The sequence below is a fragment of the Mesoplodon mirus genome (assembly GCF_964341445.2).
Source record: "Mesoplodon mirus genome assembly, chromosome: 1".
NCBI classification, from domain to species: Eukaryota; Metazoa; Chordata; class Mammalia; order Artiodactyla; family Ziphiidae; genus Mesoplodon; species Mesoplodon mirus.
In genome coordinates this window covers 204973322-205117500 of record NC_138976.1, presented here as the reverse complement: position 1 = coordinate 205117500, position 144179 = coordinate 204973322, and the positions used below count along the sequence as shown (strand labels likewise).

At 37.5% G+C, this 144179-nt stretch overlaps 2 protein-coding genes across 2 annotated transcripts; one reads left to right on the top strand and one right to left on the bottom strand.

Moving 5' to 3' along the window:
- Window positions 1-38434: 38434 nt before the first annotated feature.
- On the bottom strand, window positions 38435-98090 carry LOC309807101 (E3 ubiquitin-protein ligase RLIM-like; the record flags this gene model as incomplete). The annotated part of the gene is made up of 3 exons (XM_082626341.1): window positions 38435-40029; window positions 41357-41600; window positions 98079-98090. 3 exons carry the CDS (start codon window positions 98088-98090, stop codon window positions 38435-38437), a joined length of 1851 nt encoding a protein of 616 aa, XP_082482467.1.
- Window positions 98091-98147: 57 nt separating this feature from the next.
- LOC309807094 (E3 ubiquitin-protein ligase RLIM-like) lies at window positions 98148-122610 on the top strand (the record flags this gene model as incomplete). Its single annotated transcript, XM_082626332.1, has 2 exons — window positions 98148-98306; window positions 121165-122610. The coding sequence occupies 2 exons, from the start codon at window positions 98148-98150 to the stop codon at window positions 122608-122610; spliced, it is 1605 nt and encodes a 534-aa protein (XP_082482458.1).
- Between the last annotated feature and the right edge of the window lie 21569 nt (window positions 122611-144179).

Sequence of the window (144179 nt, the reverse complement as noted above, 5' to 3'; positions counted from 1 at the left end):
CATGTTCAAACATGAAGAGATATCAGTAAATTCTTTTTCACACTGCAAGAAATCTGCCTTCAGCTTTCAGCAAAACCTCAGTTTTTGGGTTATGAGGGTAACAGTTCTTAAGCAAGCAGTACAATGCTTCCACCAGTGCTTTCTCCCTATGATGAATAAGTTTTCAGTCTCCCCACCAGTGCTCATCCCTTCTCCCCTTAATGTCTTGGCCAAAATTCAACCATCACCCCAGAAAACTCCTTCCCAGTTTCATTGACTGTACGTGACCACGTTATTTCAATCACCTTGGCACATTTATATTACCTACTTCCTAAGGTAGGTATTATATATATGAGATTTTAAATAAAAGAATGCCTGTAAAGTACTTAATGCTCAACTCCTAGCACAATATGAATATTCTGTAACTGCTGACTAGCATTATTATTATATCATTTACATTAAAACTAATCTGTGCTTTCTTTCACACACCCATGTTCTTTGTCCCCAACTGGGGTAGAGGAAATAAATGAACATTTATTGATTATCTACAGTGAGAGTATAGAATGCAGTGTAGGCTATAGAATTAGTGGTGTTCAAGACTGAAACTGACCTGGATTTGAATTCCAGACCTCTCACTTACTTAGAATTTATGACGCCTCAGTTCCCTTACTGATAATTAGAGATCATAGACATTTCAGGGACCACGGTAAGGATTAAAAATATTATAATGTTTGGATCCAGAAAGGGCATTCATTACCTCATTTAATGTAAACTCTTAGATAATCTGATTGAGTTTTGAGAATCTGATAACGGCTCTGCATCCTTTTGCTATTTGCTAACTATTCATAGCATTTTGCATAGAATTCCAGGGCTTTGCTAATATGAAAATCAATCAAAGGCTTTAGTTGGCACAAAGAACTCAGAGAAATTGTTATGGGGCAAGAATTAGAATTCTTCTTGAAATACAGACTATCATCCTGGAGAAGAAAGAACAACATTTTAATGTGGTCAAATTTGGGTCAAAACTATACACTTCCATAATGATGTTTCTACCAGGTCTTGATTTGACTGGGATTTAAATTTCTGACATTACTGTCCCCATCACAGACTTGAAAACCTGGCAGACAATCAAGTGCAACCTACAGTTAAAGGTCGCTCATCTGAAAACAATATGTGTATGTTACTACCATTCTGACAAGAGCATTATGAAGATTAAGAAAAAGCACAAATAAACTCTCCTAACACCTGACAGCCAAGTAATCCAGCTTTCAGCTCTTTCAATTCTTTTTCCTTCTTACCTGACTTATTTCCTTCCTTGCTCTGAGTTCTCACTGTGTTTCATGTCCCACAATGCTGAAGTCATTGTAATGCTTTTACTCAGAAATCTCATTTAACATTTAGCATAGTAAATAAGAAAGCCTAAGAAGTGATTGAGGTAAACTGCCATTATTACATCATTCTGATAACCTGATTTGTCCAGAAATGTAACTATGTGATTCTCCTTTACTTCTAGTTGCTCACCATTCATGGGCACAAATTGAGTGTATATCAGATATATTAAATTCCTGCAAAATTATCTGTGGTGTGATTTGGGGCTCTCTTTGTGTACTACAGCTTTCCTAAAACTAAACTATTATCATTTCTACCCCTCTTCGGTCTGAAAATCCTCAAAACATAATTTCTAATTAATAGTTATACTAATTGGCATTATAGTCATTCTTTTTTGCTTTTTCTCTGATTATAAGTATCTTCTGATGCTTAAGTCAATCAGATGGGTTCTCTACATATGAGGAAGTTCAAAGAGGAAAGTAGGAGGAGTAGGGTAAGAAGACATTCACACATAGAATTAGTGGAAGCCTTAGCAGTAACAAAGCTAGTGAAATTAGAGCTTATTAATCAGCAGTCAGGAAAATTTCATCATGTGTTGTCATTAATTGGTCAACTAGGGTAATTAGGCTTACAAACAATAGAAAGCAAAGAGTGGAAAATCTATTGTTTCTGCCAGCTTCTCCTGCTTGTTATAAGCGTAATTTTCTCCTAGTTTATGAAACAATAACAGTTTGGTATTAGAATTTAAATGCCATCAATATAAGATATGGAGATATGTGAAGCCTACTATACTTTCTTCGTAAACTAGTACTATAGCATCATAGATTCCAGTAGAATGATTTAGTTGAAAGATAAAATTCATGCAGAGTACACTATTTGTGTAAACTTCAAAAGAATCAAAAAGGATTGCTATATCTTGGCACACTCTTCTTTGTAGAATATGTTAGAGCTGGCCTTTTTTTGATTAAGAGCTACTGTTCTGTAGAGAACACATTTTTCATATTCATAATCATCAGGCAAATAAAGGATCTGACTTCCTTAGAATCAGTAAGTGTTTTTTTCCTCACTTCTTACCAAAGAACAGAACAGCTGATAAGAAAACTAAAATACCTCTTTTTATTGATGTATAGATGACTTACGATATTATATTAGTTTCAGGCATGCAACATAGTGATTCAATATTTTTATAGATTATACTACATTTAATTATTATAAAATGATGGCTATGTTTCCCTGTGCTGAACAATAAAATCCCTCTTTTGTTAAAAAAAATAGCAAATGATGGGTGTTAGAAAATTAATTTATTTCCCATGAATAATGATCAATAACTATGGGACACTGGCCCATGTAAATTAAGAGGCTTCTTTTTCCATGTGATTCTGAATACAAAATGTATCCATATTCAGGAATCGTTTTCAAAGTGAATTTTTTTTTGGTACCTTAATAATCATAATGGGTAGTAAGATCAATTTGTTTTAACACGTATGTAGATCAGTGTTGAATATAAAATGATAAAACGTAGGGTCTTTTCACTTTTTAATTTTAACTCTATATATGAGACAAAGAAAACGAACTGCCTTCTATCATACTGTAGTTTTTGCTCAACTACTACGACCAAAATCCTTGAAAGAGAGAATTACCTGTTTGTGTCCTTTCAGAACAACCCCTTTGTACACCAGGGCCATAAAAAAACAATAGCCTTGAGAGACCATTCAAGGAAATCATTGTTATTGATTCATCCCTCAAATAGGACCCAATTGAGCAACAAAATGATGCTGAAGTTTATCGTCTCTTCTCAGTGAATTTATAACTCTGGAATATTTAAATGTCTTTTCCTAGATGACAGAGGTGGCTTCTATACACATACACGATGGACACATACACACAAGTAACATCCTGATATCCATTTTACATCTGTAATTCCACTCTGAATTCTCCCTGCCATTAACCAACTCAAATGCTACATTATTCAACTCGTTTCCCTTGCTGGTTGGATTGGGTTCAGGAAACAGGGAGCAATTTTAATGTCCTCTTTAGTAAACCTACACCCTATTTATGAACTAAGAAGAAATAGTTTTGGTTTCTATTTTCTGATATCTTGAGCCTTTCATATGATTGCATCTCTCCAACTATATAGCTTGCAGAATTAGTATTATGACTAGAGATGCAGAAAAGTTTTGCTGCCTAAAAATGTCTTCTCATCTACTAACTGATGGTTGGCACTCAACTCTCATCCCTTTATCTCGGAATCTCATCCCTTTAGCTTAAATCTTTTTTTCCCATTAAAATTCAAATACTGGTTGTGCTTTAAGATCGTAGTCATTTTTACCTCAGCCTGAATGATCCAAAAGCAAGTTTTGATGATGTGCAAGAGGGAAGAGAACTTGAGGGCATAAGTGTTCTGCAGAGGGTATTAGGGAATAGAGAAGACAGAGCAATAAATAGACTCACAGGGGAAACTCAGAAAGTGGAGCTTGATGAAACAAGCAAACATCACGGTTTTGCTAAGGTCTATTCTAATTAGTTGTTATTTGTGTGTAAAAGTTTGCCTAAAAAGCATAACCTATGAGTGATTTGTGCCCCTGCATATTACGGATGTATAATATAATTCAAACAGTGCAAGGAACACACAGATTACCACATGGCCTCAGCCATGCTCCATTTTGTAGTCTGCCCACTTTGAGCATCAGAAAATGGATTGTAGAAATCTGGTTCATCTTTTTTTAAACTTCTCATTCCCCAAATTTGAAATAGTATTTATTTAAAAACTAGGCTCTTTATAAAGATCGCAAAAAAACTATAAAGTATTCATTGAAAAGAACCTAACATTTACTACTGTAGTACATTATGTACAATTTATTGACTATTTCTACTGAATATACATTTATGTATTACATAATCTAACATTTATATTAAGTATAACTATAATATGATTCTTGTGTCAACCTTGACAAAGCTGGTGAAATCCTTTGCTACAAAAATATGTCTCTGCCTTATCTTTTTGTTTCAGTATTAGTTTCCACATTTGCCAGCAAGATACTTTTCATCCTACTAAACTAATAGGCCACTTAGTTGAATACTGGATAAAATACAAATTGCAGAGAATTCTCCATTTCTGTTGATAATTTTAAAAATTTCAACTAAAAGTGCAAAGTTTTATCAATTTCTGTAGCTTGCTCTCTTCCTAAACCTACTTGCTTCTTCCATCAATATTTAAGTTTCTGGTTTTAAATAACTGTGACTCTCCTTTAATGTGTTCTCTGTTAAAGGCTTTCTCTCCCTTTAGAATTGTTAGTAGGAGAAGTGATATTTTTGTGGGAAGAAAACTGCATCTTCTCTACTACTCAGCTGTCAGGACTATAGAGCTACATCCTCAGTTGTATAATCAAAAACCTGGCCTGGCATCAACTAGTGAGATTAAAAACCACTTTTTCAATTCCTTGCAATTAAAATATTTACATCAACTTCTCTTGGTTTTAACAATAGCATAGAGAACCCAGTGTGGGTGTGGCTCATGATTCTGCTTCTCTGACTCATGATCTTAGACTTCTTGCTTCCAACTTCCTAATGAATGTGCCCTTTAGCAATTGCTGGGGGCCAGGTTTGTTTACTGCTACTCCTTTCCAACAGTTCAAGGCCATGAGGCATCTCTTGAATGTATTTCTTTACTACAAAGTATTTCTCTCCCCTGCCCTCACCCCACTCTCAGGTTCTGTTGCTTATTTAAGATTTGCATCTGTAAAGAGTCCTTTGGGTTTGTTTCCTTGGTGGACTGGCTGTCTTCCAAGATTTTGTTGTTAATCTTGTCTGACATTTTAAAGAGGACCTTTCGGTGTTGTTATAAAACTTCTCAAGGAAAGGAAAACAGAAGTGCTCATCTAACCCTCTTCTAAAGACTATGCAAAAAAGCCAGTTGTTTTAAAACATTATGGCTGGTGATATAAATGGCTGCAGCACATGATATCTACACCTGCATGTTTTTAACCTCCAGAAACTAAAAATCAGCTCTGCAACATGCAAACAGCCGTGAAGAAAGAAAGAAACAAACAAAAACCCAGTATTGAAAATTTTCTGCCTGATACTTGAATGTATTGGCGAACAAGCCTGCTACTTCTAGTGTTTACATAAAGACAGTAGTCAAATAACCAATGCAGTAAAACAAACAATTCTTCTGTGAGAAAAAAGAATGATGCTACTTAGAGTTGATGGACATGAACTTTAGGAATTTTAGAGCTGAAAATAATCTTGGAGATCTCCTTTTAGTGATGAGGAATATGAGGTCTATGGTGGTTAAGTGAATTGTCCAAGCCAGAGATGGGACTAGGTTCAAAGTTGAGGTCTTCTGCCAGGATGTTGAGCTTACTCTTTGAACTTGCTGGGTGTTTACATATTGCATCAACAGAGCCTATATGTACTGGATTTTCTTCTATTTACTAATAGAAGCAAGTTAATGCCTTTACAAGTATTGTAGTATAAAATCAGCCCATTCAGCCAAAAATTAGTCAATCTAGGAGTCCCAAAGAGACAATGCTTTGCAGGCTTTTCCTTTTCCTTTTCTTTTCTTTTCTTTTCCACTGGAAATGGGAATTACATAGATAATGCATGTTTGTGTGTATGTATGTATACATATATATACATATATATATACTTATATCTTGTTCAAATTTAAAAGAATACAATTTTTATAGTGTAATTACGTATGACATAAAAATAGAACATCGTTAATCAAATACATTTGCAGTATTTATTTTTGTAAGTAACTTCCTTTCTTTATATATCTATACAGTTTTAAAGATAATGGGACGACACAGAAATATTATTCATTTTCAAGCTAACACTGATAACTAATGTTTTGTAAGTGCCCTAAATTATGTAAAGACTAAAAGTTCCATTGTTCTATCTATTCTATGGAAAGTGGATGATGTTTAGCTATGAAATAATATATCAATCTCAGGAAACAATTCTTAGGTCAAAAAATTTATTTTGCCTGTGATGTCTTTTCACAAAGATTTAATTCAAAGAATTTACCTTTTTAAGATCTCCATCACTTTTCACCATTGTTCCCATGCATGTTCCTGTTAAGAGTGCCTGATTCTGTTGCTAAGCAACCTTGCAGTCTTGTTGGGTCATGATGGTGAACTAATGATTATTTAAAATGTGTCTGTTTGGATAGGGTCTTTTAAAGAATATCGTGATACTTTTGTGTAAGAGGCTGGGTAAGAGGGTTCTTCATTTCAACTTACAGTTCTACAGGAATATAAGTGATAGAATGATGTTTTCCAGAAGAGTTGGAAGAATGCCAAGAGTACACTAAAGAGCACTAGGTCTCACTTCCTCCCGGTATGCTTTTTTTCTAGAAAAGGGTAAAAGTCAGTCAGATGACAAGTCAAGAAATTTACCAAAGGATTTCAAAGAAATAAGAGGAACATCAATATTCCTTTTATTGACTAGATTAAATTATTATGTTTTTCCTTCTCATCCCAAATTCTTAAGAAAAATTGTCAAGCCATATTATGTTGAAAACCAAGTCCCATGTAAGCGAGACATGGGTATTTGAATTTTATCAGGCTTCCAGATAAAACTAAATTGTTGATTAAATCCTCTCCATCCTGCTTGCTCTTGTCCCAGACATCCCTCTCCAGTTCAGGAATATCCTCCTTTAAACAGCTTATTTAACCATATGGGACTGATGCCAGTAGCCTTAATATTTTCTGTACGGTATACTGGGATATATAAGGGGACTACCATCATATCTCTAGCATGTAGTGGGAGTTGGTAAATAGCATTCCCAGTGTGTATCTGGAAAAACAAAAAGGTTGTTCCTTTAAACAATCTTTTTTGGTGATAAAGCAAAGAATCAAAGGTATTTCATTACTAAAAAATCCGAGAATGTCCTAACTCTAAGAGAAGAGCACTTCTAACGTCATCTCAATATCCATCCAATCCAGAAGCAGAGCTGATGGTGCTACCAAGAGACAGAGCCTCCTTGTGGGGACACCACCTTCAAAAGTTTTGGAAGGTACCCCCAAACATCACCAGTATTCTTTACACCCTGGCTTGTCTCTAGTATTTAAAGATACATCTGATACTTATTGATTCTATTTATATTTTGAGGGTGATCCCTTCTTAGGGATATCATCTCATATGCAAAGTTAAAAGTATTGATCATTTTTCTCTCCTAAACTTAAACTATTATAATTTACGTTTAAGGCAGCCAAGTTTAATAGCTTTATGACTTGGGGCCATAAAGGTGAGTGTTACAATCTTGGTTCACTGTTCTGTAGGTGGTATATGGCCACTCCAGGTATCAGTTTTCTTACTTATGAAATAGGGTTTGCAGTGCTTTCTTCACAGAGAAACGATTAAATTTGATATGCTAACATAGTGTCTACCATATAGTGTACATTAAGTGTGAGCCCTCTTTCCTATCTCCACTAGGTGTGGCCAACTTCTAGTTTTCTAGGATTTACTAGAAAATTTCATACCTTCTAGGAATATATGGCTTCTGATCATATTCCCTTACCATCTTCATTTTACTAACCTAAAGACTCTTAATTTTTTTGTAATTCCCACATTCTTATTTCCTATCTCAGCTACTTTTCTGTTAATTTTTTAGAATTCAGTTTATTCTAGCAGGCATTAATTGAGGTAAGGGGAATTACAGTAGATCCTATGGTTACAAATGTAAACAGGATCCCTGTTCTCAGGTACCTTACAGTCCAGGGTCAAGAGTAGTAAACAGAAAAAAATTGCAATTTGACCTGATAAATTCTGTGATATTGGTAAGCCTGTGACAACACAAGTGAAATACCTAAATCAGATTAGGGAGGATGGGAAATTAAAGGTAAAGGAGCTGGTCGTACTTGTAGGCTTTTCTCTAGAGTTGGCAAACATCTGTACCTGTGTTCAAGGTTTAGATTGACCAAGACAGCCTTAACATTCCTTTCAGCTTAATAAAACTTTAGACAGGGTTCTTCCTGACTTATAGGCCCTTGACCTCCCCTTATTTAGAACATTTACTCTAAAAAACATGCAAATTCTTTTTTCACCCCTTTGACATGTAAATCTTCTTCTAGTCATCTTGCCAGATTTACAACCCAGGAATGTCTTTCTCACGGACATGGAAGCCAGTTTTCGAAATGTAATCATCAAGAAAGATAGCACCGCATTCTCTGTGGGAGGGCAAGAGTCTAACTTCAGTAAGTGCTGATTAGCAAACACAGATGGCCTAATCACATTAACCAGTCTCCTCCTAATGTCCTCCAGTACCAGTCCACTAGCTCACTCCAGAATTGATAAACTGTCCCACCTTTTGTTTCAGCAGAGTTTAGTCCAATCTCTCTCTCCAACTGCAAGTTTTCAATAAACTTTCCCTTGCCTGTTTAAGTCTGTCCTTGAACAGGATGCATCCAGGTTTTGTACAAGGGGAAAAAACGGATTTTTGCCAAATAATCTACTCACTGATGCCTGGCACTTGGTCAACTTTTGTAATTGCTGATTTAAATAAGTCCATCATGTCAATATCTAGGGGGAAATATTTTCAGTGGCTCTAAACACTTTGAGCAGTGATAAATGAAATCTCTGAGTTCACCATCTTCTAACTGGAACTAGAATTATTTTTCCAAAAATATATTTCTTTACACTTATGCACAAAATGAGCCTCTGCCTCAAAGAGACTGTGAGTAGGCTCAAGTATCCACTTGTCCTAATAGCTTTATACTCATTCTTTTGGTATTTCAATTATCTCAAGTGTTCAGAATCATGAATAAAGTTGGGAGCAATTCATGATGATGTTAATCAATTATAAATTACTCAACAAGGGCTCCCCTTATTATACTCTCCATGAAGCTCTCTAGAGGATCAGCTCAGGTACTGGCCTCAGGCACAGTCTAGATTGAGAGAGGATTTCAAATAATTGATGGTTTTAGCCAAAATTTTGAATTCTAAAAATGGATGGAAATTTGGAAATTCTAAATCAATCATAGCAAATTACAAATTATCATCAAGAAAGACTGCACAATAAAAATTTCTAAAGGTTACTGTAGAAATTAAGCTTAAATTCAAATTTAATTCTAAGGTAAATAAAACAAGGTATTCCATTTTCTTTTTTCATTATAAAATTTATAAAACCAGAATTTTCCTTCTAATGTGCGCATTTGGTGTACTTGCTTTTTATTTCCAAAAAAAGTTTCCCTAACTTAAGGACATATACAACATAAGGTACCTTAGAATTAAGGAAATATGGGAGAATGATTTTGATTTCCTCCTCATGCTACATGAAAATTCATTACTTCAAATTTTCTTGAACAGTTTTTTTAAAAGATGCCAGTTACCTAACTCATACAAACACCCATATACATATGTACATCTTTCTTGTTGGGGAACAGACTTATATTAGTGTCAATAAGTGGTCATTAAAGTTAATGTGTTCATTTTATATAGTCATAATTTAAGATATAGTAGAAATTCGTTTGAACATGATATATACCTTTTTAAAATATATTAGAGACTTATAGAACCACCTCACAGTGACTATATTTGTCCGTTATGAGGTTTAGAATATACTTTACTACTTAAATGAGTTGAGTATGATATTTTATCATTATACCTTTGCTTTTGTCATATATTGTGGATGTAGAGTCTTTGGTCAGAAACATACCCTCTATATTATAAAAACATCATTATAGAAAAATGTAGTATTCTTTTAATATATAATTTAACATGAAACTAGGACAGATTTTCAGCAAAAGAAGGGAGCTGCATATCGTTGGCTTTTACTGGCAGGCCTGTTTCTGCCCAGTAATTACCCAGTCTTTACATACATGTTACAGTTCAGTGCTTTGAAGGAAATCCAGCTTTCTTTGCTCTCTGATCTTTTCTTCTCACAAAATACTTAGCAAACACATAGCTATTAGCTCCATAGGAAGTGGTTGTATACATCAGGTATTTTTCACAAGCCCACTTAACCAAGGTACCAAGTAATTTGACTAGAATCCAAACCAAATCAGTTGAAGAGCTAAGTGTGCAAAAAATCCTGTAACACACTAGATTCCAATGAGCCACAGTTTTATTAACACTGCATCTCTTACCAAACTCAGATGGGGTCTTTGGGTCTTTAGGTTGAGTTTCTTTAATTGGCAAATGCTTAAGAGCACACTTTATTGATTAATTGACTTATTTATTAAAGAATCATCTTTTTTAAAATTTATTTATTTTTGGCTGTGTTGGGTCTTCATTGCTGCATGCAGACTTTCTCTATTTGAGGGGAGTGGGGGCTACTCTTCGTTGCGGTGTGCGGGCTTCTTATTGCGGTGCCTTCTCTTGTTGCAGAGCACGGGCTCTAGGCACGTGGGCATCACTAGTTGTGGCACATGGGCTCAGTAGTTGTGGTGCATGGGCTTAGTTGCTCCACGGCATGTGGGATCCTCCCAGACCAGGGCTCGAACCTGTGTCCCCCGCATTGACAGGCAGATTCTTAACCACTGCGCCACCAGGGAAGTCCCTAAGAGCCCACTTTAAATGCAGTTACACAATGACATCATGATAAGAAATGCTATAGGAATATAGGCATAGAAAAAAAAAATTATCATCACTCACATATGCCCTGAGCATTTTCTGCTGGAGAATCTGAACTTCATAATGAGGGTACTAATATATTACATGCTTCTGATAGTAAGTTCTTATCACTTGAGAAATATCATTAAACATTATATCTCTGCAGCTTAATCCTTCTTAACCTGAAATATACCTTTAGAAATAATATTTTAACAGTTTGAGAAAATTCAGCTATTACATAGCTATTTACCTAAATATTTATGTGAGATAATTATGAAAGCATTCTATTAATAACTTTTTGAAGACATTGTAATAACAATTTAGTCTTAGAATTTTAGAAAAAATATAAACCAATAAAGGTACTTCTTCTGGTTCCAACTGTACAAATGAAAATTCTGAAGCTAAGTAAATTGGGCAAAGTATGTTGCTGTTTCATAAGTTAATGAAAGTAAATTTATTTATTAAATTTTTATTTATTTATATTTTCATGGGTTGATAACACATAAGGTTCATGTGTATAATATTATATTTTGACATTTATATAAACTACAGTGTGCTCACCACCAAAAGATTAGTTGTCAACTGTCATCATATTGTTGACCCCGGCATTGGGTGTCCAGCACTGTAGCTTGCTGGTCGTTGAATGGAGCTGGGTCTTGGTGTTGAGATGGAGATCTCTGGGAGATTTTCGCCATTTGATATTACATGGAGCTGGGAGGTCTCTTGTGGAACAGTGTCCTGAATTTGGCTCTCCTACCTTAGAGGCACAGCACTTACGCCTGGCTGGAGAACCAAGAGCCTTTCATCCACACGGCTCAGAATAAAAGGGAGAAAAAGTGAATGAAAAAAGAAAGAAAGAAAGAAAGAAAGAAAGAGAGAGGAAGGAAGGAAGGAAGAGGATAAAATAAAATAAAATAAAGTAATATAAAATGAAATAAAGTTATTACAATAAAAAATAATTATCAAGGAATCAATTTTCTTTTTATTTTCTTTTCTTTTTTTTTCTCTTTTCTTTTTTTCTCTTGCGGTACGCGGGCCTCTCACTGTTGTGGTCTCTCCCGTTGCTGAGCGCAGGCTCAGCGGCCATGCATTACGGGCCCAGCCGCTCCACAGCATGTGGGATCTTCCCGGACCGGGGCATGAACCTGTGTCCCCTGCATCGGCAGGCGGACTCTCAACCACTGCGCCACCAGGGAAGCCCCAACTTTCTTTTTAAAGTAAAGAACAAAAATGGACGGACAGAACCCTAGGACAAATGGTGAAAGCAAAGCTTAACAGACAAAAGCTCACACAGAAGCATACAGACACACTCAGAAAAAGAGGAAAAGGGGAAAAAATAATATATCTTGCTCCCAAAGTCAACCGCCTCAATTTTGGGATGATTTGTTGTCTATTCAGGTATTCCACAGTTGCAGGGTACATCAAGTTGATTGTGGAGATTTAATCCACTGCTCCTGAGGCTGCTGGGAGAGATTTCCCTTTGTCTTCTTTGTTCGCACAGTTCCCGGGGTTCAGCTTTGGATTTGGCCCCGCCTCTGCGTGTAGGTCGCCTGAGGGCATCTGTTCCTCGCTCAGACAGGACGGGGTTAAAGGAGCAGATGCTTCGGGGACTCTGGCTCACTCAGGCCGGTGGGAGGGAGGGCTACGGAGTGCAGGGCGAGCCTGCGGCGGCAGAGGCCGGCGTGACGTTGCACCAGCCTGCGGCGTGCCGTGTGTTCTCCCTGGGAGGTTGTTCCTGGATCACTGGACCCTGGCAGTGGCAGGCTGCACAGGCTCCCTGGAGGGGAGGTATGGATAGTGAGCTGTGCTTTCAAACAGGCTTCTTGGTGGCTGCAGCAGCAGCCTTAGTGTCTCATGCCCGTCTCTGTGGTCCGCGCTCTTAGCCGCGGCTCGCGCCCGTCTCTGGAGCTCCTTTAAGGAGCGCTCTTAATCCCCTCTCCTCACGCACCAGGAAACAAAGAGGGAAGAAAAAGTCTCTTGCCTCTTCCGCAGGTCCAGACTTTTTCCCAGACTCCCTCCCGGCTAGCCGTGGTGCACTAACCCCTTCAGGCTGTGTTCAGACCGCCAACCCCTGTCATCTCCCTGGGATCCGACTGAAGCCCGAGCCTCAGCTCCCAGCCCCCGCCTGCCCCAGCGGGTGAGCAGACAAGCCTCTCGGGCTGGTGAGTGCTGGTCGGCACCGGTCCTCTGTGCGGGAATCTCTCTGCTTTGCCCTCCGCACCCCTGTTGCTGCGCTCTCCTCCGTGGCTCCGAAGCTTTCCCCCTCCGCCAGCCGGAGTCTCTGCCCGCGAAGGGGCCTCCTAGTGTGCGGAAACCTTTCCTCCTTCGTGGCTCCCTCCCACTGGTGCAGGTCCCGTCCCTATTCTTTTGTCTCTGTTTTTTCTTTTGCCCTACCCAGGTACGTGGGGAGTTTCTTGCCTTTTGGGAGGTCTGAAGTCTTCTGTCAGCGATCAGTGGGTGTTCTATAGGAGCAGTTCTAGTAAACTCAGGTAGAATAAAATTTGTTTACATTCATTATTGTAATTAAACCAACACACATTTTAATTAAAATAACAAACTTAAACTAGGTTTTATTTACTGAAGATTATCCCAGATTAACACTTGGGTTAGTTTCTATATTTCTGAGAGTTTTAGAAGACCCAATTTTTTCAAGTACTTGACCTTCAACCCAACTAAATAGAGCTCTTTTACAAATTAATTTTGGCAATACCATCCTAAGGTAGAAAAATACCACACATATACAATGTACATATAGACACACGTACATATATAGACACACATAAACATACAGACAGATGCAAATAGGCCTTATAACTATAGTTTTAAAATTTTAGCTATGAGTAAGGTACAGTAATATAAAACTCACGAGTTTATAAATGAACAGGTGGATCCAAATTTTGTTTTGGCAGTTGGAATAAGTGACGTTCACCTGCTCAGATGGCTAAAGCTTTTTATTAATATTTGTGGAGAGGACATTTAAGATTTTTTTTTATTTGCCCAATTTGCAATTACCATCCCTCCCCGTTTTTCGGATGAGGAACATCTCCCTAAGATTTGCATTTTAGGGAATGGCTGTTGAGTCAATAGAGGAGATGGAGGTAGAAAATCTACATCACAGAGAAAGTATCCAAGTTTTCTCCAAGATGGAGTTTTTCAGGCATATTTGCCTGTTTTCAGAGGTCCAGGGTAATTACTATTTAAATTTTTCTTTTTCTTAAGTGCAAGACAGTTCTGTCTCCAATGTCCTGGTTTTTAATAATATCTACAAGCATTTTGAGATGAATAGGGGAGGTTTGAAGATTGGTAAAATAGGTGGAATTTGATCTGCTTCTAGAGCCACATTTCTGGTTTTTTAGAGGTTTGTAAGACAAAGATTGTTGTTTCCAATTCCCCAAAGACCTGGTTAACAGCCTATCAAGCGACTGATGTGCCCATCCTACTAAACCTGCTTCTTTATATCAGGGAGATTTCCAACTAAGATGAAAATTAAAAGATTTCTAGAGCTTGAGGGTTTAATGCAGTATGCCTTCAAAAAGTCTGTCTAAAGCATTTAAGAAAGACCTTTCTGAGTACAAAATTCAACCTCAGACCAATTCACCTTAGGGAGAAACCTGTACTATTGCTTCTACTAGCCCCTAAACATTGGCCTCCAGGTGACCCATTTCTCGATCATTTGTAGGAGGGCCTGGGAGAACTTCTGGCCATCTGTTTCCTCTGCAGCGGGGAGGTGTTCCTCAGGGGACTGCCTGGCTTGTCTGATAGCTGTAGTATAATCAAGGGTGGGAAGAACATCCCTTAACAGCCAATCTAGGTTGCTGTGAGTGTGGTTGTGAATGGCCACTAAGCTTTCCATTCCTCTCTAAATTTGGTAAGAGGTTCTGAAAGTTGAGGTAAAAGGCTTTATAACTTAGAAGATCTGCTGCTGTCTGGGGGCCATGAATTTTTTGTGGTGTGGGTCCTGGAAACAACCACAGAGGCATTGCATAGGAAGGCCTAAAGCTGGCAGAGCCTGTTTACAGAGACCTGGAAAGTGGCAAGGGTCATAAGGGATGGAAAAATGATCCCTACCATCTGTCTCTGGTACTTGTTCTGAATTCAGTTCCTTGTTTTTAGTATTTTAATGCCTAATCTGTATACCCCAGGCCTAGAGGTTAGGCCAGAGTGCTCTCTGTAAATCTTGTAAAGAAAGGGAAGTCAAAACAGGCAACTTGATGTTTAATGGATTTGGGGGGAAGTTGGAGGAATCTGGGGACCTAAGGGAGTTCACTGAGGTGATGGAGTTGGATTTTGAGAGGTAGGGTTTAGACCAGAGGTCCAGAGAGCCGAAAGATCTGGAGGGTCAGGGACAGGGAGTTAGGGGTAAAGGAATGTATAAGAGGATGAAAAAGGGGAATTTATGTCAGGTGTAGATGTTATTTTTGTTCTGAGTCTAATTTCTGTTCTCTCGTCTTATTAAGGGAGTCCCTAACAATAGCCATTACACTTAAATATAGCCAATTCGAAGCTCCCATTGTCTGGCAATTGACAGGTAGGATCTTATATTAATCTCAATATCAAATCAAACCAATAAGACTTTTTATGGCTTAACCATGGATGCAAGAAATGTCCCAAAGGAGACTGCAAACATGCAGCCCTAACAATATCTAGAATGAGACAATGAAGGTTGAGATGACAAAGGCCCCTTATGGCGCAGGGCCCCTTGTGACAGACTCCCCTGAGAGCCGGCATAGTCAGACAAAGAGATGCCAGTTGCAAGCCCAGATTGTTACCAGTGATTCTGATCAACTGGCTACCGCACTTGGAATCCCAGTCTTTTCAACTGGAAATGCACATAAGTATAGGTACCTTCCAGGTGGTGGAGACTAGACGTGATATTCTCACTGGTCATAAAGCTAAGCTCTTAAGCATAGAACAACACAAAAGGAAAATTTCCTGCACCTCTTTTTTTGTTTTTCATGTACACATGAATGGCTTCAGCTAAGCCTTGGGTCTCTTGGAGCCAAACTGATAGCTAAGAGGCATGTGCCACTGGATTGGGGATTGTGGTATTTTACCATGTACCTCATGACATGGAAATTTTCTTGAGGTTGGTGGTGACCTAGTCAATTTAACCCATTCATGACCAACTTATCCTAACCTGGGGGTCTTGGAGTTAGGTTGCAAGTGCTCTAACAGCTTTTAAGTGCTCGACTGTGCCCACCAATTCTGTGGCTTGCTTCTGAAATTCCATTAGTCATAGCCTTTACCTCATGTGCACATTAACTCACAGTGCCTGTCTGGTGAGAACTGGGAACTCACCAGTCTGTGAGGCAGGCTCAAATGACAAGCTTATAGGACTTTTGCCTCTGTTATACACTGTGGTTTTCATCCTTATGGCAAATGACACAAAAGACATAAACAAAGAAAAGAAACAGTAGGAAAAGAATCAATAGAAAACAAGAGTACTCATATCAAATTTTTACCAGAGTAGGTGTTCCTAAGGAACGAATTCACCCAAATATTTTCTCCTGCTAATCTAAATTTAGAAAAAGCAAAGGACTCTCACCACCTTCACTTCCATCAGACCCTGCAGGCAGAGACCTGGGAGACTGACATGAGATTTCTTCTTTTGGCTTTTGTCAGAGGTCCCAGGTTCTCTCAGCTGCAGCAGCCAGAGTGAGCAGTGTCCAGCCAGTGAAGGTCGCTTCATGGTTGCCAACTCGAGTGGAAACATTTTCCTACTACCCTTCTAGGTTCTTTGGCTGGTCTAATAATCAAATTGACCTAAGACATTAACAGGAGAAAAACAAATTTAATTTTATATGTATGGGAGTCCCATAAAAATAAGAGCCCCAAAAGGCAGCCAGGGAATTGAAGCTTATATAACATTCTGAGCTAAGGAAAGGGGTAGGGGTCTGGGGGTACAAAGGGAAAGAAGGCCATTCACAGGAAGGAAGAGATGCTTAGAAAACAAAGTTTGCCCTGTTACGCAAGTAAGTCTCTTAGGTAAAAAGTTCTCTCTGGTAATAGCTTTTTTCCTGGTACAGGCTCCCTTTCCAATGTAAATTTAAGCTGTTGAGGGGCAGGTAAAGGGCTTTTCCTGAATCTGATGTATTTTGATTATCTTTCACTCAAAATAATCCTTATGCCAAAGAGACCTCTTTTGGGGTAGAAAAATGTGTTCCCCTTTAATCCTCCTATAATAAAATACAGAGTAACAGGAATAAAAAGAGAATTTTTAAAATAAATTTATTTATTTTATTTTATTTATTTTTGGCCACATTGGGTCTTTGTTGCTGCATGCGGGCTTTCTCTAGTTGTGGTGAGTTGGGGATACTCTTCGTTGCAGTGTGCGGGTTCTCATTGCGGTGGCTTCTCTTGTGGCAGAGCATGGGCTCTAGGCATGCGGTCTTCAGTAGTTGTGGCTCGCAGGCTCTAGAGTGCAGGTTCAGTAGTTGTGGTGCACGGGCTTTGTTGCCCCACAGCATGTGGCATCTTCCCGGACCAGGGTTCGAACCCATGTGCCCTGCATTGTCAGGTGGATTCTTAACCACTGTGCCACCAGAGAAGTCCCCAAACAGAATTTTAATAACAGGTATACCTCCTATATACATGGGAGGTACCCAGGAAAACTGAGTATCTCCCCAAAATGGCCCAAGCCACCACCTGAGATACCATCTCCAGCTAAAGACAAAGAAGATGTTTAGTGTGGGGGGGCAGTTATGGGAGGTTACCCGGCAAAGCACAGTAAATAAAGATATGTTTGTTATGCAGATTTAAGTCACTTTCCTCTCTACTGATAAGAGTTTCTAGAGATTTAGAGTCATCCTTCCTGTTCTGATATAGAGGGGGAGACACCCTTACAAATGGAGATTTCCCCTTGTAAATGTCCTTTACAAAAGGGTAACTTCTACTTGGTTTTCTGAGTTTCTCCTGAGTCTGCTCTTTTTTGAAAAATAACCAGTCTAAAATAATTCTTATGCCAAAGAGGCATATTTTGGGGTCCCAAATTTTCCTCCACTTTTGTATAATGGATGATAGAATTGAATTAATGTTAATTTTCATAAGTGTGGTAGTGGTGATATGGGTTTGTATCCTCATTACAGGCATAATGAAGTATTTAGAGGTGAAGTATAATATCCTCAGGCTAATATCAGATTGTTTGATAAAAGAGACATAGGTGTGTGTGAGTGTGTGTGTGTGTGTGTGTGTGTGTGTGTCTGTGTTTGGAGAGTGAGAGAGAGAGAGAAAACTGGCATTGTGGTACATTAATAGTTGGTATATTTATTCATTGTACTGGTCTTTCAACATTTCTTTGAGTTTGATACTTTTCTCACAAAAATGCAAAAAATAAAATATGAATTAAAAATTTGGTTTAACTGCTTATAGACATTATCAACTGTATGTGTATTTATGCGATGTTATAGATTTTAATATTTCATCTTTTTTTCCATAAATAATTGTATACCAAAAATCTATGGAACATCAATTTGAAGGAAACACTCTAAGTATGAATACCAAAAGTGTTGCGTGTAGTGAGTATCAGCTCATGATTTTTTTGTTATGTATATAGATGATTGTCAATGAATCTATCTGTGGACTCAAGGGACATTTTGATATCAGCATTCAGTTCTCTCCTTGAGTCCATAGAATAAATGTACAAAAATCATAGTTGACTATGACAGAGAGTTTGACTTAGAATAGATTTTCAAGAAAGGCTCACAGTATTTTTAAAGAACAGTAGTAAAATTAATGCTAGAGTAGATTAATGTCTGTGAATTTGGATTTTTTTCAAGTCTTCAGATATTTCTCTCCAATTCATTTCACGGAATTATTGTATAATGTGTCACCCAAGTAGAACTAACTATAACATATGGATGTTCATACATTATTTCAATTCTGTTTTGTTCTTTTTATACTATGCAATCTCATTATGAGGACACTGCATAATGATAGGTTTTACTCAATCTCACGGTAAGCTTAATATTCTCTTTTCATATTGTGTGAAATATTGTGGTTTGGGGGGGAATACATATTACTTTTAGAAATCATAACCAAATCGGGTATATAGAATGGATTGAAATGGGAATTAAATGATCTGGTTAAAAGTATTCTAGCAAGACCTAGTAACGGGAAAGAAAATATTTTTAATAAAAACGATTATTTTGTAGTTTCATTTTCATTGCTAAAGCATATATTTCACATTTTTATGTTCAAAAAGCTAAAATTTCCATTATTCTTTCTTTCACCTTCCACACTTGAGAAACCTATTTTTCTGTACCAGCGAGTGTCCTACTTTATAATAGTAACGCAAGTGCAATTCTGATAGCATTTATGCTGTCATAAAAATTGGCCTTCTACTCTCACCTCTCTTAAAAATTATACTCTTAGATTAATAGATTACCTTTGCATGCTAGATATTTAATAGTCTCCCACCAAAGTTATATATAATTGTGCACCACTAATTGTGCACTTTAGTCATAAAAGCTTTGGTTCCACCAGTGTTATATGATGCCACTTTCTCTACAGAAACTTTTATTTGCAAAAATAGGTCTACAGGATTCACATCAGAATCATATTTAGAAAATTCCTCAGTCTACAATTTTCTGTAGTCTAGCAGTTTTCTGGAAAGACATCTAACAAAGCAATTTTTACCTAATATACTAATGCTAGTTAATTGTTTCTTTTGTTTTTAATGCTCTTTAAGATAGCTTTCTAATTATGGTACATATTTTCACATTTACTAATGTTGAGGTACTCTGTAGCACATAACAGAGTTTATTATAGTGGTTCACTTCTTGGAAGACAATTGTGCTATTTTGTGAGGAGTTTATGTTTATGATAATGGCTTTAGTTTGCAAAGCTCATTCATGTGAATTATTCATGTCAACACATGTTTAATGTGTACTTACTATGTTCCATATACAAGGTTATGTACTAGAGATAAAAGGAAAAGGAAGAAGAGAGAAGGACTGGCCCAAGGAGGAGGAGAAAGCATGATCTAAGACTCAGGACTTAGTAAAGGACATTGATCCATTACAGTTTTTTTTTTAACTTTTACTGTTTACAACTATTTAAACTTAATAAAACAGCACAGAATCACTAGTATATCCAAAACTCAGAGTCAAGATGTGATTTTTCCCTATTTGATTGGTACCTTGTTTTAGAATAAAATATTAGTGATACACATGAGAGCTCTCAAAGTCCATGGCATTTTCCTTGCTGCTTAGTTACACACTGTCTAAAGTTTGACTATAGCTAGCATCCATATTTTTGTAAATCAAGAATTTGTTTATAGTTAGAAATCCTATTCTACTCTTTTATATTTTGAACTTGCATAAATAATATATTTCCTTTTGTAACTTGCATTTTTCAATCAATGTTATGTTTTTCCCCTCAACAGATTTGGAGTTTATCTATTCTAATTCTAGATTTTTAGTAATTAAAGGTCGAACATTCCTACTTGAGTGATCACAGTCTTATATTTAATAGCTCTAACCCTTACAGAAAACAAAATTGATGAGTTTCAAAGCATTGGTTCTGATTGTATTTTATATCATCTCCATGTAATTATCATCTCTATTTTAACTGTACTTATTTATTATTATTATTATTTGAGTTTCTAATTTCTTTTTTAAAAAAATATCTATATTGGAGTATAATTGCTTTACAATGGTGTGTTAATTTCTGCTTTATAAGAAAGTGAATCAGTTATACATATATATATGTTCCCATATCTCTTCCCTCTTGCATCTCCCTCCCTCCCACCCTCCCTATGCCACCCCTCTAAGTGGTCACAAACCACCTAGCTGATCTCCCTGTGCTATGCGGCTACTTCCCACTAGCTATCTATGTTACGTTTGGTAGTGTATATATGTCCATGCCACTCTCTCACTTTGTCACAGCTTACCCTTCCCCCTCCCAATATCCTCAAGTCCATGCTCTAGTAGGTCTGTGTCTTTATTCCCATCTTACCACTAGGTTCTTCATGACCTTTATTTTTTCTTAGATTCCATATACATGTGTTAGCATACGGTATTTGTTTTTCTCTTTCGACTTACTTCACTCTGTATGACAGACTCTAGGTCCATCCACCTCACTACAAATAACTCAATTTCGTTTCTTTTTATGGCTGAGTAATATTCCATTGAATTGCACTTTATTTTATTTTATTTATTTTATTTTTTATTTTTTAGTGTTTATTTTTACTTGTTGACAGTTTTGCTTTATTTATTTATTTATTTATTGGCTCTGTTGGGTCTTCGTTTCTGTGCAAGGGCTTTCTCCAGTTGTAGAGCGGGGGCCACTCTTCATCGCGGTGCACGGGCCTCTCACTATCGCGGCCTCTCTTGTTGCGGAGCACAGGCTCCAGACGCGCAGGCTAAGTAATTTTGGCTCATGGGCCCAGCTGCTCCGTGGCATGTGGGATCTTCCCAGACCGGGGCACGAACCCGTGTCCCCTGCATCGGCAGGCATACTCTCAACCACTGTGCCACCAGGGAAGCCCCTGCACTTTATTTTTGACTTGGCCCCCAAATTAGTCACACAATTACATAGTGTTTAACAGTTAAACTTCTTGGATTTATCTACCTGTATATCACTTTCTTTGCTCAGTTTGTTCCTTAATCCCACTTCTTCACAGTGAGTTTAATTCCCTTCAGTAAGAAACCTATTCCTTGGAAGTTTTAGTATTGAAGATCTATAGGTAGAAATTTCTGTCTTTGTCCGAAAATGTCATCTCTTTCATTTTTTAATATGGTTAGTTAAATGTTCTATTCTAGGTTAAGAGTGATTTTTCCATTAGTACTTTAAGGATAGTGCTTTCAGTTATCTTCTGGCATCTATTGTTACTGATGAGAAGATTGCTACTAGTCTCATTGCTCTTTTTATTTGATATTCTTTCTTTCTTCCAAGTTGCTTTGTAGACTTTCCTCTTTGCCATTATGTGATGTGGTTTACCAGCTGTTTTTTAGCCTTGGTTCCCCAGAAAGCAGAGCCTCAGGCCAAGAGTTTATGTGCTATTATTTAATTAGAGAGTACAATGCAAGTGAACCGGATTGCAGGGCAAAAGCAGTGAAGCAGGGAAGGATGGCGATTCAATATGAGAATGCATGATCAAGCTGGGATTTGACCTCTGGAAGTTCTGTAAACTGGATCTCAAAATTATGGGGAGGGAATGTGAAGAAAGGAATAAGAATTCATCCATGGGTTTAGCCTGTGGGAGAACTGAAAGGGTTGCTTTAAGAATATTCTCACCTGCTGGAGTAAGGAGAGAGGTGGAGGATAGATTTGTTGGAATCATGAACACAGTGAGACACTGTCAGATTGTATATATAAGTAGTCTGCCAGTGTTGCACATTCTTTTAATGTGGAACAAAGGAAGGATCAGGCTGAGGTGAGGTATACGATACAGGATATAGTCATATATTTGTTTTCATTTCTTTTACTGGTGACTCCATGCACTTCTTTTATCTGAGGATTTATTTCTAACTTAATCTCTGAGAAGTACTATTTCTTCAAATACTTGTTAAATTCACTCTAATCTCACCTTCTAAAAATATTATTAGATGAATGTGGGTCCTCCGTTTTATCCTTTATTCCTTTATCATTCACATTTTCATTTAATCTCATCATTTTTTTCTTGCTTATTTTCAACTTATAAAATTCAAATTCAGTTTTATCAAATATGTTATTTAAACTTTCTATGGAGTTTTGAACTCCAATGAACATACTTTTTCTGCCTTTTTCTGCATCAATTGAGATGATCATGTGGTTTTTCTGTCCTTCATTCTGTTAATGTGGTGTATCACATTGATTGATTTTTGTGTGTTGAACCATTTTACACATAAATCCCACTTGGCCATGATGTATAATCCTTTTAATATGGTGTTCAGTTCATTTTTTTCTAATTGGATTATAGCTTATCTTTGAAGGTTCCAGCTTATCCTTGATCTCCTAACTTCAGATCATCTCTCATTCCTGACTGCCAACCCTACTGACTTCAGGACTGGCACCAAGAGGCAGGGGCAGTGGATTTACATAGACTGCTTAACAAAGCCCCACTATCATGTAAGGTTTAATCTCTATAATAAAGTCCTTCTAGTGGTTCTACTTGTCCAACCAAACCTTAATATAGAGTTTATCGAATGTCATTTGATATTCTGATCAAGGAAAAAGGGAGAAAGCCAAGGTATAAAGTATAGGAACAGAAAGAAAAATAACACAAAGGGAAATATATTAAATTTAGGATGATGCATGGAACATAAATATGCTGTAAAAATCTAAAAACTGGATGAAATTGATTATTTCCTAGTAAAATATATACCACCAGAATTGATTCCAGAAGAGTGTGAAAAACAAAAGAGAACCCTTAGAAGAACTTCATTGCTACTTTTGGTGAATTTGTCCACATTTCCATCTGGTTTGGCTTGGAGATCCCACCTCCATATTCTCGTGCTGGGCATGTGACCAAGACCTGGCCAGTTAGAATTCCCTGAACTTGAGGTTTTAACAGAAATCCCAAGCTGAGTCAGTCTTTTGTACAAAGGCTGTCTCTTTGCCTGGGTTCAGTAAATTGGTAATATACAAAAATAGAGTTGTGTTTGGTCATTTTTCTTGCCACCCCTTGGAGAAAGTTTTCCCCAAAATAATACAAAACAAAACAAAACAAAACAAACAAAACAAACTGCAGAGGGAAGAATATCCAAGTCAGAGAAACATTTTCTATTTATATCCTTTGGGCCCCCACACTTACCTGTGTCTGAAAGTATCAGCACTTTCAAACTTTGTTGTATTGTGAGTCAATAAATTCCTTTTTAGCCTTTAAACTAATTTGTAAGTGTTCTCTAAAATTACAACTTAAAATTAATACAATGACCATGGCAGCAATTGCATAAGATTTCAAGAAGCTAATTTTCTTGCAAAAATGAAGTTATGGGTATATACTCTTTCAAGTTCACATACTCTGAAACCCTTTCCCTCTTGCTGAATTTTTAAATTCCTTTATATTGGATTTCAAAATACAAAAGAAAATGGGCTCTGCTTCAAGATGTTTGTGACTGCAAGCATACGTAGCCATTACCTTTGCCTCTCAAAAACCTATCATAATAACGGTGAAATCTGAAAGAAAGGGAAGTCCACTACTATAATATGCAAGGAGGGGACTTCAGCTTCTGAGATATATATGTGCTCAGCAGAACTCCTGAGTAACTCAGGATGGCAAGAGGGAGACGTAGACTGAAAGCCTATGTGGGGCAGATTTACTTCACCTACACCTTTTTCTCCAAACAAAAAGCCTGACAGAAAGGCATTTAACCACCCTCTTACCAATTCTTTCTTTTAAAAAGGAGCCTTTTAAAAAAGATATGTAAAGACTGTTTCCAGGTGATCTATAATGGCCAGTGTGTTTGTTACAGTTCCTGCCAAAGACTTATTCTTTCAACATTTGTATGTGTTTAGAATAGTGGCAGGTCTCCATCTGTTCATGGTAAAACTAAGCCTTTCAGGTTCTTTCCTAGTCCATGAATTATTCTTATTTCTCCCAGGATTTATTTTGCTATTTTTAATATTTATCTTATTCTCTCTTATGTCATGCCTATCTCAAATATCTCAACAAATATTTATGGAACATCGACTTTGGGCAAGGCAGTATTTTTTGGGTGCTATGACTATTGTAGTGAAAATTACAAAACCCTTGTTTTCCTAGTAGTTTACATTCTTCTTAACATCTAGAGATATTTTGTTTTCTCTTCATATTTACGAATGAAGACCATGAGCTCTGTGTTTATGACTATCTTTACACCTCTCATTTTTCTGTCTTGATTATCTTTGCTAGCTTCTTTATGTCTGTCTACTTTATAATTGCTCCTGTTCCAAAGGATTCCATCCATCTCCCTCCACTACTACCATGGAACATACTTTCACAGGCAATACCTCATACTTCTTTGACTTCAGTCTGGCATCTTTATCCTGATTTTAGAAGCATACTTGATATTCCGTGATAGCTAGATGAACATTGCCACTAAAATATCACTCTGACATCTCAAATCTCAGAGATTCCAGCTGAATTGTCATCTATTCCTCTACTATGACAAACAGGTTATATTGCATTTCTTATATCAGTGGAACTTCTCACCATCTACTCAGTCACCTAAACCAGAAACTTAAGGTCATCTTTAAATTATCCAAGCAGCCACCAAATTTTATTGTGCTTCTTTAATACTACTTGAATCTATATGCATCCATATCTCAACTGTCTCACCATTATATCAGGACTTTATACTTTTTTCTTCCAGTTAATGCCATAACACCATAAGTGTGACAATCTAAATTTTGAGAAACTGTTCATATCCCTGCTAGTATGACCATTCTAAAAATTGAAAAATTTTATTCCTATTAGAAAAATCGGACCCCGGAGGAAGATGGCGGAAGAGTAAGATGCGGAGATCACCTTCCTCCCCACAGATACATCAGAAATTCATCTACACGTGGAACAACTCCTACAGAACACCTACTGAACGCTGACAGAAGACCTCAGACCCCCCAAAAGGCAAGAAACTCCCCACATACCTGGGTAGGGCAAAAGAAAAAAGAATAAACAGAGACAAAAGGATAGGGACGGGACCTGCACCAGTGGGAGGGAGCCGTGAAGGAGGGAAGGTTTCTACACACTACAAGCCCCTTCGCGGGCGGAGACTGCAGGTGGCGGAGGGGGAAAGCTTCAGAGTAGTGGAGAAGAGCACAGCAACAGGGGTGTGGAGGGCAAAGCGGAGAGATTCCGGCACAGAGGATCAGTGCCCTTAGGCACTCACCAGCCCGAGAGGCTTGTCTGCTCGGCCGCCGTGGCGGGGGGGCTGGGAGCTGAGGCTCGGGTATCGGCTTTCAGTCAGAGCGCAGGGAGAGGACTGGGGCTGGCGGCAGGAAGAGAGCCTGAAGGGGTTAGTGCACCACGGCTAGCCCGGAGGGAGTCCGGGGAAAGGGTCTGGAGCTGCTGAAGAGGCAAGAGACTTTTTTGCCTTTTGTTTCCTGGTGTGCGAGGAGAGGGCATTAAGAGGGCTGCTTGGGGAAGCGCCGGAGACAGGCGCGGACCTCGGAGACGGGCGTGGGACGCTGGGGCTGCTGCTGCTGCCGCCGCCGCAGGGCCTGTGTGCGAGCGCGGGTCACTGTCCACCCCGCCTTCCGGGGGTCCTTGCACCCCGCCACTGCCGGGGTCCCGGGACCCGGGGACGGCTATTCTGGGAAAGCGCATGGAGCGCCTCGGGCTGCTGGAATGTCACGCCGGCCTCTGCCGCCACAGGCCCGCCCCACACTGCGCGCCCCTTCCTCCCCTCTGCCTGAGTGAGCCAGAGCCCCTGAATCAGCGGCTTCTTTAAACCCGTCCTGTCTGAGTGAAGAACTGACGCCCTCCGGCGACCTACACGCAGAGGCGGGGCCAGGTCCAAGGCTGAGACCCGGGAGCTGTGAGAGCAGAGAAGAGAAAGGGAAATCTCTCTGTGCAGCCTCGGAGGCAGCGGATTAAAGCTTCACGGTCCATTTGATGTGCCCTGTGTCTGTGGAGTGCATAAATGGACAGCGAATCATCCCAAATTGAGGAAGTGGACTTTGAGGACAAGATTTAAGACTTTCCCCCCTTTTCATTCTTTTTACAACGAATTATCCCAAATTAAGGAGGTGGACTTAGAGAGCAAGATTTCAGACTTCTCGCCCTTTTCCTCTTTTTACAACGAATTATCCCAAATTGAGGAGGTGGACTTGGAGATCAAGATTTTTGATTTTTCCCCCTGCTCTCTTTTTGTGAATGTGTATGTGTAATCTTCTGTGTAAGATTCTCTCTGTATAGCTTTGCTTCCACCATATGTCCCAGGGTTCTATCGGTCCATTTTTTTTTTCAATAATTACTTTCTAATTTTAATAACGCTACTATATTTCATACTTTATTCTATTTTACTTTACCTGATTTTTCTTTTTTTCCTACCTTCCCTTCCTCCCTCCCTCCCTCCGCTCCTCCTTTCCTTCTTTCTTTTTCTTTCCTCCCTCCCACCCTTCTTATTTCCACTTTCTTTTTATTTCCTTCCTCCCTCCCTCCCTCCTGTCTTTCTTTCTTTCTTTCCTTCCTCCCTCCCTCCCTCCCTTCTTCCATTCACTCTTCCTTTTGCTTTCACTCCTCCCTCCATCCCTCCTTTCTTTCTTTCTTTCTTTCCATCCTTCCTCCCTCCGTCCCTCCTTTCATTCTTTCTTCCTTCCTTCCTCCCTTTCTTTCTTTCTTCCTTCCTTCCTTCCTTTCTTCCCTTCTTCCTTTCTTTCCCTCTGTCTTTCTTTCTTCTACTAATTCTTTCTGCTTTTTCTCCCTGTTATTCTGAGCCGGGTGGATGAAAGGCTCTTGGTGCTGCAGCCAGGAGTCAGTGCTGTGCCTCTGAAGTGGGAGAGCCAACTTCAGGACACGGGTCCACAAGAGACCTCCCAGCTCCACATAATATCAAGCAGCGAAAATCTCCCAGAGATCTCCATCCCAACACCAGCACCCAGCTTCAGTCATTGACCAGCAAGCTACAGTGCTGGTCACCCTATGCCAAGCAACTAGCAAGGCAGGAACACAACCCCACCCATTAGCAGAGAGGCTACCTAAAAACATAATAAGGCCATAGGAACCCCAAAACACACCACCAGACGTGGACCTGTCCACCAGAAAGACAAGATCGAGCCTCAACCACCAGAACACAGGCATTATTCACCCCCACCAGGAAGCCTACACAACCTACTGAAACAACCTTAGCCACTGGGAACAGACACCAAAAACAATGGGAACTACGAATCTGCAGCCTGCAAAAAGGAGACCCCAAACACAGTAACATAAGCAAAATGAGAAAACAGAAAAACACACAGCAGGTGAAGGAGCAAGATAAAAACCTACCAGACCTAACAAATGAAAAGGTAATAGGCAGTCTACCTGAAAAAGAATTCAGAATAATGATAGTAAAGCTGATCCAAGATTCTATTTCCAAGATCCATAATCTTGGAAATAGAATAGACAAAATGCAAGAAACAGTTAACAAGGACCTAGAAGAACTAAAGATGAATCAAGCATCGATTAAAAACACAATCAATGAAATGAAAAATACTCTAGATGGGATCAATAGCAGAATAACTGAGGCAGAAGAATGGATAAGTGAGGTGGAAGATAAAATAGTGGAAATGACTGATGCAGAGTAAAATAAAGAAAAAAGAATGAAAAGAACAGAGGACAGTCTCAGAGACCTCTGGGACAACATTAAATGCACCAACATTCGAATTATAGGGGTTCCAGAAGAAGAAGAGAAAAAGAAAGGGACTGAGAAAATATTTGAAGAGATTATAGTTGAAAACTTCCCTAATATGGGAAAGGAAATAGTTAATCAAGTCCAGGAGGCACAGAGAGTCCCATACAGAATAAATCCAAGGGGAAATACGCCAAGACACATATTAATCAAACTGTCAAAAATTAAAAACAAAGAAATCATATTAAAAGCAGCAAGGGAAAAACAACAAATAACACACAAGGGAATCCCCATAAGGTTAACAGCTGATCTCTCAGCAGAAACTCTACAAGCCAGAAGGGAGTGGCAGGACATAATTAAAGTGATGAAGGAGAGAAGCCTGCAACCAAGATTACTCTACCCAGCAAGGATCTCATTCAGATTTGATGGAGAAATTAAAACGTTTACAGACAAGCTAAAGCTGAGAGAGTTCAGCACCACCAAACCAGCTTTACAACAAATGCTAAAGGAACTTCTCTAGGCAAGAAACACAACAGAAGTAATATACCTACAATAACAAACCCAAAGCAATTAAGGAAATGGGAATAGGAACATACATATCAATAATTACCTTAAATGTAAATGGACTAAATGCTCCCACCAAAAGACACAGAGTGGCTGAATGGATACAAAAACAAGACCCATATATATGCTGTCTACAAGAGACCCACTTCAGACCTAGAGACACATACAGATTGAAAGTAAGGGGATGGAAAAAGATATTCCATGCAAATGGAAATCAAAAGAAAGCTGGAGTAGCAATTCTTATATCAGAAAAAATAGACTTTAAAATAAAGACTATTAGAAGAGACAAAGAAGGACGCTACATAACAATAAAGGGATCAATCCAAGAAGAAGATATAACAATTGTAAATATTTATGCACCCAACATAGGAGCACCTCAATACAGAAGGCAAATACTAACAGCTACAAAAGGGGAAATCGACAGTAACACAATCATACTAGGGGACTTTAACACCCCACTTTCACCAATGGACAGATCATCCAAAATGAAAATAAATAAGGAAACACAAGCTTTAAATGATACATTAAACAAGATGGACTTAGTTGATATTTATAGGACATTCCATCCAAAAACAACAGAATACACATTTTTCTCAAGTGCTCATGGAACATTCTCCAGGATAGATCATATCTTGGGTCACAAATCAAGCCTTGGTAAATTTAAGAAAATTGAAATTGTATCAAGTATCTTTTCCGACCACAATGCTATGAGACTAGACATCAATTACAGGAAAAGATCTGTAAAAAATACAAACACATGGAGGCTAAACAATACACTACTCAATAACGAAGTGATCACTGAAGAAATCAAAGAGGAAATTAAAAAATACCTAGAAACAAATGACAATGGAGACACAACGGCCCAAAACCTATGGGACGCAGCAAAAGCAGTTTTAAGGGGGAAGTTTATAGTAATACAATCCCACCTTAAGAAACAGGAAACATCTCGAGTAAACAACCTGACCCTGCCCCTAAAGCAATTAGAGAAAGAAGAACAAAAATCCCCAAAGTTAGCAGAAGGAAAGAAATCATAAAGATCAGATCAGAAAAAAATGAAAAAGAAATGAAGGAAACGATAGCAAAGATCAACCAAACTAAAATCTGGTTCTTTGAGAAGATAAACAAAATTGACAAACCATTATCCAGACTCATCAAGAAAAGAAGGGAGAAGACTCAAATCAATAGAATTAGAAATGAAAAAGGAGAAGTAACAACTGACACTGCAGAAATACAAAAGATCATGAGAGATTACTACAAGCAACTCTATGCCAATAAAATGGACAACCTGGAAGAAATGGACAAATTCTTAGAAATGCACAACCTGCCAAGACTGACTCAGGAAGAAATAGAAAATATGAATAGAACAATCACAAGCACTGAAATTGAAACTGTGATTAAAAATCTTCCAACAAACAAAAGCCCAGGACCAGATGGCTTCACAGGCGAATTCTATCAAATATTTAGAGAAGAGCTAACACCCATCCTTCTCAAACTCTTCCAAACAATTTCAGAGGAAGGAACACTCCCAAACTCATTCTACGAGGCCACCATCACCTTGATACCAAAACCAGGCAAGGATGTCACAAAGAAAGAAAAGTACAGGCCAATATCACTGATGAACATAGATGCAAAAATCCTCAACAAAATACTAGCAAACAGAATCCAACAGCACATTAAAAGTATCATACACCATGATCAAGTGGGGTTTATTCCAGGAATGCAAGGATTCTTCAATATACGCAAATCAATCAATGTGATACACCATATTAACAAGTTGAAGGAGAAAAACCATATGATCATCTCAATAGATGCAGAGAAAGCTTTCGACAAAATTCAACACCCATTTATGATAAAAACCCTGCAGAAAGTAGGCATAGAGGGAACTTTCCTCAACATAATAAAGGCCATATATGACAAACCCACAGCCAACATTGTCCTCAATGGTGAAAAACTGAAACCATTTCCACTAAGATCAGGAACAAGACAAGGCTGCCCACTCTCACCACTCTTATTCAACCTAGTTTTGGAAGTTCTAGCCACAGCAATCAGAGAAGAAAAGGAAATAAAAGGAATCCAAATTGGAAAAGAAGAAGTAAAGCTGTCACTGTTTGCAGATGACATGATACTATACATAGAGAATCCTAAAGATGCTACCAGAAAACTACTAGAGCTAATCAATGAATTTGGTAAAGTAGCAGGATACAAAATTAATGTACAGAAATCTCTGGCATTCCTGTACACTAATGATGAAACATCTGAAAATGAAATCAAGAAAACTCTCCCATTTACCATTGCAACAAAAAGAATAAAATATCTAGGAATAAACCTACCTAAGGAGACAAAAGACCTGTATGCAGAAAATTATAAGACACTGATGAAAGAAATTAAAGATGATACAAATAGATGGAGAGATATACCATGCTCCTGGATTGGAAGAATCAATATTGTGAAAATGACTCTACTACCCAAAGCAATCTACAGATTCAATGCAATCCCTATCAAACTACCACTGGCATTTTTCAGAGAATTAGAACAAAAAATTTCAAAATTTGTTTGGAAAAACAAAAGACCCCAAATAGCCAAAGCAATCTTGAGAACGAAAAATGGAGCTGAGGAATCAGGCTCCCTGACTTCAGACTAGACTACAAAGCTACAGTAATCAAGACAGTGTGGTACTGGCATAAAAACAGAAAGATAGATCAGTGGATCAGGATAGAAAGCCCAGAGATAAACCCACGGACATATGGTCACCTTATCTTTGATAAAGGAGGCAGGAATGTACAGTGGAGAAAGGACAGCCTCTTCAATAAGTGGTGCTGGGAAAACTGGACAGGGACATGTAAAAGTTTGAGATTAGATCATTCCCTAACACCATACACAAAAATAAGCTCAAAATGGATTAAAGACTTAAATGTAAGGCCAGAAACTATCAAACTCTTAGAGGAAAACATAGGTAGAACACTCTATGACATAAATCACAGCAAGATCCTTTTGGACCCACCTCCAAAGAAGGTGGGTTTTCCAAAGAAGATATACAGACTGCCAACAAACACATGAAAGAATGCTCAACATCATTAATCATTAGAGAAATGCAAATCAAAACTACAATGAGATATCATCTCACACCAGTCAGAATGGCCATCATCAAGAAATCTAGAAACAATAAATGCTGGAGAGGGTGTGGAGAAAAGGGAACACTCTTGCACTGCTGGTGGGAATGTGAATTGGTACAGCCACTATGGAGAACAGTATGGAGGTTCCTTAAAAAACTAAAAATAGAACTACCATATGACCCAGCAATCCCACTACTAGGCATATACCCTGAGAAAACCATAATTCAAAAAGAGACATGTACCAAAATGTTCATTGCAGCTCTATTCACAATAGCCCGGAGCTGGAAACAACCTAAGTGTCCATCATCGGATGAATGGATAAAGAAGATGTGGCACATATATACAATGGAATATTACTCAGCCATAAAAAGAAACGAAACTGAGCTATTTGTAATGAGGTGGATAGACCAAGAGTCTCTCATACAGAGTGAAGTAAGTCAGAAAGAGAAAGACAAATACCGTATGCTAACACATATATATGGAATTAAAAAAAATGTCATGAAGAACCTAGGGGTAAAACGGGAATAAAGACACAGACCTACTTGAGAATGGACTTGAGGATATGGGGAGGGGGAAGGGTAAGCTGTGACAAAGCGAAAGAGAGGCATGGACATATATACACTACAAAACGTGAGGTAGATAGATAGTGGGAAGCAGCCGCAGAGCATGGGGAGATCAGCTCGATGCTTTGTGACTGCCTGGAGAGGTGGGATGGGGAGGGTGGGAGGGAGGGAGATGCATGAGGGAAGGGATGTGGGAACGGATGTATATGTATGACTGATTCACTTTGTTATAAAGCAGAAACTGATAAAAAAAAAATTAAAAAAAAGGAAAAGAAAAATCGTGTTGACTGTGCATTGCTTAGAAGATCTAGTTCAACTCTTCAGCCTGATACACAATACCACTTGTTTCCTCTTTGGCCTCATCTCTTCATTTCTTGCTAATGTACTTACATCTCTTCCTCTTCTACCCCAGAGCATGATGATTCATACTTACTGTATACTGAGCCCTAAATTTTCAGTGCATCTTTACTGTTGCATGCAGTGTTTATTTTGCTTAGAATAAAATTAATGACTTCATTTCATTGGCTAATTGCTACTAGTCCTGTAAGATACAACTCAGATATAACCCAACTTTAAGGAGGTTTGAATTATTAGTGTAGATTTCTCCTCCTAGATCATTCCATTTTATCCTGTATCTGAATCTGTGTCAGGGCATCCTTGACCTAGAGTGTTACTGTATGTTTATTCATCTGCCTTCTTTAAAATGTAATACATTTCTTCATGATAATTGCTGTACTTCGTAACTATAACCCTAGCACCCAGCATCGGGCATGGCACATTCTTGGTCAGTGTTGAACGCCTGAAATAGTGATTTAGAAAATGGTTGGCAGATATTATAACTTAATAGGCAAGAAACCCTATACAAATATGTTAAGTAAGTGAGAGAGATCTATGTTGAAATACATCAAATCCTGGATGGTAGGTAACAGTATTAAAATAGGTTTTCTTTGGAGAATAAAGGGTGAAAAATAAGTCTGGGATGCTCACAGTGGCCAAAAATTCTGAAGCAGTGTGTGTGTGTGTGTGTGAGTGTGTGTGTGTGTGTATGCCAGTAACTGTTCTAGTTTTTAGAAATGTAGTAGTAATTTTAAAAAAAAGAAAGATCTTTTGGAGCTTCTATTTTGGGATAGGAATGGGGAAGAAAACAAGCACAAGATAAATAAAAAATGTTTTAGATAGTCACAAGTGCTACTAAAGAAAAAAATATACACTTCCAGAATAGAAGATGACAAGCCCAGGGGTGGTAGATAACTGTGTTGTGAATAGTGATGTGAGAATGGAGAACCCAGAGCCCAGAGTTGGCTTATAATTAGTGTCTGTCCTCTACGAATGGTGGATGAGAGAAAAAGGATTTTCCCCAACATGCTTTTCCAAATCTCCACATTTTTGCAGTGATGTTAAAGATGCTGGCTCGATGCTTAAAAATGGAGAGTTTTGAATATCACACAAAGGAGAGCCTCTTATTTCATAGGGAGAAAGCCTGAGTTAGGATGGTAAAGAATTTTCAAATCTTAAATGAAGTCACAGAAAAGAAATGCAGTTCAGTTTCCATTCGAAATTCTCATACCAGGAACTTCTCATTGAAGGGAGTATACATTCACCTCTCAAATAATGAAAAGACATGAAATGTTTTGTTAATTGTAGTAAAGAAGATACTGAAGATCTCAAAGTATTGCATATGGATAACAAGTAATATTACTTAACAGAAACGTCACATTTCTTTGTGAACTTTCTAGTACATGCAGTGTTTTGATGTTCATGTTGTTCGATGCTCAGGCTTGTTTGCATTTACAAAAGAATCTTTATACTTAATTCTTCATGGAATATTGAGAGCACAACTCATTTTCATGGTTAGCCAAAAAAGATAGACTTTATATTGCTATCAAAAACTTATCCACAGGCTATAACTACTTTCAAAAAGAATTTGTTATTCAGATAAGGGTTTTTTTTTGGAATTAGGCCAAAATAAACAAATGTTTTAAAAACTACCAAGAAAATACAGAGAAAATTCTTAAGATGGAAATATTTATGCTCACAACCACAGTGATGCTGTGTATTTAAACTGATATACTGTAATGTAAAAAACGTATCAGGTTGAGCTCAGAAGATTCAGGTACAGATCTTCTCCATTTCTGATTTGTCAGGGCAGACAGAGAGGAATATGATTTGGAAGAGCAATATAATACTCAGCAATCACTTTGAGAGAAAAATAAGTGGCTCTATAGTTTCAAAGTCAGAGTGTTAAATTGGGTTTATGATATAAGCAGCATATACTGGTAGAATGAGATAGGGTGATGTGAAGTAAAGTTAGAGCGATACGATATTGGTGGTTGTTCAAACAGGAAGGATACTGTCTTCTAGCAGCTTCAGTAGCAGGAATTAGGGATTCCATTTTTGGGAAAAATGGTAGAATATAATGTTATAGTGGGCCTAGAACCAAGACATTAAGCCATTTACTTGTCTAGGACTCATTATAATCATTTTCTAGGTACAGGATGGATCCTAGATGAGAAGTTGTATTAGTTGTCTGTTGCTGCATAAGAAATTGGTACAAATGTAATGGCTTAAAACAGCATCCCTTTATTAGCTCACAGTTCTATAGGTGGGGATACTGGCATGGAGTGACTAGGTTCTGTGTTCAAGGTCTTAAAGGTCTGAAATCAGCATTTTTAAACCCTTGTCAGATAATTCTAACATCTAATTCATCTCTGTTGGCATCATCTGTCACATGTTATTCAAGCTGTCATGTATCTGGTTCTTGGTATAAGTAGTGATATTTTATTGTCTTTTGGACATTTTGGCTATTATGTTAGGATACTTTGGTCCCTATTTAAAGTGTTTTGTTTTCTTTAATTTTTAGCAGGCATTCACTCTTTATAGGTTTGGCACACATTTCCTGTACTTTTATGGACGGTGGTTCCATGATAACCTAATTTTCTGACCCTTTTTGGTACTCTTTTGGTCTGTTTCTCTTGTGCAGGTGGGGTTACCTCTGGTCCCTTCTCATGCTGCTTATGGGGTCTGAAGTAGCTTCCCCAGGATACGGCACTTGGTGCTTCTGGTGAGGGAAGGGAATCTCTGGAACACGTGATGAAGAGTCCTTCCTGGGCCAGGCACTTGTGACAGGGTCTCCCTGGACTGTACGGAGTGGAGGGTGCTTACCAGGTTGAGAGCTTTCTGTGGAGGGATCTCCGTTGCTGGTACCAGCAAGTTGCCTGATGTTTCTGGGGAGGGGAGAGGAGCCTCAGGCCCATCTGAGGAGAGCATTGTCCAGGTGGGAGCTTTTTGTGGTAGGAGCACTTTTGCTGGGACCCTTAGCCACTGATGTGTCTGGGTGGTGAAGGGGGATCTCAGGCCCAGTGGGGAAGGAAAGCACTTTCCCTGGTCACTTAGTGTCATCAGGGCTTCCAATTGTTCGTCGTTGCAGGTTCTGCAAGGCTCGCCTGGTGTTTGGGGGATTCCCATTTGATGTGATGGAGGAAGAGCCTCTTTGAGCCACTTCTTGTTACTAAGTTGGGAGTTAGGAAATGCTGGGCCTGGATCACATTTTTTTGTTGGTAGAGGGTCATAACGTGCCCTGCCATGAGGCTGTTCATCCATTCGGAGGGTCCCTAGGCAATTCACCTTCTCTAGACCTTTCAGAGATCTCCTTTGGTTGTCTCATATTATTTCCAGGATATATAGTTGTGCGTATAAAGGGGGAGCAGGGAGAGGGGAGTATAACCCATCTTATCTGGATTAGAAGTCCTCTCTGTGCCTTTTAAGTGCTCACCTGATTAGGTCAGGCTCACTCTGGATAATCTCCCAATCAACTGTGCTATATATCATAATCTAATAATGGGAATGATATTCCATCACATTCACAGGTCTCATACTCAAGGGGAGGGGCTCCTACAAAGATCATTGGGCATCATCTTAGAATTCTGTCGACCACAGAAGGTGCATGTGAATGTACTGAAGCATTAATTAAGCAATTATAATCCTTTGGAAGGTTTTAATCTGTTAGGATAGCATGAAAGCCAAGTACTGTTATAATTATTCTACTCACTTTAAATGAAGTATATCTGATATCAAAAATACTTCCTAAAAATCAGACTATTCAAACAACTTTCAGAAGTTAATGTAAATTTCAGAGGTTTGAGCCAAGCCTTCATTTCTGGCCATGCAGATATCTTCTGTGTGAAAAATATGCTACCTCAAAGATGTTTTCAAAAACTTCACCACCACTCCCCATTTATATTTTGTAGTTATGTGCAAATACTGTGGCTGCCAGCAATTCACATAGAAAAGAAACGTCAGTGATGTTTCTGACTTTAACTTTTTAGAGAAGGTGTATACTTAAAACTGCCTACATTTGTATAGGCTGCACATTGCACAAAATTTCTGATTATTGCTTTAGGTTATAATACAATGTACTCTCACCTATACCAGGATTGAAAACTTTAAGCAAAATTTTCTGGACTGGCCAATACAACCCCCCAAAAATAGCCTTCAGGCTGAATTAGGAGAAAAATCCTTCACTATGTTTAGGTTGGAAGGAAGCATGACCTAAATTTTGATTTCAAATACTCGGGGTTTTGGGTGATGGTTTTACTGGGGACAGTTAGAATTGAACTATGTAGACATGTTTCCTGAAGCCAAGTTTTACCTTTAAGGCTTTCATATTGCAGCTTGTGAGGCTCCAAGCAGCAATTGGCTACTTTGGGTCATTCACATGAATTCACTCTTAATCATATGATTGAGTCATATATAAACCATAAAACCCTTTGTAAGAAATTAGAATCTGTTTTAAAAATTAATTATATGAACTAAACATATATAGAAAGAAATTGAAGCTTGAATATATTGAAGAAGCAAAAATTAAACATACCTATAACTGCCCTTTATCCTTAGTTGTTTACAATCACAGCAAATCAAAGTGTGACATGTTTAAGAGAAAGGTAATTAAATTCTAAGGCTTTGTCATCTTATCACTTTTAAAAATACAAGATCTGAGTAAATGAAAGGAAAATAGAGAGGGTTGTTAAAGAGCTGAGTCATAGAGTGGAATAGAGAACAAGCGGAAGCGGAAGAGGCAAGAAAGCATACACAGGCTGGGTTTGAAGAGAGTTGGGAATGCTGGTTGTGGTAGATGGTCTCTGATTTGCTTACCGGATCTACTCGCTATCCTTCTTAACCCTGCTTCGTGATTCCAGGAGGCTGATCTTTATCAGCTTCATGGACCAGTCTCTCTGTGTCTTCAGGTTGGGTTTGGTTAATATGAACTACTGATAAGTGATTAGAAGTCAGGAGGAAAGAAGGCAAGGGTATTTATTTCCATGATCTGCCCCCTTCCAAACTTTAGGTTGGCAGTGGATGCCATTTTCTAAGGTTACATCTCTTGTTGGGTGGGCTTCTCCTATAACTCGAAGACATTCTGGGTTGCAGGAACTGCTATCTCTCTATGCCCCTTCAAACTTAGTGGTTATAATACTGGCTTCTCACAGCTGCTAGCCTCAGGCTACTTCATCATCTCTTGGTTTCCCCTCATTCTTTACACACTTTAGTCTCTTCATTAAATGCTATTCCATCACTCTTTTAAAGTGTGCCATCAGTTTTTAGCTAGAACTGACTGATACATTGGTAGTGGGGAATAGGCGAAACGTTAAGGTAGTGTTAGGGAGGTGGGATAAACTGCTGTGGAGAGAGATAGGAAGAGAAGGGTTTCAAAGCTTTTTATGGCATTCTAGGAATGTAACATGACTTCTTTATGTGAATGACTCTAATGTAGTCTTAAATGGCTTCTTAATTATTGATATTTGGTTGGGTTTCTGTTTCTTTGCATGCACAACCAGGATTGAACAGGGCTAAGAGATGTCTGGGATTTACATGATGAGATAATACTACTAGGATCTATCTAGATTCATTATATCATATTAAGACATTTCTCCCATGGAATCAGGAACATCCCAACCCAGTGCACATGCTAAGTTTTTATTGAAATTCAGTGAACTGCTATGGTGTGAAATTAATTTTTATTGTCAGTCCCCTGAGTCGGCAGGCTGACTCTCAAGCCCTGTGCCACCAGGGAAGCCCTATAACACTTTATATAGCTGAGAATTCATCGATCAGGATTTTCACTCTCATTGGAATCCACTACTTGCCTACGACAAATCAGACACGTAGAGTTCTCAGACAGCCAGCGATCAATGCAGTGAATGTGATATTCATGGGAGCAAGGTAGTATGCTAAGCTTGCTGTTTTCTGTGTACTCTGTAAGGCAAATGCTACATGCTTTTAGTGCATCATTTTCACCAAAAGATCTTACAGCCAAGCTGTCAATCTGTGCTTTGGTGAGTCCTGTAGTTTGCAGATTATGGGAGGACCCAGAGTCACTTTCATCATATATTATTAGGCTAATTTGTCTAACCCCTTGGCTGGTCTCTGATGATAAGTTTGTTTCTTCAATGCCTTCAAACATCAGTGATCTAATTCCTGAATTTTCATCACTTGAGCTGGAACCAGAAATAGGACTAGAACTGGAACTAGACGTACAATTGGGGCTTGAATGCCAACTCAGTGTGGAACTTGAATGGGTATCATAGCTAGCATTTGAATCAGAACCAAATATACCACTACTACTACCATTAGGTGACTCTAGCCATTCCATGTTTTGACTTGGAGGTGAGACACTATGCTCTAAATTACTGTCACTGTCCATAAGGTTATTTGAGTTACAAAATTCTGTCATTGTCTGCCTTAACGTGCTCTGAGTTGGAACAGATGTTGTATCATTTAAGCTAGTATTTAACATTCTGCAAACGGGATTTCTAATGGTATTGACATAAGCTCTCACACCTGCCTGCTCAGAATGTGAATACATATGCCTCAGTCCTCGTTCACTTTCAGAAGTGACAGTGTTGTTTGGTGTCTCAGATGTTAACTGAGTTCTACTAGCTCTGCTGTCTCTCTGAGAATATGCTCCAGAATGAAGTTGTCCTACTTCAAGATTGAAGGGTATGGTTGGATATATTTCCCTCATTCCCCAAGATTCACCACTGCTGGTTGTATCTGGAGAATTTTCTCCATGAACGGCATTCCTTGTTCTAGAAGTTTCAATAAGACCGCTATTTTGCAACTCAAATCCAGTCATTTGCTGTGTCAATATTTCTTGGTGCTCAGTTCTAGAAAATCTCGCATTCTCACTTAGCAGAGGCTGCTCAAAATTCTGAGAGGGTATACTATGATTAAGTCTTTGTACAATTTCCCTAAGTGAACGTGGAGGCGACCAACTTTCAATTCTTGCTCTGGTTCTCCGATACTCTGGGCTCCTACTTCTTGCTCTTCTCTGACTTGTGGTAGGTGGGAATTCCATTAATGTTTCAGTTGTATCTTGTTCAGGCATAGATGGTCTTGTAAATATTGATTCAGATTGTGGACTTTCCACTTGCCTTTGGCTGTCTTCCATATTTTCTCTTCTGGGAAGTCTTGCAGATGCTACATATTTATTCTCTGGATTTGGACTCCCATTATCAAGGTTAGCATTTATTTCTAAACTGAATATGAACTGATCACTTTTAGGATTAATTTGGCTCTCTTCTCTCCAAGATTGGTTTTCTCTTTGTCCACTTGTCATATTTTCAGTTTGTCCAGAACAGTTAAGCCAGTCTATTAGAGAGTCACCACTAGACACGTCATCTGAAGAGTCTCCTCTGTCTGTTAACAAAAGAAATGGGGAGGGTGCATAAAAGAACTACCAAAATTAGAACCATCATAAAATAGCACTCTGAAACTTTGTTTCAAAAACAAAAAATGAGAACTTAAATACTCAGATGTTTTAAACTGATTTCACATTTATAGAGTTAATATTTTATAAACTGCACTGTGTAGATTTATAAGTAAAGGTAGAAAAGTTTCGATTCCATCCAAAAAGAGTGAGCTAATCCTAGATAAACTTAGAGAATTTTTTAAAAAGGGAATCCGGAGGAAGTCTATTTTTCAGTATTTCATCATATACACAGCCCTGTGTACCACTGTCAGAGGAATGTCAAGAGACTTTTTTTTCTGTCCACGGTCAAAACACTAATGCAATTAAACAAGGTAAACACCAGTTAAGGTACAATGCTAGTAGTTTAGTTCAATTTACATTATTGTCTAATTTTCATTAGTCTCCAACATGACTACTTGTAGGCTCTTCACTTATGTGTTTTTGATAATAGATAAGCTGTTTTAAAATATAAGGTTATTGCCCAAACATAAACAAGTGTTATAGGTTTAAAAGTGTTTGCATTTTGAATACTTCTTAATGTTACCAAGATATTTAATTGACATTAAATTGAAGGTCAGATCAAATGAATAGACTGAACCTAGCATGGTACATATAAGACCATATTCAAGAGCCAAAGTATTATAGTATCTTCTTCATTAGACAGCAAAATCCTCTACTTCACACTGGAAGGGAAGGCACCAGATCTGAGGTCCGAGCAGGGTTTCTCAGCCTTAGCACTATTGACATTTTGGTGCTGGACAATTCTTTGTTTTGGGGAGCTATCCTGTGCATTGTGGGATATTTGGCAGCATCCCTGGCCTCTGCCCACTAGATGCTAGTAACACCCATGCCTCCCCTGTGACAACCAAAAATATCTCTAGCCATTGTCAAATGTCCCCAGGTGTTGAAGAAAGCACAATTGTCCCCAGTGGAGAATATTTCTGTTTGCTTTTTTTACATGTCTATGTAGAAAAAATAATTCAGGAAGTAGGAGGGACTTTCAGTTGAGGTAGAAAACCAAGAAAAATACAAATAGGCTACTTTGCACTGTTTCCCAATTAAAACAACCCAGATGTGAATCAGGAAAACAAACAAACAGACCTTGACATGCTCACCAAAAATCAAGTAAATGCCAGTTCTTTTTATGAGAAGTTACTTACCAAATTAATGTAAGTCACTTCTGTATAATTTACTCTTTACTATTATGAAGTTACTATTTCCTATTATGAAGTTACTTATTCATCCCATCCGATTCCCTCCAAAAGCAAAATATACCTGTATTTTCATCTGAGTCTTGTGGTGCGTTTTCTTTAATTAGCTGAAGTCTTCTCAGCAACTCTTCTTCCGTACTTTCACCTGGAATGCCTAGAAGATTGTTGTCTCTCATAAGTTCGTAATCTTCTTCACTCAGATTATTTACGAACCTGGAGAAATCTTCTTCCCGAACCAATCGGTCCGTTTGACTTATGTGTTGGGCCGAAACTCCATCTCCTTCATCGTTGGAATCCGAGTTTTCCACCTTAATAAACAAGTGGAAAATTATCTGAAATTCACGACGTGGTGTTGAAATTCACCAATGGTCGTTTCGTTTTCTTCGCTTTCTACTTCCTGCCAGAGTGTCCGGTTCCGACTCAGTCGGATGACCCTCCGCACAGATTCCTCCCTTCTCCCTTCCCAACTCAGTTCTGTGGCCCCTGGTGACGCAACAGTTGGGAGCCGCCTCTAGCCCAGAACTTGCTAGACGTTGCCTAGGCACCCATTATCTTCCCCGCTGTTACCGAGTAGGGACTGGATTCAGGTTAGGTTTCATTTCATTCACAACCAGCCAATGTTACTGAGGGTTTATAGTGTACCAAGCACCGTGCTTCACCTCGTTTCACCCACAGGAGCCTATTCTCAGGTTTTCAGGCTCTGATATGCTCTATTTATTCGTTACATTCCATATGACTGCCTTCTTCAAAATGCCATGCCGAAGTCAGCCTAGTTCAATGCAGCAATTCTCATTTTCAGGTGCCCAGGGACCTCCGCCTTTTCTCCTCATGAATTTCTCAAATCCTAGACTCTCACTAAGAAAGCCCACAATTTTTGATAATTTACCAGGGCCCTGGCTGAGTCTCTTTAGTGTGTCCTCTCCCTTTTAACTGTTAATGGCTTCATCTTGCATTATATGGTCCTTCAGTCTTGTTTCAAACAAACAAGAAACACCAAAACTTTGGCAGCCTTTTCTGCTCAGCCAGGGAATTCCTTCTCCACAAAAGCATCAGGTTCATTTTTGTCCTCCTTTCTCATAAATATTATAAATAGTACTTAAGCAAAACTAGCCAGAACATCACAGGAACTTTTAGGACAGATACATAATAGTTACTTTGTCTGCCACAGTGAGTACTGACTTTGCTGATTTTGTCGCATGTATCACCTGAAAGGCTTGGTGAAAATAAAATAATGCTCATTTGCAATGCTATCTTGAGGAGACCTCTAATTCACTCTCAGTACACAGCTTAGAAGTTGAAGGAGCTGTGTAAATTCACAGTTGTTGTTTTGTTCACGGTCCACAGCAGGCTTTCTTGTTTGTTCTCAAGGAGATGGAAGGATGGTAACTTTACTGGTGTGACAGTGAAGAATCTAAGTCTATGTCCTGCTTTTGACATTTGTTCCATGCCTTGTTTAACTTAAGCTAGAAAAATCAATCTTTCCCCTCTGAATCAAATCTCAGCAAGACTTTGGATGAGAACAGAATCCCCTAGACTACCCTGCCTCCTTTATGGACTTCTGAGTGTATTTGTTATCTTTTACTGAAGTTATTCTTTTCACAGGGGAACTCTGTTGTAAACTTGTTTGCTGTGCCTCAATCAAAACTAGCAGTATTGTGAAAATTCAGCGTGATTTGTACTCTTGATGCAGGAAACCCTCACAATCGTTAGTGTTCTTGAGAGTGATTGATTCAGTTTAATTCAATTCAATCAATTCAAGTGTCAAGTATGTTTAGCATTTGTTAAATGTCAGTCATATTATCGGATATTAAGATACAAAGATGAGTCTATTTACGAATCTGTTGTCATTAGAGTATAACAAACAATTGAGCTACACAGAGGTAAAATTACAGTTTTGAGGAGAAAGTGATTTGAGTGAGAGAGAAAATCGGTTTCACTGCATTTGGGGTTTAAAGGATGAACAGGAGTTTTCTAAGTGAATGAAAGGGGGAAATATTTTCAAAAGTGAGAACAGCAACTGCTAACACTCATAAAACAACAAGGATAGTAGATTTTAATTACTAAAAAAAGACATTAGTTAAATTGGCAGAGCAAGGCCAAAAAATGGAGACCTTTATGACATGTTTAGAAGTTGGACTTTATCATTAGTGCAATGGAAAGATGTTGAAGTCTTTAGACAGTTGATGGTCAAATTTGCAATTTAGAAATAATATTGATAGTAGTGTTGAGGATGAATATGAAGGGCAACAGTTCAGATGGGAGGGTCAGAAATAGATAGAGGGCAGCCTTGGCTAGTGATGATAAGGATCTGAATCAGGGCAAAGGAATATGATTAAAATGAAGGACTTTAACAGATCTCTAGGCAGCAGAACTGATTAAACCTAGTAATATGTGGGAAAGAGGGAAAAGTGGGGAGGGGGAATATATGAGGGAAAGGCAGGGGTCAGGATTACTTCTGTATTTCTGTCTTCGCTTAGTGGACAGTGGTACCAATAAGAAGTAACACCTGATTCTGAAGTTGTATGGTTTAGCTTAAGAGGGAGGATGATTGCTTATGATTAGAAGAGTATGCAAGTTACCTGAAGATTCAGAAAGTCTTACAGTCATTCCAAATTTAGGTACAGAAGCACATGAACAAATAGCCCCGGATGTTTGGTGTTCCCTGTAGTTGGCTCTCAGTGTCAATGACTCTAGCTTCTTGAACTATTTGTTCCTGGTTATGTCCCAATTCTGGTGCAAGTAACAGGGTATAGGGATCATCATCCCAGAGACCTACTTATTGACCTTGATTATTTAAATAGAAGCCACCAATACAGCTGTGCTTTACACTTAGTTCTCTCATGTCTTGACTTTCCTTCTGAATATTGCAGTGTAGGTTCAGTCGTTTTTCCTCTGGATGGCAATATTGCTGCTATGGCCTTTGTTCTATCCCTTGTCTTGATATCAGAAGTCTTCTGAAGGTATTTTTTCTTCACTTCTCATTTCAGAGATGGGAGATGCATCAGGAAGTCCTGAGGTTGACTAGAGCATCACTCTAAGTTGAGTTGGAGGGGAAAAGGTTGAAGATGGAAAGCTGCTTACTTTCAATCAGAGTCAAGCACTTAAAAATTTGGCCAATCCATTGTTTATGATGTGGTGAAAAAATGGGGTGTGTGTGAGCAGATTTGGCTGTTCTTTTATCCTGGTTGTAATAATGGAGTTTTGTAATCAAGAGTTTTCTTTTACTGACTCTGTCTAAGGAAGCTTCTGAACAGATTCTATGACTCAAAGGGAGACTGAAAATAAGCAAGAGATAGCATTCTCCCTGAATATGGGTAAAAGGAGTTCCGTGGCTTTAGAACTGTAAGAAATGATCAAGACATATATTCCAGATACCTATTGCAGTATAACAAACCAGTCCAAAACACAGTGGTAGATACAATAGAAACCATGCTGTTATAGTCAGGAATTTGTGAGCTAAGAATAAAGATAAAGAATACTGGGGATGGCTCATCTCTGCTCCATCATGACTGGGCCTCAGCTGTGGTGGCTTGAATGATTGGAGATAGATTAGACAACTTGACTGGTGTCATATGTCTGGGGCCTTGGTTCTGGCTAAGTTTTCTTTGAGTCACATCTTTTGGTGCTGAAATGTCCAACCAAGATGGCATCTTCATTCACAAATCTGGGGCTTGAGTTGGGCTGCACAGGCTGAAAAATTTGGGGCTGGCTTTCCCTGTGTCTCTGTCTTTCTCCATGAAATTTCTCAGTGTAGTTTTGGAGTCTTAGCCACCTGGATATCTCAAAATAGTTGAATTCTTACATAGTGAGTGGCTTTACCCAAAGTAAACATCTCAAGAGACTTGGCTGGAATCTGTAAGTCTTCCTATGACTTAACCTCATAAGTGCAAGAACACCTTTTCTCTTGCATTCTGTTGATTGAATAAGCCACTGGATCAACCCATATTCAAGAAGAGGGACACCACATTCTACCTTTCAATAGAGAGATAACAAAGATTTTATGGTTATATTTAATGTACTATAGCACATGATGAAAAAATCTTATAATGATGACTTTTCATTTGAAGTGGAAATTAATCTCTCCCTCTGTTTTCTGAATTGCATTATTCTCTGGGTAAAAATAAAAAAAGGGAGGACATAAAATCTGAAGTTCTTTGCATTCAGCCTGATTTTAAAGATACCCAATTAAGGATCTTTTTATTATGTAATAGTTTTCCCACATCAGAGACCATTGGTAATATTAAGAGCTATTTACTGAGCAACTGTAATTGCTAGACACTCTGCTTGTGTTTTAACTTATTTGATCTCAAGCCCCATGCAAGATAGGTATTACTATTCTCAGAGATAAAGGCATGGAGGCTGATGCAAATTAAGTGATTTTCTCAAAGTTACAGTAATAGATAATAGTTTAGATTCCAACAAGGTCTATAGGATGACTCTCCCTGTTTCGCTCTACTCTGTTATGTTTAATGAAAACACAATATCAGACATCATTACACAAACGTAGTAAAATCTCAGTTAAATGAGATGCTTGAATCATGTTTGATCATTTTCGTGTGCCATTTCAATTCTGCTTTGGAGTTAGTCTAGAATATCTTCGTTTTAACTTAATAAAGAGTAATTTTAAATCAAGAAGTAAACATAATTAAAGCTTGATAAGATATTTCATATATTTATGTCTTTTTCTTTCCCACCAGAAGGATGGGTTAAAACCTTGAAAGCATTGATGCAGAAAAATGAATCTAAATATGCATGTCTCATGGAATCTACTGGAATTGGTTCTTTGACACAAATACTTGTTTTGAATCTAAACACGAAATACTTGTTAATTGAAATCACACCCTTTCCACTTACATAGGCTTGACACTAGGAATTAGTTTCATCTCTTCCTATGCTTACCTCTAATTATGGAAATAAAAACGTATTTATTTAGCAAGGTCTCATCCCTCTTATGATTTCCTTTCTTCCCGGTTCTGCTCGGATTTAGACTTTTGATAGCTTTTCTATTAGTGCCGTGTCAGTGGATAGTTTGCTTCGATGCTTTCTCTAGTTTTGAGCCATTTTACACACTTTCTCTGAGGCATGCTCCAGGTCTGTTATTCACAAGCAAGTTAGTTCATATTTCCGCACATTTGTTTATCTGTAAAGTCTTACGTCCTAGATTATTGTAATAAATAAGTAAACTTACATATACATAAATAATATTCTGTTTGTTACCTATATAGATATATTTAAAGATGAATTTTACGGTTCCAAGGATGAAACGGATATCAGGTTTGTTTCTCAAAACAAATGAACACAGAGAACACAAAATGAATAAGCAACAGAAAAGCTCACAATATATGAGCAAAACCAAATTAAGCAGGCCTGCCGTATACAGATTCACAGGTTGTGCCCTCTAAAATTCCCAGGGGGCACCATTCATGTAAAGAAGAAAGTGAATGACACTCCTATAAATATGCAGTGCACCACCTGTACAACTGAACATGCAGACACCGAAAATGAGCTTTAATGCTATCTTCTGCCTTCCTTCGACCCAGTAGGGAGAAGAGAAGAGGATAATGAACTCAGGGTAGAGTAAATAGTTACTTTATTACTTGTTCTTCTCCAGGCCTAGAATTTTATATGCTCCTATTGAAGGGAGGTTGGTGATTTTGTTCAGTAGCCTGCAGTCACAGGGAGGTGCACTGCCTCTTTCACCAAGTATTTACACCAGTAGGTGTAACCACAATGGCAGCGTGTGGTGTGGGTAAAAATGGTCACCTCACATCTCTGTCATGTCGACTCTCCCTTTTATGGTGCTAATTGGGTGTTGTAGTCGCTCTTATGGAGAGTCACTGAATGGTCAGTCTGGGTTGCCTATTCAAAGAAACTCACCACATTTTGAAATTACATTACAAAAAGGCCCCTACATTTCAGGCATACCATTTTGCTTAAATTCAAACTACTGTACTATAATCAAGTTGCCTCTCTTGCTTAAGTCTTAATATCCACAAACTTCAACAAATTCAATGCACAGTAGGTTGAACAAAGGGTGAAAGTTTTTTAAAAAGTAGCATTTGTTTTGGGAGCAGAGTTTGGGTTTCCTTATGGTCGGGTTTCCTGGGGTCTCTTTAATATTCAGGCTAAATGCAAGCTCTTATCCACACTATTAGAATGCATCCTCTATCTTCAAACACATTTGACAACTTATTGCATATAGAATAAAGTAAAATGTGTAATAAGCCCTTACAAAAATCTCTCTAGATTTGCCAACATTACTACATTTTCATCTTTCAAACTTCAGTTTAAATGTCACTTCCATGGATAGGTCTTCCTGACCAGTTTATCTAAAATAAAATTGTGCATGTCATGCTCTGTCACAGATGCTTATCTCTTCCTCCAATAAACTGTATACTACAAGAATAGTGATCTTTATAGCTCAACCTGTGTTTTCCATCTATTCAGTTCCTTAAAGTAGATACTAAATGAATATGCGTTGGAGAGTGAAATAAGTAAAGTAAGGAAGAAAGGCCAGAGGGAGGAAGGGAGGAAGGAAGGACAAAGATTCTCTCTCTGTCTTTTTTCATTATGGCTGCTGTAACAAAATGCCACAGACTGGGTAGCTTATAAACAACAGAACTTTATTTTGTAATGTTATGGAGGCCTGAAGTCCAAGATCAAGATAGCAGCATGGTCTCATTCTGGTGAAAGCCCTCTTCCTGATTCATAGCCAGAACCTTCTTGCTGTGTCCTCACATGGTGGAAGGGGGCTAGTGAGCTCTCTGGAGCCTCTTTTAAAAGACATTGATCCCATTCATGAAGGAATTTGTGGCATCTAAAAAATACAACCAACAAGTGAATATAACGAGAAAGAAACAGACTTACAGATGTGGTGAAGAAACTGGTGGTTACCTGTGGGGAGAGGGAAGGGGAGAGGGTAGGGGATTAAGAGGTACAAACTATTATGTATAAAATAAGCTACAAGGATATACTGTACAGCACAGGGACTATAGCTAATATTTTATGATAACTATAAATGGAGTATAACCTTTAAAAATTGCAAATGACTATATTGTACAGCTGTAGCTTATATTGTATACCAACTATATTTCAAAGAAAATAATAATAATAGTCACAAAAAATCTGAAATAAAAGGCATTAATCCCATTCATGAGGGTGCCACCCTCATGACCTAATCACCTTCCAAGGGCTCCACCTCCTAATACCACCAATTTGGGGGTTAGGATTTCAACATATACATTTTGAGGGAACATAAATATTCAGATCATAGCACTCTTCTTTGACCAAACGTGAGTCAGCCTTCTCTGAGTCCTCTTTCTAACTAGTCCCTGACCTTAGGCTCTGTCCTTGGCCCATTTAGACTAGTATTAGCATGAATTCTGGTGGGTCAGTTTAGCAAAAATCCTCTACCCTTGATATATGATCAAACTCTTTATCCCTCACCCTTCATGTCTTATCACCCTAGCCTGACTACAGAAAAAACTTTTGTCAAATTGATTTAGCCAGAATTCTCCTTACCCCTGATGTTTCCTTTTAGTAATTTTCTACTGACCCCCACCCTGCTCCTTGCCTTTATATCTCTACTTGTTCTTATTATATTAGGAGTTGAGCCCCGTCTCCCTCTCCTACTACACAGCCCCTCTGTAGTAGTCTCCCTGACTTATCCTTGCTATCTTTAACAAGTATCATGTAGACTTGTTTTCTTCAATACCTTCAAGGCTTTCCTTACCTACATCTCTCTGCATGTGCTGTCACTTTTTCCATGCCTTTGTTCACATTGTAATCTGTGCTTGCGATGCCCTACCCTTTATGCCCTAGTTCATATCAAACCTCTCTGTAATATCTGTACCCTTCTAGTCCTGTATTAAATACACTGCCCTTCAAGATGGCCTGTAAAACTCCTGTTTGCATAAATATTTGCCATTTTTCACCTTCCTCTTTCCTCTTAGACTCTTAAATAGAACAATGTGTGCACTTGCCTTCTACTAGATTGTAAACTGTAGTGATGCAAGAAGTAGGCATCATTATGTGCCCCTCTAATGCCTAACACCAAATGTTATGCACAGTTAGAAACTCAATAAATACCTGATTAGTTGAACTATGGTCCTACTATATAGTGAAAAATTCAAAGGCTATTGAATTGGACTCTGATCTCCCCCGCTCATGAGCTGTGTGACATTGGGTAAGTTATTTAATCTCTCAGTTTTAGTTTCATTATTTGTAAAAGGCAATGATAACTAAATGGGTTGTGGTAAACTTTAGTGACATTCTATGTAAAATAAAGTAAATGTGATACTATATGTAAAGGTGTCTCCTGCTTGAGGTCAGGAATCCATTTGTAAAAATCAAGCCGTTTTTGTTCAAATGTAACCAGGAAAAAATTTCCTATTATTTTAATGGAAACCTTTAATATGTTTTATATGTTAGCCCAACAACCCCAACAAATTTCCTGAAACGCAATGAAACAAAAGAAACAAAAAATTGTTATAATATAGATATTTAAAATCATCATATCCTAACCACTTAATAATTAATATGGTTTTAACAAACATTGCTTTGCAGTAACATGGCCTCTCTTAACCCCAGTAACATCAGAGTTGCACATCCTCTTCTGTGACACTTTGAAGGCTTTTCAAAATGTCTACACAGGAGTCTGAAATTTTACCCAATGTATTTGGAATGTAACTCAAGATTTTCTCCAACCACTGTGTTCTTATAAAAGTTACCTTGAGTTTGCAGATGCAAATATGTTTTATTGCTGTATAATCACTGGCTGAAGAATATTTGATTGAGAACTAATTAAATTCTCTGTAGTGTAAGTATTAAAGCAAAGAGCTCTTCTAACAGGGAAGTAATAGGAGATATTTTGTGTGTTATATCTTCATATAGGATTGCTAAACAGTGTTGTTCTTAATAAATGTTATTTTCTAACTTCCTTCTATTATGAATCAAATTAATTCTAAACCCAAGATTTAAGTTAGTCTTCATTTCTCAAATTCAGTTAAAACATTCATTTTTGGGGTTTTAAGAATTTAATTCAGTTATGCAAAAATATATCTAGGTGTTTATTTTATTTTTTTTATTTAATTTAATTTTTTTCTTGAAGTATAGTTGTTTACAATATTGTATAAGTTTCTGGTGTACAGCAAAGTGATTCAGTTATGTATGTATATATATATATATATACACATATATATACATATATATTCTTTTTCAGATTCTTTACCCTTATAGGTTATTACAAAATATTGCATATAGTTCCCTATGCTATACAGGAAGTCCTTGTTGGTTATCGATTTTATATGTAGTCGTGTTTATATGTTAATCCCAAACTCCTAATTTATCCCTCACCCCCTTCCCCTTTGCTAACCATAAGTTTGTTTTCTATGTCTGTGAGTCTTTCTGTTTCATATATATGTTCATTTGTATAATTTTTTTTAGATTCCACATATAAGTGATATCATATTATATTTGTCTTTCTGTGTCTGGCTTACTTCACTTAGTATGATAGGTCCATACATGTTGCTGCAAATGGCATTATTTCATTCTTCTTTATGGCTGAGTAATATTCCATTGTGTGTATGTGTGTGTGTGTGTATGTGTGTGTGTGTGTGTGTGTGTATATATATATATATATATATATATATATATATATATATATGGAACACATCTTCTTTATACATTCATCTGTTGGTGGGCATTTAGGTTGCTTCCATGTCTTGGCTATTGTAAATAGTGTTACAGTGAACTTTGGGGTGCATGTATCTTTTCAAATTATGATTTTCTCCTAGGGCTTTATTGATAATGACATACACTCTAGCCCACCTACCTCACTTATATTTCCATATATCCTGAGTGAGTCAGTCTCTTTTTTTTTTGGCTTTTTAAGAAATCTGGGTGCTTTCTAGATAATAGCTATCTCCATATGCACATCTGAACCATTTGCATGGTTTCTTTGTAAGTTTATTATTAGGGAAGCTTAGAATAATTTCATAACAACATAGAAAGTGATTGTATACAAAGTTTATTTTAACTGTGGACTACCCCCACTCCTACCCCAAATACTCATAGACTGAAAGGTCATCAGAGATGAGCTTGTCTTTGGGAATTGGAGCGTGGAAATCAGAGAAAGGAAGGAAATCACGGAACTAATTCAGTTGGAGATGAAGGAGTGGGTAAATGCCCTTTTCTTGGAAAAAAGATGAATTTCCTACTAGAGGAGCAATCTCTTAAAATATTCAGCTGCGCCAGTGATTAACTCTGTTGCAAATTTAGTTGCATTCGGCAGGTACTGCAGGGAACAACTAGTGTGTATGCCTTGGCATAGTAAAAAAAATTATGTAGACAGAAAGTATATTTCATTTATCTAGTTATTGAATAGCCTGAAATATAGAGCAGTCGAATACTATTTGTAATTTGCGTGAGTGTGTGTGTGTGTGAGAGTGAGCAAAGCTGTGTTTGACACTAACATCCATTTTTCCTGACTTAAGAACAATATTTTAATAGATAATTGTTGTTTAAAGAACTGATTGATGCAAGACAGGAAGCTCCCCTCATATTGATTATGTGTAAAAATGCCTAGGAGGGCTTGGGACTGACAGAAACCATCAGTAAACTTCAAAACTCAAACGAGAATTTAGTTGACAGCAGGGTGTTCAGTACAGAAAATAGTTTCAGCACTGACACTGTCTTCTAAGGATCAGTATCTATCCATCTGTATAACAGATATCTGTGCGAAAGACAGTGTGGTATGGTGGAATGAAAACTGAACTTGTAATTGGAATATGGGGATTAGGTTCCAGCTGAGTTCTTTCTCCTGGTGCTATCTTGGAGAGTTACACCTCTAAGAATAACATTCTTTGTTTTTAAACTATATGTCTAAGGATCGTTTGGGCTCTATATTTCTATGAAACTCTGATCCTATTTTATCATTGTAGGGGTACTGTGTGTTGGAAGATAGCTAGATAGATCAATGGATGCATGTATGGGTGGGTGGAAAGATAAGTGAGTACATACACACACATATACATATACATACATATGTATGCACAATATATACATATAAAAATATATACTTATATATATAGGACTATATATGTGTGTGTGTAACACCTACAGGTTATTTCCATGCATATGTGTCTACATAGAGTGACATCACAAATTCTGGCCATGGTTTTCCTTTTCATTGGCAAATATGAAAATAAATCATCTATCATCTATTATTAAAGAGGTAAGACCTCTTAACAGCAAATGGGTCTTGAAAGAGATTTTAACATTGTGAAATATACATTAAAATAATCCACAAATATTCATATGCATGTATTGTGAAAATGCTTCTTAGTGGATACAAATGTAAAAGGTGAATAATAAAAGTATCATAAATTCTTTATTCTTCATCGATAAAGAATTCCAATATTGAAAATTTATTGGGCAGTACTAAATAAGTGAGTATCAGGAGTCTGATCTTGCCAAAATCATAACTTTAACTTTTGATGTATAGTATAAATACTATTAGCAGAAACATATTTTTCTAGCAATGACCTTAATAAAAATAAAGCTCCTGTAAATAACACACAGTGAAATCTACATTTTACTCCGTTAATCAACATGTTTAGGTTCATGGGACACTAAAGACCACAGTCATCAATATTACAGAGCATTTTATTAAGTATACATTATTACACCGTAAGTGGGTAGACATTTAGATCTGTATTCTACACAGACTGAGTGCATTTCTGCGGCATAGTTGTCTTTAGTTGAGTGGAACAGGCCCATCGGTGAGAGGTCACAAGTAATCAGCTATCTATATATACTTGGAAGTTTAGAAATAGTTGAGTTTATTTATTTATTTTACTTTAAATGTGTACAGTTTATTATATATCAATTACACCTCACTAAAGCTAAATAATTGAGTTTTCTTGGGATTAGAGACAATGTTTTGAGATGGAGAGAGAATTATCTTAGAGAGTAAATGAAGAGTTGGGATAAATGATCATTTTCTCTGGAAGGAAAAGGGTTTATAATAGGAACCCCTAAGAAGGCATATTGAACTGGCCTTATTTAACATTTTTTTCAAGGGATCAAGATAAGAAGTACCATGGGAGAATTTCCAAATTTGTGCACAGAACTAAGTTCTTCCAGGTAATAAAAAGATCATCAAAGTAGGATGAACAGGAGTTGAAATGAGCAGAGGAGCTCTAATGAGAGCAGGGAGAAACAGTTCAGGTAAAATCATTGAAACTCTTCTATGAGATGGAAGCCTCTGAGAACTGATTATCACTGCGGAAGAAAGCCTAAGGACTCCGTTGCCTGAAGGTTCAGTCTAAGATTACGACTAGGAAACCAACACTGACCAAATTTGTTGGACATTATCACAAAGGATATTGGAAACAAAGTGAAAGGTATTGTCTTACCCTTGGACAAAATAGAAATTTGTTTGAACCTAGAAGTTCTTAGGAAGTTTTGATAAGTACACCTTAAAATACAGAGGGAAGCAAAAACCATCGAGAGAGAGGAGGAACTTCCGTTTGAGAATAGGCGGTTGGAAGAACTCCTCAGTCTGGAAGACACGATGTGGGAGTGGGAGGGAATCTGAGTAGCTCATGTAACGTGTGTATAGATTATTCACTAAATCTTGAGTTAGCTCTTAAGATTGGGAAGAAGCAGCATTAGGGAAAAATAAAGCAAGCTGTCCTCCACATCCTAAGACATGGTACCAACTGAGACTATAAATCTGCAGGTCCAGATTCATTCACAGATGGTAGGCTGATGGGAAGCTGTTAGCCAGAGTTAGGGGGGTAGGGAACAAATCCCCAACTTCAGATGCTGTAGAGGGTAACGATCTGCCTCTCTCATGCAGGGGGGAGATGGAATTCTCAGCTCAATGCCTCAGGACTCCGGTCCATTATCATGGCTGTTCTAATCTGTTTCTGAAGTGGTCTTTTCTACAGCATTTAAAAAAGTGACTGCATTATCCTGAACATTTTTATCAAGTAACAAATCAGCTGATATAAATGCATAAAGTTGGCTGAAAGCAGGCCAGGATTTCAAAGCCCCTTCGGCATGTCTAGGTTGGGCACACGTCACGGAGCCTAAGAGTTTATTTAGATGGGGAGTCTTAAAAGCTGCAAATAAAAGTGACCATAAAATCATCAAACTTTAAAGTTGGAAAAAGCCTCATGCTTTTTCAAATGTAAAAAAGCATTAACTGAGTCATTAAATGAGCTTTTAAAAAAGCCTCCTGGCAAGAGAGTGGCAGATATAGAACTTTAAACCCATGCCTCTGGGGCCAATGCTCTTTCTATCACAAAATGTTTCTCCCTAACATTTGATGAATCAGAACATACACACACAAACACACACACACACACATAACGTTAAGACCCAGGGGTCACTCTTCAACTTGCTTTCAACCATATGGAAACTTTATGGATTGAGTCTTTCAGATATTATTTCAGAGCAGATAAGCCAAACGCTATTTCTCTCACCTGGCTCCAAGCACTGTTCAGTCTTCTCCAACTGGGTATAATTATTCACTAGGGATCTCACCTATTGTTCAACACTCAAACTTGTGATGGCCATGCTGTGGCCTCCATTGTCTTGAGAGGAAAGCTTACACACCAAAACATTTGGGTGGGTGAAAGGAACACAGGAGAGGGGACTAGAGGAAAGGTATCAGTGAATATGTAGTGAGTTGTTGCTTTTCTACCTTGATTATACCTGAATTTTTATTTATTTTTATTAACATGAGCTTGCACTACATGCTTGATGTATGACACACGCAGACTCCCTTAACTTAGAACATAATTGTGGCACATGTATCTCCAGCTACAAATATAGATACCAAAGAGCCTAAGGAGCTCTGAGAGTCATATACCTTCATTTATTTTTTTGAGTTTTTCTTTTTTTGGGAGAATTGAAGAGAAATAAAAGCTAAAAAAATATCCCTTATTCACCTGGCAATTTCTTTTCATCTTCCTTTTCTCAGGTAACATCTCCTCTAGGAATCCTCCTATACCCAGGAAAAGATAGTTTCTCCTGCTCTTTACAATCAAAACCCCCTGGGCAACCCTTTCTCATATCTTTTATAGCAGAGTGTTGAATTGTGGATTTACTTGTCTGAATCTTCTTTAACCTGTGAGAAAATTGAGTGCAGGGGCTGAATCTTCCAACAGTGTATCTTCCAGTGTCAAGCACAAAAGTGTCAACTAACATGTAGCTTTAAAAGAAAGTATCTTGTATATATTGTAAGTGTTCAGTATATTTGTACATCAAATACATGAAATAATCAAGGCTAAGAAATATGATAGGAAAAAATTAATGTTAAGGAGGATTTATAAATGAGTAGAAAGGGGATTTTAGGGAAGAAATCATGATTTAAGATTATTAGTTTTTTTAACCTGGTATAGGTTGAGGATTGCTATAGAAGAAAAGGCAGTTCAGTACTTTGAAAATGTGTGAAGTCTATATTCATTAGTTCATCAGATAAAATAAGGTGGTATGCCCATAGCTGCTCATCTTTCAAATTTTTTCATAAATGTCAACTTGTTGAAAATATTTTTGAAACTAATTTTTCTTTACCTTTTAAATTCTCTTGGAATTAAACGTGGTGATTTACCACTAAGACCTTCAAGATGTATTTATTTATTTAGGCCACCGTAATAAATGTCAAAGAGAGTCTTTGTACAGAGATGCATTTTAAAAAACACAGTTAATCACCCAAAAGTAATTTATAAAGCAATTCAAATTTTAACCATTACTCATAAAAAAAGGTGAAAGGAATTAAATTCATAAAAAGTTGAACATTCTTAAATCTTCATCCCCCTACTCAATTTTCTTGTACTTCAGTGCTGCAGAATCTCTAATACAGAAATCCTCAATTATATCCAGCACTTTTTGGCTTTTCCCTTTTCTTTACAAAGCCGCCATTATTTTCTTTTTCTTTTTTTTAAACATCTTTACTGGAGTATAATTGCTTTACAATGGTGTGTTAGTTTCTGCTGTATAACAAAGTGAATCAGCTATATGTATGCATATATCCCCATATTCCCTCCCTCTTGCATCTCCCTCCCACCCTCCCTATTCCACCCCTCTAGGTGGTCACAAAGCACCCAGCTGATCTCCCTGTGCTGTGCGGCTGCATCACACTAGCTCTCTATTTTTTTATATTTGGTGGTGTATATATGTCCATGCTACTCTCTCACATCGTCCCAGCCTAACCTTCCCCCTTCCTTGTGTCCTCAAGTCCATTCTCTATGTCTTTGTGTTTATATCTGTCCTGCTCCTAGGTTCTTCAGAACCTTTTGGGTTTTTTTTAGATTCCATGTATATGTGTTAGCATACAGTATTTGTTTTTCTCTTTCTGACTTACTTCACTCTGTATGACAGACTCTAGGTCCATCCAACTCACTACAAATAACTCAATTTCGTTTCCTTTTATGGCTGAGTAATATTTCATTGTATATATGTGCCACACCTTCTTTATCCATTCATCTGTTGATGGACATTTAGGTTGCTTCCATGTCCTGGCTATTGTAAATACAGCTGCAATGAACATTGTGGTCCATGACTCTTTTTGAATTATGGCTTTCTCAGTGTATATGCCCAGTAGTGAGATTGCTGGGTCGTATGGTAGTTCTCTTTTTCAGTTTTTTAAGGAACCTCCATACTGTTCTCCATAGTGGCTATACCAATTTACAGTCCCACCAACAGTGTAGGAGGGTTCCCTTTTCTCCACACCCTCTCCAGCATTTCTTGTTTCTAGATTTCTTGATGATGGCCATTCTGACCGGTGTGAGGTGATACCTCACTGTGGTTTTGATTTGCATTTCTCTAATGATTAGTGATGCTGAGCATCCTTTCATGTGTTTGTTGGCAATCTGTATGTCTTCTTTGGAGAAATGTCTATTTAGGGCTTCTGCCCATTTTTGGATTGGGTTGTTTGTTTTTCTGATATTGAGCTGCATGAGCTGTTTATAAATTTTGGAGATGAATCCTTTGTCAGTTGCTTCATTTGCAAATATTTTCTCCCATTCTGAGGGTTGTCTTTTCGTCTTGTTTATGGTCTCCATTGCTGTGCAAAAGCCCCGTAGCAGTACTGTGAGTGTCACTGAAGCAAACTTGAGTCCACTTATCCCCATGCAGTAAACCCAATCTACTGACACTGGGTTGTGGTGAAAGAAAGTGCCGTTTTTATTGTAAGGTGCCATACAAAGAGTCCAGGACAACTAGTACTCAAAAAGCCTCATTTTCCTGATGGGTTTCAGCAAAGTGTTTTTAAAGGCAAGGTGAGGGAGGGGAGTCCCAAGGTATGTGATCAGTTTGTGCACAGCTCTCTGTTTGGTTGATGGTGAGGTTACAGGACAGTGTCCCAGGGGTTAAGGTCATCAATTCTTTGGCTCCAGTAGGCCTGGGGGCTATGTGCTTATGGTCATTAAGTAGTTAACCTTCCATTTGGTGGGGGTTTTAGCATCTGTAAAGCAGGAAATGTGCATCAAATGCTGTGATCTATGTACTTCAGAGAGGAGCTAAAGTAGAGGATATGGGGGAGGGGTTTGTCCTAGGAAGGCCCCATAGGGTCCCCTTCTGTTACATGAGCCCTGATGTTCTTTCCAAAATCCTCTTAAAGTTGAGGACAGACAGATTCGGTTTCCATTTTTTTGCTACCAAAAGCATCCTAACTTATACACTTGGCATAAAAATACTCTACTAATTTGGTACCTGCTCAGAGGTGTTGCTCAGGGCTGTACACAACTCCAGCATGTGTCATTCTCATTGACATTGTTATGAATGGTACCCCCTGGAGTTGTGCAGTCCCCAACTTTCATAGTTGTAAAAGGCTGTGCTGCTTTGTATCTGCTCATCTTTCCAGCTCCCCTTCAGTTGTCTTACATATGTGAGCTACAGTTGAGTCAGTTCCAACTACTTTTGCTCTCCAGAGGAACCATGGTATTACTTGGGCTTTTTGTGATCACTTTGTTCCCAATGCCAAATACAGATTCTTCACAGTTTGTTCATCTGACAAAGTCGTGTTTATTCTTTGATGGTCTTCTCAGATATCACCTTTACTATAGAACTTTTCTTGTAACATTATTTTCCTGCCATAGACCTTAGGCACTCATAGTAAATGACTTTATCAAATGTAAACATAGCACTCTGTGTACATTTCTATCAATGCATCTCATGATGGTTTTATGTTAGTCTTCTGTACTGACCTATGTGCTTTTTGAGCAAACAGATTTTTTCTAATTGTGGCCTAGTAGAGGAAACCCTAGCACACAGCAGATGCTTAAAGGACTCTCTCTTTGTGGACTGTTTAATGTGTTCATTAACACTCATAATTCACTGAATGAACCAAATCATTTAATATTTACAGTTTTCCACAGCAAGATCTTTTTCGACCCACCGCCTAGAGTAATGAAAATAAAAACAAAAATAAATAAATGGGACCTAATGAAACTTAAAAGCTTTTGCACAGCAAAGGAAACCATAAACAAAATGAAAAGACACCCTCAGAATGGGAGAAAATATTTGCAAACAAAGCAACTGACAAGGGATTAATCTCCAAAAGATACAAATAGCTCATTCAGCTCAATATCAAAAAGACAAACAACCCAATCAAAAAATGGGTGGGAGACCTAAATAGACATTTCTCCAAAGAAGACCTACAGGTGGCCAACAAACACATGAAAAGATGCTCAACATCACTAAGCATTAGAGAAATGCAAATCAAAATGACAGTGAGGTATCACCTCATACCAGTCAGAATGGCCATCATCAAAAAATCTACAGACAATAAATGCTGGAGAGGGTGTGGAGAAAAGGGTACCCTCCAACACTGTTGGTGGAACTGTAAATTGGTACAGCCACTATGGAGGACAGTATGGAGGTTTCTTAAAAAACTAAAGATAGAGCTACCATATGACCTAGCAATCCCACTCCTGGACATATATCCAGAGAAAACCATAATTCGAAAGGATGAATGCACCCCAGTGTTCACTGAAGCACTATTTATAATAGCCAGCACGTGGAAGAACCTAAATGTCCATCAACAGAAGAATGGATAAAGAAGACGTGGTACATAAATACAATGGAATATTACTCAGCCATAAAAAGGAATGAAATAGTGCCATTTGCAGAGATATGGTTGGAGCTAGATATTGTCATACAGAGTGAAGTAAGTCAGACAGAGAAAAATATTGTATAGTACCATTTATGTGTGGAATCTAGAAAAATGGTAGAGATGAACTTATTTGCAAAGCAGAAATAGAGTCACAGATGTAGAGAACAACCTTACGGTTACCAAGGGGGGAAGGGGTGGGTGGGATGAATTGGGAGATTGGGACTGACATATATAACTACTATGTATAAAATAGGTAACTAATGAGAACCTACTGTATATCACAGGGAACTCTACTCAGTGCTCTGTGGTGACCTAAATGGGAAGGAAATCTAAAAAAGAGCAGATATATGTATATGCATGACTGATTCACTTTGCTGTACAGCAAGAAACTAACACAACATTGTAAAAGAACTATACTCCAATAAAAATCAATTAAAAATTTTAGAGTTTTCAATCCCCCATTATCACATATATCCAGATGCAGCAATATTTACTTCTTCTATCAGTTGGCAATGTCAACTTAAAAAAAAAAACCCAAACAATACCAGCATAGTAAGGAGAAACTTTACTGAAAAGGTTAAGTGCGAGGAGGGGTCTATTGCAATTGGGGGAGGAGAACTATTGCATTAGGGAGAATGCTGTGACCCTAAGATCTGCAAACCTCTCAGTGGTTAATCAAAAGGGGTTTTTCTTCTCTTGAGAGTAAGTAACAAGGGTATTAAGGGTAGGCTGTGGGAAAATGGGATAAAAGAGTAGCTTGAGTGGATGGTAGATCAGAGAATATTTTACCCTGAGGTCAGCCTGTTCTTAGGAGAGATTATATGTTGACTCAGTCTGACAGTGAGTCCGAGTTCTGGAGCCTGGAGGAAGGAGTGAAACTTTACAGTTTAATTAATTAGCAGTTTGTTCCAATTGATTAGTAGCAATAAACACTTCAGCTGATAATTTATGAGACCAAAAAAATGGCAATTTGGAATATCTTTGTCTGGCATTGCCATCGGTAAACACGAGGAGGCATCTGTGGAAGGGTGGTTTTTAGGAATAAGCTGTTTTCCACAACACAAAGGGCAGAGAGATATCTTAACTTTTGCTGTTTTCCAGGATTCGAGGGGTCAGGTGATATTCAACATTGTCACTAATAATAGTTTTCAGTGTTGAAGGACACAATTAGATTGTATAAAACTTTATTTTCTTTTCCAGTGGTCATCACACAGCCAAGCAAATGTATCCACTTGTTAAATTTAATTACCTTTTATCTTAGAGAGTTTCCCCAAATTAAATAGGTCGGAAATTTTTATAAAGAATCAAATATTGCTTTCGTGTCTGAAAAGTGTGGACTGAGTATCAGAGACTTATCAGTTTCCTTTCAAGCTAAAGTCACCTTCATTCACTTGATAAGACTGTAGAGGGCACAATTGGACTGAAACAAAGCTTGAGTGAAAGAGTGTGAGAACTTTATTACACCTAGCTAATACCCAAATGTGTGCTGTCAGTGATTCATATCTGCCTTTTAGAGCAAAGATTTTTTAAAAAATCTTCTTAAAAGAGGGTTTTCTTATTTGTCACTTTACTTTCTTTTTACTTAATCCTAACAACATTTCATGTGGGAAAATGTGTTTGAAGAGATGGAATTATAAATGAGTCCAGCATTATTGTTATAGTCCCTGTATTAAAGTGTTACTGTAAGCTAAGGCAAGGAAGTCAAAGATAGTAGATTAAGAGAAAACTGCTGGGGAAATGAGCAAGCATTATTAAAAACAAGTGACAGGTTTATATTACTCTATTGGAAGCAGCATATAGTAGTGGAAAGACTAAGGAATTAGTTGGGCTATCCGTAAGCTATTTGAAGCACAGCTTTTCCAAAGCTAAGTAAAGTTTTCTCTAATCCTCAGCTAGTTTGTGGTTTCAAAATCCTGTAGTGTTCTTGATGCAGTTACCACCAAAATGAAGCATGCCCTTCTTCCTAATGGTCTACTCCTCCCCTTCCTTGTATTATATGTGCAAAACAAATGACATATACACTTTATGTTCTCTTTTCACCCTGCTTTCATTCCACGTTGCACCAAGATTTTATTTTCCACATCAGTAATGCTTTATAATTTGCAAATTCAAAGGTTCTTCTTCTGTCTCATTTACCTTAAAATCTCAATTGCTTTTGATTTTTTTGCTCCTCACAGATGACTCATCTTTTTGCTGTAATTGTGTTGACTATGTACTACCTGTTACACTTTTCACATATTTAGCAAATCAGTTTGTTACTTTGAGTGCTTCTTTTTGATTTTTCCCATTCCATTATTTTGGGAATTCACCATACTTCTGTATTTTGTGTGCTGGTTCTCCTCTATCAGACTATTGATTCAATTTTATGTTTCCAGCTAAAACTTGTCATTGGATTGGCTATTACCTCAGTGGGAAATGGCTATGGTATCCATGTAATGTACTCTCACTAAAGCCCCAACTTTGTATTGCTAATTGTCTTCTAAATATTCATAAATGGATTTCTTGCTATTCCTTGAAAGATAGCTATTCAAAATCCTTTTTCTCTCCAAACCTAGTCCCACTTTCTGATTTTCTCATTCTTCTATCTCTGCCGAAGCCTTTAGATAGAAAAAAAATTGAATGTTTTTTCAACTAACACTCTGTAGGCTCCTTGCTATCCTCCTAGGCCAGGTCTTTGGGCCAAGGTAACTAGTCTCTGGATCCATTAGAAAGTCCAAGGGGGCAGAATTTTCTTTATGCTTTATTCATTAATGTAGCCTAATCACAAAAGATGATAACTAGCTCAATTAATATTCATTAATAAATGAATGAGCCCAAATACCCAAAGTTGTTAGGTTCTCCTATTATTTATTTTACTTTAATTACCAGATCAATATTTTAATACCACTTTTGTATTGCTACTTTTCTGATCAGAAACTTCATTTAGTCTATTTTGTCTCTTTTTTTCTGACTTTTAAGATTGTCCATTTTTCTATTCTAAGGAGGTCCTAAGAAAGTGAATTAATGTTGTGGGTAAGAGTGAACATACTGGAGTTAAACAGCCTGAGTTTGATTATTGTTCTTTCATTTACTAACTGGGACAGATATTTAATTTTTCTGTGCCTTGATTTCTACATCTGTAAAATTGAGATAATGATCATTGGATTGATGTTAGGATGAAATAACTTAGTGCCTCTTAAGCACTCAAACAGTGCCTGGTATTTAATGAATGCTCAATATGCATTATTACTATTACTATTAACATCTACATTTGAAAAGCGTCTGTACAGTCAGTGACATCCAAATGTTTAATACAACATATCCCATCTTTCAAACAAAATTTTACATGTAATCCCAATAACTTTATGAAATACACAATAAGTGTGGCTTTGATTATTTGTATCCTCCACTCTTTCATAAACTCATAAGTGTCCTTGACAAAATCCCCAAACTCCAAGAACTACAATTTAAAAACCACTGGTCTCAGTAACTTTTTTTTTTAATATTTATTTATTTGGCTGCACTGGGTCTTAGTTGTGGCATGCAGACTTCTTAGTTATGGCATGCGGAATCTTAGTTGCAGCATGTGGACTCTTAGTTGCAGCATGCATGCGGGATCTAGTTCCCTGACCAGGTATTGAACCCGGGCCCCCTGCATTGGGAGCACAGAGTCTTACCAACTGGACCACCAGGGAAGTTCCTGGTCTCAGTAACTTTTGATATAAGTATTTATTGATTGACTAAGTCATTTTGAAAACCATTAGATTGTAGAAAGAGCAGGCATGTTAATAATGCATCTATTATATTCCTGTCTCAAATGAGGGTATTGTAAGACAAGGAAGTTACATTTGAAAATATTATCTAGCACAGACAATTTATATCTATTTTAGTAAATTAATTTAGATCAAAAGAATGAACTTTTTTATAATAAATGAGGGGTAAGTTTGAATTAGAAATCATATTTAAGGAATCAAAGTATTGTGTTTTTATAGTTGTCATATATAGAATAGATTATTTGCCCTTTGAGAATTTGGAGATGACTTAAAACATTATTTGTTTCTGAACTAAGCCTATAAGATGTAAAAACCATTTTCTAAATGATAATATTCATATTAACAATACTTATCCTTTTACTTTCAACTCTGTAAGCTTAGTAAAACTTCAGACTTTATTGATATCCCCATATCTAAAAGATATTTATCTCTACTGCTTAACTGGAAATTTTTGAGAAAAAATTAATTGATGTTATTAAAAGAAAGGTGTCATCTAAAATTACACTGTCGACTAATATCGAGGCCCGGAGGAAGATGGCGGAAGAGTAAGACGCGGAGATCACCTTCCTCCCCACAGATACATCAGAAATTCATCTACACGTGGAACAACTCCTACAGAACACCTACTGAACGCTGACAGAAGACCTCAGACCCCCCAAAAGGCAAGAAACTCCCCACATACCTGGGTAGGGCAAAAGAAAAAAAAGAATAAACAGAGACAATAGGATAGGGACGGGACCTGCACCAGTGGGAGGGAGCCGTGAAGGAGGGAAGGTTTCTACACACTACAAGCCCCTTCGCGGGCGGAGACTGCAGGTGGTGGAGGGGGAAAGCTTCGGAGTAGCGGAGGAGAGAACAGCAACAGGGGTGCAGAGGGCAAAGCGGAGAGATTCTGGCACAGAGGACCGGTGCCCTCAGGAACACACCAGCCCGAGAGGCTTGTCTGCTTGGCTGCCGGGGCGGGCGGGGCTGGGAGCTGAGGCTCAGGTATCGGCTTTCAGTCGGAGCGCAGGGAGAGGACTGGGGCTGGCGGCAGGAAGAGAGCCTGAAGGGGTTAGTGCACCACGGCTAGCCCGGAGGGAGTCTGGGGAAAGGGTCTGGAGCTGCCGAAGAGGCAAGAGACTTTTTTCCCTTTTGTTTCCTGGTATGCGAGGAGAGGGCATTAAGAGGGCTGCTTGGGGAAGCGCCGGAGACAGGCGCGAGCCGCGGGTAAGGCACGGACCTCAGAAACGGGCGTGGGCCGCCGCCGCCGCCGCCACCGCCGCCGCCGCCGCCGCCACCGCGGGGCCTGTGTGCGAGCGCGGGTCACTGTCCGCCCCACCTTCCGGGGGTCCTGTGCACCCCGCCACTGCCGGGGTCCCGAGATCCGGGGACGGCTTTCCCGGGAAAGCGCATGGAGCGTCACGGGCTGCTGCAATGTCACGCCGGCCTCTGCCACCGCAGGCCCGCCCCACACTGCGCGCCCCTTCCTCCCCTCTGCCTGAGTGAGCCAGAGCCCCCGAATCAGCGGCTCCTTTAAATCCGTCCTGTCTGAGCGAAGAACGGACACCCTCCAGCGACCTACGTGCAGAGGCGGGGCCAGGTCCAAGGCTGAGACCCGGGAGCTGTGAGAGCAGAGAAGAGACAGGGAAATCTCTCTGTGCAGCCTCGGAGGCAGCGGATTAAAGCTCCACGGTCCATTTGATGAGCCCTGCATCTCTGGAGTGCATGAATGGACAGTGAATCATCCCAAATTGAGGAAGTGGACTTTGAGGACAAGATTTAAGACTTTCCCCCCTTTTCCTCTTTTTACAACGAATTATTCCAAATTAAGGAGGTGGACTTAGAGAGCAAGATTTCAGACTTCTCGCCCTTTTCCTCTTTTTACAACGAATTATCCCAAATTGAGGAGGTGGACTTGGAGATCAAGATTTTTGATTTTTCCCCCTGCTCTCTTTTTGTGAATGTGTATGTGTAATCTTCTGTGTAAGATTCTCTCTGTATAGCTTTGCTTCCACCATATGTCCCAGGGTTCTATCGGTCCATTTTTTTTTCAATAATTACTTTCTAATTTTAATAACGCTACTATATTTCATACTTTATTCTATTTTACTTTACCTGATTTTTCTTTTTTTCCTACCTTCCCTTCCTCCCTCCCTCCCTCCGCTCCTCCTTTCCTTCTTTCTTTTTCTTTCCTCCCTCCCTCCCTCCCACCCTTCTTCTTTCCACTTTCTTTTTATTTCCTTCCTCCCTCCCTCCCTCCTGTCTTTCTTTCTTTCTTTCCTTCCTACCTCCCTCCCTCCCTTCTTCCATCCACTCTTCCTTTTGCTTTAATTCCTCCCTCCCTCCCTCCGTTCTTTCCTTCTTTCTTTCCATCCTTCCTCCCTCCCTCCCTCCTTTCTTTCTTTCTTCCGTCCTTCCTTCCTTTCTTCCCTTCTTCCTTTCTTCCCCTCTCTCTTTCTTTCTTCTACTAATTCTTTCTTTCTACTTTTTCTCCCTGTTATTCTGAGCCGGGTGGATGAAAGTCTCTTGGTGCTGCAGCCAGGAGTAAGTGCTGTGCCTCTGAAGTGGGAGAGCCAACTTCAGGACACGGGTCCACAAGAGACCTCCCAGCTCCACATAATATCAAGCAGGGAAAATCTCCCAGAGATCTCCATCCCAACACCAGCACCCAGTTTCAGTCAACGACCAGCAAGCTACAGTGCTGGTCACCCTATGCCAAGCAACTAGCAAGGCAGGAACACAACCCCACCCATTAGCAGAGAGGCTACCTAAAAACATAATAAGGCCATAGGCAACCCAAAACACACCACCAGATGCGGACCTGTCCAACAGAAAGACAAGATCGAGCCTCAACCACCAGAACACAGGCATTAGTCCCCCCCACCAGGAAGCCTACACAACCTACCGAAACAACCTTAGCCACTGGGGACAGACACCAAAAACAACGGGAACTACGAATCTGCAGCCTGCAAAAAGGAGACCCCAAACACAGTAACATAAGCAAAATGAGAAGACAGAAAAACACACAGCAGGTGAAGGAGCAAGATAAAAACCTACCAGACCTAACAAATGAAGAGGTAATAGGCAGTCTACCTGAAAAAGAATTCAGAATAATGATAGTAAAGCTGATCCAAGATTCTATATCCAAGATCCAAAATCTTGGAAATAGAATAGGCAAAATGCAAGAAACAGTTAACAAGGACCTAGAAGAACTAAAGATGAATCAAGCATCGATTAAAAACACAATAAATGAAATGAAAAATACTCTAGATGGGATCAATAGCAGAATAATTGAGGCAGAAGAACGGATAAGTGAGGTGGAAGATAAAATAGTGGAAATAACTGATGCAGAGCAAAATAAAGAAAAAAGAATGAAAAGAACAGAAGACAGTCTCAGAGACCTCTGGGACAACATTAAATGCACCAACATTCGAATTATAGGGGTTCCAGAAGAAGAAGAGAAAAAGAAAGGGACTGAGAAAATATTTGAAGAGATTATAGTTGAAAACTTCCCTAATATGGGAAAGGAAATAGTTAATCAAGTCCAGGAGGCACAGAGAGTCCCATACAGAATAAATCCAAGGAGAAATACGCCAAGACACATATTAATCAAACTGTCAAAAATTAAACACAAAGAAATCATATTAAAAGCAGCAAGGGAAAAACAACAAATAACACACAAGGGAATCCCCATCAGGTTAACAGCTGATCTCTCAGCAGAAACTCTACAAGCCAGAAGGGAGTGGCAGGACATAATTAAAGTGATGAAGGAGAGAAACCTGCAACCAAGATTACTCTACCCAGCAAGGATCTCATTCAGATTTGATGGAGAAATTAAAACCTTTACAGACAAGCAAAAGCTGAGAGAGTTCAGCACCACCAAACCAGCTTTACAACAAATGCTAAAGGAACTTCTCTAGGCAAGAAACACAACAGAAGGAATATACCTACAATAACGAACCCAAAGCAATTAAGGAAATGGGAATAGGAACATACATATCAATAATTACCTTAAATGTAAATGGACTAAATGCTCCCACCAAAAGACACAGAGTGGCTGAATGGATACATAAACAAGACCCATATATGTGCTGTCTACAAGAGACCCACTTCAGACCTAGAGACACATAGAGATTGAAAGTAAGGGGATGGAAAAAGATATTCCATGCAAATGGAAATCAAAAGAAAGCTGGAGTAGCAATTCTTATATCAGACAAAATAGGCTTTAAAATAAAGACTATTAGAAGAGACAAAGAAGGACACTACATAACGATAAAGGGTTCGATCCAAGAAGAAGATATAACAATTGTAAATATTTATGCACCCAACATAGGAGCACCTCAATACATAAGGCAAATACTAATAGCCATAAAAGGGGAAATCGACAGTAACACAATCATAGTAGGGGACTTTAGCACCCCACTTTCACCAATGGACAGATCATCCAAAATGAAAATAAATAAGGAAACACAAGCTTTAAATGATACATTAAACAAGATGGACTTAGTTGATATTTATAGGACATTCCATCCAAAAACAACAGAATACACATTTTTCTCAAGTGCTCATGGAACATTCTCCAGGATAGATCATATCTTGGGTCACAAATCAAGCCTTGGTAAATTTAAGAAAATTGAAATTGTATCAAGTATCTTTTCCGACCACAATGCTATGAGACTAGACATCAATTACAGGAAAAGATCTGTAAAAAATACAAACACATGGAGGCTAAACAATACACTAATCAATAACGAAGTGATCACTGAAGAAATCAAAGAGGAAATTAAAAAATACCTAGAAACAAATGACAATGGACACACGACGACCCAAAACCTATGGGACGCAGCAAAAGCAGTTCTAAGGGGGAACTTTATAGCAATACAATCCCACCTTAAGAAACAGGAAACATTTCGAGTAAACAACCTGACCCTGCACCTAAAGCAATTAGAGAAAGAAGAACAAAAACATCCCAAAGTTAGCAGAAGGAAAGAAATCATAAAGATCAGATCAGAAATAAATGAAAAAGAAATGAAGCAAACGATAGCAAAGATCAACCAAACTAAAAGCTGGTTCTTTGAGAAGATAAACAAAATTGACAAACCATTATCCAGACTCATCAAGAAAAGAAGGGAGAAGACACAAATCAATAGAATTAGAAATGAAAAAGGAGAAGTAACAACTGACACTGCAGAAATACAAAAGATCATGAGATATTACTATAAGCAACTCTATGCCAATAAAATGGACAACCTGGAAGAAATGGACAAATTCTTAGAAATGCACAACCTGCCAAGACTGACTCAGGAAGAAATAGAAAATATGAATAGAACAATCACAAGCACTGAAATTGAAACTGTGATTAAAAATCTTCCAACAAACAAAAGCCCAGGACCAGATGGCTTCACAGGCGAATTCTATCAAACATTTAGAGAAAAGCTAACACCCATCCTTCTAAAACTCTTCCAAACAATATCAGAGGAAGGAGCACTCCCAAACTCATTCTACGAGACCACCATCACCTTGATACCAAAACCAGGCAAGGATGTCACAAAGAAAGAAAAGTACAGGCCAATATCACTGATGAACATAGATGCAAAAATCCTCAACAAAATACTAGCAAACAGAATCCAACAGCACATTAAAAGTATCATACACCATGATCAAGTGGGGTTTATTCCAGGAATGCAAGGATTCTTCAATATACGCAAATCAATCAATGTGATACACCATATTAACAAGTTGAAGGAGAAAAACCATATGATCATCTCAATAGATGCAGAGAAAGCTTTCGACAAAATTCAACACCCATTTATGATAAAAACCCTGCAGAAAGTAGGCATAGAGGGAACTTTCCTCAACATAATAAAGGCCATATATGACAAACCCACAGCCAACATTGTCCTCAATGGTGAAAAACTGAAACCATTTCCACTAAGATCAGGAACAAGACAAGGCTGCCCACTCTCACCACTCTTATTCAACCTAGTTTTGGAAGTTCTAGCCACAGCAATCAGAGAAGAAAAGGAAATAAAAGGAATCCAAATTGGAAAAGAAGAAGTAAAGCTGTCACTGTTTGCAGATGACATGATACTATACATAGAGAATCCTAAAGATGCTACCGAAAAACTAATAGAGCTAATCAATGAATTTGGTAAAGTAGCAGGATACAAAATTAATGTACATAAATCTCTGGCATTCCTGTACACTAATGATGAAACATCTGAAAATGAAATCAAGAAAACACTCCCATTTACCATTGCAACAAAAAGAATAAAATATCTAGGAATAAACCTACCTAAGGAGACAAAAGACCTGTATGCAGAAAATTATAAGACACTGATGAAAGAAATTAAAGATGATACAAATAGATGGAGAGATATACCATGCTCCTGGATTGGAAGAATCAATATTGTGAAAATGACTCTACTACCCAAAGCAATCTACAGATTCAATGCAATCCCTATCAAACTACCACTGGCATTTTTCAGAGAATTAGAACAAAAAAATTCAAAATTTGTTTGGAAAAACAAAAGACCCCAAATAGCCAAAGCAATCTTGAGAACGAAAAATGGAGCTGGAGGAATCAGGCTCCCTGACTTCAGACTAGACTACAAAGCTACAGTAATTAAGACAGTGTGGTACTGGCATAAAAACAGAAAGATAGATCAGTGGATCAGGATAGAAAGCCCAGAGATAAACCCACGGACATATGGTCACCTTATCTTTGATAAAGGAGGCAGGAATGTACAGTGGAGAAAGGACAGCCCCTTCAATAAGTGGTGCTGGGAAAACTGGACAGGGACATGTAAAAGTTTGAGATTAGATCATTCCCTAACACCATACACAAAAATAAGCTCAAAATGGATTAAAGACTTAAATGTAAGGCCAGAAACTATCAAACTCTTAGAGGAAAACATAGGTAGAACACTCTATGACATAAATCACAGCAAGATCCTTTTGGACCCACCTCCTAGAGAAATGGAAATAAAAACAAAGATAAACAAATGAGACCTAATGAAACTTCAAAGCTTTTGCACAGCAAAGGAAACCATAAAGAAGACCAAAAGACAGCCCTCAGAATGGGAGAAAATATTTGCAAATGAAGCAACTGACAAAGGATTAATCTCCGAAATTTATAAGCAGCTCATGCAGCTCAATAGCAAAAAAACAAACAATCCAATCCAAAAATGGGCAGAAGACTTAAATAGGCATTTTTCCAAAGAAGATATACAGACTGCCAACAAACACATGAAAGAATGCTCAACATCATTAATCATTAGAGAAATGCAAATCAAAACTACAATGAGATATCATCTCACACCAGTCAGAATGGCCATCATCAAGAAATCTAGAAACAATAAATGCTGGAGAGGGTGTGGAGAAAAGGGAACAGTCTTGCACTGCTGGTGGGAATGTGAATTGGTACAGCCGCTATGGAGAACATTATGGAGGTTCCTTAAAAAACTAAAAATAGAACTACCATATGACCCAGCAAACCCACTACTAGGCATATACCCTGAGAAAACCATAATTCAAAAAGAGACATGTACCAAAATGTTCATTGCAGCTCTATTCACAATAGCCCAGAGCTGGAAACAACCTAAGTGTCCATCATCGGATGAATGGATAAAGAAGATGTGGCACATATATACACTGGATACTCAGCCATAAAAAGAAACGAAACTGAGCTATTTGTAATGAGGTGGATAGACCTAGAGTCTGTCATACAGAGTGAAGTAAGTCAGAAAGAGAAAGACAAATACCGTGTGCTAACACATATATATGGAATTAAAAAAAAATGTCATGAAGAACCTAGGGGTAAAACGGGAATAAAAACACAGACCAACTTGAGAATGGACTTGAGGATATGGGGAGGGGGTAGGGTAACCTGTGACAAAGCGAAAGAGAGGCATGGACATATATACACTACCAAACGTAAGGTAGATAGATAGTGGGAAGCAGCCGCAGAGCATGGGGAGATCAGCTCGGTGCTTTGTGACCGCCTGGAGGGGTGGGATGGGGAGGGTGGGAGGGAGGGAAATGCATGAGGGAAGGGATGTGGGAACAGATGTATATGTATGACTGATGCACTTTGTTATAAAGCAGAAACTAATAAAATAAAATAAATAAAATAAAATTACACTGTCTTATTCTTAGAAATAATTTCCGGAGTAATCCAATGAACATGTGACTAAGAGTCATGTACCCTTAAAGGGGTTGAGAACACGTTGTTCATGAGATATTTTAGTCCCTTCATTTTACAAATGAGAAAACTATGAGCCTGCTTAGCTAAGCCATTTACCAAAGATAGATGATTGCATATTAAATATTAAGAAGTATTAAAATCTCTGTTCTCAATCCAGTACTCTTTCCACCATTTGGAAAATTAATCATACAGTCTCAAACATCAAAATATTTTTTCCTGTATCCAAAAGAGAACAGAATGTCATGTTTTAGAATCCAGATGTCATATCAACTTAAAAAGCAACATAAAAAACAATTTTAAAATAAAACTTTGGATTAAGCAGATGATGACTGCTTGATTGGTAGTGGCTTATAGTGGAATATAAAGTAAATCAATAAGCAGAAATACTGCAGTCATCTGTTTTTCTGAATGTCAATAAACAGCTGTTCTAAGAAGAATTGAGAAATAGTAAAAGGCTGGTCTTTCTGCAATATGTGGTTGTCTTTATTGAACTCATTTTCTTCTTTCTTTGCCCTTTTAGGTGCCTCTTATCTCTGTTCTCTCCTTCTCCTACCAAAACTTCTTCTAGGAAACTTATACCAAACTTGTACTGAAATGTAAATGGCTTACAAGCTTTAAGGTGCTGCCTCTCCCAGGGAAGTGTGAGGAGTTAGATTTAAGAGGTTCAAAGAAAGGTAAAGTTATAGAATATATATCTAAATATGAAATTTTAAGCATCAATGAGGAAGAGAGTAGCAGTTTTAAATTGTAGGAGGACACACTTCCCAGTGATTTTAAAACCATTGTTAATCTCCACAAAGAAACAAAAACCAAACAAACAAATATGCAACAAATATAACAGCCAAACACAAAAACAAAAATAAAAAAACCCAAATTAACGGGACTTGACTATATTGAAACTGAGATTAATATGTGAAGTATTGATTTCTCTAATAAGTTGAGTCCCTCAGTCCATGAACATGGTATATCCCTTTATTTAGGTATTCTTTAATTTTTCTCAGTAGTGTTTCATAATTTTGCATATAGAAATCTCCATATCTCTCATTAGATTTATTTTTATGTGTTTCACTTTTTAGATATTACCATCAAGAGCATCGTTTTCTGAATATCCTATTTGTTGTTGGTCTGTACAAATACAATTGATTTTTAAAAATACTGACCTTGGATTCAGCAACCTTGTTAAATTATCTTATTCAAATGGCTTACCTGTAGAATTTGTTTCAAATACCATAATGATTAAAAGATCAATTCTCTAAAACAATGTAATAAATCTAAGATTTCTTCCAAACAATAATGTTTTTAAAAAGTCATACAGCAAAACTTGACAGGAAAAGAAGAATAAATATGTAAATCCACGATCATCGTGGGAGATTTTTTTTTTTTTTTTTTTTTTGCGGTATGCGTGCCTCTCACTGTTGTGGCCTCTCCCATTGTGGAGCATAGGTTCTGGACGCGCAGGCTCAGCGGCCATGGCTCAGGGGCCCAGCCGCTCCGTGGCATCTGGGATCTACCCGGACCAGGGCACGAACCCGCGTCCCCTGCATCGGCAGGCGGACTCTCAACCACTGCGCCACCAGGGAAGCCCTTTGTGGGAGATTTTAACACAACTCTCTCAGTAGTAGGTAGAACAACCAGCCAAAAGTCCATGGAAGATTTTTAATACAAATACCAAACTCAATCAATTTGAAATATATAAAACGCTCTATGCAACAGTGATGGAAATCACACTTTTAACAAGTATATATAGACTATATTACAAAATTAATTATGGTTGTACATAAAGCAAGTCTCAACATATTTCAAAGACTGAAATACAATAAAATATGCTTTCTGACCATTGAGATGTTGAATTAGAAATCAGTAACCAAAATTATTTAAAAATAGATCCAAATGTTCAGGAATTAAACATTTTACTTAAATAATCCACAAAGGGGCTTCACTGGTGGCGCAGTGGTTGAGAATCTGCCTGCTAATGCAGGGGACACGGGTTCGAGCCCTGGTCTGGGAGGATCCCACATGCCGCGGAGCAACTGGGCCCGTGAGCCACGGCTACTGAGCCTGCGCATCTGGAGCCTGTGCTCCAGCAACAAAAGAGGCCTCGATAGTGAGAGGCCCGCGCACCGCGATGAAGAGTGACCCCCCGCTTGCCACAACTAGAGAAAGCCCTTTCACAGAAGTGAAGAACCAACATAGCCAAAAATAAATAAATAAACAAATGTGGGTTTAAAAAAAAATCCACAAAGTAGAAATCACAATTAGCATAAGAAAAGCAAAATTTTAGGTATACTCCCATGGTTTATTATATATGTGTGTACTCTAACACCATCACAGTTTCCCCCACAAGCATATGCACTAACAGAGTTTGTATCCTATTTATCTAGTTTCCTTTAGGGTCTGATAAGGCCAATTGAAGATGCTTACTAAATGCTTATTGGGTGTATTGGCAGAACTCTTGGTTTTAAGCAACATGATATAACTTAGATAACTTTAAGAAAAGAAATTTATTACAATGATATAGAGTAGCTCACAGAATGGTTTAGAGAGTCAGAGAACCGTGGGTCTAAACTATCAGCCAGGAGAAATGTCTAAACTTATTTCATGGTCTGATGGGGTGAAGATGAGATTGCCACTACTGCTGGATTACTTGATTACTCTGCAGATTATAATGCTGAGCTCACAAACACAGAACGTCAGACGCTGCTGGAAAGAGGATATTGCTTCCACTAGGGTTCTTTTGTGTGACCAGAATAGATTCTACAATTGCTGTTTTCCATTCACTCACTGGCAGCTTTTAATTGCAAATCTGGGGCATATGCATCCAACTGATAGAATTCCGTTTTTGTGCTAATGCCCTAGTTTCAGAGGAGGCTGAGAAAACAAGTACTTGAGATGTTTAGCTTCTATGGTGAAAGGTGGATTCGCCTCATAAAGAGGGATATTCCTAAAACATAGGGAATGGACAAGGTTCATGCAATTTATCTATGACTTTCATGCAGACATGGGTCTTGCCAAGACACTTTGGATAGTCTATTTACTGATCTGTAGGTTCTCTGAGCATGATGTCATTAAAATAGAGGATAAGTGTGATGCCAGAAGGTCAAGGTCTCTATGAGCTAAGCTGTGATATAGAATGAAAAAGTTGAGACAATACAGTGAAATTAATACTGCTGCCTTGTGATTTGCAAGCAAATTGTTCTGATGTTCTCAGCTTTTCAGAGTAAAGGAATAAAAGCATGTGCCTAATCAATAGCTATCGATTACTTAGAAAGCAAAGCAGGTTCCTTAGAACCTTGTTGATTTGTTCTAGTGAAGAGACCACATATAGAACAACGGTCTCAATTTGCTGTCTCTAGCTGATCAAATTTATAACAGTCTTCTGTTTTACTCCTGAATACTCTGACTTCTACACTAGACAAATTGAAATTTTAAAAGGGAATATGATAGAAATCACCAATCCTGAATTTGTAAAATCTTTAGTAGTGAAACTAATCACTGTGATTCTCTTAGGGATTTAATCATGCTTTTGACATATTATTATAATAAATAGAGGAAGCTCTTGGGGCTTTTAGTGGGCTCTTCCTAAAAAAATATTATTCCCTGAGACATGCAGCCAAGATGGTGATTCTGCTTGTGGCTGAGTGTACTACTTTAATGATATACTAAGAAACTAATGAAATATTTATGGACATTTGGGGCATCCTACTAGTCCTACTGGGAGGCAGACTTAAGTCAAACTGCCATTTATTATTTCACCTTCATGTCTCCACCCTGACTAGTGGAGAATTGTGGTATTGCAAGTACCAAGAATCAATACAGTGAAGGCTAAAGAGGTTGGGATGGGAAAAATTGACTTCCATTTTCTAGGTAACTCTTCTTGGCTAAGTCATTACATGTCTCCAATCATGGCAAAAAAAAATGTTACTATATATTGTAAACTTGACTTCTCCTTAGAAAGATGGCAAGTGAGGGTTGGAGAGCCCTTTCTTTATTGGAATCTACCATTATATCCTCATCCCACTACAAAGAAGTCCAGTTCTTTTTCAGTCAATGCCCCATTCCAAGACGTCAATTAAACTCTCATAATAAAGAGTCATCAGAATTAAATGTTTAGAGTTATTCTATCTCAACCTGTGGATGCAAGAAGTAAGACTTTTATCACATTCACAGAAAGTTAATGATATTTGGCATTACCTTGAGCTGGGAATTTAAGACTGGAATATTACATCCTTATTACATTGGTGTATCCTGTTGTCTTTATTTTTAATTTATTTTATTAGTTTATGAAAAGAAATTTTATTGTGGTAAGAAAACAATATGCGATCTACTCTCAAATTTTTAAGTGTATAATACAGCCTCTGGCAACTATCATTCTATTCTTTGTTTCTACGAGTTTGACTATTTTAGATATCTCATGTAAGTGGAATCATGCAGTACTTGTTCTTCTGTGACTGGCATATTTCACTTAGCATAACGTCTTCAGGTATATCTATGTTACTGCACATGGCAGATTTTCCTTCTTTTTTAAGGCTGGACAATATTCTATTGTATGTATATATTACATTTTAAAAATGTATTCATCCATCAATGGAAATTTAGGTTTTGTCCATATCTTGGCTATCATGAATAATAATGCTGCAGTGAGCATGGTAGTGCAGAAATATCTTCTAGATCTTGGTTTCAAATCTTTAGACTATATACACAGAAGTGGCATTGCTGGGTCATGTGATAATTCTATTTTTAAGGTTTTGAAGACTCTCCATACTCTTTTCCATAGCAACTGTACCATTTTACATTCTTACCAACAGTACACTGTAGTTCCAATTTCTCCACATCCTTACCAATACTTTATTTTTCTATTTTTATAATATCCATCCTAACAGGTTCGGGATGATATCTCATTGAGTGGTTTTTGTTTGTTTGTTTTTTGGGGGATTTTTTGGTCTGCACTGTGTGGCATGTGGGATCTTAGTTCCCTGACCAGAGATTGAACCTGCATCCTCAGCAGTGAAAGCACAGAGTCTTAACCACTGGACCACCAGGGAATTCCCTCATTGTGGTTTTGATTTACATTTTCCTGATGATTAGGTATGTCGAGCACCTTTTCATATATCTGTTGACCATTTATATTTCTTCTTTGGAAAAGTGTCTGTTCAAGCCCATTGACTATTTTTAAATTGGGTTATTTGGGGTTTTTTTTGCTATTAAGTCATAGGAGTTTCTTATAAATTTTGAATATGAACCCCTTATCTGATACAGGGTTTGCAAATATTTTCTTCTATTCCATAGGCTGCCTTTTCATTTTGTTGATTGTTTCCTTTGCTGTTCAGAAGGTTTTTAGTTTGATGAAGTTCTACTTGCCCATTTTTGCTTTGTTGCCTGTGCTTTTGGTGTCATATAGATAGGACATCATTGCCAAAATTAGTGTCAAGAATCTTTTCCCCTATGTTTTCTTCTAGGAGTTTTACAGTTTCAGATCTTATGTTTAAGTCTTTAATCCATTTAGAGTTGATTTTTGTGTATGATACAAGAGTCCAGTTTCATTCTTTTGCATGTGGATATCCAATTTCACCAACACCATTTGTCAGTTCTGAGAAAGAGCAAAGTTGGAGGCATAAGAATTTCTGATTTCAAAAAATATATTACAAACCTACAGTACTCAAAACAGCATGGTACTGGCAAAAAGACAGACTAATGGAACAGAATAAAGAGACTAGAAATAAATATATGCATATACAGCCAACTGATCATTGACAAGGGAGCTAAGAATACAATTGGGAAACGATGCTCTCCCAGTGCCCTTAAAAGTAACCATGACACCCTACAGATTTGGAATACCCAGGGCCTTCATACTTTTCGAAAAGATAAATTTATTTATTTATTTTTGGCTCCATTGGGTCTTCATTGTTGTGCACGGGCTTTCTCTAGTTGTGGTGAGTGAGGGCTACTCTTCATTGCAGTGTGTGGGCTTCTCATTGTCGTGGCTTCTCTTGTTGCGGAGCACAGGCTCTAGGCTCATAGGCTTCAGTAGTTGTGGCACACGGGCTCAGTAGTTGTGGCTCGTGGGCTTAGTTGCTTCCCGGACCAGGGCTTGAACCCATGTCCCTTGCACTGTCAGGTGGATTCCTAACCACTGCACCACCAGGGAAGTCCCAGGACCTTCATACTTTTACATGTGAGTTACTACTTGATTTTCCCTAGTCAGGTCACTAGTAGGCTTTAAGTTGCAGGACACTCTAAGGATAATTTTTTCTCAATTTGTTTCTTATTGCCAACTAGAGATTTACTGTCTCCAGTGCCAACCAAGCTAGATAACTGATGGCAATTTCCCCTATATCCTCAATGAGCTGTTGTCTCTGATCTCTCCTGGTATCAATTTTTATGTTAGAGCAATCGGTGACTTAATCTGGGTTAATTACATAGAAAATAAACTATTAAAAAGATATTGGACAGTTTATGGAATCTCTAAATAAAAGATTCAACAACCAGGATTGGTGTTTGGAAGTTTAAACTTATGTCTAGGAATCATGCTGTAGAATTGGTCCAGGGAGCAACCTAGTGCAAGAGTCACTGGGCAGAGTCACTTCAGCTAGAACTACAAATATCAATGATAGGGGATGCTAAATACAGTAATATGAATCACTGATACATTTGTTCTGGATACTGAAAACAGTGTGTGCTTCCCACTTTCAGAATATATTCTAAGCAGTCTTTTCTTCTTGTCAGTAGCTTCTAGTCCAGTCTCCAGAATGGACATAACTGATTGTCAGAGCTAAGGTCATATGCTAGTATATGGCTTTAAAGGATACTCAGAGATTAAGTAGGTGGCATTTTCAGTCTGTATAACGAGAGACAGATTCTTCCTCATAAGATGGGGATTTCCATAATTTATATATGGGTTCACACACTGGACAAGAACGAGGAGTAGAACTCTCCATTAGAGTTTATTCATGAATAAATACCACAGAAGTCATAATTTTCTTTACAATAATATTTTGGAAACAAGAATAAGGAAGTTTTATATAAATACACACACACACACACACACACACATCCATATATGTATATATGGGTGTGTGTGTCTTTATAAATTCTGACTTTATATAAAGTACGCCTTGGTTTTTTACTGTTACTGTTCTGAATGCAGAATGGGGATCCTTTTAGTTACAAAGAGGAAAATGAAAACTTTTTTCTGAACTAAACTACATGAAATGTGAACATGAAGATTAACATCATCTCTGAGGCAGGAATCTCAAAATTATACTCCTTCTCAATCAATGCTATTGTCAGTTCTTAGTTTTATTAATTATTAAAGGAAAATATATATCCAAGACATTCCTGCAAATAAATATTTTAGAATATGTCTGGCTTTTCCTGTACAGTGAAAACATTTTTATAATATGAAATGTAAGAACAGATATTTTTCCAACATAAGTTCTCGTTGCATGTTCTCACATATTATAACCATATATAATTACTGTTAAGTGAAAAGCCTGAATTAGATGAGTAAATTGTTACAGCCAGTGGTAAGAAAATTATTATATTGTTTTTTTAGCACAGTATTTAAATTTGATATTTAAGAAACTTTTGAGGGACTTTTCATCTAGCTAATAAGTGAGTTAACTTAAAACAGAGGAACGTTGTGAAGAGTGGCACCATGGTGTTTTTAGAATCAGAGGGATATGAATTCAAATTATTCAATGATAATTTTTGAGGTCCTACCACAGCCAGGTACATGGCTTTTACATTTTCTCTAGGAATTTCATTTTCATCATCTGAACAATAGATATAAAACATTTAACTAATAAAGTTTTTGAGAGCAGAACAAATCTTAAAGGCAAGACACAAAAAGGTGAAAACCTTTCCAAGTAACTTGACTATGTTCCAGAGCAAAACTCAATAATATTTATAGAAATACAAAAATATTCATCACTACTACAAGGCAAAATTAATAAGTATGGCATCCAACCAAAGATCACCAGGCATACAAAGGGACAGGAAAAGATGAACTATAGTAAGAATAATCACTTGAAAGTGACCCCAAACTGACACAGATGTTAGAATGAGAAGATAAGGAAGTCAAAATAGCTTTTATAATTGTACCACACATGTTAAAAAAAGTTATGTCGAAATATAGAAGATATATAAAAGAACCAAATTTAACTTCTAGAGATGAAAGCTACAGTTATTGAGATTAAAACAAAGCAACAAACAAATCATTTGATAGGTTTTGTGTGTTTGAAACTTTGTTGTTTGAAAATTTGTTTCATTTGTTCTACCAGTCAGACCTGGTAGAAGAAACAGTGTTTCTGGGTAAGAGATGATGAAAATACCAGTCCTCCGGTTAGTTCACTGTCACTGTCAGAGAGCTTAAAAGAGAACTCAGTGTGGTCGAACAGTAGCCCAGAGAATAAGTTGGAGGGGGTTATTGCTGGAAGTGACAAAAGTATGACATGGCTTCCACTTTGGTGGGGTTCTTCCGTTGTAAAAGAGGCAAGAATGAGGATGAACCCTAAACTCTTCCCATGCTGAAGCCACAGAGTGAACCCATCCCATGTTATTAGAGGCCACTGATATCAGAGGCAGAAGACCAGGATCATAACTGCTAATGGGCAGCTAATTGTGCTTGTAGTCAGAGGAGGGTCTCCCTCTTTTCCCCTTTTTCTTTTTAATTCTAAACTCAGGGTTATAATTAAACAAAACAGGAATTTAGAGAAGAGCATGTGGGAAGCTTTTTGGCTATTTGGAGTTGTTGCTTTGAACAAATATCCCCCCAATAAAAATAATAACATAATAATAGTGGTACATGAAATGTCCATATAGTTACTTACACGAATTCTTTAAATTGGATGTAATTTTTGCTCTAGACTGCAAAAGCATTAAATTTCCCTTGTAGCAGTTACTGAAAAAAAATTAAACATTTAAATTTTTTTACTTCATCAAGATTGAATTTCTCAATCAAACCACATATGATTAACCTGGTTTTCCAATGTATCTTTTATAACAGACACATAATCTGATAATAAACATGGCATTGTTTTCTAAATTATTTTTAATGACATACATGATAGAACATGAGAGGATCTTGGCCCATTTAGCAACCCCCATACTTTTATTTTAATGGAACATATAGTTTAGGTAGAAAATATAGCCTAGTGGATTTAAAAAGAATTATCTTTGGAAATGAAAAATAATGGAACTGAAAGATTATTTATAAATTAGAGACTATAAGGATTTGATTTATTGGAAGTACAGAGTCCTTAAATTGTGCTTCTGGTTAATAAACTGGCTTTAGACATTGGACAAAGGTCTGTAATTTCTTCTACTACAGTCTGGTATTTCAAGAGCTACCAAGAAAACACTGCTGAATGGCTTTAGGTCTCAGAAGTTAAGACACAAGAGAAGTCAGATATCACCACTATGGTGGTAAATTCCCTCTATGCAAAACAATTTTAAAAAATTCCACTTCTCTCATTAGAATACCACAGTGCAGAACTTCTGTGGTGGCGAAGTGGCTAAGAATCCGCATGCCAAGGCAGGGGACATGGGTTCGAGCCCTGGTCCAGGAAGATCCCACATGCCCAGAGCAACTAAGCCCGTGTGCCATAACTACTGAGACTGCATGGCACAACTACTGAAGCCCACGTGCCTAGAGCCCGTGCTCTGCAGCAAGCAAAGACACCGCAGTGAGAAACCCACACACCGCAATGAAGAGTAACCCCCACTCGCCACAACAAGCGAAAGCCCACGTGCAGCAATGAAGACCCAATGCAGCCAAAAATAAATAAAAATTAATTAATTAAAGAAGAAAAATGAATACCACAGTGCAATGTCATCATCTCCTCAAGAAAAAGTGCCATATAATTCTGTTCTCTCTCTTCAGTGTTACGCAGTAAGACAACATTTGTTTTCTCCAAGTCCCCCCTCCCTTTTTTTGGTAATTTCCCCCTCCTAGAAGAGAGCCTTAGCTTAGATGAGAAAAGAAAGTTTCTATTATCATAACACCAAATAAAGGCTATCAACATTTGCAAGAGAAATTTTGATTGTAGATGTTTAACTGAAAGATTAAAACATATTTCCGTAGGACCTTCAAGGTACCTGACCTCTCCCACAGCCTATCTTGCTGAGAAGATGAAAGGAGCCTATTGACTGCTAATCAAGTCTTTCAGAGTAAGAAGAAAGCTAAAAAAAACCAAGGTCATGGTGAAGAGGAGAAAAGTTAGGGAGAACCTACAGAGATGCAGCTTTAAGCTGAAACCTGTATAGACTTTAAATGGAAAAGAGGAAAACACTATCCATGCTCTCCACTGTTCTCTATGTGTTTTGTATTGTAAAGTAGGCTTTTCTTCTAGTAACAGACCCACTTTCATGCTCTTCCAGATATTCAAGTCTACATAAATGAGGATTTATATACTTGTGGTCTTGTCTGAGATTACTGTACTGTGACATAACATATGGCTGTGCCTCCATCTAAGACTACCATAGAAATTAGCCAAGAAATACTCCACCGTTTATCTAAACTACCAGATTGTTGCTGAGGAAGGGGAGTGCTCACAGCTTTTGTAAACTGATGTAATGAATACTCTTTCAGCAGGGGAGTAACTTGAGAAAAGTAGTAATCTTGGCCTGGAAGCACTGGCCGAGTGTCAAGTTTGAGAATGCATGGTTTAACATGAATACCTAGGTTAATACTTTCTAGTGAGTTTATTAGTTTCCCATAGGAAAATGTCACAAGCTGTTATCAGGCTATGAAGAGAGGGAAGAAGTCTGGGGAAGGTCATTTGTGTATCTGCATCATCCAAAATGGATGATAGAAGGGGAATTAGATTGTTTATGAAGACGGAGGAAAAGTCCCTGAATGATATGGCAATATTGATGGGGGCAATGCAGTTGATACAGTATTTGGCTCCAGCTACATTTGAAACAGGGCTTGAAACTAGTGAGAAGACAGCCAGTAAGTACGTGAGAAGAAGAATGCATTATTTAGGAATTCATGATTCTCTGCCATTCTCAAATAATTCATTGAATAATTAATTGAGAGGATGCGTAAGGGAAATTGATTAAATAAGCTTTAGAGGAACTGATATAAATTATTTAGTGGACAGTGTATATTATGATTGATTTAAGAGATTTTCAAGGGTAATTTTGACTTTAGTCCCTTAAACAATATTTTCCACTGGTTTTAGCACCTAATCAAATATCGGAGTAATATTTGACTCCAATTTGTGGACAGATTTGAATATACAAAATCTTAAGTAACCTAAGAATGGAAGGCAAGTTTAAAGAGAAGTTATAAGGTATGAATACAAATTTTTCCTCTCAATAAGCAATGCAAAAAGAGAACTACAGCTGTAGAACCCTAGAGTTTGTAGAGCTTTTCAGTGTGATTGAGCATCAGAGATCAATGTTTTATGGTACCATAGTAGGAAATCCTATATTATGATATCATAGTACCGAAGTTAGTAATCTTATTCAATTGTGATGGTATTTTAAAAGACTAAGAAAATTAGGATGTGTGTGTGTTTGTACTAAAGGAAGTTGAAGAAGAAACTATTAATCATTAATTTACTATATCCCAAATTCAGAATTCAGAAGTTGGCATGGTATAGATTCAGGAATTTTTTTGTCTGTGTTAGATTTAAGGAAGGAGTGAATATTATTTGATACCCATAAGAAGACTAAACCTAAAGAGAATATAAATACTTTTTTCTAGGGAGATTTTTTTTCCTTTGAAAAAATGCTTCAGGGCAACACTAGAGTCTAAACTCTGGGGACAGTGGCTATTGGTGAGAGTATTTGGAAGTGTAGGTATAGTTAAATAATAAACTTGATTCTTGGAGTTAAGGACTCTGAAAAAGCAAGAAAAGTTACTTCTCTAAGGACAAGATCACCTTAAGGAAGTTAATTTGAAAATGTCATTTAAAAGGTGTGAGTTTTGACATACTTCAGTGAATATGTGCACCATGTTGTTTATTGACAAGGGGAAAAAGAATTACTTATCTCATTAACAAGACCACTTCTTACCAATCTGAAAGAACTAAAGATATTTGGAGAGTTCAGATGGTATTATAATTGATTCATCCAAGATTACTCCTAGAGTGAAATAAGTGGATTGGCATTCAGCATCTATTTGATCTATAGTCATTTCCCTTTATTCGAGGTTTCATTTTCTGCTGTTTCAGTTACCCACGGTCAATCGAAGTCCAAAAGTATTAAATAGAAACTCCCAGAAATAAACAATTCATAAATTTCTGAGTAGTGTGATGAAATCTTGTATCATCCATCCACCCACCGGGGTATGGACCATCCCTTTGTCTGGCCTATCTCACCCCTTAGTCACTTAGTAGCCCTCTTCCTTATAGAACTGACTGTCTCAGTATCACAGTGCTTGTGTCCAAGTCACCCTTATCTTACTTAATAGTGGCCCCAAAGCAAAAGAGGAGTGATGCTGGCAATTTGGATATGCCAAAGAGAAGCTGTAAAGTACTTTCTTTAGGTGAAAAGGTGAAAGTTCTTGGTTTAATAAGGAAAGAAAAAATCATTTGCTGAGGTTTCTAAGATCTATGGTAAGAATGAATCTTCTGTATGCGAAATTGTGAAGAAGGAAAAATAAATTCATGCTAGTTTTGCGGTCACAGCTCAATTTGCAAAAGTTATGGCCACAGTGCATGATAAGTGCTTAGTTAAGATGGAAAAGGCATTAAGTTTGTACAATAAGATATTTTGAGAGAGGAAGGGACCACATTCACATAACTTTTATTATAGCATATTGCTATAATTTTTACATTTTATTATTAGTTATTGTTAACCTCTTACTGTGCCTATCTTATAAATTTTATCATAGGTATGTAAGTATAGGAAAAAACACAGTATATATAGGATTCGGTGCTATCTGCTGTTTCATGCAACCACTGGGGTCTTGGAATGTATACCCTGAGGATAAGGGGGCTACTGCATTTTCTAGTATACCTTCCTAAGGCAGAGGATAGAAGTTAAGAAAAAAAAAAATCCCAAACCCTCTTTCAGCTTGGGATCTTTATATAAAAGAAATTCCACAAACTCAGTGCATTTATGTGAGACTTGGAATTTGAAAATAAGGAAAGGCAGTTATCCTGGTGCTTTAGCTTTTGTGGCCAGCAAGCATCGCTGTGGAGACATAAGTATTCATCTGTAGCATCAGTCCTGTGTACTTAACTCCCTAGGTAGTAAGCACAATAGCTGTTTTTCTTTGTGAGTTTAGATGGAAAATGTATAGACTCTATGTACATTTAATGAAAATTATGAAGCAGTAACAATTGTTACAATCACACGGGTCAAGAAATGGAACATTGGCAACAACCAAGAATCCCCTCCATGCCTTGCATCATCACAAAACCCTCCCATAGCACAAACAATAACCACTTACCTAACTTTTATGTTAGCCCATTCATTGTTTTTCTTTGTAGATTTATTACTTATGTGCACATTCGTGTAATACTGTTGATAGATATTTGTGTTGTTTTCTATTTATGGCTGTCATGAACAATGCTGAACAAGATACATGTTTATATATGTATCCTAGTTCACAGGAGAACACATTTCTCTAGGGAGTGAACTACTGAGTTATAGGGAAGTTTCAGGAATGAGATGCTGAGTCACAGAGAATATATGTCCTTAAACCACAACATAATGACAAGTGGTCAAATCAACTTACACTTCCAACAGTGGTGGTGACATATTTAAATTCCTTGACAGTAGTTGTTATCATTTATTTTAATATTTCCTATCTAATCTGTGTGTAGTGGTACCTCATTATGGTGTGAATTTTAGTTTTCATGATTACTAGTGAAAATATAAATATTTTACAATTTTAAATATAGTTATTGGCTTTTGGGATTTGCTGTTTTTTGAAGGGTCTATTGAATTTTTGGCCTACTTTTCTATTGGGTTATTTGCCTTTTTATTCTTGCTTTTAAGAGTTTATTTCATTTTTTAATTGAAGTATAGATGATTTACAATATTATATTACATTCAGATGTAGAACATAGTGATTCAATATTTTTATAGATTATACTCTATTTAAAGTTATTATAAAATATTGGCCATATTTCCTGAACTGTAAATATATCTTTGTAGCTGATTTATTTTACACATTTTATACCTCTTTATCCCCTACCCCTATCTTGCTCCTTCCTCCTTCTCTTTCCCCACTGGTAACCACTAGTCTGTTCTCTATAACTGTGAGTCTATTTCAGTTTTGTTATATTCATTCATTTTATTTTTTAGATTCCACATATAAATGATAACATACAGTATTTGTCTTTCTCTGTCTGACTTAATTCACTAATCATAGTACCCTCCATGTCCATCCATGTTGTTGCAAATGGCAGGATTTCTTTCTTTTTCATGGCTGAGTAATATTTCTGTGTGTGTGTGTGTGTGTGTGTGTGTGTGTGTGTGTGTGTGTATCATACCACATGTTATTTATTCATTTGGCTGTTAGCAGGCACTTAGGTTTCTTCCATATCTTGGCTATTGTAAATAATGTACATAATGCTGCTGTGAACATTGGGTGCATTCATCTTTTTGGATTAGTATTTTCGTTTTCTTTGGATATATACCCAGGAGTGGAATTGCTGGATCTTATGGTAGTTCTAATTTTAGTTTTTGAGAAACCTTCATACTGTTTTCCATACTGGCTGCACCAATTCATATTCCTACCAGCAGTGTACTAGGGTTCCCTTTTCTCCACATCCTTGCCAACATTTGTTATTTGTAGTCTTTTTGATGATAGCCATTCTGACACGTATGAAGTGATATCTCATGGTGGTTTTGATTTGTATTTCTTTGTTGATTAGTGATGTGCATCTTTTCATGTGCCTATTGGCCACCTGTATGTATTCTTTGGAAACATGTCTATTCAGGTCTTCTGCCCATTTTTAATTGTTTTTTAAAATTGAGTTTTATGAGATGTTCATATATTTTAGATATTAACCCCTTATAGGTCATATCATTTGCAAATATTTTCTGCCATTTAGTAGGTTGTCTTTTCATTTTGTCAGTGGTTTCCTTTTCAGTGCAAAAGCGTTTAAGTTTATTTAGGTCCCATTTGTTTATTTTTGCTTTGTTTCCTTTGTCTTAGGAGACAGATCCAAAATAATATTGCTATTATTTTTGTCAGAGTGTTTTGCCTATGTTTTCTTCAAGGTGTTTTATGGTTTCTGATCTTGTATTTAGGTCTTTAATCCATTTTGAATTTATTTTTGTATATGATGTGAGAAAGTTTTCTAATTTAATTGTTTCACAAGTAGCTGTCCAGTTTTACCAGCACCACTTATTGAAGAGACCTTTTTCCTATTGAACATTCTTGCCTCCTTTGTCTTAGATTAATTGACCATAAGTGTATATAGGTTTATTTCTGGTCTCTCTATTCTGTTCCATATGTCTGTTTTGGTGTCAGTACCATACTGTTTTGTTTACTGTAGGTCTGTACTATAGTCTAAAGTCAGGGTGTGAGATACCTCCAGCTTTATTCTTTCTAAGTTCTTTTCATATTTTGAATAGTAGTCTCTCTATTGGTTTTATATGTTGCAATGATCTTTTCAAACTCTGTGGCATGACCTCTCTTTTAACTATCTTTGTGTTTTCTTTCGTTGGAAAATATTTCTTAATTTAATGTGGGTAAATACATCAATCTTTTCCTTTAAAGCTTATACTTTTTTCCATCTTTCTACTTTGTGGCTTAAAGATAGCCTCCTATATTGTCTTTTAAAATATATTTGGTACCATTTCACATATAGGTCATTAATCCATCTGGAAATAATTTTGTTTACAATATGATACAATTTCAATTATTTTTTCTTTTTGGATACCTTATTGCTCAGCATTTTTTAATTGAAAAGTTTGTTATGTCTTTGTTGAGGTGCTGTGATACCTCTGTTATACAGAGGTGCCATACGTATGTGTGTGTGTGTGTGTACATATATATACATATGACTTTGTTTTAATAATATATGTTTTGGTTTGTTTTTCTGTGTCTCTATTAAGTCTTCTTTTGGTTCATTTGTTTGTCTCTGTATCAAAACTGCACCCTCTTTGTTACTATAGCTTTATAAGAACACTAAATATTCAGTAGAAAAACTTTTCCCACATTTATATTATTCTTCAAGTGTGTGGTGGACTTTTGTAATCTGTATAAATTTTTAAAGAAGTTTTTCAGGTCCAAAACAAAATCTTTGGCATTTTCACTTAGATTTTGCTTACTCTATAACTTAATCTTTAGAGACTTAGCATCTTTTCACTATTAAGATATCCAACTTATAAACACAAAATATATCTCTATTCATTTCTGAAATCTTCAAGGTCTTTGAAAAACTATTATAATGTTGTCTGTAAAGGCTTTGTATATCTTATTGGATTTATTGCTACTTCAGCTTTTTGGTGCTATCTAAAAGGATTTCTTTCTTTTTACTATCACTTTCTGTTTGATGCTATTATATAAAAACACAATTTATTTTTATTGATTTTTATCTAGAAATCTTAAGAAGCTCTCTTACAAATCCTAGCAATTTCCTGTACATTATTTTGTATTTTCTCTGTACACAACCATATCATATATAAATAGAACAAGTTGTGTGTTTTCTTTTCTAATCCTTAGACATTTTAGTTCTTTTTCTTGACTTTCTCCACTGGCTAAACTCTCAAGTACAATACTGAATAGAGTGGTGACAGGGGGCATCCTTGTCTTCTTCCTGATCTTTAAATCTTTCATCATCTCACCTGTATCTATAATGTTACTCTATGGTAGATTGCTAATTTTCATTTAAGAAAGTTTGCTTCTACTTTGATAAGATTAGCTGCAGGATTTTGTAAAATCATACATGACTGCTGAAATTATAAGAAACTTTTGATTTAATTTTTTGTATGTTTAATTTTATTAATTTTGTTGTGTAAAATAACTTTGGTTGTCTGTCATGAAATTAGCTTTTTATATTGGACTCAGTTTGCTTATATTATATTTATCATCTGTTTTCCGGGGTAAGGTCACCTCTAATTATGCTTTCTTATACTACCCTTTCCTGTCTTGAAATGAAGAAAATATTCAAAAGTAGTTGAATAGTGTTCCCTCTTTCTATTCTCAAAGAGTTTGTGTACTACTGGAATTCTTCCTTTCTTTAGAACACACTAGTGAAAAATCTTGGATTTCAGCTTTCTTCATGGTGAGAGTAGTGAGTGCTGATTCAATGTCTGTAATGTATAAATGTATGTATAAATTTCTATTTCTGTTTGAATCTATTTTGATGTTATATTTTTCTAGGGGACTGTGACTTTTATAAAATTTAAAATTTATTTGAAAACACTTTGTTCATTTTTTCCTTTGTAAAGTCTGTAACATGTATGTGATATATGACCCTTTTACCTTTCTGATATTGCTTTCTTGTGCTTTCTATCTTTTTTTATTCTTTTTTGGTCTTGAGAAGCCTCTCAAGTAGATAGCCATTTTTATTAGTATTTTCAAAGAGCCAAGTGTTAGCTTTTGAATTTGTGTTGTTTATTTTCTATGTCATTAATTTCTGCTCTTGCATTTGTTATTTACTTCTTCCACTTTCTTTGGGTATGTCTCTTGAAGAGAGCACATAGTTCCATGTAATTTTATACAATCTGACACTTATTTTCTTTTCATTTGGAGCAGCCAATCCATTTGCATTAAATGTAGTTACTAATTTGGTTTAAATCTTCCTTTTTTTCCTACTTGTCTAAATCCTTTCATATTTTTCTTTTTCTTCTGGAATCATGAAATATTTATAACAGTCTACTTTTACTCTATTAAGTTTGAAACTGTAAGCTCTATTTTATTATTTAATGACAATTTCTGTCAGAATTTACTAAATATTTAGAGCTGAAAAAAAAACCCTTGCTGGAAACCTGTAAATCAATACTTGTAATCTGTGTCACAAACACACACACACACACACACATATTTGAAAGGAAACTTATTAGAAATTAATTAGCTAAGTTTGCAACATAAGAATTAGGTAGATTGTGCCATAGAAGAAGAGATAATTAATAAAACAAGTAGGACAAACAGAAAACAAACTTTAGAGGGTATCAATAATCTACAACTTGTAGGAGGACTCACACTTCACACTATTTAAAAAAATAGTGGTAGGACAGTAAAATGGCGTCACTCTATTGAAAACCATCTAAGCAGTTCCTCCAACAATTAAATATGAAATTACCATATGACCCAGCAATTCTACTCCTAGATGTATACCCAAGAGAAATGAAAACCTATGTTCACACCAATTGAAGAAGAATGTTTATAGCAACATTTTTCATAGTAGCAAACAAGTGGAAACAGCCAAAACGTCCATCAGCTGATAAATGGATGAACAGAATTGGTATGTCCATACAATGAAATATTACTTGGTTATAAAAAGGGATGAAATACTGATGCATGCTATCACCTAGATGAACCTTCAAAATATTATGCTAAGTAAAAAAGTCAGTCACAAAAGACCTTATATTGTATGATTCTCTTTCTATGAAATGTCCAGAATAGTGAAATCTACAGAGACGAAGATAGATTAGTGGTTGCTTAGAGCTTGTGGCAAGTAGGGTGGGAATATAGGGAGGTGATGCCTAAAGAATATTAGATTTGTTTTTTGAAGTGATAAAAATGTTCAAAATTGACTGTAATGATGGTTGCACTTATATGAGAATATACTCAAAATCACTGAAATATATAAATAGGTGAATTCGATGGTATGTGAATTATATGTCAGTAAAAAATGGGATCTAAATAGACAATAGAGAGGATCAGTAAACTTCAATTTTGTTTCTTTGAAAATATAAAGAATGGTATTTTTTTATGTTCATAGAAGAGGAAGGCACAAACAAAACTATGAAAGAAAAGGGGTTTTATTTACATATATTTGGAGTTTTACTAATTATAGGAATAAAGTAAAGAGTATTATGCCATTAATACGAAAATTTATAAAAAATTGAATTAAAAAATAAAATTAGCACAATTGTCTTAAGAGGAAATAGAGAAACATAGTATACTAACAACTTTTACATGAATAGGATAGTCTGGTCAAATGTCTACAAATCAGCAAACAAAAACACCAGGACCAGACATTTTAAAAGTGACTTTGCAAATCCTTCTGGGCTCAAATTAACCTTTATCTTATATAAAATTTTTCAGAGAGTGAAACAAGAGGGTATACTCACTTTTTCAATATACAATAGCCAAACCAAAACAAATAAATAAATAAAATATACAACACATCCATTTATAGAAATCAATAAAACTATTCCAAATAAAATATTAACACAAGATTAATTTATATGTACCGAAGCAAAAGCCAGTGGAAAATATATGTGAAAACAAAAAAAGAGGTGGAAAATGTCTGCATACAAAATATAAGAAAATCTGTAATCTCTGAACTTGCTGGATGACTGACGTACAAAAACCAATAAGAATTTAAAATATTAGCAACAACCAGTAAGAAAATGTACTACTATTAGTAAATACTATTCCATTAATACTTTTACTATTAAGTAAAAATATCATTCACAATAAAACAATAAATATCAGGTATTTGAGAATAAATATAATGTGAGTCAAATATTCATAGAGAAAATGAAGCTTTCTTAAAGGATGTAAAAAATTAAATGGAACACTTTGTAATATTCTTTGAAAACATGAATCAATATCTTATAATTGACCATGGCAATAACTTGTGTATGCATTGCTATTACAATGAAAATTGCAATAGATATTTTCATAAGCCATGACAAGCTAAATCTAAAGTTTATATGGGAGAGAAGTGTATTAGGCAGAGTTCTCCAGAGAAACAGAAGCAGAGCCAATAGGACATGTGTATGTGCAAAAAATCTGCAGGGCAGGGCAACAGGCTGGAGACCCAGGGAAGAGCTGATATTGCAGTGTGAGTCCAAAGGCAGTCTGCTGGCAGAATTCCCTCTTTTTGAGGGGCCGTCAGTCTTTTTTCTATTAAGACTTTCAACTGATTGGGTTAAATGTTAATCTCATCTAAAAAAATTCTTCACACAAATATCATGAATAATGTTTGACCAAATGTCTGGTTACCGTGTCTTAGCCAAGGTGACCATTAGGTATAAGTAGGGAGTTGAAAGTAGCCAAAAATTTTTGAAGAAGATGTGTAAACATTAAGAAACATGAAGAAAGGGCAACCTATGCTACCTGATATAAACACTTAAAGTCATATTAATTAAAACAGTGTGGTACTGGCACAGCAAAGGTATAGACAAACAAAATTGAACAGAATATAGGGCCCAGGAACATAGATAGATTAAAAAAAAGACTAATGTGGTAACATTACAGATTTGTGGAGAAAGGATGAACCTGTTAATAAATGGTGTTGAGATTATTGGAAATTCATATGGACAAAGGGTTAGACCCCTATCTTAAAGAAATGAGAAAATAAATTCCAGTTCAAATCAAAAATTAAATATGAAAGAAAAAACATTAATACTTTAAAAGCAAAATATGGATATAGCTTTATGAAATCAGGTTAGGGAAAGGTGTCTTAAAGACAACATTTAAACAATCACAAAGTATGAAGAAAAGCTGAACAGATTATATGACATTAATATTGAAACATTTCCACAGCAGTATAGACAAATGGAGAAATAAAAACACAAAAGATTAAATCTGGGTGGCCACGAAAATTGTAATAGAAAGGTCAGCCTCTCTATCATTAAGGAAGTTCTTATTTATCTACATTAAAAGCTAGGTGCATTGGAATTTTAATGTAGTGCTGTTTATAATAAGGTGGATGTTACCTAAATTCCCTTCTTAAAGGTAATTGATAAATAAATTATGGTTTGTTTTCAAAAGTATTATATTATACAATAGGTAAATTGAATGAAATGTTTTTGTGTGTATTAACATGGGTGGATCATAATAACATAATGTGGATTTAAAAAATAAATTGCAGTTACAAAAAGAGTATGTAGGTTTACAAATATATGAACTGAAGTGATGGGTGTGTGTGTGTTTGTGTATGTATGTGAGAGAGCGAGAGACAGTGTGTGCATGAGTTTTTGTGTGTGTTAAATAAGAATATATATGTAGTCAGATATGGCAACATGAACATAGAAGATTTACATACCTTTTGGTTAGAGATCTCTCTAATGATTGGGGATGATCTGAAGCGAAATGCAGGAATCAGATCTTTGCAAACACGGTCAGGCTCCACGTGAAGTTTTGAAAAATTTACCACTTTTAATAAACATTTTCTTCTCTGAGTCTGTTAAGATTTATTGCAAGTTCGATCTAATGAGCTGTATAGTAGAATGAACTTTTCAAAATATGCTTGGTGAGGGATAGATTTCAGATCATTGATTGTTCCCTTAAAGACTAAGGCTATTTGGTGAGAAGGCTCCAAAACAAGGATTTTGTCGATATATAAATCTGTTTTCTTGAAGAGCTAATTATTTGTAGTTATGGCAGTATAATTTACTGAAGCTTTAATTTGTGTTTATTTTCCCCAATAACTCTATTACCACCACTTCAAGATGGTAGTTAACATTTGCTGTTAATTACTTCAGGGGAGATTTGTGTTAGGGTGAAAAGCTGGTGTTTCCTGGAATTGACAGATTTTCCTTTGTTCTTTGAAAAGCACAAATACTTTGAAAGAATAATGTTAGGTGAGAGAGAGAGAGAGAGGAAACAGAGGAGAGCCATTGAGACTCCAAAGGAAGAGGGATAGATGTCCCTGAGGCTGGAGAGAGGGACATATCTTCATGTAGCAGAAAACTTAAACATTCACTATGGCAATGTGAAAATAGGGCATGTCTCCAGAGATAGAGAAAGATTTCAGAAACAGTGGTTATGCACTTCATGCAAGTAATATGGGTTCAGGCACCAACTTTCCTGTGATTCCAGTTTATCAGTGAAGCAGTAGAGTCAGCAGATTTAAAGCCACCATGAAAGTTCAACAAGATGTATCTTTTGTTTAAGGCCCAAATACAGAGCCTCTACCACACTTTCTAGGGTTATTTTAAGCCTCTAGAATGTTCATGTGACCTAATGAAATAAATGGATTCTTGAATGATGACAAACTGGTAGAGTTTCTTCTTTGCCTGATGGGATGAGGGCTTACATTATTATTAAATTTGAAATAAAAGAAGTAAATAAATGAACCTCTTCTTGACCAATCACTTGAAATTCACTTTAATGAGAATACCAATATGGTGTTGTAGAATAACAAAATCTCATGCAAGAAGGGAGCCTAGAGATCACTCCATCCAGCCTACCATTTTGTAAATAAGGAACCTGAAATTGATCAAATGTGGACAACTTGCCCGAACTTAATATTCTGGTAATTAATCAAGCTGCGATTCAAACTCAGGTCTTTTGATTCCAGGTCTAGTTTATTTTTCCCATTATATTAGGCTTTGTTTAAATAGATATAATTTTAAAAGTACATGATACCTTTACTCACTGTGGGACAGTATTCCAACATGAAGGTTTTATTTCTATTTGCCTTTCCTTGAACCTAGGACAGTTGAGGACGACACACACACACACACACACACCACTCAGTAAATCTTCATTGTTGGACTATCAATCCATTGGTATTTTAGCATTTCCTTCAGAGATATGATGCATCCTAAGAAGGTATATTTTCAAATAGCGTATTTCAGATGAATTATCTAAATGTGTGGGGGTTAGTTCCTGAAAATCTATTTCTCAGTGAATTGCTAGTTAATGTTTTTCTATTTTTACCAACTTAATCTCCTATCCTTTACCTGGACTCTTATAAAGGGCCTTCTAAAGTTTCTTCTTGAATCCTTGTTTACTTGTCTATAGGAAACTCCCCATAGATAATCTTTTTGTGTGTGTGTGTGTGTGTGTGTGTGTCTGTGTGTGGTACGCAGGCCTCTCACTGCTGTGGCCTCTCCTGTTGCGGAGCACAGGCTCCGGATGCGCAGGCTCAGTGACCATGGCTCGTGGGCCGAGCCGCTCCGCAGCATGTGAGATCTTCGCGGACCGGGGGACGAACCCGTGTCCCCTGCATCGGCAGGCGGACTCTCAACCACTGCACCACCAGGGAAGCAGCCCCCAATAGATAATCTTAAAAAAATAAATTAGATCATTTTTCTCCCATGTTTAAGCCTCCAAACCCAACTCTGCATTGCACTATCCTACTGTAATTGAATAAAATCAATATTTCTCACCATTGACTAAAAAGCTTACATGATATGGCATCTCCCAAATACTCCTTTGTTTGGTCTGCTATGACAAAAATACCATAGACTGTCTTTTTCTGTCTTATATCACTTATATATGGAATCTAAAAAAGCCAAAGTCAGGGGCTTCCCTGGTGGCGCAGTGGTTGAGAGTCCGCCTGCCGATGCAGGGGACACGGGTTCGTGCCCCGATCCCGGAAGATCCCACATGCCGCGGAGCAGCTGGGCCCGCGAGCCACGGCCGTGGAGCCTGTGTGTCCGGAGCCTGTGCTCGGCAACGGGAGAGGCCACAGCAGTGAGAGGCCCGCGTACAGCAAAAAAAAAAAAAAAAAAAAAAAAGCCAAAGTTATAAAAGCAAAGTGTAGAATGGTGGTCCAGGGGCTGGGAGTGGGGAAATTGGAAAAATGTTGGTCAAATGATATAAACTTGCAACTGGTATTGATAGATAAATAAGCCCTGGAGATTTAATGCACAACATGGTGATTACAGTCAGCAATACTGTACTATAAACTTCAAAGTTGCTAAGAGACTAGATCATAATTATTCTCACCACAAAAAAAGAAATGATAATTGTGTGACATGATAGAGGTGTTAGCTAATGCTACTGGTGGTAATCAGACTGCAATATACAAATGTATCAAACCAACAAGTGTACACCTTGCACTTACATAATGTTATATTTCAACTATATCTCAATAAAAAATACTATAGGCTGGGTGGCTTAAACACAAATATTTGTTTCTTATAATTCTGAAGTAGTATTTCCCCCAAATACTACTTCACTATTGAGTTGTAAGATCATCTTACCTGTCCTGGATGCCAGTCTATGTTATGTATATATCTATATCTATATCTATATCTCATGAATATTTTCTCTAATCTGTGGCTTGTCCTTTCATTTTCTAATGGTGTCTTTAAAAGTGCAGAAATTTAAAATTTTAATGTAGTTATAATTTTTTTTATAATTATCAAAATGCTATTTTTAAAATTCTGAGGTAACATGGTTTTAATTATAAATTGAAAAGCAGATAGTATAGGTATGTGATTTTGTATCTCATGCAGAATTTGGCAGTCTGGTAGCTTGTGAATATTTTCTGTTTGTACTGTTATTGCATGTATGAATTTATTTACGATAAATATACTTACGTGATACATAGAGAATATTTAAATTGTCAGGATTTGCTATTTCCCCATAACTTTCTCCTCTCAATACTCTGAAGACTTGAAATGTTTACTTTCTTAATTGGTACAAGGCCTTTGTTGAGGTGGGGGGTGGACGGGAGAGAGATACAAAGAATGTAAAGAATACAAATAATAGCCCAGGCTATTCTCTATGAGGAAGAATGAAAGAGGGCAGAGGGGTAAGAAGGATAGGGAACAATAAAGGAAGGGTGAGGACAGGAGAGAAGAGGTAAAAGGAAAGAGCAGTCACTATCAGGAATGGGATTTAGGAAAGGGAGTGTGTAAAAAATCGTTCGGAATCCTAGCTGTGTGCTGCCTCCATCTTTAAAACAAATCAACATGATCTTCAGTGCTTTCTGCAGGTTGGTTTCTGTTTGTGTGCATTATCATACCTAGGCTGTGATATATTTGACATCCTAAATTTTCATGGAGTTTATTTCCCACTCTGACATCTATGTATCTTACTGACACAACTTGAGTACTTCCTACTTTTTCTCATGTCCAATCACCATAAACTCATCAATACAAGGGACTATCATAATGCTTTTGTGATATCCAGATGACTAATCTCCCTATGGACTATAATATTATAGACATCGGGAGACTTGGCATAGCACTCAAGTAAGTCAGAGTTTGAGTGTACTTCTGTCTCTGTCAGGTAGAAGTGAACTGCTCCATTACCTTTGCTGTTTGATGTGGAGACAACTATTCGCCAGATCAATAGCTGTATATCAGGAGTTAAAGATGTTTTGATTTGTTCCAGGAAAAAAAGGCCCATAAAATCCAGCAGCTCTGATTAGAATTAGTACCTCATTATCTTATGATAATGAACAATCATTGTCCATGACTTATTTGCCTTTTTTACAGGCCAAACAGATTATTTAAATGGGGCAGGTGATGGAGATTACCATCTGCATGGTTATTTTAGACTCTGCAAATTCCCCAGATATGTGCTATTGCTATTTTTTGGTATTGTTTTCATGTAAGGACAGTTCCAGGAGCTTCCACTGGGCCCTTCCTATGTATTTTTTTCCAGTTGTGGCAAAATATGCATGACATAAAAGTTACCATCTTAACCATGTTTAGGTGTACCATTTAGTGGCATCAAGTACATTCACGTTGTTGTGCAACCATCATTACCATTCATCTCCCGGACTTTGTTTATCTTCCCAAACTGAAACTCTGTACCCATTAAACAACACCTCTCCATTCATCACTGCACCCAGACCCTGGCAATCACCATTCTATTATCTGTCTATATAAATTTGACTACTCTAGTACCTCATATGACTGGAATCACAGTATTTGTGTTTTCGGTTCTGGCTTATTTCATTTAGCATAATGTCTTCAAAGTTCATCCGTATCGTAGTGTGTGTCAGAATTTTTTACCTTTTAAGGGTCATTAATATTCCATTGTATGTATATACTACATTTTGTTTATCCATTCCTCTGTTGATGGACATTTAGGTTGTTTCCATCTTTTGGCTATTGTGAATAGTGCTGCTAAGAACATGAAATTACAAACATCTGTTCAAGTCCCTGCTTTTAATTCCTTTGGATATATACTCTGAAGTAGAATAGCTAGATCGTATGGTAATTCTGTTTAATTTTTTGAGGAACTGCAACGGAGAAGGGTTCAGATTTCTACACATCCATGCCAATACTTGTTATTTATTATTGTTTTTAATAATAGCTATCCTAATGGGTGTCAGGCAGTAGCCATTCTCAATAGCACTTACCTTGTTTCAGAGTTCTGTCATTTTCCAAGTATGTGTACTCCAAAAATACATTCAGATATGGGGAAATATAGTGTAGGTCACTGCACAGGATTTCTAGTGAGGTGAACTTGTGTCAAAATTCCAATTATCACATGGCTTCCATAAGCCCTATTATGACCTGAAGACCACAGTGATGTTTTGGAACCTCAGGTGTGTAAATTTATCTTAATAACCTCTGAAAAATTCTCAGTTTTCCACTTTTCTTTCTAAACATTCCCCCTGGAAAATTGTAAACCCCTTTGAGGTAGACCTGGAGAAAAAAAAATCACACTCTATACTTTTGACAGTTTTGCAGCAAAGTTTCTGAAGCTGTTGTAGCCACCTGATCTCTGGTTTAGGTCTGGGCGAGGCTGTAATTTTCATTCCTGGAAAATCAATGCAGGTTTCTGCTCATTGTGCTTGAATTTTATTTTCATTTATACAGTCAAGCCTGCTCATCAATGTAATTCCCAGTGTAAATGTGATTAATCTGTTACTGCTGGAAGTCATTTTGGGTGAAAATAGTGCCACTCTGCCCTGCTGACCTTTATGATAATTGCACTCACCTTGTTTCTCATATTAAATGCTACCACTTAACCTCTGCTACTCTGTAACCCCATATTCCTGTTAAAAGCATGGGGGCCATTTCATTGGTTCTATCCCGCATTGTCATCATTAGCCCCCAGAAGACAGATTCCACAGAGGTTTTCAAGGATGCTTGTATTTCTCTCATCAAAGAATGTCTTAATGTCTTGAAGAAGAATGTTATTGATGACCTCTGTGGGGGCATAACTGTGGGATAGTTGAGTGGGTTTTACATAATTAATCCACTCCAACATTCTCATTTTAAGTACATGGATTCCTTTGTCTACATTCTGTCAGATAAATTATGGCATCTTGCCCTCTTTGAATGTTGCTGACTATTGAATCTATGTATCAGTCAGCCAAACAAGCCAACGATTAGAGCCAATTCCATCAGCTAGAGCTAATACTTTGAATCTCAGGTATGTTCTTTATAATAAATTCAACCCCTTCCAACTTTATATTCCATCTTTCTCAGTCTAGCACTTGTAAAACATATGCCAGGGCTTCCCTGGTGGCACAGTGGTTGAGAGTCCACCTGCCGATGCAGGGGACACGGGTTCGTGCCCTGGTCCAGGAGAATCCCACATGCCACGGAGTGGCTGGGCCCGTGAGCCATGGCCACTGAGCCTGCGCGTCCGGAGCCTGTGCTCCGCAACGGGAGAGGCCACAACAGTGAGAGCTCCGCATACTGCAAAACAACAAACAAAAAAACCCAACAAACCATATGCCACACACACATTATACAGGTTTCTGCTGATACACATTAGCAGGATATAGCATTTCTTTTGATGTATATGCTAACTCCTACCAGGGTGGACATTATACTTGCCTCCTGGGGCCTGGTGGAATCTGACTGTAGTTATTAGGATGCAGTAAGTGCTGATGTGGGTAGGTCTTGAGAAAAGTAGAAATTTCCTTGAAAACTAACCTATTTAGATGAGGTCTTTAGACATATGTTAAGTAAGGGAAGGTTAGTTTCCTCAAATGGGGAGGAAGAAGGGTGGCTTCCTTTGGCGAGGAAACCACAGGAAGATTTGGGTTAAAAATTTTCATATTAATCTGAGTCTGCCTACCTGCACTTATCCTGAATACTCAATATATCCTTATCTTAATACCCAGCTCTTCCTGATCAATGTCCTGATATTAATCTGTGAGACTTAGCACAGATGTACCTTGAACTTACATTTTAATTCTGCAACTCACACTTTTAGATTTGAAACTTGATCCTCAGCCATGTCTGCTGTGTGGCTATAAGACGTGAGAAAATTTTAAGGCCCTCAGTGTGGCTCTCTGTGTCTTCCCATGCCTCGATCTGAGAGTTTAAACACCTAACATCTTTTAACATTAAGTGTAAACATTTTCATTTTGTAAGCTCTCTGGTGCTATAAGAAGCAGCTAATGGTCCCCGTGGTGCTTGTAGTTATTACTGCTGTAATAGACAAAATCAGCTGCCGCTTGACATGTAAAAGTATTGTCTTCAACTGGCAATATGTTCAAAGCAAATATTGCTGGTAATTTATTTATTGCTTCCACTACTCGGAAGAAGCACTTGTTTTTGCATTGGCAATGGAGTCACTACTACATTCAAGCTCAAAACCTTATTCCAGAGTCCCATCTTGAGCATCTTTTTCCTGGGATTACTCATGCAGGACAGGAAATCTGCTTCAGGAAGTTTAGAAAGTAGATTTTAATAAAAGGAGCTTGTTTCAAAAGTTATAAAATCTGGAGTCAAATGAAATAGGAAGGCAACCTAGAGTTTGGAAAGACTGAATCCCCTAAGCAGAACTGGAATGAATGTAGAGACTGCTGGTGGGTGCTGGGGACATGGAGGGAGAAGCCCTTGAGCAGGAATTGGACGCATGAGGGAGACGAAGCCTCAGTTGTATGTACAACTCAAAGAAAGAGGGCATTCTGGGTTCTCCCCTATCCCCTTCTTCCAAACTCTCACCAGTCCTTCCTTTACTCAAAATTAATTGGAAGCTAGTTGCCAGTGAATCCTGGGAAACCGAGTTTTCAGGAGTCAGTCCTCTAAAATAAAAATCAGAGGTGGAAAAAGAGAAATAGTCTTTAAAAATTATTCACACAAATATGCCATCCCTTTACGATAACTTCTCACATTCCAGTTCACTTGTTCAAATACCCCACCACTATGATAGTACTTTGACGCAAGTCTGTTTACTCCCTTGCTTTCTCCTGATACTGCCTTTGTATCTCTCCTTACTCTCTTACATTCCAATGTCCATTATCTAATAGTGTGTTTGTCCCTAGCCCTGTTCCAGTGTCTTTTAATTATGCTGGATCAACCCAAACCATTGCTTTCTCTTTTCTTGATCTCCAGCTTTCAAAGTCTTCCCAAGTAAAGTGTATAATAGTTTAGATTGTTTCCTTTATAAATTCATGATCACTAACCTAAAAGGTCCTTTAATATTGCCCTTTAATTCTGCTACATTAATCTGGACCCATCATTTCCCACTCTTTACAGTTTGTTCTCTCTTTCTGCACTATTCTTTGTTTTTTTAAAAAAATCTTTATTGGAGTATAATTGCTTTACAATGTTGTGTTAGTTTCTGCTGTATAACAAAGTGATTCAGCTATTGCACTATTCTTAAATGGCATGTCCCCACCATTTGCTATAATATCAGGAGATAATCTCTTTTAATTCACAGAAAAGAAAAAAACATTAGGAGAACTTTCCTGTTAATTAACATAATAGAGTTACTACATCTGCTGCCATCTTTATCTCCGTTGGTAATTTAAGAGAACAGAAGCTCTATTCCTACTAAACCCAATTCCCTTACTCCTGATTTGGATTGCATCACCTTGTACTCTCTAAGGATCCTTATTTTGTTCAATACCTTCTCTAATCTGGATCTTTTCCACTATCTTTTTTAAACATTCTAAAATCTTCCAAATTGGGAAAAATAATAAAGAAGAGTAAAGCAAAAAAGAAAAGCAAAACCAAACTCACCTTTATCCACCTGACTTCTATTACTAATTACCACACTATCTCTTCTTCAAAGGCACAGTTTTTAAAATAATTCTTGAAAATGTTTTTTTATATCTTGGCAATTGTGAATAATGCTTCAATGAACATGAGAGTGCAATCTTTTTGAGATCTGATCTCAGTTCTCTTATACATATATATATATATACACACACACACACATATATCTACATATATATATATCTACATATATCCATTCAGAAGTGGGATTGCTAAATCATATGATAGTTCTATTTTTAATTTTTCGAGAAGCCTCCATACTGTTTTCCATAGTGACTATATACCATTTTGTATTCCCACCAACAGTGTACAAGAGATCCAATTTCTCCATATTCTCCCCAGTACTTGTTACCTCTGTATTTTTGAAAGTAAGCATCCTAACAGGTGTGAGGTAATATCTCTTTGTGATTTTGATTTGCATTGCCCTGATGATTAGCGATGCTGAGTACCTTTTCATATACATTTTGGCCATTCATATGTGTTCTTTGGAAAATATATATTCAAGTTATTTGCCCATTTCTTAATCGAGTTATTTGGTTTATTTGCTACTTAGTTGTGGGAATTCCTTATAAATTTTGGATATTTACCCCTTACCAGATATATGATTTTCAAATATTTTCTCCCATTCCATTGGTTACCTTTCCATTCTGTTGGTTGTTTCCTTTGTTGTGCAGGAGCTTTTTATTTTGATGTAGTTCTACTTGTCTATTTTTGCTTCTGTGGTCTGTGCTTTTGGTGTCATAGCCAATAAATCATTGCCAAGATCAATGTCAAGAAGTTTTTCCCAAAATGTCCATCGACAGATGAATGGTTCAAAACATGTAGTATATATTTACAATGGAATATTTTCAACTTTAAAAGAAGAAGGTGGTTCTACCATTGTGGCAACAGGGATGAACCTGGAGGACAATATGCTAAGTAAATAAGCCAGTCACAGAAGGGCACATACTGCATAATTCCATTTATATGAGGTATCTAAAATAATCAGACTTCATGGAAGCAGAGAATAGAATGTTGGTTGCCAGGGGCTGGGGAAAGGGAGAAATGGGGAGCTGTTGTTCAACAGGTATGAATTTTCAGTTATACAAGATGAGTAAATTCAAGAAACCTGCTGTACCAATAGTGTCTGTAGTTAACAATAGTGTTAAGCACTTAAAATTAGTTAAGAGGGTCAATTTCATGTTAAGTGTTCTTACCACACACAGAAAAAATGGGACACAAGGAAGCTTTTGGAGGGGACAGATATTTCTATTACCTTGATTGTGTTAATTGTCTCATGGGTTTATGCACATGTCCAAACTCATCAAATAGTATACATTAAACATGTGCCATTTTTTGTGCATCAGTTGTACCTCCATAAAGCTGTTTAAAAATGTTTATCTATATTTGATATCTTCACTTTATTACTTCCTTCTCATGCTTCAACCCACTCCCAATAGAATCCATCTTTTATTACTCCAATAAAAAGGTACTTCATAAGTTATTTCCAAATCCATGGATGCGATGTGAAAATTTTATCTCCTACTTACTTGACCTGTAAGTAGGATTTGCTTCTGTCTTTGAGACTTGATTTTCCTTGACCCAAAAACTCTTCTGGTTTTCCTTTAATCTCTGCGGCAGTTCATTCTCTATCTTCTTTGCAGGTATGTATCCTTCTCCTCAGACATTAAATGTTGAAATTCTGCAAAATTCAGTTCTAGGCCATTATGTCCTCTCACTCTAGAACTCATAATATGATTTCACAGAAACACACAGCTTCAGTTACCAACTCCATAAAGTTTGGACATTTGTGTACCTGAGACCTCTAATCTGAATTCTGTAAATCCAGTTGCTTATTTAACATCTAAATCTGTTCATTTAAAATATACATAAAGCTAAATACTCATGGTCTCCCTAAACTGCCGAATCTCTCCTCCTTCATTTTCACTTGTCTTAGTGTGTAGGGACACCATTCACCCAGTTGTATAAACCAGGCACCTAACAATAATCCTTGAGTTCACCCTCTCGCATCAGCCACTATATCCTATCCATTATCAATCTTATCCATTTTACCTCCTAGATACTTCCTTAATCTATCTAATGTCCTCTATCTACTCATCATTGTAAGTGGTAAATTAATGCATGAATATAAATTTCCCTGATTGCTTTGCTTGCTACCTATAGTTTTTATGGCAGAAAAATTTATATAAAAAAAAATCCGGAGTTCCCTGGTGGCGGAGTGGTTGAGAATCTGCCTGCCAATGCAGGGGACACGGGTTCGAGCCCTTGTCTGGGAAGATCCCACATGCCGCGGAGCAACTAGGTCCGTGAGCCACAATTACTGAGCCTGCGCATCTGGAGCCTGTGCTCCGCAACAACAGCGACCGCAACAGTGAGAGGCCCGCGCACCGTGATGAAGAGTGGGCCCCACCTGCCGCAACTAGAGAAAGCCCTCGCATGGAAACGAAGACCCAACACAGCCATAAATAAATAAATTAATAAATTAAAAAATATATATATTAAAAAATCCGTTCATCTTCCCTATATCTTCCCTTCTGTTCCTCCATCCTCCTGTCCCCATTTCAAGCAAGTATCCAGGACTCCCTAGAAACCTCTTCCTCAGGAAATATGCCATTTCTAAGCATCAAGGTGTGAAGGAGGAGATTACAAGGCAGTTGGAGGATTAAAAGCCATTGAGTACAACAAGCACTGCCTGACACTCCCTTTTTACTGGATAGAGCCTTGGAGCTGCACCAACTCATTAGAGGGATGTAGTTGAGAGAGATATAGGGAAGGCAGGTAATAGGCATGAGGTATCTATCTCATCAAATATTTCAACATCCCAAACATTATACAGGAACATTTATAAATGGGACATAAAGGTACAGGTGTCCCGGTCTCAGAAGACCAGAAGGACCTCCACAACACTTTCATGTTACAGGGTTTTTATACCACTTTGGCTGTATAAGGTACCTCTAATAATGGCTGAGTCTAAATTCTCTACCTGCTCAGTTATTTAAAGAATTAAATTCATTTAAATCAAGTAAAGAAACAGTAGGTTTATAGCAGCTCATAACTGCTTACTTTTTAAAATTTATTTTTTTATTTATTATTTTTGGCTCTGTGTTGGGTCTTCGTTGCTGCACGCGAGCTTTCTCTAGTTGCGGAGAGTGGGGGCTACTCTTTGTTGCAGTGCGTGGGCTTCTCATCACGGTGGCTTCTCGTTGCGGAGCATGGGCTCTAGGTGCGCGGGCTTCAGTGGTTGTGGCGCATGGGCTCTAGAGCGCAGGCTCAATAGTTGTGGCACACGGACTCTAGAGCGCAGGCTCAGTAGTTGCAGAACATGGGCTTAGTTGCTCCGTGGCATGTGGGATCTTCGGGAACCAGGGCTGGAACCCGTGTCCCCTGCATCGGCAGGTGGATTCTTAACCACTGTGCCACCAGGGAAGCCCCATAAATGCTTACTTTATGTAGAAATGCTGTCACCAATATATGGCAAGAACTTTGCTTGTATAATTTACACTAACTGGTATAATACACCTTCTACAAGAAAACTGAACAAGAATGAACTAGGGAGCAAAACATTTTTATCCTTTGAGCCATTCTGTTTTTAAGGGTTCTTGTAAGCTCCGATGTTTTATCTCTGAGAGAAAGAAAAACAATTTTTTTTAATTGGAAATTTAGAGATTTTTTTTTAAACTTAAAATGAAAGATCTTGGTAGTAATCGAGTGTATTGTATTGTCATGTGTTTTATCATTCAATTTATAGAACTAATTGCCCATGTGTTCTTATAATAGGGGAGGAAAAAATAACGGTTTTAGTCCCAGTATAGATATTGCATGATAAAAGGAGAATGATGACCATCTCCATTTCCAAAGGGAGAACAGGAATTCAAAACATGCTATGCCATAAAACGTTTAATTCAGCATTTTAAAATATTTTGAGCATTTTGAACTCAATGTTTTGTAACTTCTAAAAAAGTATAATGTATATACATAATTTCCACACATTTAAAATGAGTTGTTAAATTGTTGAGACCTGACTTCTTTCTCAAAATTAAGGTATGCTAGTCGGACCTGAGAATAGCCTCCAGAGGGCGACCAAGTTTCATCCCTGCAAACAACTGCATCAAAATTTAACATTGCTTCCAACAAAAGCAAGGACTTTCTAAGGTTAAAATTTGAAAAGCCAGTGATCATAGTTAATCCTTGAAAAAATACCATGACCCAAAGTCTGAATAGCTCTGCAAATATTGGTTGTTTAAGAAGGAGACCACCTCTAATTTGATGGTTTAGTAGAGCAAGGGTCTTTGGATCTAGACAAATCTCACAAAGCTAGTAGATCAGCAAAACTTGTCATCAGTTCACGCATGCTCTAATTTTCCTGCTCCCTGAAGTCTACCTATTCTAAGCACCTTGTATTAGAAGGGTTTGGCTCTTGCATTTCAACAGACGTAAGGCCTTAAATTCAAGGGTCAGCTCTACAATTGGTTGATATATTACTTTGTAAACAGAGTTTCATCTACGGAATGGGATATATATCTTCCTTATGTCTCATTGTTTTGTGAGTATTAAATTAGATAAATATATGAAAACACTTGACACAATGACTGGTAGGTAAACTTACTTTCTGCCCATTTCTTTTGCCCTCCCTTTTTTTCTCCTTAAGTTGAGAAAGATAGGATCTTATTATGTCATTCACTTCAATGTTTTAGTGCTATATCACTCTTCCATTACTTTTCCCCAAAGTATATTTTTAAAAATCTCACAGAAATAAAGTAGTGATTAAGTTTAAATAATTGATATTTCTCAATCCCTAGACAGAAGTATATCTAATAAAAGTAGGTTTGTTAATCCTTGACTGATAATGACTAGAAAATAAAGAAGTATTTCTAATTGGGCAATCCATCCAATTGGCTCTCACCGTGTACCAATGGATTATTATTTTTCTACTTATTTCATCTTTATTAAAGCTACAACACAGAGAACATTAGTTGAGTTAACTTTGTAACTGCCCTTTCTCATTATTCCTGACCTGTATCTAACTAGCAGACAGTTACTTTTGATTCTTCAGAGAAAGTTTCTAAAGCATTGCTTTTCTTTATAAAATAACCTTCCTGAAGGTAATGCTAATTTTTGTTTTGTTTTGTTTTGGTTTTTTTTTTAGTTTTTTTTATTTATTTATTTTTTTAAATTTTTTGCCTTATAACAAATTTAATCAGTTATACATATACATATGTTTCCATATCCCCTCCCTTTTGCGTCTCCCTCCCAGCCTCCCTATCCCACCCCTCCAGGCGGTCACAAGGCACCAAGCTGATCTCCCTGTGCTATGCGGCTGCTTCCCACTAGCTATCTACCTTACGTTTGGTAGTGTATATATGTCCATGCCGCTCTTTCACTTTGTCACAGCTTACCCTTCCCCCTCCCCATATCCTCAAGTCCATTCTCTAGTAGGTCTGTGTCTTTATTCCTGTCTTACCCCTATGTTCTTCATGACATTTTTTTCCTTAAATTCCATATATATGTGTTAGCATACAGTATTTGTCTTTCTCTTTCTGACTTACTTCACTCTGTATGACAGACTCTAGGTCTATCCACCTCATTACAAATAGCTCAATTTCATTTCTTTTTATGGCTGAGTAATATTCCATTGTATATATGTGCCACATCTTCTTTATCCATTCATCCGATGATGGACACTTAGGTTGTTTCCATCTCCGGGCTATTGTAAATAGGGCTGCTATGAACATTTTGGTACATGTCTCTTTTTGAATTATGGTTTTCTCAGGGTATATGCCCAGTAGTGGGATTGCTGGGTCATATGGTAGTTCTATTTGTAGTTTTTTAAGGAACCTCCATACCGTTCTCCATAGCGGCTGTACCAATTCACATTCCCACCAGCAGTGCAAGAGTGTTCCCTTTTTTCCACACCCTCTCCAGCATTTATTGTTTCTAGATTTTTTGATGATGGCCATTCTGACTGGTGTGAGATGATATCTCATTGTAGTTTTGATTTGCATTTCTCTAATGATTAATGATGTTGAGCATCCTTTCATGTGTTTGTTGGCAGTCTGTATATCTTCTGTGGAGAAATGTCTATTTAGGTCTTCTGCCCATTTTTGGATTGGGTTGTTTGTTTTTTTGTTATTGAGCTGCATGAACTGCTTATAAATTTTGGAGATTAATCCTTTGTCAGTTGCTTCATTTGCAAATATTTTCTCCCATTCTGAGGGTTGTCTTTTGGTTTTGTTTATGGTTTCCTTTGCTGTGCAAAAGCTTTTAAGTTTCATTAGGTCCCATGTGTTTATTTTTGTCTTTATTTCCATTTCTCTAGGAGGTGGGTCAAAAAGGATCTTGCTGTGATTTATGTCATAGAGTGTTCTGCCTATGTGTTCCTCTAAGAGTTTGATAGTGTCTGGCCTTACATTTAGGTCTTTAATCCATTTTGAGCTTATTTTTGTGTATGGTGTTAGGGAGTGATCTAATCTCATACTTTTACATGTCCCTATCCAGTTTTCCCAGCACCACTTATTGAAGAGACTGTCCTTTCTCCACTGTACATTCCTGCCTCCTTTATCAAAGATAAGGTGACCATATGTCCGTGGGTTTAACTCTGGGCTTTCTATCTGTTCCATTGATCTATCTTTCTGTTTTTGTGCCAGTACCATACTGTCTTGATTACTGTAGCTTTGTAGTATAGTCTGAAGTCAGGGAGCCTGATTCCTCCAGCTCCATTTTTCGTTCTCAACATTGCTTTGGCTATTCGGGGTCTTTTGTGTTTCCATACAAATTGTGAAATTTTTTGTTCTAGTTCTGTGAAAAATGCCAGTGGTAGTTTGATAGGGATTGCATTGAATCTGTAGATTGCTTTGGGTAGTAGAGTCATTTTCACAATGTTGATTCTTCCAATCCAAGAACATGGTACATCTCTCCATCTATTTGTATCATCTTTAATTTCTTTCATCAGTGTCTTATAATTTTCTGCATACAGGTCTTTTGTCTCCTTAGGTAGGTTTATTCCTAGATATTTTATTCTTTTTGTTGCAATGGTAAATGGGAGTGTTTCCTTGATTTCACTTTCAGATTTTTCATTAGTATATAGGAATGCCAGAGATTTCTGTGCATTAATTTTGTATCCTGCAACTTGACCAAATTCATTGATTAACTCCAGTAGTTTTCTGGTAGCATCTTTAGGATTCTCTATGTATAGTATCATGTCATCTGCAAACAGTGACAGCTTTACTTCTTCTTTTCCAATTTGGATTCCTTTTATTTCCTTTTCTTCTCTGATTGCTGTGGCTAAAACTTCCAAAACTAGGTTGAATAAGAGTGGTGAGAGTGGGCAGCCTTGTCTTGTTCCTGATCTTAGTGGAAATGGTTTCATTTTTTCACCATTGAGGATGATGCTGGCTGTGGGTTTGTCATATATGGCCTTTATTATGTTGAGGAAAGTTCCCTCTATGCCTACTTTCTGCAGGGTTTTTATCATAAATGGGTGTTGAATTTTGTCGAAAGCTTTCTCTGCATCTATTGAGATGATCATATGGTTTTTCTTCTTCAATTTGTTAATATGGTGTATCACGTTGATTGATTTGCGTATATTGAAGAATCCTTGCATTCCTGGAATAAACCCCACTTGATCATGGTGTATGATCCTTTTAATGTGCTGTTGGATTCTGTTTGCTAGTATTTTGTTGAGGATTTTTGCATCTATGTTCATCAGTGAGATTGGCCTGTAGTTTTCTTTCTTTGTGACATCCTTGTCTGGTTTTGGTATCAAGGTGATGGTGGCCTCGTAGAATGAGTTTGGGAGTGTTCCTCCCTCTGCTATATTTTGGAAGAGTTCCAGAAGGATAGGTGTTAGCTCTTCTCTAAATGCTTGATAGAATTCGCCTGTGAAGCCATCTGGTCCTGGGCTTTTGTTTGTTGGAAGATTTTTTATCACAGTCTCAATTTCAGTGCTTGTGATTGGTCTGTTCATATTTTCTATTTCTTCCTGATTCAGTCTTGGCAGGTTGTGCATTTCTAAGAATTTGTCCATTTCTTCCAGGTTGTCCATTTTATTGGCATAGAGTTGCTTATAGTAATCTCTCATGATCTTTTGTATTTCTGCAGTGTCAGTTGTTACTTCTCCTTTTTCATTTCTAATTCTATTGATTTGAGTCTTCTCCCTTTTTTTCTTGATGAGTCTGGCTAATGGTTTATCAATTTTGTTTATCTTCTCAAAGAACCAGCTTTTAGTTTTATTGATCTTTGCTATCGTTTCCTTCATTTCTTTTTCATTTATTTCTGATCTGATTTTTATGATTTCTTTCCTTCTGCTAACTTTGGGATATTTTTGTTCTTCTTTCTCTAATTGCTTTAGGTGCAAGGTTAGGTTGTTTATTCGAGATGTTTCCTGTTTCTTAAGGTGGGATTGTATTGCTATAAACTTCCCTCTTAGAACTGCTTTTGCTGCATCCCATAGGTTTTGGGTCGATGGACAGATCATCCAAAATGAAAATAAATAAGGAAACACAAGCTTTAAATGATACATTAAACAAGATGGACTTAATTGATATTTATAGGACATTCCATCCAAATACAACAGAATACACATTTTTCTCATGTGCTCATGGAACATTCTCCAGGATAGATCATATCTTGGGTCACAAATCAAGCCTTGGTAAATTTAAGAAAATTGAAATTGTATCAAGTATCTTTTCCGACCACAATGCTATGAGACTAGATATCAATTACAGGAAAAGATCTGTAAAAAATACAAACACATGGAGCCTAAACAATACACTACTGAATAACGAAGTGATCACTGAAGAAATCAAAGAGGAAATTAAAAAATACCTAGAAACAAATGACAATGGTAATGCTAATTTTAACTACTGATCAAGATGGCCTTAATGTGTCCCTCAGTTTGGCTCAACTTCAGACAGGTTTTTTCTTTACCATAGGCCCTTAACCTCCCTTTTCTGAAAACATTTACTTTAAGAAACTTGAAATTGTAAATTCTTTCTCTGCCCCTTTGAGATGTAAATTTTCTCCTAGTCACTTGATACTTTTCCAACCCAGAAATGTCTTTCTCAAGGACCTGGGAGTCAGCTCTTTGAAATATAACCTTCAAGAAAGGTATTGCCCCTACTTCCCAGTCTCTGTGGGGAGTATAGGAGCCTAACTTTGATAAGAGCCAAAGCAAACAGAGATGGTCTAATTATATTGACCAACCTCTTCCCCAGCATCCTCTACTATTTTTCCTACAGCTCATCCTGGCATCTAAAAACTTCCATGCCTTTTGTATCAGCAGAACGGAGTTCAGTCTCTCTCCCCTATTACAGAATCATCTTGAGTAAAGTACTCCTTGCCTGTTTAACCATCTGGTGCAATTTTTCTTCGACATCACTCCATCACATACTCAAAACTGCCTACCACTTTCAGATTAATCTTATAAAACTTTGTATATGTGCTGTTGAAGTGAGCACAATCTTTATAAAACTTTGAATCACTCCCTATTTCCGGTGGCATGAAGCCCACCATTCAAACTTCTCCACAGTCTTATACCTTCCAAACTCATTAGTGTTATCTTCCAATTCCTGAATTCTCTCCTCCAATAATATTAGTACATTTTCTTCCTAAACGTGGCTAACATTTCCCCATTTTGAGATTTCATGTCTCTTCTAATTTTTTTTTAATATTTGGAAATTTTATTATACTGTATTTGCCCATAACAAATAAAATAGAAATTGTTTCAAGTCTTTGCAAATAAATTTAATACAGGGTATTAAGAACACCAGTGATGAAACTTCTGAGAAGTAAAGAAGGGCCACCTAGATAATGGAGTGATTAGTAGGAACAGGAATTTACTTTTACCTCTATGCTGGAAAGGCAGAGTTAAGCAGAGGGTTGTAAAGGAGTCCAGGGCCAGGTTAAATGATCATCAATGTCAGACCATACCAGTTCTGTCTCATTGGAGTTGGAGCCATGGAAGTTACAAAGTTGCTGCTGGAGAATCTTCACAAAGTAGAGGAAGAAAGGGAGAAATCTCGTAGCTTATCCCTAAACTCCCATATACCATCAGTTGCTTCTTTTTGGCTGCGCCTGATCAGAAGTAAGCTGCCTGTATGAGTCTGCTATCATGTGATACAAAACAGATTCAAGAAGGAACAATGACTAAATTCAAGAAAAAGCAGCCCAAAACTAGTATTTTTGCTTGAATGTTGTGCAACAGTCTGTTTTCTGTATTTTTCTAACTTTATTGAGATGTAATTGACATATAGCATTGTGTAAGTTTAAGGTGTACAACCTGTTGTTATGTTACATGTTGTGAAATGATTACCACAGCGGAGCTAGTTAACACAACTCCGTTACCTCGCATAAATAACATTTTTTTTTTGGTGAGAACATGTAAGATCTACTCTCTTAGCAACTTTAAAGTATATAATACAGTTCTGTTAACCTCAGTCACCATGCTGCAGATTAGATTCCCAGAAATTCATGTGCTAACTGGATATTTTACCCTTTGGTCAACATCTCCCCATTTCCCCCAACCCCAACCCCTGGCAACAACCATTCTATTCTCTGTTTCTCTGGGTTTGGCTGTTTTAGAGTCTACAATTTAGTTACATCATGCAGTATTTATTTTTCTCTCTCTGACTTATTTCACTCATCATAATGCGTCAAGGATCCATAAATGTTGTTGCAAGTGGCAGGATTTTCTTCTTTTTCATGGCTGAATAATATTCCATCTATGTACGTACCAAATCTTCTATATCCATTTACCCATGTATGGACACTTTGGTTGTTTCCATTTCTCGGCAATTGTGAATAATGCTGCAATGAACGTGTGAGTGCAGATATCTCTTTGAAATAGTGATTTCATTTTCTTTGGATATATATACACCCAAAGCAGGATTGCTAATGTATGGTAGTTTTCTTTTTAATATTTTGAGGAGACTCCATATTGTTTACCATAGCGGCTGTACCAATTTACATTCCCACCAACAGTGCACAAGGGTTTCCTTTTCTGCATCCTTGTCAACATTTGTTACCTCTTAGTCTCTTTGAGGTGATAGCTCGTTGTAGTTTTGATTTGCATTTCCCTGGTGATTAGTGATGTAGAGCATCTTTTCATGAACCTGTTGGTGATTTGGATGCCTTCATTGGAAAAATTTTTATTCAGTTCTTCTGCCCAAGTTTTAATTGAATTGTTTGAGAATCTATATCTATCTATCTATCTATCTATATATATATAGCCATTGTATGAGTTCCTCATATATTTTGGATATTAACACCTTATCACATACATGATGTGCAAATATTTTCTCCCATTCTGTAGCTCACCCTTTCATTTTGTTGATTGTTTATTGTTCTGTGTAGAAGCTTTTTAGGTTGATGTAGTTATATAACAAGTTGTATATAACAAGTTATATAACAAGCTGTATTTCTCTTGGTGATTTTAAGATTCCCTTGTTATCTTTAACGTTGACATTTTAATTTTCATATTTCTTGGTATGGATCTCTTTAGGTTGACCTGCTTTGGAGCTCTCTGGGCTTCCTGTATCTGGATGTCTGTTTCTTTCCCCAGGTTAGGAAAAGTTTTCAGATATTATATCTACAAATGTTTTCTGCCCCCTTTTCTCTTCTCCTTCTGGAGTTCCTATAAGGTGAATGTTATTCCATTTGATGTGCCATAAATCCCTTAAGCTATATTCATTATTTTCATTCTTTTTTCTTCCTTATTCTCTGATTGGATGAGTTCCTCTGACCTGTCTTTGAGTTCACCTATTCTTTCTTGTGCTTCATCTACTGTATTTCTAAGTTCAATTATTGCATTCTCCAGTTCTGTGACTTCTATTTGGAACTTTCTTATATCTTCTGTTTCTTCGTTGAAGTTCTCACTGTTTTCATCCATTTTCCTTCTGAGTTCAGTGAGCATTTTTATGACCATAACTTTGAACTCTTTATCAAGTAAATTACTTATGTTCATTTCATTAAGATTTTTCCCTGAGGTTTTATTTTGTTCTTTTTTTGGAGTATAGTCCTCTCTTTCTTCATTTTGCTTGACTCTCTGTGTTGGTTTCTATGCATTAAGTGAAATAGCCACATCTCCCAGTCTTGAAGAGCTGTGTGACAGATGAACCTTGTCATTTAACCCTGTCTACTCTTGGTTGCCTCTCAAATCTTTGTGATTGTCTAAGCAGTTTATTTTTAATAGACCTGGCACACCATCCCAGCAGTTGAGGGTGTGCCAAGACAAATGAGCAACCCAAAGTGGAGGATCTCAGGCAGTACCTAGATTCAGGTTGATAGGAAGCCAGAAAATTTGGTAACAGCTTTTAAAGAATGCAAATATATTTAGCCTTGTGAGATTGCAAGTGTAAGCCCTGCTGCGCCCCAGAAGCAAGCAATCTGAAGGTGTTCCCCAGGGAGCAGTCACAAGAAAACAGTGCTTCACATAAGTGTACAAGCTCCATTCTGGGAGATACCAGTGAACTGTAGTAAGGCAGAGTAAGGGTGGAGAGATGGCACCCCCAGCCTACCTTCCCCGAGAGCACATCCGTAGCCTCTAGATGTGTGCTGAACCTGAAGTCTGCTCTTAAGTCTTGTCCCTACTAGCAAATAGGCTTTTCTCATGTAAAGGCTGGGGCTGTGTCTCAGTCTGATGTGTAGTGGTACATCCTGGGGGTGGTATCCTGCCAAGAACTGTCTCTCCAATTGTTATAGTCCCATGGGACTCAGAAAAGAAATCCCTCCTGGCCTCCAGAGCCAGGTGATCAAGGAGTATCCCCTGAGTGGAGGCCACAAAAATGGGATCTCCTGTCTTGGAGATTCTGGGTCTCTGGAGCACATCAAAAGGAAAGTGTGAAGATGATGCTTACTGGCTGAGTGAGGCGGTGGGAAGAGTGCAAAGATGACACCATTTGAATAAAGGGAAAGAGGGAAAAGAAAAAAAAGAAAAAGAAGAAGAAAATATATATATATAGCAAGACAGAGGAAGAGCAGGGAAGAAGGAGCCAGCTGGCTGGAGCACAAAGTTGTCACCTGCAGGAAAGGAAAAAGGGGAAAAAAGATGGCACCTTTCAGTTTTATCAAGGCAGAGAGAGAGCAGGAAGATGGCACCTGCCAGCCTCTGTCCCTGGGGAGTATTCCAGCAGGCCCCTGTTCCTCAGATTAATGCTGTAAAATTGGGAAGTGAGTCTCTTTCACAAAAAGTCAGAGTGCTTTTCAAACAAACAGAATATTATTTATGTATATGTAAGTTTATTTATTTATTACAATAATCTAGGAGGTAAGACTTTACAAATAAACAACTGTGCAGAAGTATGAACTAACTTGCTTGTGAATAACAGACCTGGAGCATGCCTCAGAGAAAGTGTGTAAAATGGCTCAAAACTAGAGAAAGCATAGAAGCAAACTAACCACTGACACGGCACTAATAGAAAAGCTATCAAAAGTCTAAATCTGGGCTTCCCTGGTGGCGCAGAGGTTGAGAGTCCGCCTGCCGATGCAGGGGACATGGGTTCGTACCCTGGTCTGGGAAGATCCCACATGCCGTGGAGCGGCTGGGCCTGTGAGCCATGGCCGCTGAGCCTGCACGTCTGGAGCCTGTGCTCCGCAGTGGGAGAGGCCACAACAGTGAGAGGTCCATGTACCGCAAAAAAAAAAAAAAAAAAAAAAAGTCTAAATCTGAGCAGAACCAGGAAGAAAGGAAATGATAAGAGGGATGAGACCTTGCTAAATAAATACATTTTTATTTCCATAATTAGAGGTAAGAATAAGGAAGAGATGAAACTAATTCCTAGTGTCAAGCCTATGTAAGTGGAAAGGGTGTGATTTCAATTAACAAGAATTTCGTGTTTAGATTCAAAACAAGTATTTGTGTCAAAGAACCAATTCCAGTAGATTCCATGAGACATGCATATTTATATTCATTTTTCTGCATCAATGCTTTTAAGCTTTTAACCCATCCTTCTGGTAGGAAAGAAAAAGACATAAATATATGAAATATCTTATCAAGCTTTAATTATGTTTACTTCTTGATTTAAAATTACTCTTTATTTAGTTAAAACGAAGATATTCTAGACTAACTCCAAAGCAGAATTGAAATGGCACACGAAAATGATCAAACATGATTCAAGCATCTCATTTAACTGAGATTTTACTACGTTTGTGTAATGATGTCTAAAATTGTGTTTTCATTAAACATAGCGGAGTAGAGCGAAACAGGGAGAGTCATCCTATAGACCTTGTTTGAATCTAAACATATTATCTATTACTGTAACTTTGAGAAAATCACTTAATTTGCATCAGCCTCAATGCCTTTATCTCTGAGAATAGTAATACCTATCTTGCATGGGGCTTGAGATCAAATAAGTTAAAACACAAGCAGAGTGTCTAGCAATTACAGTTGCTCAGTAAATAGCTCTTAATATTACCAATGGTCTGTGATGTGGGAAAACTATTACATAATAAAAAGATCCTTAATTGGGTATCTTTAAAATCAGGCTGAATGCAAAGAACTTCAGATTTTATGTCCTCCCTTTTTTTATTTTTACCCAGAGAATAATGCAATTCAGAAAACAGAGGGAGAGATTAATTTCCACTTCAACTGAAAAGTCATCATTATAAGAATTTTTTCATCATGTGCTATAGCACATTAAATATAACCATAAAATCTTTGTTACCTCTCTATTGAAAGGTAGAATGTGGTGTCCCACTTCTTGAATATGGGCTGATACAGTGGCTTATTCAATCAACAGAATGCAAGAGAAAAGGTGTTCTTGCACTTGTGAGGTTAAGTCATAGGAAGACTTACAGATTCCATCCAAGTCTCTTGAGATGTTTACTTTGGGTGAAGCCACTCACTATGTAAGATTTCAACTACTTTGAGATATCCAGGTTGCTAAGACTCCAAAACTACACCGAGAAATTTCATGGAGAAAGACAGAGACAGAGAGGAAACCAGCCCCAGATTTTTCAGCCTGTGCAGCCCAACTCAAGCCCCAGATTTGTGAATGAAGATGCCATCTTGGTTGGACATTTCAGCACCAAAAGATGTGACTCAAAGAAAACTTAGCCAGAACCAAGGCTCCAGACATATGACACCAGTCAAGTTATCTAATCTATCTCCAATCATTCAAGCCACCACAGCTGAGGCCCAGTCATGATGGAGCAGAGATGAGCCATCCCCAGTATTCTTTATCTTTATTCTTAGCTCACAAAGTCCTGACTATAACAGCATGGTTTCTATTGTATCTACCACTGCGTTTTGGACTGGTCTGTTATACTGCAGTAGGTATCTGGAATATATGTCTTGATCATTTCTTACAGTTCTAAAGCCACGGAACTCCTTTTACCCATATTCAGGGAGAATGCTATCTCTTGCTTATTTTCAGTCTCCCTTTGAGTCATAGAATCTGTTCAGAAGCTTCCTTGGACAGAGGCAGTAAAACAAAACTCTTAATTTACAAAACTCCATTATTACAACCAGGATAAAAGAACAGCCAAATCTGCTCACACACACCCCATTTTGTCACCACATCATAAACAATGGATTGGCCAAATTTTTAAGTGCTTGACTCTGTTTGAAAGTAAGCAGCTTTCCATCTTCAACCTCTTCCCCTCCAACTCAACTTAGAGTGATGCTCTAGTCAACCTCCGGACATCCTGATGCACCTCCCATCTCTGAAATGAGAAGTGAAGAAAAAACATCTTCAGAAGACTTCTGATATCAAGACAAGGGATAGAACAAAGGCCAAAGCAGCAATATTGCCATCCAGAGGAAAACTACTGAACCTACACTGCAATACTCAGAAGGAAAGTCAAGACATGAGAGAACTAAGTGTAAAGCACAGCTATATTGGTGGCTTCTATTTAAATAATCAAGGTCAATAAGTAGGTCTCTGGGATGATGATCCCTATACCCTGTTACTTGCACCAGAATTGGGACATAACCAGGAACAAATAGTTCAGGAAGCTAGAGTCATTGACACTGAGAGCCAACTACAGGGAACACCAAACATCCGGGGCTATTAATAGTTCATGTGCTTCTGTACCTAAATTTGGAAAGACTGTAAGACTTTCTGAATCTTCAGGTAACTTGCATACTATTCTAATCATAAGCAATCATGCTCCCTCTTAAGCTAAACCATACAACTTCAGAATCAGGTGTTATTTCTTATTGGTACCACTGTCCACTAAGCGAAGACAGAAATACAGAAGTAATCCTGACCCCTGCCTTTCCCTCATATATTCCCCCTCCCCACTTTTCCCTCTTTCCCACATATTACTAGGTTTAATCAGTTCTGCTGCCTAGAGATCTGTTAAAGTCCTTCATTTTAATCATATTCCTTTGCCCTGATTCAGATCCTTATCATCACTAGCCTAGGCTGCCCGCTATCTATTTCTGACCCTCCCATCTAAACTGTTGCCCTTCATATTCATCCTCAACACTACTATCAATATTATTTCTAAATTGCAAATTTGACCATCAACTGTCTAAAGACTTCAACATCTTTCCATTGCACTAATGATAAAGTCCAACTTCTAAACATGTCATAAAGGTCTCCATTTTTTGGCCTTGCTCGGCCAATTTAACTAATGTCTTTTTTTAGTAATTAAAATCTAGTATCCTTGTTGTTTTACGAGTGTTAGCAGTTGCTGTTCTCACTTTTGAAAATATTTCCCCCTTTCATTCACTTAGAAAACTCCTATTCATCCTTTAAAACCCAAATGCAGTGAAACCGATTTTCTCTCTCACTCAAATCACTTTCTCCTCAAAACTGTAATTTTACCTCTGTGTAGCTCAATTGTTTGTTATACTCTAATGACAACAGATTCGTAAATAGACTCATCTTTGTATCTTAATATCCGATAATATGACTGACATTTAACAAACGCTAAACATACTTGACACTTGAATTGATTGAATTGAATTAAACTGAATCAATCACTCTCAAGAACACTAACGATTGTGAGGGTTTCCTGCATCAAGAGTACAAATCACGCTGAATTTTCATAATACTGCTAGTTTTGATTGAGGCACAGCAAACAAGTTTACAACAGAGTTCCCCTGTGAAAAGAATAACTTCAGTAAAAGATAACAAATACACTCAGAAGTCCATAAAGGAGGCAGGGTAGTCTAGGGGATTCTGTTCTCATCCAAAGTCTTGCTGAGATTTGATTCAGAGGGGAAAGATTGATTTTTCTAGCTTAAGTTAAACAAGGCATGGAACAAATGTCAAAAGCAGGACATAGACTTAGATTCTTCACTGTCACACCAGTAAAGTTACCATCCTTCCATCTCCTTGAGAACAAACAAGAAAGCCTGCTGTGGACCGTGAACAAAACAACAACTGTGAATTTACACAGCTCCTTCAACTTCTAAGCTGTGTACTGAGAGTGAATTAGAGGTCTCCTCCAGATAGCATTGCAAATGAGCGTTATTTTATTTTCACCAAGCCTTTCAGATGATACATGCGACAAAATCAGCAAAGTCAGTACTCACTGTGGCAGACAAAGTAACTATTATGTATCTGTCCTAAAAGTTCCTGTGATGTTCTGGCTAGTTTTGCTTAAGTACTATTTATAATATTTATGAGAAAAGAGGACAAAAATGAACCTGATGCTTTTGTGGAGAAGGAATTCCCTGGCTGAGCAGAAAAGCCTGCCAAAGTTTTGGTGTTTCTTGTTTGTTTGAAACAAGACTAAAGGACCATATAATGCAAGATGAAGCCATTAACAGTTAAAAGGGAGAGGACACACTAAAGAGACTCAGCCAGGGCTCTGGTAAATTATCAAACATTGTGGGCTTTCTTAGTGAGAGTCTAGGATTTGAGAAATTCATGAGGAGAAAAGGCGGAGGTCCCTGGGCACCTGAAAATGAGAATTGCTGCATTGAACTAGGCTGACTTTGGCATGGCATTTTGAAGAAGGCAGTCATATGGAATGTAACGAATAAATAGAGCATATCAGAGCCTGAAAACCTGAGAATAGGCTCCTGTGGGTGAAACGAGGTGAAGCACGGTGCTTGGTACACTATAAACCCTCAGTAACATTGGCTGGTTTAGAATGAAATGAAACCTAACCTGAATCCAGTCCCTACTCGGTAACAGCGGGGAAGATAATGGGTGCCTAGGCAACGTCTAGCAAGTTCTGGGCTAGAGGCGGCTCCCAACTGTTGCGTCACCAGGGGCCACAGAACTGAGTCGGGAAGGGAGAAGGGAGGAATCTATGCGGAGGGTCATCCGACTGAGTCGGAACCGGACACTCTGGCAGGAAGTAGAAAGCGAAGAAAACGAAACGACCACTGGTGAATTTCAACACCACGTCGTGAATTTCAGATAATTTTCCACTTGTTTATTAAGGTGGAAAACTCGGATTCCAACGATGAAGGAGATGGAGTTTCGGCCCAACACATAAGTCAAACGGACTGATTGGTTCGGGAAGAAGATTTCTCCAGGTTCGTAAATAATCTGAGTGAAGAAGATTACGAACTTATGAGAGACAACAATCTTCTAGGCATTCCAGGTGAAAGTACGGAAGAAGAGTTGCTGAGAAGACTTCAGCTAATTAAAGAAAACGCCCCACAAGACTCAGATGAAAATACAGGTATATTTTGCTTTTGGAGGGAATCGGATGGGATGAATAAGGAACTTCATAATAGGAAATAGTAACTTCATAATAGTAAAGAGTAAATTATACAGAAGTGACTTACATTAATTTGGTAAGTAACTTCTCATAAAAAGAACTGGCATTTACTTGATTTTTGGTGAGCATGTCAAGGTATGTTTGTTTGTTTTCCTGATTCACATTTGGGTTGTTTTAATTGGGAAACAGTGCAAAGTAGCCTATTTGTATTTTTCTTGGTTTTCGACCTCAACTGAAAGTCCCTCCTACTTCCTGAATTATTTTTTCTACATAGACATGTAAAAAAAGCAAACAGAAATATTCTCCACTGGGGACAATTGTGCTTTCTTCAACACCTGGGGACATTTGACAATGGCTAGAGATATGTTTGGTTGTCACAGGGGAGGCATGGGTGTTACTAGCATCTAGTGGGCAGAGGCCAGGGATGCTGCCAAAGATCCCACAATGCACAGGATAGCTCCCCAAAACAAAGAATTGTCCAGCACCAAAATGTCAGTAGTGCTAAGGCTGAGAAACCCTGCTCGGACCTCAGGTCTGGTGTCCTCCCTCCCAGTGTGAAGTACAGGATTTTGCTGTCTAATGAAGAGGATACTATAATACTTTGGCTCTTGAATATGGTCTTATATGTACCATGCTAGGTTCAGTCTATTCATTTGATCTGACCTTCAATTTAATGTCAATTAAAAATCTTGGTAACATTAAGAAGTATTCAAAATGCAAACACTTTTAAACCTATAAAACTTGTTTATGTTTGGGCAATAACCTTATATTTTAAAACAGCTTATCTATTATCAAAAGCACATAAGTGAAGAGCCTACAAGTAGTCATGTTGGAGACTAATGAAAATTAGACAATAATGTAAATTGAACTAAACTACTAGCATTGCACCTTAACTGGTGTTTACCTTGTTTAATTGCATTAGTGTTTTGACAGTGGACTGAAAAAAAAGTCTCTTGACATTCCTCCGACAGTGGTACACAGGGCTGTGTATATGATGAAATACTGAAACATAGACTTCCTCCGGATTCCCTTTTTAAAAAATTCTCTAAGTTTATCTAGGATTAGCTCACTCTTTTTGGATGGAATCGAAACTTTTCTACCTTTACGTATAAATCTACACAGTGCAGTTTATAAAATATTAACTCTATAAATGTGAAATCAGTTGAAAACACCTGAGTATTTAAGTTCTCATTTTTTGTTTGTTTTTGAAACAAAGTTTCAGAGTGCTATTTTATGATGGTTCTAATTTTGGTGGTTCTTTTATACACCCTCCCCATTTTTTTTTGTGAACAGACAGAGGAGACTCTTCAGATGACGTGTCTAGTGGTGACTCTCTAATAGACTGGCTTAACTGTTCTGGACAAACTGAAAATATGACAAGTGGACAAAGAGAAAACCAATCTTGGAGAGAAGAGAGCCAAATTAATCTTAAATGTGATCAGTTCATATTCAGTTTAGAAATAAATGCTAACCTTGATAATGGGAGTCCAAATCCAGAGAATGAATATGTAGCGTCTGCAAGACTTCCCAGAAGAGAAAATATGGAAGACAGCCAAAGGCAAATGGAAAGTCCACAATCTGAATCAATATTTACAAGACCATCTATGTCTGAACAAGATACAACTGAAACATTAATGGAATTCCCACCTACCACAAGTCAGAGAAGAGCAAGAAGTAGGAGCCCAGAGTATCGGAGAACCAGAGCAAGAATTGAAAGTTGGTCGCCTCCACGTTCACTTAGGGAAATTGTACAAAGACTTAATCATAGTATACCCTCTCAGAATTTTGAGCAGCCTCTGCTAAGTGAGAATGCGAGATTTTCTAGAACTGAGCACCAAGAAATATTGACACAGCAAATGACTGGATTTGAGTTGCAAAATAGCGGTCTTATTGAAACTTCTAGAACAAGGAATGCCGTTCATGGAGAAAATTCTCCAGATACAACCAGCAGTGGTGAATCTTGGGGAATGAGGGAAATATATCCAACCATACCCTTCAATCTTGAAGTAGGACAACTTCATTCTGGAGCATATTCTCAGAGAGACAGCAGAGCTAGTAGAACTCAGTTAACATCTGAGACACCAAACAACACTGTCACTTCTGAAAGTGAACGAGGACTGAGGCATATGTATTCACATTCTGAGCAGGCAGGTGTGAGAGCTTATGTCAATACCATTAGAAATCCCGTTTGCAGAATGTTAAATACTAGCTTAAATGATACAACATCTGTTCCAATTCAGAGCACGTTAAGGCAGACAATGACAGAATTTAGTAACTCAAATAACCTTATGGACAGTGACAGTAATTTAGAGCATAGTGTCTCACCTCCAAGTCAAAACATGGAATGGCTAGAGTCACCTAATGGTAATAGTAGTGGTACATTTGGTTCTGATTCAAATGCTAGCTATGATACCCATTCAAGTTCCACACTGAGTTGGCATTCAAGCCCCAATTGTACGTCTAGTTCCAGTTCTAGTCCTATTTCTGGTTCCAGCTCAAGTGATGAAAATTCAGGAATTAGATCACGGATGTTTGAAGGCGTTGAAGAAACAAACTTATCATCAGAGACCAGCCAAGGGGGTATACAAATTAGCCTAATAATATCTGATGAAAGGGACTCTGGGTCCTCCCATAATCTGCAAACTACAGGACTCACCAAAGCACAGATTGACAGCTTGGCTGTAAGATCTTTTGGTGAAAATGATGCACTAAAAGCCTGTAGCATTTGCCTTACAGAGTACACAGAAAACAGCAAGCTTCGCATACTACCTTGCTCCCATGAATATCACATTCACTGCATTGATCGCTGGCTGTCTGAGAACTCTACGTGTCCGATTTGTCGTAGGCAAGTAGTGGATTCCAATGAGAGTGAAAATCCTGATCGATGAATTCTCAGCTATATAAAGTGTTATAGGGCTTCCCTGGTGGCGCAGGGCTTGAGAGTCGGCCTGCCAACGCAGGGGACTGACAATAAAAATTAATTTCACACCATAGCAGTTCACTGAATTTCAATAAAAACTTAGCATGTGCACTGGGTTGGGATGTTCCTGATTCCATGGGAGAAATGTCTTAATATGATATAATGAATCTAGATAGATCCTAGTAGTATTATCTCGTCATGTAAATCCCAGACATCTCTTAGCCCTGTTCAATCCTGGTTGTGCATGCAAAGAAACAGAAACCCAACCAAATATCAATAATTAAGAAGCCATTTAAGACTACATTAGAGTCATTCACATAAAGAAGTCATGTTACATTCCTAGAATGCCATAAAAAGCTTTGAAACCCTTCTCTTCCTATCTCTCTCCACAGCAGTTTATCCCACCTCCCTAACACTACCTTAACGTTTCTCCTATTCCGCACTACCAATGTATCAGTCAGTTCTAGCTAAAAACTGATGGCACACTTTAAAAGCGTGATGGAATAGCATTTAATGAAGAGACTTAAGTGTGTAAAGAATGAAGGGAAACGAAGAGATGATGAAGTAGCCTGAGGCTAGCAGCTGTGGGAAGCCAGTATTATAACCACTAGGTTTGAAGGGGCATAGAGAGATAGCAGTTCCTGCAACCCAGAATGTCTTCGAGTTATAGGAGAAGCCCACCCAACAAGAGATGTAACCTTAGAAAATGGCATCCACTGCCAACCTAAAGTTTGGAAGGGGGCAGATCATGGAAATAAATACCCTTGCCTTCTTTCCTCCTGACTTCTAATCACTTATCAGTAGTTCATATTAACCAAACCCAACCTGAAGACACAGAGAGACTGGTCCATGAAGCTGATAAAGATCAGCCTCCTGGAATCACGAAGCAGGGTTAAGAAGGATGGCGAGTAGATCCGGTAAGCAAATCAGAGACCATCTACCACAACCAGCATTCCCAACTCTCTTCAAACCCAGCCTGTGTATGCTTTCTTGCCTCTTCCGCTTCCGCTTGTTCTCTATTCCACTCTATGACTCAGCTCTTTAACAACCCTCTCTATTTTCTTTCATTTACTCAGATCTTGTATTTTTAAAAGTGATAAGATGACAAAGCCTTAGAACTTAATTACCTTTCTCTTAAACATGTCACACTTTGATTTGCTGTGATTGTAAACAACTAAGGATAAAGGCAGTTATAGGTATGTCTTTAATTTTTGCTTCTTCAATATATTCAAGCTTCAATTTCTTTCTATATATGTTTAGTTCATATAATTAATTTTTAAAACAGATTCTAATTTCTTATAAAGGGTTTTATGGTTTATATATGACTCTGAATCCTTGTGTGAATGACCCAAAGTAGCCAATTGCTGCTTGGAGCCTCACAAGCTGCAATATGAAAGCCTTAAAGGTAAAACTTGGCTTCAAGAAACATGTCTACATAGTTCAATTCTAATTGTCCCCAGTAAAACCATCACCCAAAACCCCGAGTATTTGAAATCAAAATTTAGGTCATGCTTCCTTCCAACCTAAACATAGTGAAGGATTTTTCTCCTAATTCAGCCTGAAGACTATTTTTGGGGGGTTGTATTGGCCAGTCCAGAAAATTTTGCTTAAATTTTTCAATCCTGGTATAGGTGAGAGTACATTGTATTATAACCTAAAGCAATAATCAGAAATTTTGTGCAATGTGCAACCTATACAAATGTAGGCAGTGTTAAGTATACACCTTCTCTAAAAAGTTAAAGTGAGAAACATCACTGACCTTTCTTTTCTCTGTGAATTGCTGGCAGCCACAGTATTTGCACATAACTACAAAATATAAATGGGGAGTGGTGGTGAAGTTTTTGAAAACATCTTTGAGGTAGCATATTTTTCACACAGAAGATATCTGCATGGCCAGAAATGAAGGCTTGGCTCAAACCTCTGAAATTTACATTAACTTCTGAAAGTTGTTTGAATAGTCTGATTTTTAGGAAGTATTTTTGATATCAGATATACTTCATTTAAAGTGAGTAGAATAATTATAACAGTACTTGGCTTTCATACTATCCTAACAGATTAAAACCTTCCAAAGGATGATAATTGCTTAATTAATGCTTCAGTATATTCACATGCACCTTCTGTGGTCGACAGAATTCTAAGATGATGCCCAATGATCTTTGTAGGAGCCCCTCCCCTTGAGTATGAGACCTGTGAATGTGATGGAATATCATTCCCATTATTAGATTATGATATATAGTACAGTTGATTGGGAGATTATCCAGAGTGAGCCTGACCTAATCAGTTGGGCACTTAAAAGGCACAGAGAGGACTTCTAATCCAGATAAGATGGTTTATACTCCCCTCTCCCTGCTCCCCCTTTATACGCACAACTATATATCCTGGAAATAATATGAGACAACCAAAGGAGATCTCTGAAAGGTCTAGAGAAGGTGAATTGCCTAGGGACCCTCAGAATGGATGAACAGCCTCATGGCAGGGCACCTTATGACCCTCTACCAACAAAAAAATGTGATCCAGGCCCAGCATTTCCTAACTCCCAACTTAGTAACAGGAAGTGGCTCAAAGAGGCTCTTCCTCCATCACATCAAATGGGAATCCCCCAAACACCAGGCGAGCCTTGCAGAACCTGCAACGACGAACAATTGGAAGCCCTGATGACACTAAGTGACCAGGGAAAGTGCTTTCCTTCCCCACTGGGCCTGAGATCCCCCTTCACCACCCAGACACATCAGTGGCTAAGGGTCCCAGCAAAAGTGCTCCTACCACAAAAAGCTCCCACCTGGACAATGCTCTCCTCAGATGGGCCTGAGGCTCCTCTCCCCTCCCCAGAAACATCAGGCAACTTGCTGGTACCGGCAACGGAGATACCTCCACAGAAAGCTCTCAACCTGGTAAGCACCCTCCACTCCTTACAGTCCAGGGAGACCCTGTCACAAGTGCCTGGCCCAGGAAGGACTCTTCATCACGTGTTCCAGAGATTCCCTTCCCTCACCAGAAGCACCAAGTGCCGTATCCTGGGGAAGCTACTTCAGACCCCATAAGCAGCATGAGAAGGGACCAGAGGTAACCCCACCTGCCCAAGAGAAACAGACCATAAGAGTACCACAAAGGGTCTGAAAATTAGGTTATCATGGAACCACCATCCATAAAAGTACAGGAAATGTGTGTCAAACCTATAAAGAGTGAATGCCTGCTAAAAATTAAAAAAAAACAAAACACTTTAAATAGGGACCAAAGAATCCTAACATAATAGCCAAAATGTCCAAAAGACAATAAAATATCACTACTTATACCAAGAACCAGATACATGACAGCTTGAATAAGATGTGACAGATGATGCCAACAGAGATGAATTAGATGTTAGAATTATCTGACAAGGGTTTAAAAATGCTGATTTCAGACCTTTAAGACCTTGAACACAGAACCTAGTCACTCCATGCCAGTATCCCAACCTGTAGAACTGTGAGCTAATAAAGGGATGCTGTTTTAAGCCATTACATTTGTACTAATTTCTTATGCAGCAACAGACAACTAATACAACTTCTCATCTAGGATCCATCCTGTACCTAGAAAATGATTATAATGAGTCCTAGACAAGTAAATGGCTTAATGTCTTGGTTCTAGGCCCACTATAACATTATATTCTACCATTTTTCCCAAAAATGGAATCCCTAATTCCTGCTACTGAAGCTGCTAGAAGACAGTATCCTTCCTGTTTGAACAACCACCAATATCGTATCGCTCTAACTTTACTTCACATCACCCTCTCTCATTCTACCAGTGTATGCTGCTTATATCATAAACCCAATTTAACATTCTGACTTTGAAACTATAGAGCCACTTATTTTTCTCTCAAAGCGATTGCTGAGTATTATATTGCTCTTCCAAATCATATTCCTCTCTGTCTGCCCTGACAAATCAGAAATGGAGAAGATTTGTACCTGAATCTTCTGAGCTCAACCTGATACGTCTTTTACATTACAGTATATCAGTTTAAATACACAGAATCACTGTCGTTGTGAGCATAAATATTTCCATCTTAAGAATTTTCTCTGTATTTTCTTGGTAGTTTTTAAAACATTTGTTTATTTTGGCCTAATTCCAAAAAAAACCCTTGTCTGAATAACAAATTCTTTTTGAAACTAGTTATAGCCTGTGGATAAGTTTTTGATAGCAATATAAAGTCTATCTTTTTTGGCTAACCATGAAAATAAGTTGTGCTCTCAATATTCCATGAAGAATTAAGTAGAAAGATTCTTTTGTTAATGCAAACAAGCCTGAGCATCGAACAACATGAACATCAAAACACTGCATGTACTGGAAAGTTCACAAAGAAATGTGACGTTTCTGTTAAGTAATATTACTTGTTATCCATATGCAATACTTTGAGATCTTCAGTATCTTCTTTACTACGATTAACCAAACATTTCATGTCTTTTCATTATTTGAGAGGTGAATGTATACTCCCTTCAATGAGAAGTTTCCTGGTATGAGAATTTCGAATGGAAATCTGAACTGCATTTCTTTTCTGTGACTTCTTTTAAGATTTGAAAATTCTTTACCATCTTAACTCAGGCTTTTTCACTATGAAATAAGAGGCTCTCCTTTGTGTGATATTCAAAACTCTCCATTGTTAATCATCAAGCCAGCATCTTTAACATCACTGCAAAAATGTGGAGATTTGGAAAAGCATGTTGGGGAAAATCCTTTTTCTCTCATCCACCATTCGTAGAGGACAGACACTAATTATAAGCCAACTCTGGGCTCTGGGTTCTCCATTCTCACATCACTAGTCACAACACAGTTATCTACCACCCCTGGCCTTGTCATCTTCTATTCTGGAAGTGTATTTTTTTTTCTTTAGTAGCACTTGTGACTATCTAAAACATTTTTTATTTATCTTGTGCTTGTTTTCTTCCCCATTCCTATCCCAAAATAGAAGCTCCAAAAGATCTTTCTTTTTTTTTAAAATTACTACTACATTTCTAAAAACTAGAACAGTTACTGGCATACACACACACACACACACACAAACACACACACACACACACACAGCTTCAGAATTTTTGGCCACTGTGAGCATCCCAGACTTATTTTTCACCCTTTATTCTCCAAAGAAAACCTATTTTAATACTGTTACTTACCATCCTGGATTTGATGTATTTCAACCTAGATCTCTCTCACTTACTTAACATATTTGTATAGGGTTTCTTGCCTATTAAGTTATAATATCTGCCAACCCTTTTCTAAATCACTATTTCAGGCATTCAACACTGACCAAGAATGTGCCATGCCCGATGCTGGGAGCTAGGGTTATAGTTACGAAGTACAGCACTTATCATGACGAAATGTATTACATTTTAAAGAAGGCAGATGAATAAACATACAGTAACACTCTATGTCAGGGATGCCCTGACACAGATTTCAGATACAGGATAAAATGGAATGATCTAGGAGGAGAAATCTACACTAATAATTCAAACCTCCTTAAAGTTGGGTTATATCTGAGTTGTATCTTACAGGACTAGTAGCAATTAGCCAATGAAATGAAGTCATTAATTTTATTCTAAGCAAAATAAATACTGCATGCAACAGTAAAGATGCATTGAAAATTTAGGGCTCAGTAAACAGTAAGTATGAATCATCATGCTCTGGGGTAGAAGAGGAAGAGATATAAGTACATTAGAAAGAAATGAAGAGATGAGGCCAAAGAGGCAACAAGTGGTATTGTGTATCAGGCTGAAGAGTTGAACTAGATCTTCTAAGCAATGCACAATCAACACGATTTTTCTAATAGGAATAAAATTTTTCAATTTTTAGAATGGTCATACTAGCAGGGATATGAACAGTTTGTCAAAATTTAGGTTGTCCCACTTACGGAGTTATGGCATTAACTGGAAGAGAAAACTATAAAGTCCTGATATAATGGTGAGACAGTTGAGATATGGATGCATATAGATTCAAGTAGTATTAAAGAAGCACAATAAAATTTGGTGGCTGCTTGGATAATTTAAGATGACCTTAAGTTTCTGGTTTAGGTGACTGAGTAGATGGTGAGAAGTTCCACTGATATAAGAAATGCAATAGTAGAGGAATAGATGACAATTCAGCTGGAATCTCTGAGATTTGAGATGTCAGAGTGATATTTTAGTGGCAATGTTCATCTCGCTATCACGGAATATCAAGTATGCTTCTAAAATCAGGATAAAGATGCCAGACTGAAGTCAAAGAAGTATGAGGTATTGCCTGTGAAAGTATGTTCCATGGTAGTAGTGGAGGGAGATGGATGGAATCCTTTGGAACAGGAGCAATTATAAAGAAGACAGACATAATGAAGCTAGCAAAGATAATCAAGACAGAAAAATGAGAGGTGTAAAGATAATCATAAACACAGAGCTCATGGTCTTCATTCGTAAATATGAAGAGAAAACAAAATATCTCTAGATATTAAGAAGAATGTAAACTCCTAGGAAAGCAAGGGTTTTGTAATTTTCACTACAATAGTCATAGCACCCAAAAAATACTGCCTTGCCCAAAGTCGATGTTCCATAAATATTTGTTGAGATATTTGAGATAGGCATGACATAAGAGAGAATAAGATAAATATTAAAAATAGCAAAATAAATCCTGGGAGAAATAGGAATAATTCATGGACTTGGAAAGAACCTGAAAGGCTTAGTTTTACCTTGAACAGATAGAGACCTGCCACTATTCTAAACACTTACAAATGTTGAAAGAATAAGTCTTTGGCAGGAACTGTAACAAACACACTGACCATTATAGATCACCTGGAAACAATCTTTACATATCTTTTTTAAAAGGCTCCTTTTTAAAAGAAAGAATTGGTAAGAGGGTGGTTAAATGACTTTCTGTCAGGCTTTTTGTTTGGAGAAAAAGGTGTAGGTGAGGTAACTCTGCCCCACATAGAATTTCAGTCTATGTCTCCCTCTTGCCATCCTGAGTTACTCAGGAGTTCTGCTGGGCACATATATATCTCAGAAGCTGAAGCTCCCTCCTTGCATATTTTAGTAGTGGGCTTCCCTTTCTTTCAGATTTCACCATTATTATGATAGGTTCTTGAGAGGCAAAGATAATGGCTATGTATGCTTATATTCACAAACATCTTGAAGCAGAGCCCATTTTCTTTTGTATTTTGAAATCCAATATAAAGGAATTTAAAAATTCAGCAAGAGGGAAAGGGTTTCAGAGTATTTGAACTTGAAAGAGTATATACCCATAACTTCATTTTTGCAAGAAAATTAGCTTCTTGAAATCTTATGCAATTGCTGCCAAGGTCATTGTATTAATTTTAAGTTGTAATTTTAGAGAACACTTACAAATTAGTTTAAAGGCTAGAAAGGAATTTATTGATTCACAATACAACAAAGTTTGAAAGTGCTGATACTTTCAGACACAGGTAAGTGTGGGGGCCCAAAGGATATAAATAGAAAATGTTTCTCTGACTTGGATATTCTTCCCTCTGCAGTTTGTTTTGTTTGTTTTGTTTTGTATTATTTTGGGGAAACCTTTCTCCAAGGGCTGGCAAGAAAAATGACCAAACGCAACTCTATTTTTGTATATTACCAATTTACTGAACCCAGGCAAAGAGACAGCCTTTATACAAAAGACTGACTCAGCTTGGGATTTCTGTTAAAACCTCAAGTTCAGGGAATTCTAACTGGCCAGGTCTTGGTCACATGCCCAGCACGAGAATATGGAGGTGGGATCTCCAAGCCAAACCAGATGGAAGTGTGGACAAATTCACCAAAAGTAGCAATGAAGGTCTTCTAAGGGTTCTCTTTTGTTTTTCACACTCTTCTGGAATCAATTCTGGTGGTATATATTTTACTAGGAAATAATCAATTTCATCCAGTTTTTAGATTTTTACAGCATATTTATGTTCAGTGAATCATCCTAAATTTAATATATTTCCCTTTGTGTTATTTTTCTTTCTGTTCCTATACTTTATACCTTGGCTTTCTCCCTTTTTCCTTGATCAGAATATCAAATGACATTCGATAAACTCTATATTAAGGTTTGGTTGGACAAGTAGAACCACTAGAAGGACTTTATTATAGAGATTAAACCTTACATGATAGTGGGGCTTTGTTAAGCAGTCTATGTAAATCCACTGCCCCTGCCTCTTGGTGCCAGTCCTGAAGTCAGTAGGGTTGGCAGTCAGGAATGAGAGATGATCTGAAGTTAGGAGATCAAGGATAAGCTGGAACCTTCAAAGATAAGCTATACTCCAACTAGAAAAATGAACTGAACACCATATTAAAAGGATTATACATCATGGCCAAGTGGGATTTATGTGTAAAATGGTTCAACAGACAAAAATCAATCAATGTGATACACCACATTAACAGAATGAAGGACAGAAAAACAACATGATCATCTCAATTGATGCAGAAAAAGGCAGAAAAAGTATGTTCATTGGAGTTCAAAACTCCATAGAAAGTTTAAATAACATATTTGATAAAACTGAATTTGAATTTTATAAGTTGAAAATAAGCCAGAAAAAATTATGAGGTTAAATGAAAATGTGAATGATAAAGGAATAAAGGATAAAACGGAAGACCCATATTCATCTAATAATATTTTTAGAAGGTGAGATTAGAGTGAATTTAACAAGTATTTGAAGAAATAGTACTTCTCAGAGATTAAGTTAGAAATAAATCCTCAGATAAAAGAAGTGCATGGAGTCACCAGTAAAAGAAATGAAAACAAATATATGATTATATCCTGTATCGTATACCTCACCTCAGCCTGATCCTTCCTTTGTTCCACATTAAAAGAATGTGCAACACTGGCAGACTACTTATATATACAATCTGACAGTGTCTCACTGTGTTCATGATTCCAACAAATCTATCCTCCAGCTCTCTCCTTACTCCAGCAGGTGAGAATATTCCTAAAGCAACCCTTTCAGTTCTCCCACAGGCTAAACCCATGGATGTATTCTTTCTCCTTTCTTCACATTCCCTCCACATAATTTTGAGATCCAGTTTACAGAACTTCCAGAGGTCAAATCCCAGCTTGATCATGCATTCTCATATTGAATCGCCATCCTTCCCTGCTTCACTGCTTTTGCCCTGCAATCCGGTTCACTTGCATTGTACTCTCTAATTAAATAATAGCACATAAACTCTTGGCCTGAGGCTCTGCTTTCTGGGGAACCAAGGCTAAAAAACAGCTGGTAAACCACATCAAATAATGGCAAAGAGGAAAGTCTACAAAGCAACTTGGAAGAAAGAAAGAATATCAAATAAAAAGAGCAATGAGACTAGTAGCAATCTTCTCATCAGTAACAATAGATGCCAGAAGATAACTGAAAGCACTATCCTTAAAGTACTAATGGAAAAATCACTCTTAGCCTAGAATATAACGTTTAACTAACTATATTAAAAAATGAAAGAGATGACATTTTCAGACAAAGACAGAAATTTCTACCTATAGATCTTCAATACTAAAACTTCCAAGGAATAGGTTTCTTACTGAAGGGAATTAAACTCACCATGAAGAAGTGGGATTAAAGAACAAACTGAGCAAAGAAAGTGATATACATGTAGATAAATCCAAGAAGTTTAACTGTTAAACACTGTGTAATTGTGTGACTAATTTGGGGGCCAAGTCAAAAATAAAGTGCAATTCAATGGAATATTACTCAGCCATAAAAAGAAACGAAATTGAGTTATTTGTAGTGAGGTGGATGGACCTAGAGTCTGTCATACAGAGTGAAGTAAGTCAGAAAGAGAAAAACAAATACCGTATGCTAACACATATATATGGAATCTAAGAAAAAAAGAAAGGTCATGAAGAACCTAGTGGTAAGATGGGAATAAAGACACAGACCTACTAGAGCATGGACTTGAGGATATGGGGAGGGGGAAAGGTAAGCTGTGACAAAGTGAGAGAGTGGCATGGACATATATACACTACCAAACGTAACATAGATAGCTAGTGGGAAGTAGCCACATACACAGGGAGATCAGCTAGGTGGTTTGTGACCACTTAGAGGGGTGGCATAGGGAGGGTGGGAGGGAGGGAGATGCAAGAGGGAAGAGATATGGGAAAATATGTATATGTATAACTGATTCACTTTGTTATAAAGCAGAAATTAACACACCATTGTAAAGCAATTATACTCCAATATAGATATTAAAAAAAAAGAAATTAGAAACTAAAAATAATAATAATAATAAATAAGTACAATTAAAATAGAGACGATAATTACATGGAGATGATATAAAATACAATCAGAACCAATGCTTTGAAACTCATCAATTTTGTTTTCTGTAAGGGTTAGAGCTATTAAATATAAGACTGTGATCACTCAAGTAGGAATGTTCGACCTTTAATTACTAAAAATCTAGAATTAGAATAGATAAACTCCAAATCTGTTGAGGGGAAAAACATAACATTGAATGAAAAATGCAAGTTACAAAAGGAAATATATTATTTATGCAAGTTCAAAATATAAAAGAGTAGAATAGGATTTCTAACTATAAACAAATTCTTGATTTACAAAAATATGGATGCTAGAGTATAGTCAAACTTTAGACAGTGTGTAACTAAGCAGCAAGGAAAATGCCATGGACTTTGAGAGCTCTCATGTGTATCACTAATATTTTATTCTAAAACAAGGTACCAATCAAATAGGGAAAAATCACATCTTGACTCTGAGTTTTGGATATACTAGTGATTCTGTGCTGTTTTATTAAGTTTAAATAGTTGTAAACAGTAAAAGTTAAAAAAAATCTGTAATGGATCAATGTCCTTTACTAAGTCCTGAGTCTTAGATCATGCTTTCTCCTCCTCCTTGGGCCAGTCCTTCTCCCTTCCTCCTTTTCCTTTTATCTCTAGTACATAACCTTGTATATGGAACATAGTAAGTACACATTAAACATGTGTTGACATGAATAATTCACATGAATGAGCTTTGCAAACTAAAGCCATTATCCTAAACATAAACTCCTCACAAAATAGCACAATTGTCTTCCAAGAAGTGAACCACTATAATAAACTCTGTTATGTGCTACAGAGTACCTCAACATTAGTAAATGTGAAAATATGTACCATAATTAGAAAGCTATCTTAAAGAGCATTAAAAACAAAAGAAACAATTAACCAGCATCAGTATATTAGGTAAAAATTGCTTTGTTAGATGTCTTTCCAGCAAAGTGCTAGACTACAGAAAATTGTAGACTGAGGAATTTTCTAAATATGATTCTGACGTGAATCCTGTAGACCTATTTTTGCAAATAAAAGTTTCTGTAGAGAAAGTGACATCATATAACACTGGTGGAACCAAAGCTTTTATGACTAATGTGCACAATTAGTGGTGCACAATTATATATAACTTTGGTGGGAGACTATTAAATATCTAGCATGCGAAGGTAATCTATTAATCTAAGAGTATAATTTTTAAGAGAGGTGAGAGTAGAAGGCCAATTTTTATGATAGCATAAATGCTATCAGGATTGCACTTGCGTTACTATTATAAAGTAGGACACTCGCAGGTACAGAAAAATAGGTTTCTCAAGTGTGGAAGGTGAAAGAAAGAATAATGGAAATTTTAGCTTTTTGAACATAAAAATGTGAAATATATGCTTTAGCAATGAAAATGAAACTACAAAATAATCGTTTTTATTAAAAATATTTTCTTTCCAGTTACTAGGTCTTGCTAGAATACTTTTAACCAGATCATTTAATTCCCATTTCAATCCATTCTATATACCCGATTTGGTTATGATTTCTAAAAGTAATATGTATTCCCCCCCCACTGCAATATTGCACACAATATGAAAAGAGAATATTAAGCTTACCGTGAGATTGAGTAAAACCTATCATTATGCAGTGTCCTCATAATGAGATTGCATAGTAAAAAAAGAACAAAACAGAATTGAAATAATGTATGAACATCCATATGTTATAGTTAGTTCTACTTGGGTGACACATTATACAATAATTCTGTGAAATGAATTGGAGAGAAATATCTCAAGACTTGAAAAAAAATCCAAATTCACAGACATTAATCTACTCTAGCATTAATTTTACTACTGTTCTTTAAAAATACTGTGAACCTTTCTTGAAAATCTATTCTAAGTCAAACTCTCTGTCATAGTCAATTATGATTTTTGTACATTTATTCTATGGACTCAAGGAGAGAACTGAATGCTGATATCAGAATGTCCCTTGAGTCCACAGATAGATTCAATGACAATCATCTATATACATAACAAAAAAAATGAGCTGATACTCACTACACGCAACACTTTTGGTATTCATACTTAGAGTGTTTCCTTCAAATTGATGTTCCATAGATTTTTGGTATACAATTATTTATGGAAAAAAAGATGAAATATTAAAATCTACAACATCACATAAATACACATACAGTTGATAATGTCTATAAGCAGTTAAACCAAATTTTTAATTCATATTTTATTTTTTGCATTTTTGTGAGAAAAGTATCAAACTAAAAGAAAAGTAGAAAGACCAGTATAATGAATAAATATACCAACTATTAATGTACCACACTGCCAGTTTTCTCTCTGTCTCTCACTCTCCAAACACAGACACACACACACACACACACACACACACACTCACACACACCTATGTCTCTTTTATCAGACAATCTGATATTAGCCTGAGGATATTATACTTCACCTCTAAATACTTCATTATGCCTGTAATGAGGATACAAACACATATCACCACTACCACACTTATGAAAATTAACATTAATTCAATTCTATCATCCATTATACAAAAGTGGAGGAAAATTTGGGACCCCAAAATATGCCTCTTTGCCATAAGAATTATTTTAGACTGGTTATTTTTTTAAAAAGAGCAGACTCAGGAGAAACTCAGAAAACCAAGTAGAAGTTACCCTTTTGTAAAGGACATTTACAAGGGGAAATCTCCATTTGTAAGGGTGTCTCCCCCTCTATATCAGAACAGGAAGGATGACTCTAAATCTCTAGAAACTCTTATCAGTAGAGAGGAAAATGACTTAAATCTGCATAACAAACATATCTTTATTTACTGTGCTTTGCCGGGTAACCTCCCATAACTGCCCCCCCACACTAAACATCTTCTTTGTCTTTAGCTGGAGATGGTATCTCAGGTGGTGGCTTGGGCCATTTTGGGGAGATACTCAGTTTTCCTGGGTACCTCCCATGTATATAGGAGGTATACCTGCTATTAAAATTCTGTTTGGAGACTTCTGGTGGCACAGTGGTTAAGAATCCACCTGCCAATGCAGGGCACATGGGTTCGAGCCCTGGTCCGGGAAGATGCCACATGCTGTGGGGCAACAAAGCCCGTGCACCACAACTACTGAACCTGCGCTCTAGAGCCTGTGAGCCACAACTACTGAAGACCACATGCCTAGAGCCCGTGCTCTGCCACAAGAGAAGCCACCACAATGAGAACCCGCACACTGCAACGAAGAGTATCCCCAACTCACCACAACTAGAGAAAGCCCGCATGCAGCAACAAAGACCCAATGTGGCCAAAAATAAATAAAATAAAATAAATAAATTTATTTTAAAAATTCTCTTTTTATTCCTGTTACTCTGTATTTTATTATAGGAGGATTAAAGGGGAACACATTTTTCTACCCCAAAAGATGTCTCTTTGGCATAAGGATTATTTTGAGCGAAAGATAATCAAAATACATCAGATTCAGGAAAAGCCCTTTAGCTCCCCCTCAACAGCTTAAATTTACATTGGAAAGGGAGCCTGTACCAGGAAAAAAGCTATTACCAGAGAGAACTTTTTACCTAAGAGACTTACTTGTGTAACAGGGCAAACTTTGTTTTCTAAACATCTCTTCCTTCCTGTGAATGGCCTTCTTTCCCTTTGTACCCCCAGACCCCTACCCCTTTCCTTAGCTCAGAATGTTATATTAGCTTCAATTCCCTGGCTGCCTTTTGGGGCTCTTATTTTTATGGGACTCCCATACATATAAAATTAAATTTGTTTTTCTCCTGTTAATGTCTTAGGTCAATTTGATTATTAGACCAGCCAAAGAACCTAGAAGGGTAATAGGAAAATGTTTCCACTCGAGTTGGCAACCATGAAGGGACCTTCACTGGCTGGACACTGCTCACTCTGGCTGCTGCAGCTGAGAGAACCTGGGACCTCTGACAAAAGCCAAAAGAAGAAATCTCATGTCAGTCTCCCAGATCTCTGCCTGCAGGGTCTGATGGAAATGAAGGTGGTGAGAGTCCTTTGCTTTTTCTAAATTTAGATTAGCAGGAGAAAATATTTGGGTGAATACGTTCCTTAGGAACACCTACTCTGGTAAAAATTTGATATGAGTACTCTTGTTTTCTATTGATTCTTTTCCTACTGTTTCTTTTCTTTGTTTATGTCTTTTGTGTCATTTGCCATAAGGATGAAAACCACAGTGTATAACAGAGGCAAAAGTCCTATAAGCTTGTCATTTGAGCCTGCCTCACAGACTGGTGAGTTCACAGTCCTCACCAGACAGGCACTGTGAGTTAATGTGCACATGAGGTAAAGGCTATGACTAATGGAATTTCAGAAGCAAGCCACAAAATTGGTGGGCACAGTCGAGCAATTAAAAGCTGTTAGAGCACTTGCAACCTAACTCCAAGACCCCCAGGTTAGGATAAGTTGGTCATGAATGGTTTAAATTCACTAGGTCACCACCAACCTCAAGAAAATTCCCATGTCATGAGGTACATGGTAAAATACCACAATCCCCAATCCAGTGGCACATGCCTCTTAGCTATCAGTTTGGCTCCAAGAGACCCAAGGCTTAGCTGAAGCCATTCATGTGTACATGAAAAAAAAAAAAAAAGAGGTGCAGGAAATTTTCCTTTTGTGTTGTTCTATGCTTAAGAGCTTAGCTTTATGACCAGTGAGAATATCACGTCTAGTCTCCACCACCTGGAAGGTACCTATACTTATGTGCATTTCCAGTTGAAAAGACTGGGATTCCAAGTGCGGTAGCCAGTTGATCAGAATCACTGGTAACAATCTGGGCTTGCAACTGGCATCTCTTTGTCTGACTATGCCAGCTCTCAGGGGAGTCTGTCACAAGGGGCCTTTGTCATCTCAACCTTCATTGTCTCATTCTAGATATTGTTAGGGCTGCATGTTTGCAGTCTCCTTTGGGACATTTCTTGCATCCATGGTTAAGCCATAAAAAGTCTTATTGGTTTGATTTGATATTGAGATTAAGATAAGATCCTACCTGTCAATTGCCAGACAATGGGAGCTTCGAATTGGCTATATTTAAGTGTAATGGCTATTGTTAGGGACTCCCTTAATAAGACGAGAGAACAGAAATTAGATTCAGAACAAAAATAACATGTACACCTGACATAAATTCCCCTTTTTCATCCTCTTATACATTCCTTTACCCCCAACTCCCTGTCCCTGACCCTCCAGATCTTTTGGCTCTCTGGGCCTCTGGTCTAAACCCTACCTCTCAAAATCCAACTCCATCACCTCAGTGAACTCCCTTAGGTCCCCAGATTCCTCCAACTTCCCCCCAAATCCATTAAACATCAAGTTGCCTGTTTTGACTTCCCTTTCTTTACAAGATTTACAGAGAGCACTCTGGCCTAACCTGTAGACCTGGGGTATACAGATTAGGCATTAAAATACTAAAAGCAAGGAACTGAATTCAGAACAATTACCAGAGACAGATGGTAGGGATCATTTTTCCATCCCTTATGACCCTTGCCACTTTCCAGGTCTCTGTAAACAGGCTCTGCCAGCTTTAGGCCTTCCTATGCAATGCCTCTGTGGTTGTTTCCAGGACCCACACCACAAAAAATTCATGTACCCTAGACAGCAGCAGATCTTCTAAGTTATAAAGCCTTTTACCTCAACTTTCAGAACATCTTACCAAATTTAGAGAGGAATGGAAAGCTTAGTGGCCATTCACAACCACACTCACAGCAACCTAGATTGGCTGTTAAGGGATGTTCTTCCCACCCTTGATTATACTACAGCTATCAGACAAGCCAGGCAGTCCCCTGAGGAACACCTCCCCGCTGCAGAGGAAACAGATGGCCAGAAGTTCTCCCAGGCCCTCCTACAAATGATCGGGAAATGGGTCACCTGGAGGCGAATGTTTAGGGGCTAGTAGAAGCAATAGTACAGGTTTCTCCCTAAGGTGAATTGGTCTGAGGTTGAATTTTGTACTCAGAAAGGTCTTTCTTAAATGCTTTAGACAGACTTTTTGAAGGCGTACTGCATTAAACCCTCAAGCTCTAGAAATCTTTTAATTTTCATCTTAGTTGGAAATCTCCCTGATATAAAGAAGCAGGTTTAGTAGGATGGGCACATCAGTCCCTTGATAGGCTGTTAACCAGGTCTTTGGGGAATTGGAAACAACAATCTTTGTCTTACAAACCTCTAAACAACCAGAAATGTGGCTCTAGAAGCAAATCAAATTCCACCTATTTTACCAATCTCCAAACCTCCCCTATTCATCTCAAAATGCTTGTAGATATTGTTAAAAACCAGGACATTGGAGACAGAACTGTCTTGCACTTAAGAAAAAGAAAAATTTAAATAGTAATTACCCTGGACCTCTGAAAACAGGCAAATATGCCTGAAAAACTCCATCTTGGAGAAAACTTGGATACTTTCCTGTGATGTAGATTTTCTACCTCCATCTCCTCTATTGACTCAACAGCCATTCCCTAAAATGCAAATTTTAGGGAGTTGTTCCTCATCCAAAAAACAGGGAGGGATGGTAATTGGAAATTGGGCAAATAAAAAAATCTTAAATGTCCTCTCCACAAATATTAATAAAAAGCTTTAGCCATCTGAGCAGGTGAACGTCACTTATTCCAACTGCCAAAACAAAATTTGGATCCACCTGTTCATTTATAAACTAGTGAGTTTTATATTACTGTACCTTAATCATAGCTAAAATTTTAAAACTATAGTTATAAGGCCTGTTTGCATCTGTATGTATGTTTATGTGTGTCTATATATGTACGTGTGTCTATATATGTACATTGTATCTGTGTGGTATTTTTCTACCTTAGGATGGTATTGCCAAAATTAATTTGTAAAAGAGCTCTATTTAGTTGGGTTGAAGGTCAAGTACTTGAAAAAATTGGGTCTTCTAAAACTCTCAGAAATATAGAAACTAACCCAAGTGTTAATCTGGGATAATCTTCAGTAAATAAAACCTAGTTTAAGTTTGTTATTTTAATTAAAATGTGTGTGTTGGTTTAATTACAATAATGAATGTAAACAAATTTTATTCTACCTGAGTTTACTAGAACTGCCCCTATAGAACACCCACTGATCGCTGGCAGAAGACTTCAGACCTCCCAAAAGGCAAGAAACTCCCCACGTATCTGGGTAGGGCAAAAGAAAAAACAGAGACAAAAGAATAGGGACGGGACCTGCACCAGTGGGAGGGAGCCACGAAGGAGGAAAGGTTTCCGCACACTAGGAAGCCCCTTCGCGGGCAGAGACTCCGGCTGGCGGAGGGGGAAAGCTTCGGAGCCACGGAGGAGAGCGCAGCAACAGGGGTGCAGAGGGCAAAGCGGAGAGATTCCCGCACAGAGGACCGGTGCCGACCAGCACTCACCAGCCCGAGAGGCTTGTCTGCTCACCCGCTGGGGCAGGCGGGGGCTGGGAGCTGAGGCTCGGGCTTCAGTCGGATCCCAGGGAGATGACAGGGGTTGGCGGTCTGAACACAGCCTGAAGGGGTTAGTGCACCACGGCTAGCCGGGAGGGAGTCTGGGAAAATGTCTGGACCTGCGGAAGAGGCAAGAGACTTTTTCTTCCTTCTTTGTTTCCTGGTGCACGAGGAGAGGGGATTAAGAGCGCGAGCTATGGATAAGAGCGCGGACCATAGAGACGGGCATGAGACACTAAGGCTGCTGCTGCAGCCACCAAGAAGCCTGTTTGAAAGCACAGCTCACTATCCACACCTCCCCTCCCGGGAGCCTGTGCAGCCTGCCACTGCCAGGGTCCCGTGATTCAGGAACAACTTCCCCGGGAGAACACACGGCACGCCGCAGGCTGGTGCAACGTCACACCGGCCTCTGCCGCTGCAGGCTCGCCCTGCACTCCGTAACCCTCCCTCCCACCGGCCTGAGTGAGCCAGAGTCCCCGAAGCATCTGCTCCTTTAACCCCGTCCTGTCTGAGCGAGGAACAGATGCCCTCAGGCGACCTACACGCAGAGGCGGGGCCAAATCCAAAGCTGAACCCCGGGAACTGTGCGAACAAAGAAGACAAAGGGAAATCTCTCCCAGCAGCCTCAGGAGCAGTGGATTAAATCTCCACAATCAACTTGATGTACCCTGCAACTGTGGAATACCTGAATAGACAACAAATCATCCCAAAATTAAGGTGGTTGACTTTGGGAGCAAGATATATTATTTTTTCCCCTTTTCCTCTTTTTCTGAGTGTGTATGTATGCTTCTGTGTGAGATTTTGTCTGTTAAGCTTTGCTTTCACCATTTGTCCTAGGCTTCTGTCCGTCCATTTTTGTTCTTTACTTTAAAAAGAAAATTGATTCCTTGATACTTATTTTTTATTGTAATAACTTTATTTCATTTTATATTACTTTATTTTATTTTATTTTATCCTCTTCCTTCCTTCCTCTCTCTTTCTTTCTTTCTTTCTTTCTTTTTTCATTCACTTTTTCTCCCTTTTATTCTGAGCCGTGTGGATGAAAGGCTCTTGGTGCTTCAGCCAGGCGTAAGTGCTGTGCCTCTAAGGTAGGAGAGCCAAATTCAGGACACTGTTCCACAAGAGACCTCCCAGCTCCATGTAATATCAAATGGCGAAACTCTCCCAGAGATCTCCATCTCAACACCAAGACCCAGCTCCATTCAACGACCAGCAAGCTACAGTGCTGGACACCCAATGTCGGGGTCAATAATATGATGACAGTTGACAACTAACCTTTTGGTGGTGAGCACACTGTAGTTTATATAAATGTCAAAATATAATCTTATACACATGAACCTTATGTGTTATAAACCCATGAAAATATAAATAAATAAAAATTTAATAAATAAATTTACTTTCATTAACTTATGAAACAGCAACATACTTTGCCCAATTTACTTAGCTTCAGAATTTTCATTTGTACAGTTTGAACCAGAAGAAGTACCTTTATTGGTTTATTTTTTTTCTAAAATTCTAAGACTAAATTGTTAATACAATGTCTTCAAAAAATTATTAATAGAATGCTTTCATAATTATCTCACATAAATATTTAGGTAAATAGCTATGTAATAGCTGAATTTTCTCAAACTGTTAAAATATTATTTCTAAAGGTATATTTCAGGTTAAGAAGGATTAAGCTGCAGAGATATAACGTTTAATGATATTTCTCAAGTGATAAGAACTTACTATCAGAAGCATGTAATATATTAGTACCCTCATTATGAAGTTCAGATTCTCCAGCAGAAAATGCTCAGGGCATATGTGAGTGATGATAATTTTTTTTTCTATGCCTATATTCCTATAGCATTTCTTATCATGATGTCATTGTGTAACTGCATTTAAAATGGGCTCTTAGGGACTTCCCTGGTGGCGCAGTGGTTAAGAATCCGCCTGTCAATGCGAGGGACACAGGTTCGAGCCCTGGTCCGGGAGGATCCCACATGCCATGGAGCAACTAAGCCCATGCACCACAACTACTGAGCCCGTGTGCCACAACTAGTGATGCCCACGTGCCTAGAGCCCGTGCTCTGCAACAAGAGAAGGCACCGCAATAAGAAGCCCGTGCACCGCAACGAAGAGTAGCCCCCACTGCCCGCAACTAGAGAAAGTCCGCGTGCAGCAACGAAGACCCAACACAGCCAAAAATAAATAAATTTAAAAAAAGATGATTCTTTAATAAATAAGTCAATCAATCAATAAAGTGTGCTCTTAAGCATTTGCCAATTAAAGAAACTCAACCTAAAGACCCAAAGACCCCATCTGAGTTTGCTAAGTGATGCAGTGTTAATAAAACTGTGGCTCATTGGAATCTAGTGTGTTACAGGATTTTTTGCACACTTAGCTCTTCAACTGATTTGGTTTGGATTCTAGTCAAATTACTTGGTACCTTGGTTAAGTGGGCTTGGGAAAAATACCTGATGTATACAACCACTTCCTATGGAGCTAATAGCTATGTGTTTGCTAAGTATTTTGTGAGAAGAAAAGATCAGAGAGCAAAGAAAGCTGGATTTCCTTAAAAGCACTGAACGGTAACATGTATGTAAAGACTGGGTAATTACTGGGCAGAAACAGGCCTGCCAGTAAAAGCCAACTATATGCAGCTCCCTTCTTTTGCTGAAAATCTGTCCTAGTTTCATGTTAAATTATATATTAAAAGAATACTACATTTTTCTATAATGATGTTTTTATAATATAGAGGGTATGTTTCTGACCAAAGACTCTACATCCACAATATATGACAAAAGCAAAGGTATAATGATAAAATGTCATACTCGACTCATTTAAGTAGTAAAGTATATTCTAAACCTCATAATGGACAAATATAGTCACTGTGAGGTGGTTCTATAAGTCTCTAATATATTTTAAAAAGGTATATATCATGTTCAAACGAATTTCTACTATATCTTAAATTATGACTATATAAAATGAACACATTAACTATAATGACCACTTATTGACACTAATATAAGTCTGTTCCACAACAAGAAAGATGTACATATGTATGTGGGTGTTTGTATGAGTTAGGTAACTGGCATCTTTTAAAAAAACTGTTCAAGAAAATTTGAAGTAATGAATTTTCATGTAGCATGAGGAGGTAAACAAAATCATTCTCCCCTATTTCCTTAATTCTAAGGTACCTTATGTTGTATATGTCCTTAAGTTAGGGAAACTTTTTTTGGAAATAAAAAGCAAGTACACCAAATGCGCACATTAGAAAGAAAATTCTGGTTTTATAAATTTTATAATGAAGAAAGAAAATGGAATACCTTGTTTTATTTACTTTAGAATTAAATTTGAATTTAAGCTTAATTTCTACAGTAACCTTTAGAAATTTTTATTATGCAGTCTTTCTTGATGATAATTTGTAATTTGCTATGATTGATTTAGAATTTCCAAATTTCCATCCATTTTTAGAATTCAAAATTTTGGCTAAAACCATCAATTATTTGAAATCCTCTCTCAATCTAGACTGTGCCTGAGGCCAGTACCTGAGCTGATCCTCTAGAGAGCTTCATGGAGAGTATAATAAGGGGAGCCCTTGTTGAGTAATTTATAATTGATTAACATCATCATGAATTGCTCCCAACTTTATTCATGATTCTGAACACTTGAGATAATTGAAATACCAAAAGAATGAGTATAAAGCTATTAGGACAAGTGGATACTTGAGCCTACTCACAGTCTCTTTGAGGCAGAGGCTCATTTTGTGCATAAGTGTAAAGGAATGTATTTTTGGAAAAATAATTCTAGTTCCAGTTAGAAGATGGTGAACTCAGAGATTTCATTTATCACTGCTCAAAGTGTTTAGAGCCATTGAAAACATTTCCCCCTAGACATTGACA